The sequence below is a fragment of the Poeciliopsis prolifica genome, unplaced genomic scaffold (assembly GCF_027474105.1).
Source record: "Poeciliopsis prolifica strain line A6 unplaced genomic scaffold, Auburn_PproV2 SCAFFOLD001, whole genome shotgun sequence".
NCBI lineage: Eukaryota > Metazoa > Chordata > Actinopteri > Cyprinodontiformes > Poeciliidae > Poeciliopsis > Poeciliopsis prolifica.
This window is the reverse complement of record NW_026562376.1, coordinates 20,038,309-20,154,632: the sequence shown is the minus strand read 5'-3', so window position 1 is coordinate 20,154,632 and position 116,324 is coordinate 20,038,309. Positions and strand designations below refer to the sequence as shown.

At 40.7% G+C, this 116,324-nt stretch overlaps 13 protein-coding genes across 28 annotated transcripts; 4 read left to right on the top strand and 9 right to left on the bottom strand.

Annotated features, from left to right (window-relative positions):
• The first annotated feature begins 1,380 nt into the window (after nucleotides 1-1,380).
• dnm1l (dynamin 1-like) lies at nucleotides 1,381-13,244 on the top strand. Of its 4 annotated transcripts, XM_055029110.1 has the most exons (20): nucleotides 1,381-1,625; nucleotides 3,712-3,856; nucleotides 4,166-4,195; nucleotides 5,413-5,459; nucleotides 5,900-5,971; nucleotides 6,061-6,147; nucleotides 7,348-7,510; nucleotides 7,654-7,774; nucleotides 7,893-8,024; nucleotides 8,918-9,124; nucleotides 9,216-9,336; nucleotides 9,428-9,583; nucleotides 9,665-9,754; nucleotides 9,835-9,927; nucleotides 10,040-10,093; nucleotides 10,265-10,336; nucleotides 11,220-11,396; nucleotides 11,987-12,096; nucleotides 12,210-12,369; nucleotides 12,777-13,244. In XM_055029110.1, exons 1-20 carry the CDS (start codon nucleotides 1,524-1,526, stop codon nucleotides 12,831-12,833), a joined length of 2,196 nt encoding a protein of 731 aa, XP_054885085.1. In that variant the 5' UTR covers nucleotides 1,381-1,523; the 3' UTR covers nucleotides 12,834-13,244. The 4 variants fall into 4 exon arrangements, with proteins under 4 accessions (XP_054885085.1, XP_054885092.1, XP_054885101.1 ...); XM_055029117.1 differs by lacking the exon at nucleotides 4,166-4,195 and having other exon boundaries at nucleotides 1,382-1,625; XM_055029126.1 differs by lacking the exon at nucleotides 10,265-10,336 and having other exon boundaries at nucleotides 1,382-1,625.
• Nucleotides 13,245-13,446: 202 nt separating this feature from the next.
• On the bottom strand, nucleotides 13,447-18,055 carry tnnt2d (troponin T2d, cardiac). Its single transcript, XM_055029147.1, has 12 exons — nucleotides 17,926-18,055; nucleotides 17,262-17,316; nucleotides 17,112-17,122; nucleotides 15,511-15,532; nucleotides 15,359-15,416; nucleotides 15,146-15,262; nucleotides 14,980-15,057; nucleotides 14,769-14,879; nucleotides 14,141-14,253; nucleotides 13,950-14,040; nucleotides 13,801-13,838; nucleotides 13,447-13,642 (listed from the first exon to the last, which is right to left on the bottom strand). The coding sequence occupies exons 2-12, from the start codon at nucleotides 17,297-17,299 to the stop codon at nucleotides 13,597-13,599; spliced, it is 723 nt and encodes a 240-aa protein (XP_054885122.1). The 5' UTR covers nucleotides 17,300-17,316; nucleotides 17,926-18,055; the 3' UTR covers nucleotides 13,447-13,596.
• A 234-nt stretch (nucleotides 18,056-18,289) lies between these two features.
• Nucleotides 18,290-36,268, bottom strand: cald1b (caldesmon 1b). 6 transcript variants are annotated; one of them, XM_055030764.1, is made up of 16 exons: nucleotides 36,216-36,268; nucleotides 31,668-31,771; nucleotides 30,623-30,748; nucleotides 29,494-29,818; nucleotides 28,582-29,394; nucleotides 28,423-28,458; nucleotides 27,591-27,658; nucleotides 27,273-27,522; nucleotides 27,047-27,172; nucleotides 26,649-26,692; nucleotides 26,476-26,551; nucleotides 25,285-25,413; nucleotides 25,061-25,198; nucleotides 23,726-23,794; nucleotides 23,315-23,360; nucleotides 18,290-20,952 (listed from the first exon to the last, which is right to left on the bottom strand). In XM_055030764.1, exons 2-15 carry the CDS (start codon nucleotides 31,739-31,741, stop codon nucleotides 23,328-23,330), a joined length of 2,307 nt encoding a protein of 768 aa, XP_054886739.1. In that variant the 5' UTR covers nucleotides 31,742-31,771; nucleotides 36,216-36,268; the 3' UTR covers nucleotides 18,290-20,952; nucleotides 23,315-23,327. The 6 variants fall into 6 exon arrangements, with proteins under 6 accessions (XP_054886739.1, XP_054886730.1, XP_054886752.1 ...); XM_055030755.1 differs by lacking the exon at nucleotides 36,216-36,268 and adding an exon at nucleotides 32,022-32,142; XM_055030777.1 differs by lacking the exon at nucleotides 36,216-36,268 and adding an exon at nucleotides 32,022-32,142 and having other exon boundaries at nucleotides 27,273-27,519.
• Nucleotides 36,269-37,276: 1,008 nt separating this feature from the next.
• Nucleotides 37,277-41,548, bottom strand: bpgm (2,3-bisphosphoglycerate mutase). 2 transcript variants are annotated; one of them, XM_055030731.1, is made up of 3 exons: nucleotides 41,104-41,548; nucleotides 40,122-40,730; nucleotides 37,277-38,840 (listed from the first exon to the last, which is right to left on the bottom strand). In XM_055030731.1, exons 1-3 carry the CDS (start codon nucleotides 41,120-41,122, stop codon nucleotides 38,665-38,667), a joined length of 804 nt encoding a protein of 267 aa, XP_054886706.1. In that variant the 5' UTR covers nucleotides 41,123-41,548; the 3' UTR covers nucleotides 37,277-38,664. The 2 variants fall into 2 exon arrangements, with proteins under 2 accessions (XP_054886706.1, XP_054886717.1); XM_055030742.1 differs by having other exon boundaries at nucleotides 41,357-41,548.
• An 864-nt stretch (nucleotides 41,549-42,412) lies between these two features.
• Nucleotides 42,413-45,311, bottom strand: LOC129360440 (troponin I, slow skeletal muscle-like). Its single transcript, XM_055030673.1, has 6 exons — nucleotides 45,264-45,311; nucleotides 44,910-44,954; nucleotides 44,693-44,824; nucleotides 43,791-43,880; nucleotides 43,347-43,520; nucleotides 42,413-43,146 (listed from the first exon to the last, which is right to left on the bottom strand). Exons 1-6 carry the CDS (start codon nucleotides 45,294-45,296, stop codon nucleotides 43,060-43,062), a joined length of 561 nt encoding a protein of 186 aa, XP_054886648.1. The 5' UTR covers nucleotides 45,297-45,311; the 3' UTR covers nucleotides 42,413-43,059.
• A 1,162-nt stretch (nucleotides 45,312-46,473) lies between these two features.
• On the bottom strand, nucleotides 46,474-49,625 carry LOC129360456 (troponin I, slow skeletal muscle-like). 2 transcript variants are annotated; one of them, XM_055030706.1, is made up of 7 exons: nucleotides 49,533-49,625; nucleotides 49,351-49,438; nucleotides 48,626-48,883; nucleotides 48,161-48,292; nucleotides 47,952-48,041; nucleotides 47,143-47,316; nucleotides 46,474-47,061 (listed from the first exon to the last, which is right to left on the bottom strand). In XM_055030706.1, exons 3-7 carry the CDS (start codon nucleotides 48,680-48,682, stop codon nucleotides 46,972-46,974), a joined length of 543 nt encoding a protein of 180 aa, XP_054886681.1. In that variant the 5' UTR covers nucleotides 48,683-48,883; nucleotides 49,351-49,438; nucleotides 49,533-49,625; the 3' UTR covers nucleotides 46,474-46,971. The 2 variants fall into 2 exon arrangements, with proteins under 2 accessions (XP_054886681.1, XP_054886672.1); XM_055030697.1 differs by lacking the exon at nucleotides 49,533-49,625 and having other exon boundaries at nucleotides 49,351-49,502.
• Nucleotides 49,626-50,535: 910 nt separating this feature from the next.
• LOC129360448 (troponin I, cardiac muscle-like) lies at nucleotides 50,536-52,375 on the bottom strand. The gene is made up of 5 exons (XM_055030684.1): nucleotides 52,240-52,375; nucleotides 52,010-52,141; nucleotides 51,703-51,792; nucleotides 51,352-51,525; nucleotides 50,536-51,007 (listed from the first exon to the last, which is right to left on the bottom strand). Exons 1-5 carry the CDS (start codon nucleotides 52,306-52,308, stop codon nucleotides 50,921-50,923), a joined length of 552 nt encoding a protein of 183 aa, XP_054886659.1. The 5' UTR covers nucleotides 52,309-52,375; the 3' UTR covers nucleotides 50,536-50,920.
• A 1,346-nt stretch (nucleotides 52,376-53,721) lies between these two features.
• LOC129360467 (troponin I, slow skeletal muscle-like) lies at nucleotides 53,722-56,341 on the bottom strand. Its single transcript, XM_055030719.1, has 5 exons — nucleotides 56,261-56,341; nucleotides 54,586-54,717; nucleotides 54,417-54,506; nucleotides 54,158-54,328; nucleotides 53,722-54,067 (listed from the first exon to the last, which is right to left on the bottom strand). Exons 2-5 carry the CDS (start codon nucleotides 54,688-54,690, stop codon nucleotides 53,981-53,983), a joined length of 453 nt encoding a protein of 150 aa, XP_054886694.1. The 5' UTR covers nucleotides 54,691-54,717; nucleotides 56,261-56,341; the 3' UTR covers nucleotides 53,722-53,980.
• A 4,438-nt stretch (nucleotides 56,342-60,779) lies between these two features.
• LOC129360420 (interleukin-17 receptor A) lies at nucleotides 60,780-65,465 on the top strand. The gene is made up of 11 exons (XM_055030628.1): nucleotides 60,780-60,932; nucleotides 61,029-61,050; nucleotides 61,812-61,946; nucleotides 62,066-62,184; nucleotides 62,729-62,846; nucleotides 63,081-63,128; nucleotides 63,223-63,368; nucleotides 64,035-64,103; nucleotides 64,177-64,246; nucleotides 64,350-64,436; nucleotides 64,521-65,465. Exons 1-11 carry the CDS (start codon nucleotides 60,801-60,803, stop codon nucleotides 65,453-65,455), a joined length of 1,881 nt encoding a protein of 626 aa, XP_054886603.1. The 5' UTR covers nucleotides 60,780-60,800; the 3' UTR covers nucleotides 65,456-65,465.
• A 407-nt stretch (nucleotides 65,466-65,872) lies between these two features.
• Nucleotides 65,873-74,099, top strand: zgc:136858 (uncharacterized protein LOC678543 homolog). 4 transcript variants are annotated; one of them, XM_055030595.1, is made up of 18 exons: nucleotides 65,873-66,750; nucleotides 67,123-67,226; nucleotides 67,311-67,425; nucleotides 67,527-67,701; nucleotides 68,090-68,201; nucleotides 68,490-68,596; nucleotides 68,734-68,860; nucleotides 69,190-69,310; nucleotides 69,771-69,856; nucleotides 70,026-70,156; nucleotides 70,243-70,302; nucleotides 70,386-70,449; nucleotides 70,541-70,635; nucleotides 70,725-70,853; nucleotides 72,456-72,570; nucleotides 72,655-73,133; nucleotides 73,220-73,302; nucleotides 73,374-74,099. In XM_055030595.1, the coding sequence occupies exons 2-18, from the start codon at nucleotides 67,148-67,150 to the stop codon at nucleotides 73,591-73,593; spliced, it is 2,298 nt and encodes a 765-aa protein (XP_054886570.1). In that variant the 5' UTR covers nucleotides 65,873-66,750; nucleotides 67,123-67,147; the 3' UTR covers nucleotides 73,594-74,099. The 4 variants fall into 4 exon arrangements, with proteins under 4 accessions (XP_054886570.1, XP_054886583.1, XP_054886592.1 ...); XM_055030617.1 differs by having other exon boundaries at nucleotides 65,886-67,226; nucleotides 72,655-72,792; nucleotides 72,967-73,133; nucleotides 73,398-74,097; XM_055030603.1 differs by having other exon boundaries at nucleotides 66,057-66,080.
• A 932-nt stretch (nucleotides 74,100-75,031) lies between these two features.
• On the top strand, nucleotides 75,032-87,452 carry cnot4a (CCR4-NOT transcription complex, subunit 4a). Of its 2 annotated transcripts, none has more exons than XM_055030581.1 (13): nucleotides 75,032-75,139; nucleotides 78,361-78,586; nucleotides 78,730-78,927; nucleotides 80,219-80,305; nucleotides 80,510-80,611; nucleotides 80,982-81,107; nucleotides 81,221-81,345; nucleotides 81,441-81,647; nucleotides 81,735-81,792; nucleotides 81,883-82,138; nucleotides 83,314-83,820; nucleotides 84,005-84,238; nucleotides 85,380-87,452. In XM_055030581.1, the coding sequence occupies exons 2-13, from the start codon at nucleotides 78,413-78,415 to the stop codon at nucleotides 85,709-85,711; spliced, it is 2,406 nt and encodes an 801-aa protein (XP_054886556.1). In that variant the 5' UTR covers nucleotides 75,032-75,139; nucleotides 78,361-78,412; the 3' UTR covers nucleotides 85,712-87,452. The 2 variants fall into 2 exon arrangements, with proteins under 2 accessions (XP_054886556.1, XP_054886546.1); XM_055030571.1 differs by having other exon boundaries at nucleotides 75,032-75,249.
• An 824-nt stretch (nucleotides 87,453-88,276) lies between these two features.
• LOC129360429 (potassium voltage-gated channel subfamily A member 1-like) lies at nucleotides 88,277-108,693 on the bottom strand. Of its 2 annotated transcripts, XR_008606050.1 has the most exons (5): nucleotides 108,029-108,693; nucleotides 96,722-97,890; nucleotides 91,479-91,606; nucleotides 91,312-91,376; nucleotides 88,277-90,415 (listed from the first exon to the last, which is right to left on the bottom strand). XR_008606050.1 is itself a non-coding variant. In XM_055030640.1 (2 exons), exon 2 carries the CDS (start codon nucleotides 107,080-107,082, stop codon nucleotides 105,607-105,609), a length of 1,476 nt encoding a protein of 491 aa, XP_054886615.1. In that variant the 5' UTR covers nucleotides 107,083-107,349; nucleotides 108,029-108,693; the 3' UTR covers nucleotides 103,797-105,606. The 2 variants fall into 2 exon arrangements, 1 of the variants encoding a protein (XP_054886615.1); XM_055030640.1 differs by lacking the exons at nucleotides 88,277-90,415; nucleotides 91,312-91,376; nucleotides 91,479-91,606; nucleotides 96,722-97,890 and adding an exon at nucleotides 103,797-107,349.
• Nucleotides 108,694-110,474: 1,781 nt separating this feature from the next.
• Nucleotides 110,475-115,951, bottom strand: LOC129360436 (shaker-related potassium channel tsha2-like). The gene is made up of 2 exons (XM_055030658.1): nucleotides 113,731-115,951; nucleotides 110,475-110,961 (listed from the first exon to the last, which is right to left on the bottom strand). The coding sequence occupies exon 1, from the start codon at nucleotides 115,189-115,191 to the stop codon at nucleotides 113,752-113,754; it is 1,440 nt and encodes a 479-aa protein (XP_054886633.1). The 5' UTR covers nucleotides 115,192-115,951; the 3' UTR covers nucleotides 110,475-110,961; nucleotides 113,731-113,751.
• Between the last annotated feature and the right edge of the window lie 373 nt (nucleotides 115,952-116,324).

Genomic DNA, 116,324 nt, shown 5'->3' with positions numbered 1-116,324 from the left:
AAGTTGAGGGTCGCATGGATTCCACTCAATATCAACAGATTCTTGAGACTAATATTCAAGAATCAGTTATGAAGTTGAAGCTACGCCGGGGATGGATATTTTAGCAAGACGATGATCCAAAACACCGCTCCAAATCTACTCAGGCATTCATGCAGAGGAACAATTACAATGTTCTGGAATGGCCATCCCAATCCCCAGACCTGAATTTCATTGAACATCTGTGGGATGATTTGAAGCGGGCTGTCCATGCTCGGCGACCATCAAACTTAACTGAACTGGAATTGTTTTCCAAAGAAGAATGGTCAAAAATACCTTCATCCAGGATCCAGGATCTCATTAGAAGCTACAGGAAGCGACTAGAGGCTGTTATTTTTGCAAAAGGAGGATCTACTAAATATTATTGTTGCTTTTCTGTTGAGGTGCCCATATTTTTGCACCTGTCAGATTTTGTGTTTATGCGTACTGCACATTTTCTTTTAGTCCAATAAACATCAGTTCAATATTGAAATGTTACTGTGTCCATAAGTTATTGGTTATATCAAACTGAAATAGCTATTGCAAACATCCAAATATTTAGAGACAAAAATAATTAAGATTAATAGGGGTGCCCAAACGTTTTCATATGACTGTATATTTATGTATAAATATATAGATATATCTATAAACATACAAATATAGATATATAGGTCTATATATGTATATTTATAGATATATACAGATATATATAGATATATCTATATAAATGTACCATAAGCTGTATTGGCCCATAAGCTTCCTGTGTATGGAAGCTCATTTCCCATCCCATGTGTCATGTGACCATAATCACATGACACAGGCCCCCCTTGTCGCACTCAGACAATGGGGGCCAAACAGGTCTTTCGTGACCTGACATTTCCCTTGAGCAGAGCATAGCTTGTAAACTTAAGAAAGGATATCCGATCTTAAAGCCCATTGAGTCTCCAATGGCTTAGTGTTTGCAAGCATTTACTGCAAAGACAAGGGAATGATTTGCGACCATATGATCTCAGAGGTCCAGCATTCAAAGGCTCTGCTTCTGCTGGTCATTGACGTCAATCTGTGACGTCACATTCGGAGTTTGAATGCGACAAAAAAAAAGAAAAAAAAAACGGTCACGTGACCAATTTCCTGCTGAGACAATCAGGTGTTTGGCATTGGTCACGTGACCTTTCTGTATGTTAAATTACCATTCCGGATAGTGAAAATGTAGTTTTGTCTAGTCAAAATGCATTTTCAGATATCTGGAACGTAATTACGGATAGTCAGACGGAACCCAATTTATGTTGAAACGGCTTGCCGTATTTTTTTTCCCCTGAACGTTGAACGGTACTTCCTGAACTGCAACTCCCACAATGCAGCTCGGTCAAACTGTTTGCGCAGTTGTGGCCAAATCCAACAGTCGAAAGTAGCTGTAGCGAAGGGGGGCATTGAATGACTTTGTCCTCGTGTGGTTTCTCGTGAAGAAAAGTTCTTTGGAGGACAGTTCGGTTCCGGGATCGGCGCTAATGGAGGCCCTTATACCTGTCATTAATAAGCTGCAAGATGTATTTAACACAGTCGGTGCGGATATCATTCAGCTGCCCCAGATAGTTGTTGTTGGAACCCAGGTGAGAAACGTCTCTGTGCTTAAAGGCTAGCGAGTTTTCTAGCCTGCGTGAACTAATTGTTGTGGCTGTTTGGCGTTACATTTTCTGCTGTTTGGTTGTTTCTTTTTCCCTCTAATTTTCAGCCAAACACCGTGTCAATAAACGAACTCTCTTGACCGCACACTGTTGTTGCATGTTCTATTTGAATAAGTACCGCTAGAGCTAGGTTAGCATTAGCTACCTTTGCTTATTCTGAACTGTTATTGACAGTTGGCATGAACGGCATTAGCATTAAAACCGCTGTCCTTTTACCGTTTTTACTCCCGTACCAGTTTAGCTAGGTACAAGCTCTGTTTTCATTCACCGTTCGCATTCATGATACTTTTTGTGTCATTTGAGAGTTCAGGGTGCGTCAAACAATAACGAATGCGTTTTAGAGTACCTTGTTTATCAGCTAAGTAAGCCATTATAGTTTAAAATGTGGTAGTAGCTATCGTGTGTAAACATTAGAGTCTAATTGGTTTAAAGTGGCAGGTTTTGTCGAAGAGATTTACCTTCACTTGGTTGCTAATTGGATGTAACTGCCTCAGACAGCTTGACTTCTATTCTAGGTGAGAGTTTGTAATGTTTGCTTGGCCTAATCAAAGTTCTCTAAAGAACATTTCCTGGACGGCCACTATCTAATCTGTTCCTCTTCTACAAAGTGAGAAAGTTTCCGTAAACTCAACTTTTGTCACCGTTATAATTTCAGTTCAGGACCTGCGTTCATAATAATAATTTTAAAAAAGTAATGTAATAATTATTTGCATTTCGCTCTCGTCCTCACTCGAAGTTAAACGTAACTCAAGTTGATATTTTTCTGTCCTGATATTCGATATGTGGGTTTTTACAAGCAGATTACCTGCCTCACTTCAGCAACTTCCTCCTGTGTACATGTACACTTCATAACAGGTATTTACAAACAAGTGGCTCAATCAGAGTATAATAAAATTGTTTGAATTTAATTGCTTAAATAAGCCACTGAGCTAGTTTTAGAAGTAAAAGTATTTTTTATTATATATATATATATATATATATAATATATATATATATATAGACTTTATTTCTAAGGAATCCTGAAGATATGAGGAAAGTACATGAGTGTAGAGATGCACCAATAAGGGCTTTTCCCGGCTGATGACGTTTTCAATTTTTCAGCTGATTGAGATTTTGATTAGTTCCACAGTTTATTAGGGCTGTAATACTTAAAGGAGAACATAAGTGTCCTTTGACAGAGGTTATAGCTTTGAATCCAAGAGAAAATAAAAGTATAACTATCACTGGTTTTTTTTTTCTTCTCTACTTGAAGTGCATGCTGATGTGTTTTTATGCAAAGCTGTTAGTGTCGGTGTAAAAATGGAACGTGTGAAAAATGTCAGATGTTTTTTGTATTAGGCGTTCTGATTAGAGCCAATCAAAGAAAAACCGCCTGAGTTATTGATGCGTCCATAACAATGGACCTGTGGCTATGTCGCTGCTTGATGACTCCCGATGTCCCGGTAGAATAAGTGCAACTAGCTCATTTATTTTCCCCTCACCTCCCCCCCCAAAAAATTAATAAAATAAGCAAAATTGATGATGGTAGAAGCAATCAAATGTAAGATATATTTTGAGACATTTTATGAATAAATTTCCATGTATTTCAAACTTTTTAAGGCCTAAAATTAAGTCATCTTTGCTGGACTTTGTCATAAACCTAGTGGAACATTTTAGAGCAACTCCACCCTTACGCTCACACTTTTTGTCTGGAGTGCTTTTCTTATGTGGTTACAGCTAAATGTCTTGAATCGCTGACTAGTCCAACCCTCAAGCGATGACTCATTTAGGAATCTCTGCATGAATAATGGGTTCATTTTAGCCCCAACTCCTCTGTGCAGTAGAAGTGTCCTGAAAGATGGAATGAAATGCCACTGTAGGTGTAACCAGCAGCCACATATGTTCTCTTATTATTTGCCTGTTGGGACTGGTTTTTCCTGTCAAGAAATGATTTGTGTGTCACCTTAGTCACATCTAAATGCTGCTGTGTGTTTTCTTGCAGTGTTTATAATGTTGTTGCTGTTGTCCACAGAGCAGTGGGAAGAGCTCTGTTTTAGAGAGCCTAGTCGGCCGGGACATCCTACCTCGCGGGACCGGCATCGTGACGCGTCGGCCCCTCATCCTCCAGCTTGTACACATTGACGCAGAGGATCGCAGGAAAACCAATGAAGAGAATGGTAACATAACCATCACCTCTTCCTCTTTTTTTTTTTTTTTAAACTTGACTGATTTCAATTAGTTATGTCCTACTTATTTAAATATTTCTTGAGACCAGAATACCTGTATGGTTCTCTTTCTGTAGGTGTCTGTCTTTGTGTTTTTTGTTAACTGTCTGAAAGCTCTTTGAACAGCCACCTTTAGTCTTTAACGCTTTCTTATTCCTCTGGAATTTGCCTCAGAGTGATGCTGCATTGCTTCACTATCACTCAAACGCTACAGAAAGATGCTGCAGAAAGCCTAACCTTTCTGTCTCTCTCCAAACACAGCATCCAAGAAAAATGGCCGCCTTCACAAAGGTCTCCTTTTCTGTTTTCTAGATTTTACCCCCACCTGTGAACCCATCCCACTTGCTCAGCTGTTTGCCCCTTTTTGCTTCACCCTCCCTCCTATTTTTGTAGCTGTTTAAAGTAATACATCTATTGCAAATAATTTTACCTTTTAATTTCATTAAAATAAATCTATTCAATGGGTAAAAAAAAAATTCAATATCAAGAAATAATTGCTTTAAAAAAATATTTTGTACAGCCCTCTTTTACTTTGACTTTTATTCAAACATTTTGTGAAGTTGGAGCATACAGATGGAGAGTCTCTTTGATCATTGCTTGTAGCACTGTCCTGCTGGACCTTCCAGATCTCAGGTTCCTTCTTTAGCTCTCTTCAGCATTACACGCAGGTTTTCAATCGCGTTGTCGTCTGGGCTCTGAGAATGCTGTAGAAGAAGAAAGTTGACTTCCATCTCTGGTGAATCACGTCTGTATTAATTTGGGCTTATGCTTTGGATCATTATTCAGCAGTAATGTGACAACCACTGGTTAGTTTCGTGGCAGATTGTACCAGATTGTTAAAAATATGTTCCTGTTTTGTTCAGTAAACTCCTTTTTACTTTTTTTTTTTTTTGCCTTTACTCCTACTCAGCTATGGTGTCTAATGGTTGCTTTGGAGGTTGGTGATTCCAAGATGAGTCTAATGAGGAGTTTTATTTGTGTTCCTTGCCATTCTGCCCTCTGAGCATGATAACAAGATAAATGTGGACATTGCCGTCAAATAAAATTTGATTGATTGATTGATTGATAAGGGCGAGTAACGAAAAAGTGAGGATCATATTTATGCTCCACAATTGTATAAATTAATACATAATACATTGATCAACTTAAAAAAAGTATAAATTAGAAACTGCTTCAGTTACATTTCTAATAAAAGAATTGATAGAGGTACCAATAAATTTAAATAGCTCTATGTATTCTGCTTCTGTGTCTCGTCTACCTGCTTCATTTCTTTTTTTTCCCTCCCTTTAACAGCATTTTTTAAAAATTTTTTTGCTGTCATTGTGTAAACACGTCCAAGTTTTTTTTTGCTGTGGGCTTTGCAGCTGTCCATGTTTAGTTTTAGTTTTTCCATTCCGTCTTCGCTCTGTGAGAAAATTCCTCCCAGAGGACATTCACAAGGGGACTGTTGCCATAGCGGCAGCCATGTTTTCATGACCATGTCCGATCTTATCTTTGTGTCTCTTCAGGCATCGAGGGAGAGGAATGGGGTAAATTCTTGCACACCAAAAACAAGGTAGAATTCACCGACGTTTCTCCTTGCATGCCTTTCCTCTTCATTGACGTTTCTGTTTGTAGTCTGCTGTGTATAAATGTCTGAATATTATATTATTACATTTGAATATAGTGCCTGTCTTCTATTAATACCATACTACTTAATGAGTAGCTACATCAGGCTATTTCTACAAGTGTAGCACAAGATCTACAACCTGTAATAAGAGTCGGTGGCCTCCTCTTAACTGCTAAAAATATATTTGGCTGGACAGTAAATGTCCTTCATAGATAGATCTATAAAAGGTGGTTCTTAATGTACTTGCAGCCTAACACTAAAGAGATCAGAGGGTTTCTTTTTTAATATTTTTGCTCCTTTCCTTCATCTTTGTTGAAAAATTCTACTTGAATGGATGCCATCTGTTCCTGCCATCCTTACATCCTGTGGCTAACATTCACTTTCAGATCTATGCAGAATTTGAGGAAATCAGGAAAGAGATTGAGGCAGAAACGGAAAGAATTACGGGTAATAACAAGGTAGGCTTAGAAAGGAATTATTTAAAAAAAAAGCCATTTCACTCGAACATTTTTATTGAAAATGATTAATCGTGGCATTTTTGTTTCAGGGTATTAGTGATGAACCCATTCACCTGAAAATCTTCTCTCCACATGTTGTGAACCTCACACTAGTGGACCTTCCTGGCATCACAAAAGTAAGATAAGTTTCGGTCTCGCTTTGACAATCTCCAGCATAGATGTGTAATTTTTTTTTACGTTGTTTATGGAAATTATAAAATTCCTTTAGTTGCCTTTTTAATTGGGCAATTTAGTCTTTATTTTTCAAAAACAGGTACAGATTTGGGTGCAGAAATGATTGTAGAAAAGGTTTTATGTACGATTAATGAAATCTTGTGTGCAGGTTCCCAGAGTATCCACGATTACACATTAAAATATCAGGTTGATGGACACCATGGTCATTTACAAGCCGCTCCCCTGTTTAGTTATAGTTTAATTAGCTGTACCCACAAAATATCTGGTGAGGAGGAATGAAAAATGCATTTCCTTAAAATGTTAAACTAAAAGCATCACGGTGGATGCATCTCCAATGATGAAAAAACACACAGCAAAAGTTCTGAGGTTGGTATTGATCCCTAACGGCTGCATGGAGGACTTCTACAGCCATGTACCTCAGAAAGCTCTCAGATTTTTAAAAAGCATTTTCTCTTCTGGATGCTAAATTCTTTTTTTCTACATTATCCTCTGTCTTGTAAAATCAGACATTCCAAAGAAGTTCAGTTTATTATGCACTTTTACATGTTTAAAAGAAAATCTGCAAGTACTACAAATGGATAAATTCATAATAGAGATTTGCAACTTAAATGAAAAGACACATTTGAAAAGTGATCCCTAAGTTTAGTACATTTCTATTGCATTTTACTACGTCTTGCTTAAAACTTCCAACAATATTTAGTCTACTGCAGAAGCACAGCTTTTCATGACCTGCTGATAATTGCCTAATCAGTTTTCCAACGTGAGTTTAATTTAAGTCTTACAACTGTGCAGTTATACAAATTTGTTGCTCAATTCTGATTTTTCCTTACAAATTTTCTCTAAGAATACAGCAAACATGTAATCTTTTTTTTATTTACGTACTATTCTACTTTGCATGTATGCTTCCATTTAATGTTTTTCCACTTAAAGGCACAGACAGCAATAGTCTGCAAATCTGGGATTTATTGAACATACTAAGTCAAAATATAAGAAACTTAATAAAATTTTAAGTTTGGTCTTTAAAAAAAAAAAGATCAAATACAAATAAATAAATTATGTTCAACTGGAACATGTTAGCTTAGGTCTGACTGGGCCATTTCACTGCCTTTTGGTTTAAAACCTTTATTTATTTCTTTATATAGCTACCAGTGGGGGACCAACCTAATGACATAGAGATCCAGATCAGGGAGCTGATTTTAAAATACATCTCCAACCCTAACTCCATAATCCTGGCTGTGACTGCTGCCAACACCGACATGGCGACGTCAGAGGCTCTAAAGGTGGCCCGAGAGGTCGACCCAGATGGTAAATGCCATCTTTGTTTTGACAGTCGTCAGAACTGGACATTTGTTTTGATGTCGCATTGAGGGTTTTTTTTCCCCTCTGAGTCGTGCAGGTCTGAATTCCCTGCTGTGTTTGAACTTCATGGGTGTGCCTTTTATGTCCAGGAAGGAGGACCCTCGCTGTGGTGACCAAGCTGGATCTTATGGACGCTGGCACAGATGCCATGGATGTTCTGATGGGCAGAGTCATTCCTGTCAAACTGGGTATTATTGGAGTAGTTAACAGGTATTACCGGAACATCTTGCGCTCGTATACAACTCCAGTCCCGGCAATAATAGTAGAAAACGAAGCTTAATTTCACAGCTCAACACATTCTGATCGCCGCTTTTGTGCTTTTTCCCAGGAGTCAGTTGGACATCAATCAAAAGAAATTAGTGGCGGATTCCATTCGTGATGAATATGCCTTCCTACAAAAGAAGTACCCATCTCTCGCAAACAGAAATGGAACTAAATATCTGGCTAGAACATTAAACAGGTATTCAACTTAAAATCCAGTGATAGATTACTTATAAATGCAATGGTTAACAGTGTTCTGTTCAATTGGGTGTGTTTTAAAACATTTGAACTAATCTGGATTATTACTGACCAAAATAACCAAACTGGTGTCAAACTCATTTTTGTTTTGGGCCAGATCCAGATTATGAATGCTCTTAAAGGGCCGCTTGTGCCAGAATATATTGATAAAACATGTTCACAAATTCTTAAAATAAAATAATGTTGAACATGTTTTCAGTCCCTCCACAATTTTATGAATACTTTGTGATTTTTATTTTTTTTATTTATTTTAGTTTTACAATAAAAATTTCAATGTTTGTGGTGTTAATTTGAAAATATTTGCAATATTTGCGCTTATTCATGTTGGTAAATGCAACTTTTTATTACTGGTTGTATCGATCATAGACTATAATCTCACATTAATTAAGGTTGAGGCAGCTGTTTGGTCCAAGTAAGAATTTATGAGAAAAATCTGCAATAAACTTCCTACTATCTATTAATGGGAAAAGTGCGGGGACTTGTTGATTTTGCTCAAATTTCCACAATAATTTGCAAGAAACTGGAGGGACTGATTGATGTAATTGGGCAGTAGACAGAGAAACTACATTGATTTGGTTGGTGAAATAATATTTAAGCACACTTACTGTTTTGTCTAGAACTTTGAGGGTCACATAAAAAACTATGGCCAGCTGGATTTGGAAATATTTGCGATATTTCCTGGAGTTTGACACACATGCTTTAAGGGAATAAAATGACCAAGAAGGAGTGTTTGTAATCTTTCATCTACTTAACTTCTACGTTTTAATTATGAACAGTTTGATACCTTGTTGCAGCTTGCTATACTGGCTGAACTCGTGTGTTTTGTCATCGTAGGTTGCTGATGCATCACATCAGAGACTGCCTTCCTGAGCTGAAGACGAGGATCAACGTGCTGGCGGCGCAGTACCAGTCTCTGCTGAACAGCTACGGTGAGCCTGTCGAGGACAAGAGCGCCACCTTGCTGCAGCTCATCACCAAGTTTGCAGCAGAGTACTGCAACACCATAGAGGGCACGGCCAAGTACATCGAGACAGCCGAGCTGTGAGTTGCGTTTCTAAGTCTGGGAAATTCACTAATGGATTCTTAAATTTTGAACAAATCTTTAAAGTTTTAAAAAAATATATTTTTCCAGATGTGGCGGCGCAAGAATTTGTTATATTTTCCACGAGACATTCGGTCGCACGTTGGAGTCTGTGGATCCACTGGGCGGCCTGACCACCATCGACGTGCTGACGGCAATCAGGAATGCAACGGTGGGGGGGGTTTTGCTGCATTTTTCTGTCGTGATCTTAGTCTCAAGCCGGGGTCTTCAGGATGGGTCACTGTTTGAATCTCTCCTGACAGGGGCCGAGGCCAGCTTTGTTCGTGCCCGAAGTTTCGTTTGAGCTGCTTGTCAAGCGGCAGATCAAACGCCTGGAGGAGCCCAGTCTGCGTTGTGTCGAGCTGGTTCACGAGGAGATGCAGAGGATCATCCAGCACTGCAGCAATTACAGCACACAGGCGAGAAATACCCTCAGAAACATCCAAAGGCACGCTGGGAATGTACGAATAATTAAACATGCGTTTAATTCCTCTTTGCAGGAATTATTAAGATTTCCAAAACTCCATGATGCCATCGTGGAGGTGGTCACATCTCTCCTCAGAAGGAGACTTCCAGTCACAAATGACATGGTCAGAGTCTTATTGATCACCGGTGAGCATTCTGTTGGCATTTTAAATCTGATCAGTTTCATTTTCTGATCTCTCTTCAGGTTCATAACCTGGTAGCCATTGAGCTATCCTACATCAACACCAAACACCCCGACTTTGCAGATGCCATTGGCCTCATGAACAATAATCTAGATGTAAGAAAATTAGATTTAACATTTCTTTTGTCCGTAGGACTCTTTAATGGTGATGGCAACACTTTGTTTGTGTTTCTAGAAAAATGCTTCTGATATAATTTCACTTTTTTAGGAGCAGAGACGCAGCAGAATGAGAGACTTGCCTCCCTCTGTCCCCAGAGATAAGGTACACTCTGCCTGTGAACGTTTTCTTAAAAGCTCAATAGGATTCGTCATTCATGCAGTTTAATGTTCTTTATTTTCCTAATTTCAAATTGCTTCTAAATCTGTAGCTCCTGATCGTTGTAGCTTTAGGCTGTTTCCTATTCCCTCTGTTCTTCCTCTGGTTTGCTTTTAGTCCTTTAAAAGCCCCGTTGGGCAGTCTGTGTCCCCCTCTGAGCCTCTTGCCCTGGAAGGAGAGGCTGCTAAGGTGTGTCACTTTCTGTTGCTGCATACTTTGCATCCGTTCTCCCCTAACCTCCCCTAAAATTTCGCTTTTCTTTGCTTTCAAACACATGCAGCCATTTTTAATATTTATTAGTGATTTCACGTGTTGAGAAATGTGGCTGACATCTCCATGCCAGTAGCTCTAACTGTAGCTCTCCCTTTACATTTATAGTGACTTGTATAAACATTCACACCCCCACAACCTTTTCTATATTTGGTCATAATAAGACTTTAGTGTCTTTATTAGAACAATTTGTGATATTTCTGCTCAGAATAGGTACGTTGTTTGCAAATTAAATAGCCGAAATGTACGACATGCATTTGTTTCTTTCAGTCCCATCTACTCTGCTGAGCATTAATCAAATCCATTGAAACTAATTACAGAAGCCAATGAAATGGGAAATAAAGTTGTAAAAAGCTTTTGTGCAGCATTAGGTTTTATGAGGTTTATCTGCCAGAAAAAAAAATTCACCCTAAATACACAGCCAGAGAAACAAACTTTTTTTTTCCAATTTATTAATAGAAAAAAACGTTAATTTGTGTTGGTTTACAACGTAAAAGCCAAATACTACATTATAAAGTTCTAGCCTGCTAAGATGATAATAGGTTCATGAATACGTTACCGGGTCACTGTAAATGTTAAATTTGCTTGCAACAATCGCAGCCTTTTTTTTTTTTTTTCTGTGCTTCTTGCAAGTAGATATCTTGAACTTTTTTGTTGTCAGGAGAACTTTCGGCATGCTGAAAGTTGACATGGTTTGATTTTGATTGGGTGTGTATACCATCCCCTCCTCCGTCTTCCTCGTGCTTTTGAGCCTTTGTGAATCGTTTTTTTTTTTTTTTTCTCTTATGTCTTCTCAATGTAGGCAGCAGCCGGTGGGCTTCAGAGCGGTTCTGTTAGTGAGCAGGGAGATGGAGGCACAGGCAACTGGAGAGGCATGTTCAAGAAAGGAGAGGAGGGTCTACCAGCTGACAGGACGACACCCCAACCTCTACCCGCCGTCAGCCCGCACAGAGGCCATGCTGTCAACCTGCTGGATGTGGTATGTGCTCTGAAGTGGCTTAACTGGTCAGATTTTCAAAGTTGTTTTTTTTTCCATAGCAATGAAATATGGCTGATGTTAATATGTATTCTGAAGTAACTACAAATTGGCTAAATCTGTTGTAATAAATGTCTGGTTTTATTATAAAGAAAAAATACATGCACCTTGTACACAATTACATGTAACTTTCGGCTCTATGAGCAAATAAAATTAAGCCGTATGTATTTGTTGTTGCATGCTGTTGACACTAGAGGGCAGTCTCCTTACTTTGTGACCGTTTCATAAAGAGCAAAGAGACATGCTTCTACTTTTCTACAATTCTATTGACTTGAATTGTAAACAGAGAGATCAAACAACTGGACGGCAGACAAGTTTGTTATTCTGACAAAGATTTGTTCCGTTACCCCACATGAGCAACAAAGGTTTAATTTAAAAAAAAATATATATGTATGTTGTGATTGCTTCCCTTTTATTTCTGACACTGAAATGGGAAAAGGATAATAGTCTGTATTTTTTGTTTACTTATTGTATAAATGCTTTTGAATAAATGTCAGCAATCAAGAAGCTGATTTTCATCCTTTTGTCACCAGCCTGTACCAGTATCCAGAAAGCTGTCTGCTCGGGAGCAGAGAGACTGCGAGGTCATCGAGAGACTCATCAAGTCATACTTCCTTATTGTTCGGAAAAATATCCAAGACAGGTACACGGATGTATTTTTTATTTATTTATTTTATTTATATGGTAGTAGTAAATAAGTGGTTAAACACTGCGATTTCTACTTTCTGCCTCACCTAAATTATTGTTTGAACTCAGCGTACCAAAGGCTGTGATGCACTTCCTGGTGAACCATGTGAAGGACTGCCTGCAGAGCGAGCTGGTGGGTCAGTTATACAAGACCACCCTGCTGAATGACCTGCTGACCGAGTCTGAGGACATGGCTCAGAGACGCAACGAGGCCGCCGACATGCTAAAGGTGACACGTTCTTTACGCAGTGGCTTTAGCACTACAATGTGCTAAAACCACACTCGGGGGTCAATTAGATGAGAGGGGTGATATCAGTTTTTTTTTTAAAGGTCAGTGTAAGAAGGGTCGTTGCTTAAAGATTCAAAGGCTTCTTATCGGGTGAAAGCAAATGTTAGACCTCAAGCATTTGAGCTTGTAAGTGAACCTTCTAGTCAGTGAAGATTTTGATGTGTTGTTGCTGCACCAGGTTGGTGGTAAAAGTCAATACAGGAGCTTTAAGAAAATCTGGGAGCTTTAAGAAAATGTAACATCATTTTTTTTTTTTTTTTACAAAAGCCCTTTGTTTCATGCCCCAACGTATGTGTGGTGTTAGGGATGTCTAATGCTCCTGTGTTGTCGTGTCTCTGTGTGTCCAGGCTTTGCAGAAAGCCAGCCAGGTGATTGCAGAGATCAGAGAAACCCACATGTGGTGATCATCGCTGCTCTTCATCAAGTACCGTTCATGGCTTCAGGGACCGTCATCCTCACACACCATCCGTCTCCAGCATCCCCTCCGACCGAATCACGATGCACCTCGGAGCTATGAGACCACTTGAAACATGCACTGACGTTGAAAGTGTACCTCACCAGTATACAATTGTAATGTACAGAACAGCGAGGACTGTCTATATATAGGGCACGGTGTGTGGTAGCCCCTCTTGATCAGCATTACACGCATACTGTAGTCCCAGATTATATTTTTCTCAATGTAAGCAAAAGCAGAAACATGAGAAATTTTATGTCGCCACTGTGTGGAGTCTTGCTGGGAAACTTCTGCTCTTATTTTAGATTTAAATAAAAGCTATAAATGATTAAACCGTACTAAAAACGACTACTCTTCATTAAAAGTTACCAGAATGTATTACCTTTAAGTGATCGTTTAGAACTAATGACACTTTTGGTTTCTTGTTAATTGTTTTTAAAGCTAGATAAGACACATTTGTTGTCATTTAGATCTTTTTTATTATTATTTATTACAGTGTTATCTGATAAATAAGACAAATGCACATAGGGACAAATGGACAATTAATGGTTTGTAGAAATGAATCAGATTGGACGAAATGACCTATTTATTGTGTTGATCTCGTGATGGTTGACACGTACTTTAAGACAACAGGACGATAAACAGAATTGGGAGTATTTGAGCGGGTCAGCTACTGCTGCGAAGGTCTTCCTCGTCTCCGTCTCGCGGCAGCTTTACCTCAGACGGCCGCCCATCTTCCCCTTACCGCGACCTTTGGCACTGAAACATGGAGAGAAAAACACTCAGAACATCAGTGTGCACGGTACAACTCGTATTGTGTTACAGCATAAGGACTGATTCTAGTCATTGGTTTTTCTTTCGTGGTTTGAGAACTAAATATGGTACACTAATGCACTTCTTTTCTTTTTAAGACTTGCCTCTGGTGGTCTTGAACTCGGCAGAGAAGCTGGTTAATCTGCAAGGAAACAAACATCGAGCGTCTAGTGGCTTGCAGAAAATCACAGCATGGCATTTGACATGTAAGCAAAATACACCGATGATGCTTGTTTTGCTTTGCCAGACTTACATCATATTTCTGTCTTCTAAGTTTTTCGCTGAGATCAAACTTTTCAGACTCCAGGCCCCTCAGCGAATCCCACAGCTCCTTGGCCTTCTCCCTAAACACGTTTGTTGTAATTTCTCATTAAATTGACATCATGTGTATTAAAATGTTCTGGGACTAATTGAGCAAAAAGAACAAGCCAAGCTGAGTCGTACTTGAGTTTGTCCTCATTGAGGTGATCAACAGTGAGCGGCTTCCTGCGTTCTGCGAGGATCTTCTTCTTCTTCTCCCTCTCGGTTTGCTTCTTGCCTCCTTTCCTGGTGTCACTCTGTTTATCAGGTGGAAAGTAAACTATTAACCAGATGGACTTCCTTCTCACAATGAACCAGGAGATAGCTTTGTCTATAGCAGTGCTAGCCCCGCCCAATAACTAAAGCGGATTAAATAAATTCAAAGCACGGAACACGGTGCACTAAATAATAAAATATTATTTAACGAAACTTCGAGGCAGATAAATTATTCTCGAGGAATTTTAATAATCGATGTACTTGAGGAATCGTTTCAGCCCTATTTTCAAACATGATATTTTCACGTTTGACAATACAGTCAGCTATTGCTTCGTGGGATTGTGGGTGTTTAAATTGATAAAAATTACTTCATTAAATCAAATGAAACAAGTTATCTAAGGAACAAACTCATTTGTGTTTATGCGTCTGCTAGTTTTTAACTCGTCTCCTTACTTCAAGTGAAGATCTTGAATGCCAGATTTTTTTTAAAAATTCTAATTTCCTATTTTGATCCAAAATTGAAACGCTTTAGCAAATTAAAAACCAAATTGAAGACCTTTTGACCGGCGCCGTACTGTTGGCTCATGTTCGAGAGCGCCTTCTTCTTCTTGGCGTCCTCATCCTGCTTTTTACGCTGCTCCTCCTGCTCCTTGCGCTCCTTCTCCTCCTGCAGGAGAGGAACAAAGGAACAAAAAAAACCACCAAATCTCTCTTTGTGCTGCTCAGAGAGCAGTGAAGAAGTGAGTATTTCTGCAGACAAACCGTACAGCAAGTCTGGCTTGCCTCTCCTTCTCCCTCTCTGCCCTGATCCTCTGCTGCTCGGCTCTCTCGGCTCGACGAGTTTCCTGAAACACATTTGTACACAGAAGTTGGAGACTATTACGATAGAGTCTTGTCAGATCGACCTCTCTCCTCGGAGTCAGAAATGCTCACAATTCTGTTGACCAAGGCCACGAGCTCCTCTTCCTCCTTCTTCCTCTGGACGAAGTGGGCTTCAATCAAAGCCTGCAGCTCAGCCAGGTCTTTCTCCTGCCGCTTCCTGTAGATGTCCTGGCATCACAAGAGGAATCGAAGGGCCATCCTTTATGACAAGATGTACAAGGATCCAAGTGGATGTAGCATTATCAGAAAAGGAGGTGAACTTACATCAAAGTCCACTTTTTCCCCATCAGGCATCTTTGGGGCTGTAATATTTGTCATGAACCTGCAGAAGGTAGAGATGCGTTATTACTACGTAATATGAATCCTGATGGCGGTGGAAGGCTGACTGCTGCAAAGAAGAGAAGCTAAACACTCACTTGGGTTTGGGCTTGGACTCATCTACAGAAAGGAAAACAGTCTAGTCAGTTGAGGAAGTGCCGTGTTTATCCAGACAAATTTGAAACCATAGAGGTCAGTGTGAGCGAGTCAGTCATTGAAAACAGTTTAGCATATAACCACGACCCTTTATTTATTTATATTTTAGATTTTGTCACCTTCAAACCACAAACCAAATAGTTTCAGAAAACCGAAGGGATTCACATGTCTGGATCACTGGTTGTGATCTCCACAAGCCGTAAGCGGTGGCAGCATCATGCTGCGGGGAAGCTTTTCTTCGGAGGGGAAGATGGACAGAGGACCGGACAGTTAAAGAAGAAAGCTTGTTAAAATCTTTAAAAAAAAAAAACAAAACAGCTATAGTGCTTAACCTACAGCTAGAGCTTCTATGCAATGGCTTAGTTCAGGGCATCATGTGTTGGAACGGTCCAGTCAAAGTCCAGACTTAAATCCCATTGAGAATCTGTGGCAAGACCTAAACTAAGCTCAGATTCATGGTGACAGGAAAAAAGTTGCGCAGCAAAAATTTTTTAACCCAGGAGACCAAATTAAAATGTTTCTTTAAGACGTTATTTCCTTTTATTTCACAGCAGTGAGCTACTCAGAGTTGACCTGCCGGGGGAAAAAATCCCACAGAATACACTGATGTTTGCGGTTGTGATGGGAAAAGAAGCTTTAAAAAAAAGTTGAGTGTGAATACTTTTGAAAAGGCACAGCTAGAAGGAGAAAGCACGTGACCCGTTTATTAAACATGTTTTTTTTGTCATTACTCTTGTTCTAATGTAGTTCGGGTGTAGACTGGCGTAAGACACTCAACTTTCTTTAGAGACGACGTCCAGATGAGCCATAAAGATTTCCAGCACACTAACCTCAACGTTGTATAAATCAAAACTCAGCCTTGAAAGTTTTTACGTTTCCGTCTGACCCGTACACGACCGGTAACTTTCTCTGTCCATCTGGCTATCAGCTTTATTCATGTATTAAATAGTAATAATAATAAAACAACAACATACTAATGCGTGTGAATCAAATTCTCGCCCATTTAAGCTGTGTAAACATTCATTTGCACATTATTAAGAGATAAATCCAGAGTATAAAGCTCCGACAGGTGAGACCGATGTTTGTTTATGCCGCATTCAGAGTTTCCTGGGGGCCTGAGAATCACATCAGAATGGACCCCATAAAATGTACAGTCAGGATATTAATACCCATCCCAAAACAGGGAAGAAAAGCACCACAAATGACCCATATAAATTTATTTTCAGCTGTAGTGTGGCCCTCTTTCCAACAGCTGCGACAGCTGAGGTTATAATAAAGGTTGATCTTCAATCAGGAACATTTCAAAAATTTGACAAGGCGTTGCTAACAAAGAGGGCAATTCTTGAATGGTCTCAGTTTGAGACCAATACAAGAGTCCTGACATTAAAAAAAGAAAAAAACTGGAACTGGTCAAAAAAATGTATCCACTGCGAGACGAACACTGGCGTATAATTATTCATATGTTGGACAACATTAATACGTTGGACATTTTTGAGCTTTGTGCGACTTAAATAAAATAGGTTAGGTATGTTAGTTTTCTTACCTTCTCCCTCTCTTCAGCAAGACAGAAACACAGACAAAAAAAAAAAACAGAAAGAAAGAAGAAACACCTTAATTTAACATCACTTACATTTGCAAAACAGATATTTTATTTCGGACAGTTGTTTCACCAACAATAAAACTGATTACGTACAGAACTTCGTCGCCCGCTACTTCCTCTGTGTCTGACATTTGGTTCTGGTTGAGTTCTGCAAAATGGACCCCCGACCCCCTCCATCAGACTATATTTACACAGGCAAATATTTCTGATCATTAGACAACACAACAGACCTGGCGACGGCTCACAGAGGACTGAGTGTTATTGTTGTTATTGGACTAAACATCAGACTACTGCTGAAATAAATGGACCATAAAGCTCATGTCACCTGAAAAAGTTACAGAAATATGTCCTAAAATGATAAATGACAAAAAAAAAAGAAAAAAAAAGTGTGGGTTAAGAAAACAATGGCAATCTACAGATCAGACGTGTATTTATGCAAATGCAAAATGACTTCCTGATCAATTCTGATGCTTTTCATGCAAACTCTAAAAAACAATGACGGCCAAAACTCATATTCTATTAACTTGGATTTTATTCAGATCTTTTTTGTTTCTAAGTGAGAAAATTAGTACGAGTCTTAAGACAAATCAGCAGGCAGAGTACGAATGAGCACATTTCACTCTGAAAATCACTACTAAGGAAGACAAACTATAGCTTTAAATTCATTTTACAAGCAGTAAAAATAACTGAATTCATAAATTGGACTTTTTTTGTTTGTTCTCTTCATGTTCATATTGAACTTGCTAATCATTCTTACCTGTGACCCAGACAGAGGGAGGTCAGAGATGAGCAGCTTCAGACTTCAGCTCCTTGAGCTTCACCAGCAGCCTGAGCATCGAGGAGACATGGTCCGACCCTCCCGACTCATGTGACCGCAGCGCCCTATGGCTAACCAGTCTATTGTTAGGAAGCTGGACATCATGGCGCTGTTTCACTCACTCACACACACACACACACACACACACACACACACACACACACACACACATTCTGCAGGTATATTCCTGCTCTGGTAAAATATCATGCAGTCATTTAATCTTTCACCACCTCCTCGAGTTTCAACTCGGCCTCATAATTTAGCAAGTTGTTTGAAGGTAGAAAGTGACGCAACACAACCAGAACAAGGTCTGTGTTTTTATTTATTTATTTTTTTCTTTCAAATGTTTTTTTTTAATTTTATTGCTAACGTCAATATTGTCAAACAGATCGAATCGCGACAACATTTAGGCAAGGTGCAAAACAAAACAAAACAGATGGAAGAAGGTGGTTACAGGTGCAGATCATCAACTTGTTGATCCAACGTATCACAGACTGGACTGCAGCACAAAATAAGGTGGCAGGTGACAATGGCAGCAAAACAAATCTTGAAAAAAAATAAAACAAAAATCTCAGCAGTCCATTTGATAAAGTGAGAACAATTCGAAGCTCGATAGAAAAGCCGACCGGTTCTGCAGCAGAAACCGATGAGTTAAAGGTCAACACATTCTCTGGCGGACAAACTCAGTGATACAAACAGATTCCCTAATCCTTAGAAGCTCCACATCTCCACTCACCGATCTATAAAGCAGCACCACAGTGAAAGTTACTAACAACTTGGTAAAACACTGGCACTATATAGGGGCTTTTCTCTCAATGTCCGGATGACAGGTGCTGCCTCCGGAAACAGAGTCGTGATCAAGTCCAAACAGTCACGCCGATGTTACCTCCTGTGATGATGACAACGAGGATCGCATAAATCATAATTAGGCATGGGTCTGTTTCTGATATGAAGCTATGTCGAGCTTTTAAAAACCCATGGTTTCATCATTCATCATCCTGTTTCACGCTATTAATGTCTTTTTAATGAGGTGCCAGAGGGAGCATCGTCATTGTGCCCAGAGTTCTTTTTTATTTTTATTTCTCAGCTATGAGGCGCATGTAGTTGAAACGTGAAGCACACACGCCTCTTTCTGCACACTGCTGGAAGGAAGGAGGCAGCTACTCTTTACCTTTCGCTTCACATGAAAGATAAGTTTGAACGTGTGGAAATATTCCCATGTGCAAAGAACACAGTAATATCTATCAAGAGGCCGACCGGCAGAGCAGATAGCCTGACTAATTAACAAGGTTCTTACTCTGCAAAGGACAGAAAGGAAAATGAGGAGAACTACAACTGTATTTAGGTGCTGTTAATGCAATTAAAATACTAATAATTCAAATTCATTCAAAAATAATAAATGTTACATAGACATAACTGTAATTACCAATATGCCACATTACAGCAGTAGTAGGTATAATTTGTACATTCCTGTTTTGGATGATGTTAACATTTTTGTTTAATTTTTTTTTTTTATCATCCTACTCAAGGTCATAGCATGAGAAGCTCAAGTACATACAGTGAGAAGCTCATATAGCCCCATGTTTAATCATCAGCAATATAATCCAAAACTATTTGACATGACATACAATATATTGAAACAATCCTAGGACTTTCTAAAGTGTTATGTTAACCTTAAAGAAGAGTTTAAAAAAGTATTAAACTAATTTACTAGTAAGCCTTAGAAACATATAAGGTTCCAATTTGCATTGCTTTTAAAAATGAACTTATTTATTACCAATAAATAAGTTCATTTTCAAGAAGCTGAAAGTCCATGGATGAATAGGGCCTCTTGCTAATTTTGACTTTAAACAGCCACATCTTACCATTTCTTTACAGTATATCATCCATGTTCAAAACCATTATTGAATATTATCCATAATGGTTAATATTATGGATATTAGTCATTATATTAATGGTTAATATGCATAATATATTCTGCTATTGCATGTCTAACTGCATGTTCCTTCAGTTCATATCCATTTGCTTTTGTTCACAGTGATGTCACTCAAGTTTTAAAAAAAAATATCAGAATATCTTTGTAGTCTTTTGTTTTGTTAGAAATGTCTACTGTCTGAAAAGATGGTGGACATGATGTATTATAGGAGAACGTACCTTAACTTAGAAAAAGCAAAAACAAAGACGAAATGCTTTCCCTGACACTCACATTGATTTAAGTTGTTAGTTCTCACCTTTGCATAGAAATGAGAAGCATGAAGCAGCTGGGCTGCCTTTAAACATTTAAGTACAAAATATTTTCTTCACCGTCAGACTACACTGATGTAAATTTTGAATACAGAGGACGACAAGGTTTGTGTTACACAGTTACAACAGATATTCCCCACACAATAAAAGAAGAAACAATCTAAAATAAAAATAGAAAATTATGCGTAAACCAGACTTTGTGTGAAAGCTGCAGTGGTGTTGGGCGCCCCCTGTTGGTTTGGAGGCTCTAAGAAATTGCTTAGCACACTTGTACCTTGGGGCATGTATTGCAAAGAACAACTTCCGACATCGGTATTAAAAGGTCACTGAAATTGTAAAAGTATGATTATTTCACTATTAAATGTTTTTGTCTCATTTGCATGTCACATTACCGCTGGGTAACAGATTATGAGTCCTCACGGCAGTCGTCTAGGTAGCCGAAACTAGGCGTAATCGCATCAACTTCTCCTGGATCGGGGTTGAAAGTGATCAAATATGCAGCAGTGCAGAATTTCTCGAACCACAGAGCAGATGTTGGCTGGTGCAGATGTTGGCTGGTGCAGATGACCCGCGGCCTGGAACGTCGGCTCCCTTTCTGGTAGGAATGAGAAGTGTGGTGAAGGGCAAAGGAGCCCGAAGGAGAGCAGGAACCTCTTCAGACAGAAAACAGCTTGATCATGAAGTCATCGGTTGCTTTTGTTGAATTTTATTTCATTTTTAAGCCTGCAAAGAGTAAGACATCAGTTGTAATAGTCACTGCATATGTCAAAGTGGCTATGTATAGATTCTGATAGTTTAGTGGGTGTGAAACAGCATTAACCTCAAGGTTGTTTACCAAAGCTTTATATTCAGTTTCCTTTATGAATGTAAATGTCTAGCTCAAACTGGCATTTGTTTTCTTTCGAAACCTCAACTACAAAGTCAATACAAGCCTCTTTGTGGTTGAAACTTGGTCATTTGCCCTTCACTTCATTCCTCAGCTGTCCATTTCTCATGAAGACACTGGGAGGGAACAAACAAGGATCGCTATTTATGGCTGAAGCCGACACCTCTCCGTTTACGGCTGAGTATCCGCACCACTTAGCTTTCTCCAGATTTTTGCATGTTCAAACCTTTTTCACCAAACGGACCAGATTCAGAATGGACAAAACAGGCGTGTGTGTGTGTGTGTGTGTGTGTGTAAAGATTCACAGTCTCTGGTCAATACTTTGGTGAAACATCCCCCCAGCATGATGCAGCCATCACCGTGCTTCACAATAGAGATGTCAGTCAAAGAAATGAGCAGCGCCTGCTTTTTTTCAGATGCTACAAGTATTCCTGAGACCAAAACATTTTGTTTTGGTTTCATTAGATTACTTTCTTAAAATCCAAGTTGTGTGTTGTGGTCTGCCTGATTACTCTAACTCAGAAGCTTGACGTGGGGAGTGCCTTCGCAGTGGCTGACCTTCAGGATGGCTCTCTTTTGCCCACAAGGGAACATTGGTGCCCTTTCTAAGAGACCTTTGGGGTTTTTTGTCACCAATAAACGTGGCCTGAAAGGTGTTTTCCTCAAAAAGTATATCATAGTTGGAGGTCAAATCCAGGCCTGGATGTCTACAATCAAGTGTTTTCTGCTCTGGCGTGCGTAGGCAAATGAGGTTCATTCTGAGCGGCACAGCAAAGTGCTTGAACGCTCACAAAAATATGGTGCGTAAGTGTTTATATTTTTCAGAATTTTGCATGATTTTCTAAAGACATGTTTCCATACGGCGGGACACGCAGATTGAATAAGCCTGGCGAACAAGGCCGACTCGCAGCTCAAAGTGTCTGTAATCCTTCCCAGCACTCAGTTTTAATGTGAAAATCAAGCAGCTGCACTGCGGCATGCCTGACGGCTTACTGGCTCTCTGCGCGTCACCGGGCAATCCAGGTGGCACACCCGGTGAACAGTGTGCTTCGAAAAACACGACAGACACGTCAGGAGTCTGGAACTTTCTTTATACTGGGAAACAAGGTCATGGTGGACGTTTTTAAATATAGACCTCGGTGCCGCAGATCTGAGCCTGTGCCCAAATATCCCCTGCAGGAGATTTGATTTACAGAGAGCAACTTCTCTTCTACAAAGTGCAGTAGCTGGGTTGGGGAAGTTATGAGGGCCCTATGGGGTATGAATCAGTCAGAGCCTCCTCATCTTACCAAGGATATAAGCAAACATACCTGACTGGTAAAGGTGAACGCTGGTTTAACATAAATTGTCTTACACATTTGTAGAAAGAGCTAGAACTGATCCGGTCCTTTATTTGACTCAATTAGCCAGGTACGTTTTTTAAAAATCAACATTTATAAGTTAAAGTACACTACATCAAATTGACACAAAGTCCACCATTTTTGTTTTTGGCCTTCTGTTTCTTAAAAAGAAAAAAGTATGTGGTGCATTTTGTATTCAGCCTCCTAAATCAATACTTTGCAGAATCACCTGTCACTGCAATTTTAGCCACAACTCTTTTAAAGTTTCTAGCACCTTTATGAATACAAAGACAGAAATGTTTGCCTGCTTTTCTCTGCAAAATGGTTCAAGCTCAGGCAGATTCTTGCTAAGGAAAAGCATCCTCACAGCCCGACGCTTTTCAGGCTGCGTGTGCCTAAACGTTTAGTGACGGTCGCATGTGACCCAGTGCGCCTTCTTCCAGATGTTTGCGTCTCCAGTGGATTTCTTTTTTCCACTTTTCTTTAAAGGGCAGACTTGTGTGTCACACACTTCATATTTGATCTGTTGACAATTCCTCCCACCTGAGCTGTGGATTTCTCCAGATCCCCCAGAGTTACCATGGGTGTCTTGGATTCTCATTGATGCTTTCCCTGGGAGGCCAGCCATTTGTTGGTAGGTTTGCAGTTGCACCATTTACTCTCACCCTAAACCCTTCTTTGAGTGCAGAAGCAAACTAATTTGCTCTTTCGTAACATGACCATTTGTTCCATGTTTTGTCAGTTTTCTAAAACAGCATAGAAATGCAGATAAAATGAGAAAACTCATGCAAATAACCTACAAAGTGAACATAAATAAATCCAATGAGTAAAAGCACTAAAATATGTGTCGGTCACTCACCGTTTGGGTCTTTCTAATTGAACTTGCTTTTCCCTCCAACCGCCACCTAGAAACAAGAACGACAGCAGGAACTAATGACGTGAACGTCTCCTTCGTTTCGGACACCTCCATAAAGTAAATTGATTTCATTCAGTTTTGTATGTGGTGCCAACCCACAACATGTGTGGCTGAAAGCAAAATAAAGAGCTCTGATTCCTGTCGTTTTCCATCTATACAAACACCTATTTATAAAGAATACACATGGATATGGATATAGATTAGAGTGAAGAGAATTTGTTCATTAATGAAGCTGAACTATATGTAAATTAACAGAATTATAGACGCAGACACCTTCTGAAAGTGATGCCAAATAGTTTTTCGACTGGGGATTTTCCTTAAAGACAATAGGTGAGGTGAGTCTGCATCCCATACCTTGGCTGGTGTTGAGCCTCTCTTGGCTTCCCACATGCCGCGTTTGCCAACTTCACCTGGTTTGGCTTCCTGTCACGTTGGAGGAAAGTAAGAATGTGACACTACTCCAGGATAATATATCGACCTTGTGTTGTAGTTTCAAACGATGTTTTGCAACGGTCAATAGAATAATGTACATTCGCGAGATTCTGAAATTGGTTTGGTTACTATTGTGTCCGATAATGTCTAATGTTGCTCATTTGATTCTTTCCAACATTTTGCTGCTGCAAGTGCTTTGTCTAAATTACATTTCAATAGTATTTCTTTCAATATGTTCAGTGACACGTTCCATTTAATTTAGCATCTGCTTGATGGGAAAATGAAGACACTAAAAAACCTCAAAAACTGTTCTTGTCTATATCATATTAGTTAATAAATTCAGGAAATAACTTCAAATAACAAGGACATCATAAAGGAAAAAAATTGCCACAGCAAACAGGAAATAAACCAAAAAAGAAACAAAACAAAAGTCGGGAATAGTAAATGACACAAACAGTCCTCTAGACTGCTGTGTAGCGTTTTTCCATCAGAGGGGGGTGTTGATGCAAAAGTTGCGGCACGCTGAGCCAACAAGTCACAAGTCGCATTTGACCCCAAAGTCATTTTGCTCTTAAATTGTGCTTCAGAACAATGTGACACGTCATTCAGAAACGCTGCTGTAAGGGGAGACGGTGTGATGTCTCCAGAGAAGCTGGTGGGATTAGCAGCTTGTGTCCTACTTCTGGACAAGAACACAATGTCCAGCAAGTAGCAGTTCAGCAGAGACACAATTCATGTATGTACAGATAAAATAAACGGGCCTCTCAGTTTCTGTCTGTTGTCCTTTTTTACTTTTAAGTTTTTTTTTTTTTTTTTTGCTGCGTTAATGTAGAATGATAAATTCTCACTGCTGTCAAGCATGACAAAACAAAGATAAATATGCATTGTACTGTTTTTAATGAAATTTTAACAGTTATCCCATTTCCAGCAGTGTTCTTAATACAAGCTCCTTTCGGGCATTTAGGTAATAATACACGTTGAAGCTTTAGAAAAAGTCTGAGAAGTATAAAAGGAGCAGTGAGAAGTGAGAGCAGATGCTGTTGGCGAAACAGTCCATGTGGGGTCACCAGACTCCTGTGGGCCACGCCGTTCATTCATGGAGCTCCGACACAAAAGCTCCAGTTAACAAAAGACCGATACGTCGACGAGCAAAGGAAGAAATTAGCGTGCTCAGAATATCAAAGGATTACTGTCACAAAGCAACACGGGTGTCGTGTTATAGTGGCTACATGAAGAGAAGGATTCATCAGGTCTTACTGGTGGCTTTGCAGCTGCTGGTGGTGATGGTGCTGCTGCTGGAGCTGGAGCTGGAGCTGGGGTCTTCTCTGCTTCTGCAGGCTTCCCCTTCCAGCTGTTGCCGCGTCCTGCCACACTTCCTTTGATGCCAGCCACATCCTGGAAGAGTTGAGAAGGATTCTCACCTTTGGTGTTCCTTCTGATATCGGAAAATGCGTCTGATCCTCTCAGGCATCCTGTCTCACCTTGTTTGCTGGACTTTCGGGGGCGGTGCTGCTCACGGCGCCTTTCTCCCACATGCTCTTGATGTTGCGCGTTCCTCCCGTGGGGATGTCGGCCAAAGGAGACCTGGGGGATTTGACCTCTTTGTTTCCCTGTGGGACAAAATAGGGGAGTCCAGTTCCTTCGTGTCAACATGCAGCAACGCACTGAAGATTTTGTTTTCGAAATGTTTTCATTGTCTTTGCTTTTTTGTGTGTGTGTTTCCATGTGTTTAGTTAAAGGATTGATGTAGTGATGGGGGGAGGATTGAGTCCAACGACTCGCCAGGGGAGGCAGTCACACCACCGGCTGATTTGTTAAGGGGGTGGCTGCTTGGTTTGTACAACCACCCAGCAGGGGTTAAATCCACAACCGACACTTTAGTATTCAGAGATGTTGTTTCGAGAGAAGTTGTATGGGATGACAGTCTTCTGTCAGTGTCCTCAAGATGCTGGCATGGCGATGCTTCAGGAAGAAGACTCTCCTCGCACGACTTTGATCCAACGACAAAGGATTATTACAAACTGCAGCCCAAATCCGCACAACCGAGTCGGGAGGGAATCTTGGCCCGATCGTAGTGACATCCTCCCCCGATTGCTGGACTGCATCTGTTTTATAGGGTTCTGATCAGCACAACGTAAACATTGTCCTACAGTATTTCCCAGATATAGACATGTTTAGGTCTTGGCGACGGATCGTCTGCTGCTGCTGCTGAAGTTCATAGATTAAACTGCTTTTGAAAACTCTGTGTTTTTTTGTTTTGTTTTGTGTTTTGCCGTGACTGTTCCTCCCAAGCATCCCAAGTCCTCCTGTATGATCAGACATGCAGGAGAGCAACTGGAAGTGTGAATTTAAAAGTCTTGCCACAGATGGATTCTCTGTGGATTTTTAGGAATTAACACTCTGACATGCGCTTCGAGCTGACTGCATGTTCAGCATTGTTGTCTTGATTGTTGTCAGGAAGGAAACAAGCGATAACATGCAGGGCAGTGACACTGAGAAACATTGCTTTAGGTGGAGGACATGTTGAAGGAGATTTGCGGAGGTGCAAGTTGCAGACCTTTGTTCTATTCGCTGTCAATTTCGCGAGAATTCACACACATACATTTCTGGAAATGCTTTCTTTTCCCCTTTTTACATTTACTGAAGGTGAATTTGATCGTATTAAGTCTCACCTGCATAGCAGAGGTGAACTGTTCCAATCTGTTCCCAATCTTTGGCACGAGCGGAGTATGTGACGCCCTCGCTGGGCTGTTGAATGGATGAAAAACATTCTGCACGTTTGATATAAAGCGGGAAATGTTTGATTGTTTATATTTGCTCATGTACTAGTTGTCGTCTGACCCACCTTTTCTGAGCAGACTTGGTCAGAAACTCTGCCTTTTCCCCAATCTGCAGGATGAGACAGCGTTGCTCAGAATTAACAGTCCATGTCAACAAGAAACAAACCTGACCTGTGAAGTTAGAGTGTCAGCAATGTGGATATATGTACAATATTTCATTAAAGAAAAGGAGATTGTCTTCCAGAAATCTTTCAGTGTCGTCTTCGACTTTCCGATGGTACTCTAATAATTTTTTGAACTTCTTTTCTGTCTTTTTTTGCTCATTTTCAGTCAGCATGAGGTGATGGACACCAAGGTACTGAAAAACATTCAAGATCAGCATTTAGAACCTTTTTTTTATTAACTACATGCTGCAGGCTTTGAAATCGTGGTAAAGTTAACAACTCTACTCTCCACATCTCACCTTAGAGGAGCCTTTCGGACTGATGGTGAAGTCAGGTTTTGCTGCTTCCTCCCCCATTTGTTTCTTCTTCTCTGCAGCCTCTGCTCTCCTTCTCTCTATCTCCTCCTTCATCCTCCTTCTCTCCTCCTGTTAGAAACACAGCGGTGCAGCCAAAGAGCATGAACTGTCGAAACTCCAACTCCAACTAAAACCCCAGATACTTCCTTTACGGGAAGCACGTAATCACCTGCTCTTTGGCTTTCTTTTCCTCCTGCTCCTTCTTCCTCTGCTTCTCCTCTTCCTCCAGGATTTTCCTCCTCTCCTCCCTCTTCCTCTTGAGCTCCTCCAGCTCAGCCTCCGCATCCTGCTGCTTCTGCTTCATCTTCTCGATCTCCTCGCTCTCGGCGTCGTTCCGCCGCTGCTTCAGCTCCAGCAGCTTGCGCTCGGCCTCCCGTCGCTCGGCGTCCTCCGCCTTGCTGGGAGGAGCGCCGTCCCTGCTGGCACAGCGAACCCCTTATTAGCATTCATTTGGTTTTATGTCAAGGCGTGGTTTTTCACGTTTTACCTTGTGGTTTTCTCTGTTTTCTTCAGTTTATTCTCAAAGATGGCTCCATTCTGTTTGGCAGGTTCATTCTTGAATGGAGAGGAAGAAAAGGTTACATATATTACCTTAACTGAAAGAGAAAAAAATATATATATAAATATATATATTATACGGTACAAGTAAGAATTTTACATACACCTGAGCTTCATATATTGTTGATATATAAATATATTTATTTCTCATTTTATTTATTTTTGATTATTTCGACGCAAAGACAACTTGAGTGACTGTAATAGACAATCACTCATGAATGACTCCATGAATTTTCTCTCATTTACACTGGTGAAAAGTTACACCCACAAATGTATTAATATTTCAGTAAATGTCCGGCTGCAAGCTGAAGTCGATGCGTTTCCCGCTCAGTTCATGTTTGCGCGTGTCGAAAAGCGCCGCTCTGGAGAAAAGATTTATGACGACGTTTGGCCTGAACTGAGAAAGTACGCCTGGACGAGTGACGGTGCGTCCAGGCACGGTGGTGGCAGCGTTACGCTGTGGGATCTGTGTCGCTCCACCTAACAGCGGTAATTCCTGGAAGCGTGTGTGTTTCCTTTTGCAACTTGCTAATGGACGTTTATGCAGATGTTACTGGAGATGCGTTCACTTCACCCTGTGGGAATAATTTGGACTCTTGTGTTTACAGAAAATGCAGAGGACACTTCAACACCCATTTCTAAAATGATTGAACTTCTCTTTATAGCATATTTATTCCACGAAGAAAAAGACAAAATTTCAAAGGCGTACTGAAAAGTCAAAACTGAATACATCGGTGGAAGAAGTGCTGGTTCAGTTTTACCTTCTCCTTAAAGCCAAGTTTCTTAGGTTTCTCCTCCTTCAATCAGAAAAAGATCAGACAGAGGAAAATGACGTAAATATGATATTAATGTTATCATATTTGTACATAAATCTGACAACTTTTAGAATACAATGTCCACAGAGGGAACTACAGTCCTACCTCCTCCTCCTTCTTCTTCTTCTCTTCAGCCTCTCTCTTTTTACGTTTATCCTCCTCCTCCTTTTTCTTCTTCTCTTCCGCCTCCTTTTTCCGCTTCTTGTCCTCCTCTTTCTTTTTCTCCTCCAGCTCCCTCCTCTTCTTCTCTTCTTCCTTCTTTTTCTCCTCCGCTTCTCGTTTCCTCCTCTCCTCTTCCTTCTTCTTCTCTTCCGCCTCCTTTTTCCGCTTCTCCTCCTCTTCTTTTTTCTTCTTCTCCTCCTGCTCTATCTTCCGTTGCTTCTCGGCTTCCTCCCTCTTCTTTTTATCCTCCACTTCCCGCCTCTGATTTTCTTCTTCTTCTTCTTTCCTCGCCTTCTCCTCCATCTCTTTTCGGTGCTTTTCCTCCTCTTCCCGCTTCAGCTTTTCTTCCTCTTCCCGCTTTTGTTTCTCCTCCTCCTCTTTCTTCTGTTTCTCCTCAATCTCCCTTCTCTCGTTTTCCTCCTCTTCACTTTTCTTTTCTTCCTCCTCCTTCTTGAGCCTCTCTTCCATCTCTCTCTGTTGCTGTTCCTCCTCTTCCCTTTTCCTCTCCTCTTCCTTTAGTTTTCTTTCTTCCTCTTCCGTCCTGGCTTTTTCCTCGTGTTCCCTTTTCTGCCTCTCTTCCTCCTCCATCCTCAGCTTTTCTTCTTCTTCTTTGTGCCGTCTTTCTTCCTCTTCTCTCCTCTTCCTTCCTTCCTCCTCCTCGTGTTGGTCCGGAACAGCTTCCTCCTCGGTGTCGTTCGTCGTTGAATCGGGTTCCTCTTGCTCAACTTCGGTCGGTGCCGTTTTCTCCTCAGCCTCCTAGAAAACAAACCGTGTGTCAACATCCTGTGAAGAGACAAAGAGCTGCTTCTTCTTTGTTATTAATAAAAAGAAAGAAACAAAAGCACTTTTTTTCACCTGTTCCTCTTTCTTTTCGTCTCTCTCCTCCTTCCCCCATGAGTTTGTCTCAGTATCTGTGGCTTCCTCCTGAGCAGGCCTCTCCTCTGTTTTCTCCTCTTCCTCCTCCGTGTGTTTGCTGCCTTTGCTGACGGGGGGCAGCTCCTGCAGGCCGCCGTCCGTGCCGTTGGTGGAAATGACGGTGGGGTCGAGCTCCTTCTGCCTCTCCATCGCCTCCTTCATCCTCTTCTGCCTGCGCTCCTCCCTCTTGGCCAGGCGCTCCAGCAGAGCCTGGTCATCCTCCGCTCCTCCAGGAGCGGTCGTGGACGATTCGGTCTCCGTCGCGCTAAACAAACATAAAATCTTTTTATTTATTTATTTCACAAGACTTGGAAACTTAGGTTCACATTTGACTGCAATCAAATCTCATATGAGTGAGTGGATGCTTTGTCAGCTTTGGTCAAAAGGAGGAAGAAAATTGACATTAATGAACTAATGAACTATTATTGCCAACACAATGACAATAAAAACCCTCTTTGGAGAAAGCTTTTAAGAATATCGGTAACTTCCAATAATTGAGATGTTACTTTCACTGAAATGTGACTGAAGGTGCATATCTAATGTTCAAAATTACCAATTAAGTTACATGAAGGTTTTGAAAAATAACCTCCAACTTTCTAGAAAGCAACATATAAGCTCTGGGAGAGACTCATGAAAGTTCAGAAACAGGATTTACTTGATAAGTTCCACGTAGGGCAAAGTAAGTTCTTGGAAAATACCTCGCTGCTTCCTTTAAGTAGAAGCGCTTCAAACATCGGACAGAAGTTGCGGGAAATGAATAAGTTCCTGAAAGTACCTGCTAAGTGTCATTCGTTTTTCATAAAGTATTCCTGGTAAGTTTGGGAAAGGACCTGATGGGTTTCTGAAATGTCCCAGGAAGTAATCTGTAATTTGTGGGGAAGCAACCTGCAAGCCTGGGTTAGAAATGTTCCCTGTCACGCTCACAAACTCGACTGCCAAGCACCCTCAACAAAACTTCCTCTGCCCGTTTGTAACATGTTGACAGTGTTTTTGTCACGGCGAGCGTCAGCAGCGTTGGAAACACAAAGAATGCGAATCCCCTCGGCCGTCTCGTGTGGCCGTCCGGCACCTGTTGGTGTCGGCCGTGTCCGTCGTTCCAGACTCGTCCGAGTCTCTCGTTTTTTTCCTTTCTTCCCTGGCATGTCGCCTTCGCTCTCGGGCCTCCTTCTCCTCCTCGTCATTCATGGAAATGCCCCTGAAAAAACGCGCAGGCAGAACATGTTCACATAAAGGTCTATTGGTTTCAGAGTAGTTCATTGAAACAGTGAAAGGACATGGAACGGCAAGCAAAGATTTGTGCCTCTTTGTTGACATTCGATCTTACTTAGATCAGCGAGTCTCTGTGGAGTGAAACAAAATGTATTCTTTCCTAAAACAAACACTAGGAGCGTCTCCATCTTCTTTGACATAGAAATAAAAACCTGAACATGAAGCAAATTCACTAAATCTTTTCAATTTCTTCTCTTTTATTTTGCTAATGTTCTTCCTTTCCTCCAAAGTTTTAGTAAGATGTTAAGAAAGCATAAAAGTGAAGGCCCTTTGACACAGACGGGCTCCAGCTGTCTAGATGTACATCTAGACATTTTTTTGTTTGTTTGTTTGCTGAGAGAGAAGGAGAAAGACATGAAGAGAGCAAACGTTACTAAAACGGCTCGAGAGCATCGGAGCGGGTCATGGTGCGCTGAAATAGAAAGAGAGTCAAAGCATTCCAGAGTCTGGCACAGTTGGAGAAAAGAGAAGCCGAAGGGCTGGAGGGCGGGCTGGAGGGCGGGCCGGGTCGACCCGCCTGGCAGCAGCTGGCAGGAAGACTGTGAGAAAACAGCCGGAACAGTCTTTCTGCCAGGAGTTTGATCTGTCACCGACTCTAAAGTAGAAGTCGGTCTTGACTTTGTGGGGATGGGAATGAAAAGCCCCACAACGACTTCAACAATAATAGCGTGAGCTAGTTCCTTTTAGATATGCACCAAGGTTTTTTGTTGCCTCAATAGACAACAAAAACTTAAAAGATCCTTCTGATGTTGAGATTTTGCAAACCTCTGACAAGAACTCTCCATGTGCGACCGAGTTCATGTTCGCACTGGAAACCTGTGACTTGTGTCCAAGTCTCCGCTCACCTCTCTGCATCCTGACGCATCTGCTCTCTCCTCTGCCTCCTCAGCTCCATGCGGCGGTCAAAGTCATCGTCCATGTTGCCCCAAGGATTCTCCTCTCTCACTCACTGAAACACACAAACACCATTCTTACGTGCTGCTTGTTGAGTGTTTGCCCCAGCACCTTACTTTATTTCTTCATTTTCATTTTTGTCTTTGCAGTTCTGTGGGAATTATCATCACAATCCAAACATTTGAAAGAGAGAGCATCGAAGACGAGGAGCTTCTTATATGTGGCACGTGAGGCATGCGGACCACCGGACGGCTTAATGATGTATGCGAGAGATAAAAACTACAGTGCACCTTAGTTTACAATACCTTGGCGACCACAAAGTTCAGTCCACAAGCGGCTCTTCCCTCGTCATGAATCGGCCCTCGCAGTCTGGTTTGTATCTCAGCCGTTCAGCAGCTCGGAGGATTCCTGTTTGCTCTTTCAGTGACTTCAACTACCAGAAAAGGCAAAGCCTGCCTCCCTGCTCCCCTCGTTTTCTTTCTCATCCTCCCTTCTCCTCCTCAGCCCGACTCTTGCTTTAAATCCAAAACACTTATCCCTTTTCTGGCAGAAGGGATGAAAGGGCATCCCTTCATTTCAGCGTTTACCGCTCAAAGGTGGGGAAAGCAACAGAAGCCGAAGTGACATGATGACATGGGTCGAAGGTTTTCGACCCACGTAAAAAAATATATATGATAAGATATTAATAATAATAATAATAATAATAATAATAATAATAATAATAATAATAATAATATAATAATAATAATAATAATAAAGAAGAGTTCAAAATGTGTCCAAGGATGCAAACAAACCCAAAAACACATTGCCTTCAAGGGAACAACTTGGTACACGTTGTGAAATTAAGAGTTATAAAGACGAGTTCAGAAAAATTGATGCTACTGAAAATAATCTTGAAACATGTATGAGAGGCATATACGACTTACAATGAGAGGAATGATGACTATCAGTCAAAATGTTTGGAGGATGAATGAAAAAACAAAAACGTTTATTTTTTCCGGTTGGTTGCTATTAATTTAATTCTTCTTACTTGATGCTTTAGTGATGAAGTTAAACCTGAATGACATGAACTGATGTAATTCATGAAAAATACCCTAAATATTAACTTCAGAACTGTGCAACTTTATAAACACTCTGGAAACATGTGATATAATCTGCCTCTGACTTTATAATCTTTGTTGGAGTAAAAATGGGAGCTGTCATCACAATCATGTCGTTGCTGCCTGTGGCGCCTCATTAACAAGTTCATTTGTGGCAGTATTCCAGATTTTATGGCTTCACTCGTACTTATGACTTTTCCGCTTATTATTCACTGCCACAACCCTGAGTTTAATTCAGACTTCGACCTCCACTATGTGCCGGTAAATCTGACGCTACACTAGCTGAAGCCAAAGTTAACTGAGAGGTCGTGACGCATCAGGAAGAGTTTTGTACTTTAAACTTCAGTTTTGATGGAAGACCTCCAGGTTTCTGACTGAGGGTCTATCTTTCAAGGTAGATGGGTCAAATACTGACATGTCAGGACATTTGTTTCCAGTTAAATTGCAAAAGATGGCCTAATTCTAAACAAATAAATAAATAATCTACAACATACAAGGTTTTCTTAACCCCTCAACATTGCAGAGGAACGCCCGCTCGCCCTATTGTTTTTGTATTTTCTGGGGATAAGGCTTTTAATACTCTCCTCGTAATTAATCAGATGTGTCATAGACGTAAACGTGGAGACATTCAGCATGTGGTTAATCAGATGACCCTACTCCCCTGCTCCATACCCAGAGGAGGTTCTCAGTAATAGATGGGGAAAGCACTTTAACATGAATATAGATAAACACTTGCCAGAGAGGCGTTTGCAATCAATCAAGAAGCTGCAGCTCCTTACTCCACTTGACCAAACATGGTCACGTATGAAAAGGTCCCCGACCAGGGTAGGAATTCTTCACAGTTCACGAGCCGCAGCATGCTGGAGCAATGACCTTTTATGCGGCGTGTTTGATTGTTCGTGTGCAGGTCGTTGCCTCGTTTCGCAGCGCAGGTAAAGTTAGAAAAAGAAGGATATCTTGCCCTTCAGTGAGCATGAGAAGAAGCCTAGACTCTTCCTGTTTGCATTTTTGTCTTAATGTATTAAATCACTGGAGTGTTTCTCAACAGTTTTCTCAAAATATAATAGGAAGAAAGAACTGAAAACTGGCGACAGACAGAAATTTTAAAGTTAGCTGTGATTCATTCCACAACAGTGGTTGGAGTGGAAATAAACGGCATGCGGTGGCGTGCCTCCCCACGCTTGGCCTCCTTTTATGGAAGCACACAGGCACAGTCAGCTGTAGAGTCCCCATCTGTGTGATACACAAAGCCACAGAACGTGAGTGACGTTTACTGTAGGAAATACCTGCTGCTGTCAAAAGTGGCAACCTGAAAATAACTTTTCCCTGTTCTCACCAGGAATCGATTTTCCCCAAAACGCCGCCGTTTGGCTTCCTGTTTGTGCATAGGCGGACTACAGCGGCTGCTAAAAGCTGGTTTAATATGAATGGGGATTTAAAGCACAGCTGTAAGCACAGCTGTATTTGATTTAGCTTGAATCCACTTGTCAAGTGAGAACCACCTCCGGTGGTTTGCTAGTGTCTAAATCCACTTCCTCTCCCGTTTAGAGGGTACAGTCCAAAGAGAAACCAGCCCTTAGTGTCACCGAGTTCATTTGTGTTCATAGTAAATGTAGCATGAATGAAACCTGCCCTCAATGACTGAGAACACCTGTTGCATCAAATTAACTGCCAGAGGGGGCGCCGTAGGCACAGAGGGAGGATCCTTCACCTGCCTCTTCATGCTCTGACATGATCATGTTTCAGTGTTTGAAATGTGGAACGCACCATGTTGGGATTGGGAATGGTGTTTTCCTGGGTGAGATGCAGTTTTCTGACAAGACATTGCTTTATGTATGTGGGTCAAAAAAATGAGAGTAATAATTTTATATATATGCACACACACACACACGCACGCACACGCACACACACACACACACACACACACACACACACACACGTACACACACACACACACACACACACACACACGAGTGGCTCTCATCTTGACTATTTAATAAGCTAAAGTTGTTAACAGTTAATAACTGGTTGTTTTACAGCATCTGGTGAGACGAGAACATGTTACAAATACATGCCACACTATTCAGATGTTGCTGCTGGCGGGCAAAAACCTTAAAATCTCCATTTTTGGGGTTTTCTTTTACTAAAAATTTTTTTACTCAGCTTCTGTTTGTGATTGTATGAATGCATTCACAGTGGAAGGTGTCATAGAGCATGTAACCTTGACCTAATGCTATGAATTTACATTCAGGAGTAAGACGTGTTTCTCATTTCTTTATAAATGACATTTTCAGAGAGACAACGTTTCAGTTGGACAGCACTGATTTGTATTAGCGAAGTATTGCGACAACTACGTATCCGTTTCCATCCACTTCACTTTGTATTGATCTATTACACAGCATTCCGATGACACACGTTGACATTGTGAGAAAGTTCAAAAAGTGTACTTTTACTACTTTTGCAAGGCTCACTCAACAGCCTCTGGCTGTTATGCACACGCACAGCCGTTTACATTTTCCCACAGTCCGACCTCAGCGATCACCAGGAGCGAGAGAGCCGGCTCCAGAGGTCCAAACCCATTTTCAGTCCCAATTGAGACCATCTAAGGAATAGAAGTCAGACCAGACTTGGCATGTCCACCCCTGAGTGTCCACAGCCACATCTGCTCAGTGTATGAGAAACAGATTTTAACAACAAATGATGGTCCTGACTCCTGTTTTGGACAGAGCAGATACCCGTGCTAACAAGTCAGATCTGGAGGAGGAAGGAATGAAACGTTGACTTTTACAGCTTTTGCAAATAAAAAATTACGTCGCCACTACTTTTGGTTTTTTTCATGTTCACAGTTTCACATTTTACGTTTAATGCTGTTGAAATTATTCCTTATGAATGACATGCCACACTTTTTTTTACCCCCCCAAGTCAACTTTTCATGCTTTTGAATTCTCAAGTGAAATCAATCCAGTAACATTTTTTAACAGGTTTCTGCTGAACACGGTAAAATAATTTATGTTTCAATGCAACGCTTTTTTGACACAAACAAAATATTCCTCCCACATTCCCATAGTCCAACGTGAGAATCAGCTCTGCGTAGTTCATGTAAAAACTTTCCTTATGTGGGATATTTATGAATGGCTAAGTTGTATATTTCAAAATAAATGAGATGTACAAAGTTCCTTAAGCTCATTGGATGCAACAGGTTATCTAAATGACTGATCCTCTGTCATTCGTGACGTTTACCAGTCAGGTTCTGACCTCTGTCCTCAGAAACAGGCACAGAAGCTGAAAACCTTTTCTGACTCAAAACATTCTGTTTTTTTTAATTATAGTAAATATAATATGACATAGCATTATTCACACAGAACACATTAGTGCACCAAATGTAACAATCAAACTTACCAGGGTGCAGACGAAGCGATTGGTCCTGCTGGAAATCAGCAGATGAAGACCTGCTGGAGGGTTTATAAGCAGGACATAAGGCGCTGAGCTCCGCCTGCTGAAGCTTCAGTAGTTTATGTATGGAATATGGCAGGTGTTATCTGTACAAGCTTCAATCTGAGGTTTTGTGGATGCATTTGTCATGAATTTGTCAAACGTTAATGTCTCCTGAATGTCTTTTGTCAAGATTCAAGCAAAAACAAAACAAAACAAAAAAAACTTAATTGCATTTGTTTTAGTTGTGCAGTCAAAGTGAAAAGTATGATTTGTTTATAAATTTGTAATTTGGACATTTGGAGTGTTGCCACAAAATAGTAGCCAGTGCATTTCATTGCTTTCAGAAGTTACTTAATCATTAAGTCTGTTAACCCGGGACTCTGAGGACAGATCTGGACTTTATGGGGGAGCGGCCGTCCAGTGACACACTGGGAGCCTGTGAAGGGTGTGACCCGGATGTCGAGTGGCATCACCTCAAACATTTGCTATCAAAGCTGAGGAGAGGATAGATGTAGCTAAATAATGCATGATCCAGAAAGAAAGTTGTTTGAGGGTGAAAAGACTTGAGACAGGAGTCTCACTTTCCAGAGGCAGAGCTGCGGTGAAATGGCTTAGATCGAAGAATATTTGTGTGGTGCAAAGGTCCAGTCTGTCCAATTCATAACTATTCACTACTTTGTGTTTCTCTGTTACATAAAATTTAAATTTGTATTCAGTAATGCGACTGAATTGTCCAGATGTAAAAGGTTACTCTTCGCATAATAACTCTTGTCACGTTGGTTGTTCCAAACATCAAACTTGTTGCATCATTTGCATCCATAAAGATAAAGACATTGACATAAAGACGGAGTTTTCTGAGACACTCGCAGTTAAACTGTCCATTCACTCATTTTACTGTTGGCTGAATTTTTTATTCATTTATTTGTTTCAAGTTGACGGGCATACAAAGAACCAGGCTGCGAAGACTTCCTTTGTGGCTTGGGAAAAAAGATTTGCTTACACAGAAATGATTGCACTGGTCTGGGTTCATGTGTTGTAACCCACAGCAGTTTATTGCCTCCAGGCTTCGCTAAGCGACCGGAATCCAACGTATGAACGACCCAAACAATCAAATCGTTTTCTGATCTGTTTCCAGTATCATTTGTCTCACCATAAATTAAATACACTCCTGATGTGACAGAGCTCAGCAAAAAACATAAAAAACCCCCCACAAAGATACATTAACGAAAATTAGAATTTTTATATTACATGGCAACCTTTCATCCGGTAACATCTGTAGGATTGATGATCTGAAACGACAAACATCAGTGCTGCTGACACTCAAATATTTGCAAATTCATGACTTGTCTTTTTCCTGCTGTGACAAAGCAATTCAGGGCACAAAGTAACAGTGACGGTGAAACACAACATGAAAATACAGGTATTGCATCAATTACACCCACAAACAAGAGATAAGAGCATAAAATAAACAGAGTTCTGCTTTATGGCAATGAGTATTCACACTTTGTACCGTTACTCACATTTATAACTTGAAAACTATCAAAAAAAAATACATTAACGATGCTTACATTCCCAATTATTATATTTGCACAAAATAAGACTTACTTTTCACAATAAAGACACATTCAGCAAGGTAACTTAAATTTGAAAACCTTCTTGTTAAAAGTGCAGATCACAGCCACTTCAGGTATTAGTGAGCCGCAGGAGTGCAATCCACATTTTTGTTCCGTACCAGAGGTAAACACTGTATAAACAAACCACTGTGCAATTCAAATGTATGATTTTTCCATGCAAATGTGGGATTGCAATGGCATATTTTAACAATATATTGAGCGTTATTTAATAAATAAGTAGATTACATGAAGCTCTCTAGCAAGTCCTAATGTAACAGCAATATATACTTTAAAAGACTAATATGAGCTTTTGCAGATTTTGTTTTTGCTTCATTACTTTCTGTAGAAAAGAATAAGTAAATAAATCAAGACCCACAAACAGACAGCTAAGACAAGGAGCAGAGTTTTCCCCAAAACATTTACACACAAAACACAGAACAGCAGCTTGCTAAAACATTTAGAGTACACATTGTTTTCCTGATCTCCTACATTTCCAGTGTATCCTGTTCAAGCCAACAATCACACATTGTAGCAAGTGTAACATTGAGACGTAGGAACCTCACAACTGCAGAGAGTTGTTGTTGTTGTTCTTCTCATTATTGGCTAATACTGCTATACAGAATAATTCAAGTCTGTTTAAGACTTATTACATCCGGCTACTTGCCGGATGTAATAATCCAGGCAGCAGGCAGTAAAGGCAGTGTGTGTGTGTGTGTGTGTGTGTGTGTGTGTGTGTGTGTGTGTGTGTGTGTGTGTGTGTGTGTGTGTGTGTGTGTGTGTGTGTGTGTGCGTGCGCGTGGTCAAGTCGCTTGTTTAGCCTTGCCCTGGTCCTCCACCTTTTTAATGGCGGCCTGAATCTTGGCCTGGTCTCCCAGCAGCTGGCGAGGCTTCACTGGTTTGAGGTTCTCGTCCAGCTCCAGCTGCACCGGCACCCCGGTGGGCAAAGTCACGTTGGCGATGTCTTCGTCCGAAATACCTGTCGAAACAAGTCAGTTAATTGAAGAGATTCACACATTAAATTGTCAGTTCACAGTTAATCTATGACAACGTTTCTTCATCAACTACAGTCAAAGCTACGTTGCGCTCAAACTGACGACCGTTTTGATAAAGCTTATCCTGTAGGATTCATACAGCTTACCAACTGTGTTGGAGTCGCTTTATATTCCAGTATATAAATCAAAACTGCGTTTTGACGTTACCTTGAGATGACTTATTTGTTGAGCATCAGCATTATAAAAAACAAGCTAAATAGAGTGACATTGAACAGTTTTATGTAATATCAGTATCTTTTCGTCAAACAGCCCTCCCCCTACGCACTCAGTTCCTGACAGCACGACTGCAACTCTTACGTAGGTTGAAAAGTCCCCTGTTGCCATGGAGATGGTGGTTTAAAACAGAAAACCCTTACCAGGCAAACCAGATCAAGAGACTCATCACTTACAGTATGAACTGAAATAAATTTGGTAGCAATAACAGGCGGTGGGAGCTTCGTATTTTCATAAACCCGACCAGTGTGGGAGGTGGAGGTGTCTCCTGTGCCTGGAGAAAATAACTGCACTCCTTTTTACTTCCTCTGACATTTTGTCACATTTCGACCAGAAACCTTTTCGTGGATGTTAGGGCGCAGAACTGAACTGAACTGCAAACGATCAGATGAGCTCAAACTTGAACCTTTTCGTTTGTGCCGAGTGTAATCTGACGATGCGCATCTCCCTGAACGCCCGATCTCTAGCGTGACACATGGTAGTGGCAGTATTATACCGTGGGAATACTTCAGCCAGGGTGAAGAAGCTACCCCAGCACAATCCTGGAAGACAACCACTTAGATAGAGGCTGCGTAGAAAAACATCTCAAAAAAAAAAAAAACTGATGGTACTGAATCTTCTCATATCCACTGGCATGCGTTCAATGAATATTCTTGCTCACTAATAATGCAAAATATTTTTGGAAAGGTAAGGTAAAAATGTATGATGATTACGAATACTGAAGCTGATGAATGAGACACGGCCCCCTCAAACCCTAACGCTTACAAGTGTAGTAAAAGGTCAGCATGGATTTCATATTACACTTAAATGTAACACAAACTTGCTGATCTTTCTGCACAAGTTCAAGCTTCCCTGTTTGGACCTGAAATATTTTATGTACTTTCTTGTTCAGTGACGCTGTTGAGCAACAGTGATCTTTAAAAAAGATGATTTCACTCCATCTATAAAAAAGAAAAAGAAAGAAAAGCGCAACACCGAGGCATACTGCATACCTTCCACGTGTTTAAGGATGGCCCTGCAGCTGTTTCCGTGACCAGAAATGAGGACGGTCTTGCCTTTCAGGATCTCGGGGACCACAGTGCTGTTCCAGTACGGCAGCAGCCTGTCCAGAACCTCCTTCAGGCTCTCAGCTCGGGGGAGGTTCTCATTCGGCACGTCGCACATGGCGTACCTGCGGTCGTTGTAGATTTCCCCATAATAAGGGTGGGACTCATCAATCAGAGGCGGAGTGATGTCATAGCTCCTTCTCCACTGCTTCACCTTTTGCTCTCCGTGCTGCAGAGCCATCTCAGCCCGGTTGAGTCCGATCAGGGCCCCATAGTGGCGCTCGTTCAGCCGCCACGACTTGATGACGGGGACCCACTCCTGGCCCATGGCCTCCAACACCAGCCACGCCGTGTGGATGGAGCGGCTGAGCAGGGAGGTGAACACCAAGTCGAACTTGTATCCCTGCTCCTTGAGAAGCCTGCCGCAGTCCCGGGCTTCCTCCACCCCCTCCTTGCTCAGCTTCTGGTCGACCCAGCTGCAGAAGCGGTTCTCCTTGTTCCAGGCCCCTTCGCCATGCCTCAGCAGAACCAGTCTGTACTTAGACATCCGAAGATCTAGAAGCAGAGGAGTCATGCACATTACTTGATGGGAACAAAACAAAGCTGGGTTTTTAAAAACAGACACGGGATACCCTGTCAACAGTGCCTGTTTCCAATTTTAAGTAGCCATGTTTTTTTGAATTACTATTGTTCCAAATACTACACCGTATTTATTGATTGTTTGTATTTTATGTATTTCTAAAGTGTGTTTCTATGCATTCGCTTCTCTTCTCATCCAGGTCACCCTTGAGAAAGAGGTCTTGAGATCTCAGTGGGTTTTCATCTGGTTAAAGAAAGGTTTAATGAAACAACAGCACATCACAGGTGGGTGATCTCAATTTCAAAGTAGGGAGAACTCCTTAGAGTCGATGCCAGATGAAACAGAGACCTGCTGAAGGGGTCGACATCGCCTCATCAATTATCCCGACTGAGAAAGAGAATCAAAACAGTAGTATCGGTGTCATCCATAACAGGAGCATTGCTGATGAACGGTGCGGTCAGGAGGATGGGTGACCCGGCGTCCTGACTATCAGCGCGCCGGTTAACGCTGCACAGCCGTTCAGTAAAGCGACAAGGCCGATGTAATTTCTAATCTTCACCAGAAACGGTCGAACTGTGTTGAGTGAAATGCATCGCCTTACCCCGGTGGACTTGGAAAAAAAAAAAAAAAAGAAAAGAAAAGAAAAAAACCCGACAGAAATGCCGTCGACACTCTCGTCAATGTTGACAGGAATCGCCAGGCCACAGCAACGTCCGCTCGGTGCGTTGGTGACTAACGTGGCGGTCGTCCAATCGGAGAGCCGTATCAGCCTTTGTGGGCGTTCCCCGCCGTGTCTGTTATGCCATATTAGGAGAGGGGGGGGGGGAAACGGTTCAGGCAAAGCTCGCGGTAGGGGAAGGAGAACAGAGAGCAAGAGGAAGAGGAGGTCGCAGCTACCGCACTGTGAACATATTTCTTGTTTCCATGAGTTACATGCGTTTCTTTAAAGGTATTTTCAACATTGTCTGTAGAAGTAGAAGTACAGTGCATCCATTGCTAGAGTCCTGTCAGTACTCGTAGCGGACATGGGCAGTTCTCGCGATAATGGCGTCCTGGTCGAGACCCTCCTTAACTCACAAGGAAGAAAAAAAAAAACAATATACATGCAGACCCCGACTTCAGAAACAAAAATGAGCTGGGGGAGGAGATTTAATTTAATATAAACACATGAACAAACATTTATGCAACCTTTCCAATAAAATAGCCAGACTTATTAATACATAAAATGTTTCCAATTCCTGAATTCTTTTGTTTTAACTGTTAAATTAATCTTTCAAAATGTGCTGGAAAAATATATGATTAATTTTGTGACATGTGTGATGAACTGGCGTCCTGTCCAGGGTAAGGTACCAGGCCTCTTCCTTGATGACTGCTGGGGACAGGCACCATCTGTAGGGAGCTTGTTCTTCAGCAGGGACAAAGAGAGCTGATCAAAGTTGTAATAAAACGCCTTTGAGTAAATGTTTAATTCCAAAGCTGACATACCGTGAAAGATTTGCGTCCGCAATCACAGCAAAATGCAAAATCACTGACAGCAATGAGAAATGAGACTTTTTAAGCGTTAGAGGAGTCCAGCATGTATGTTATAGTCTCGTAATTTATAGCAGGCTTCAAGAAAACGCCTACAAATATCTGTGCAACAAAGCAGACAAACCCAGAAATGAGGATGTGATTTATTAAGGTTTTTGCAGAGAGCAAACAACTGGTTTTCCTACAACAATGTTGGACATTTTGTCATGTAACAGTTCCAAAGTGTGAATGAAGGCATTTTATGTAAGACTCCTTGAAAATACAGTGAAGACACGACAAATATTTTTGAGAATATACTGATATTTTGTCAGTGTTCTCAATAAAAACAACAGCATTCTGAATATGTTTCACATGTACTTTTAGACATAAATCATAAGACTGGTTTATCTCCAAAAACGCACAGTCATTTTCAACACTGAGGGTAAGAACCTCAGTGTTGAAACATGATTGGCTGGTCACAACCTGAACTGTTATAAAAAATATATATATATGCACTGTCCTTTCAGTCTCCCCCCCAAAATTAAAGGAGAATAAGATTTTTAGGACAATTTTAAATTTAAGACTGATTTAAATTGATAGATTTCTCTTTTTGAAGTCAGTGACGATGAAGAAGACAAAGAAGAGGTGAGGTGAAATAGTGAGGTAATATTACTTAAGTGGAGCAGAGACAAAAATGATCCCAAAGTTTTCATTGTCACTTACAAACCCAAACAGCGTCAGCATTTATACTTTTCTTAATTTACAGCAGTGATCAAAGGGACGTTGATCACAGATCTACTGGGCAGCGTCAAACAGCTTCTTCCTTCCCTCCATCCCAGACATGGCGTCCACGTTCTTACGCCAGTCAGTGACTTCTTCTTTCTGTGTCATCGGAGCAGAACATTTGAATCAGTTTACCCTGATTAAACCCTTGAGATGATTTGAAGGTCAGTGAGATGTGGATGATTGCTTGCTTAACGTTGCAGCGTTAGTATTAAGTTCTCTATGCATTCGTGTTTTTACTCTAAGCGGCTTAAACAAACATTTGACCCAGCACACAAGTCTACATCCTGCACTCTTACCTTTTCCTCCTCTTTCTTCACTGTCTTTAGGTTGGCCTTGAAGTCCACTGACTCTTTGACCTTGGCCCCCAGCAAGGCTCCCAGCATGGCCCCTGCAGACACCCTCACCTTCCTCAGGTTCGGTCTCTTCATCTTGCCCTTCAGCTCAAAGACCTTTTGAGACAAGTTCTGTATCTTTGTGGAAAACAAACCACAAACCCCTCTTTACAATTAAAACACAAGGTTTTGAATTTCCACCATGTGTAGATCGCATGTGGCAGGGTTAATTTTATTAATTAAAAACAATTATTTTCCTTTTTGTCTTTTTTACAAAACGAATAAATAACAATATGTTAGATATTTTGCTTCATCATTAGAAGACGAAAATAAGTCAAAGCATTTTGCGCGTCTTTACCAGAACGCCCAATAAATGTGGATGTTGCTGTATTTACTGGACTCACTCACCTCTTTCTCATTTATTGCGACTTTGCTAGCAATGTCATAGCGCTCTTCATCCACCTTGTCAATTTTTTGGTGAATCTCTTTGCAAAGATTCTGTGGACAGAAATATTTTGTTTAACAGACTGATTAGATGACTTTAGGCTTAGAGAATATAAGTTGACTAACAACAAAATAGATATTAAAAATGTGGAAGCTAGTTGATGTGAACAACTCTCTGGAGCAAAACCTCTTAGCAGCAGCAAAAAATGTGAATTTAATTTGAACTTGTGGCAGAGATTTACCCGACCATCAGGACAATGACAATTAGCTGACGGCTAGAGCTACAATAAAATGACTCAAATCAAAACATCTTTATTTGTTAGATTGGCCCAGTCAAAGTCCAGCTGTATGGCCAGCGGTGAATCTATGTCAGATATTTTACTTCATCATTATACACTATTTTTTTTTCCGACCTGTCGCATTGCGTACTAATGAAAAGTATAATAAAATGTAAATGTGTAAAAAGGTTAAAGAATGACAAAAACAATTTATCTTCTTAACTTCTATTGTATGATAAACTGAATCTATTTTAAGGACGTTTATGGCGTATTTAGAAAAGACGTATCAAGTAAACTTAGGTTTAACGATTTTGTAATTTTTTTTAATAGATATTTTTCTCTCCTGGCAGTTTTTAGATGAATATTTTTCAATGATTGGGAGTAGAGCACATTTTATTTGTTGAAATAAATAAAACCCATGACTAATTACATTGAGGTTTGATGACCAGGTATTAAATAAATAAGACAAGAGTTGATTTGGAGCAACTGATCTGTTCAAAAAAATGGCAAGCTGGAATGCATGGAATTTTTCTTCACATCTTCAACCTTAGAAATCATAATATACTAAATTAAAGGTGATAAGTGGACCTGTAGTTCCTGCATCGAAAGGCCTGACAGTTGGAGTGTTGGGTGTCTTTCGTCAAGGATCCTCTGTTTATCAGCTGTTCTGGCTTGCTTTTCGTTCTCCAGCATAGTCATCGCCTTCTTTAACAGTTTGGTCTGGAAATAAGCACACACCGTTTTCTAAGCTTAATGGTTGTGGACACACTTTAGCCAAGCTGGACATTATTTATATAGGGCATACCTTCAAGAACAATCTGCGGGATGCAGAGATTTTTGGCTTAGGTTTCTGTGACAGAATTAAAAAAATAAAGGATTAAGTTAGCATTTTTTGAGGTGTGCATCACTTTTTGTACAGTGACGGTAGAAGCAGTTTTAAAGCACAAAAGCTAAACATAAAATAAATTGTTTTCTTTTAGCCAAATACAGTAGATTGGTATCTATTTGTCTAAATGTACTTTCTTAATTCTCACAATGTATTTGTGGAATTAAAGGCCCAAGCTGTTAGAATACATTGTTTTGCTGACATGTCTAAAAAATAAAAAAATTAAAAAAAATAAAAAATCAACATAAACCCATAGAAACCATTTGGACTCACCGAAGGGCTGTTGATGGGAAAATTTGTGTCCATAGTGAAAAGAAGAAAAATTGATTAATTGTTGTCAATAAGTGATGAAGAATAGGACTTCTGGGGTTGAACTTACGTTCCAGACATGATAGAAGTTCCTGGTGCCTCCTTGTTTGGGTCTGTAAATGTCAGACAGATGGGGTAAAAAACATTGGCTATTTTCTTGACTATAAACACTGGAAATTAGAAATTAACCTAAACTTGAAGATCACTTAAAATTGCAACTAAAATGCAAATAATGAAAAATAAGAAAACGTGAACTTTCATCTTCAAACTTTTGCAAGGTAAAAACATTTTTAAAACATCTCTGCTTTAAAAATGTGTCTTTTGTCCGATACACCGGGTTTCTTTCTTTAATGAAAAGATTTTCTTACCTTTAACAGTGAGGTTTCAATGTTCAAGAGTTCCCTTGTGTGTGACTCAAGGGGATGAAAGAGGGCAGATATATAGATTTCAGGGCTCATGTGAGTGGCTCACTGAAATAGACTCTCCATTCTTAGACTCCATCTCTTGTACTTCACATGTATGAGGTGTGAAGTTCTTAGAAGTTCTGAGGACGGTTCACCTGTGATGCTTTCTTGGTTTGTCTCAAGAGGAGCAGGTGAAATCCGATAGTGCAGTTTACAGGCACGCAAAATAAATAAATAAATACATAAATAAATAAAAAATAAATATATATATATATATATCGAAGTACATCCTCTTTAGCTTCTTGGGGTTTCATGGCTTATCTAGGAATTAAAGTTTTCTTTTCCTTTTTTTTAAAAATTTCCCCAATGTTTCCTGTTTTGGAGTCTGTTTTCCCTATGCAGGAGACATATTTTCTAAAAGTACGTTTTTTTTTTATTTATTTTATTCAAAGCGTTTATTTTTAATTTATTGCTTTATTATGGCTTACCTTATGGGAAAGTTTAGGAAATATATAAGAGCAGAAAACTTGCAGATAAAAGGAATAATTGAAGAAGGCCACAATCATTTTTATGAACATGACATTTTATATAATTACTATTAATCTATTTAGTAGGCACGTGTCACTTTCCCCAAATAAATAATGGGATTTTTAGTTGTATTTTAATTTGTTGTTATGCATTTGTAAGATAAATTAAAGTTGTGTGATATGTACAGTTAGATTAAAATTATTTTCAAATCCTTTTTAAATTAAAAGCCCAGATGTGACAAATTGTGTAATTTATTTATTTATTTTATTATAATAGGTCAAAATAAACTTGGTCAAGTATGCTTTCAAAGAGAATTTCTAAATTTAAATAGAAAATAACACATAATCCCCTTTTTTGTGGAGGATATGAATATACAGAAACTAACAGTAATATCATTTTTTGAGTTTTAGAAGCATTTTTATTGGCTGATGTTACTTTTGTAGCGGTACCACAACAAGTCAGTTTGTCACAACTGAGAACTGTGTCTAAATAGCAAACAATATTGTTTAAAATCACCAAACGTTTCTGAACGTTCAAAGTTTCTAGAGGTGCTGAAAAATTAAAGAGCTCTGCTGCCATCTGCTGGAACAAGGAGCACAATTCTGCAGCATTGTTGATGCAGCAATCATTTCCCTAAACCTCGAGTCTCCCTTAAGTGTTTCTTTGCATTCAGCAATACAATGTGCGGATAATATTACGTTATAATAGTGCCTTTTACAGAAAAGCTAGTGTTTTTGTCTTCAGTTGCCAGAAGCGTCAAAGAGCTTCTTCCTGCCCTCCATCCCAGACATGGCCTCCACATTCTTACGCCAGTCAGTAACCTCCTCTTTCTGATAGAGAACAAAACAAATTGGACAAAAACATAAGAAAAAACAAAAAAACGTATTCAGGTGGATAAAAACCAGATTCACCTTTTCTTCTTCCTTCTTGACAGTTTTGAGGTTTGCCTTGAAGTCAATCGACTCCTTGTGTTTGGAGCCCAGCAGAACGCTCAGCATCGCTTCAGCTGAGATCTTCACTCTCCGCAGGTGAGGCTTCTTGAACTTGCTCTGAATCTCGGTAATCTTCAGTTTCATGTTTTCAATCTGCCCAACGGAGCACGTGATTATATCATTCTACCGCAACATTACTGAAGATAATATCATTTTTATCTTTCGTAGGTATATTGCTCGGTGATATTATTTAAGATTCAAGCTGTGAGATGTCATCATACCACCATGGTGCGGCTACAGGATGTTTCTAGTTGAGCTGTGCAGTTCTCATGGGATGGACTTCAGTTGTTGACTTTATTTTTTATTTCTTTGGTTCTATCATGTCATGTCTGATTTGTGAACATGCTTGTGGTTTTCAGCTGCTTCCAAAAATGTAGCATGTAGTGACATCTTGTGGTATAAATCTCAAATTGCAACCAAGTTGGCATAAATGGAGAAAAAAAAAAGCCCGGCATTTTATTTTGCCACTGTTGTGTTTGGGAATAGTTTATGACATTATTTAAAAGTATGTACAAAAATACTAGTGTATCTTTAAGGGCTCTAATGAATATGGATTTTTGCCTCAGCTTCACAAAGTTTCATTTCAAGTTTTACTTTAGTGTGCTATTGGGCCAAAAGTGATCATTTTAGTGGTATTTTGGAGACTAAAACTTAATTTAAATCTTAAAATACATGGACAAGTGAAATGACCTTCGTCTTGCATTGCTGTTCAGTCTTAATGATCTCACCTCCACATCGTTTTTGGAAACTTTCAGGCTAACATCATAGCGTTCCTCGTCCACAATATCAATCTTGCGGTGCAATTCTTTGCACAGATCCTTTAATAAAAAGACAATAACATTGTGGTACATTTAATAGTATATTAAATGTACCACAAAATAAACGTTTTTTGTGATTAAAAAGAAAGTAAACGTTTTTTGTGATTAAAAAGAAATACCTGCAGTTCCTGTAAAGACAGACCAGAAAGATTCAGCGGAGGAAGTCTCTCTGCCATCAAGGCTTCTTTCTCCTTTATCTTCTGATTTTTTTCCTCCTCCAGCATTTTAGTAGCAACTGCCAAAAGTCTGATCTAAGAGTGAAAATCCATAAACATGCAGGATTTATCCTTTTTTTCCCCATATTTTTTACTTGTAAGTATATGCATTACTTATGAAAAATGCAAAAGAGCATAGATTTCATTTTTAAAAATGTGCTTGCAATGTACACCTTTAAGAATAAGTAATCATAAACCTATTATTTCTCATACTGCAGTCTATCTGCTGCAGCAGGCAGACTGCACTGTGAAACTGAAATAATAAAACTGAAATAAGCTTAGAGGACAAAATCAATTAAATAAATAGGCAAACATTTGACGTCACACAACCAAAAAATAATAACAACACAGACGACATGAAACTCTTACTTTTAGCCCCAGCTTTCTGGAGGAGGAGATCTTACATTTTTTCTGTAATTCACACATAAATAATATTTACTTCCACCTTCTGTCTTGCACAAAACATGAGTAAAATGTATATCGCTGATACTTACATGTCTTTGGAGACATTCGTAAGAGAAATGAAACATTATCATTTTAGATCTCGTACAATGCAATAACCAGTGGAAAAACACACGAGAGATGATAGCACTTACCCGTCCGACATGGCTGACTTCAACCAGCGTACTAGAATGTGGAAAATAAATCCATTAAAATAAATCTGTTGTTAAACACACTGCTGCTTCACTGCCTTTTAGTACATTCTGCATGCTTCATATCAATTAACTTTTACAAGTTAAATCCAAGTCTAAAAACTCCTGCAAATTACAAAATTACATTTGATTGTTAAAGCAAAATTCTTTTGAATTGAGAGTCTATTAGACGTTTGGAAAGGTTTCAAGCGAATGTGCTTTGAAGAGTCAGAGCAGTGCAAGTGTTAATATATCTGATGAGAGGTTCGCCATGGGTGACAAAGCAGTTAAGTGACCAGATAATCCGCAGGCATGTGGGAAGACTCTGTTCAGCCTGCTGCTAATGTTAAACAATAACACTGCTGCCCGCTGAAATGGCCTGAGAGAACAAGATGCTACTTTGACGTAAAGAGCCGTGATAGTCGCTGCTAGACACCGTGAAATAAAGAGAAATATACTCACACTGAGTCAAACAATGAAAGTGCGGGTACCAATAGGAGCAAGCAACACACCGCCTGGCGATCCAACCTCAAGGAGCTCCTTGTACGTTCTGAAAAAACAAAACAAAATACATCTCTCAAATTTATAGTGTCTCCTCCAAAGTAGAATGGCCCACTAAAATAGAGTGGTATCTGTTTTACTACCTCTGTCCGTCCACCAACAGTGACATTTACAGGGGTTCACAACAATATTCGAGCTGCGTAGGGGGTATCATTAAGCCTGCTCCTTGGGTTCAGATATTTGGTTATGTATAAACATAATTTCTACGACATCTATTAGTGGAAATGGCAGCGTGTCCTTAGAGAGGGTCAAGGTCGGAGTCGTGACAGAGCGGGGCCAGCTGGAAAAGTTTAGATGAAGATGTCAGGGAGTCGAGCAGAAGGGAAGAAGTTAGAGTTACTTCCTTCATTTGGGCTGTGTTTTTATTTATAGGAAAACTGCATGGTTCAAGAGGTCCAGAAGTAACATAGACTACCCCAGATTATCTATTTAGTCGTCTGCTATTAATATCAACTAAATCTGGTGTTTCGTTCCCAAACATTTGAAACTGACTCAAAATGATTCATGGTTTTTCCTGAAAATGTCTCTTTCCTTTCTCTAGCCATGCAAAGTAAAACAGATATTTATTTATAGAGTGCGTGCATTTTCCATGACCAAATTTTGTCACAATTCTTGTTTATATTTGCAGCTGCATACTTTGGCAGTCGTCTCATCACACTTTGCACAGGCTGCATTGAGGAAAGACAAAAGCCAAAGGTTAACTCAGTTTTATTTTGGCCTGCAGAGGAACAAGGACAGGTGGTCTGTGGAGCTCGATGGTTTGTAAACTGAGCCAATGTGATTTCAGCCTGGCTCTGGATTCACACTGTAACCCTTTGCACACACCAAAGAATGCACACAATCATAGTTAAACTATAAAAAGGTGACTTATATAAATATGTATATACACACACACACAGATCATTACATGATCATTCTCTTCTTGCCTCTGTGGTCTTCTGCTGCAGTGATGTTGAGGATTTAGATATTAGCAGGTGAATGTTGTTTCTTCTTCTAGCCAAGAACATTAAGTTCTTGGTTTATGTGGCCGCACTGTTATTGCCAGCCTTATAAAATAAGCATAAAAAAGAGAACTGCAGCATCAGCTTTAAGTTTTCACCACAACATTTTATTAACTTTGATATTCTCAGGCATCTTAAGGTCAAGAAACATTTGTTTTAAGGTAGACATAGAAGCAGTGCAAATGTTTCACAAGTGCAAAACCCACAAAACAAAACAGTGCAATTAACCCTGATGCAAAAAACCCCCCAAAAAACAAAAACCAACAAACAAAAGGATTGATGCAATTATTTTTCTTTAATAATCTAAGTAATTTGGAATATTGCATGTATAGTCTGCAGATACAGTCATGCGTGCTGAATCCTGTCTCGTGTGTTTGCTAATTGTATGGAACAACAGTCCCTGCAAGGACTTCTATAAATTTTTAGCCCGTAAAACTGCATTTATCATCAAAATGTCCACAAAGACAAATCTACTGGTTGGCATTGAAGAGCTTCTTTCTGCCCTCCATTCCAGACATGGCTTCCACGTTCTTCCTCCAGTCTGTCACTTCCTCCTTCTGATGAGGCAAAGAACATAAAAAAAAGTCTCAGCAGGTTTGAGAAATACTACACACTATACATATATAAGTATGGACAAAATAATGGATGTAAAACATTGAAGAATGATTTTTGCAATTGAGTAAAAAGCAGCAATAAAACAGGGCACCTCCATTATTATCTCTATCCACAGTTGTGACAAATGGGGAAAATCATTTGAATTCTTGCTAAATTACTTTCTTTTCCAAAGGTTAGAAATATAATTAGAATTTGATATGTGAGTAATGAACTGATTCAGTGATGGGGTGTTGCAGTTCTGTCACATAACTGAAGATAATGTAGCTGTTAAGATACGGTCATTTACCTTTTCCTCCTCTTTCTTCACAGTCTTGAGGTTGGCTTTAAAGTCCACACTCTCTCTAACCTTTCCACCCAGCAGAGCTCCCAGCATGGCGTCAGCAGAGATCTTTACTCTCTTCAGAGCAGGTCTCTTCATCTTACCCTTCAGCTCAAAGACCTTCCGATTGAGATCCTCAATCTGTGGATCCGAATGTAAAAATTCAAGCACAAAGAACACATTTAGTTCAATCTGCGGATATTTTTACTGACTGACTGATCCTTACTGACTTTTACTAACTAAATGATGCGGAGAAAATAATATTAAACAGAATTTGTTGTCACTTAAACTAGACGAAATGAAGCAATGAATCCAGACCTCCTTGATGTTTTTGGCCACCTTCGCGTCGATGTCGTACCGTTCTTCATCTGCCACATCTATCTTGCGGTGCAGCTCTTTGCACAAAGTCTGGGAACAAATAGAAATTAGCAGCTTCTCCTCAAAGTTTCTGTGTTTATTATTTAGTATAACGCTGCAGGAAACTGGCTATCTCAAACCTTATCTTAGAAGATTTCTAATCTTATGATTACAGTTAAAGCTAGTGTCGAATATAACCTATAACCTATGCCACAGTGATTTTACTGTTTGCTAAACATCTACATGACTCTTCCTCAAAAGCGCTCACCTGAAGGTCCTGAACAGACAAACCAGACAGCTGGAGAGGAGGAACTTTCTCTGTGAGAGTCACTTCTTTCTGCTGAATCCTCTCCTGCTTGGTCTTCTCCAGCATCACAGCTGCTGTTTTCAGCAGCTTGGTCTGTCAGGCAAAAATAAAAAAAAATAGATCAACCAATTCTCCATTTGAATAAAAAACAACAACAAGAAAAACAGACACTTTATAAAAGGAGACACTACCTTCAGATGTAGCCTTCGAGATGCAGAGATCTTTGGTTTTCTCTTACAGACAGAAACAAAAAAAGTCATTTTATTCTTATTTTGGTTTAATTTGAGCTGCAACAAATATATTAATTTCTTACTTGTCTGTGGTGGACATGATTACGTGAGAAAAACAAAGGAAGAAAGGAAAAAGGTAGTGAGGACAATTTCTATAATTTTTTTGTATAATCAGTATTCTTTCACAGACATAAGAAAACGTTATCACTTACACTTCAGACATGTTTTTCGCTCCTATTGAAAAATTAGAGTTTTATTATTGTCGGCAGTTCAGGTGACTTCATTTGACTTGATGGTTATTGCAGTATAAAATCTATTTTCATGTCGATTTGATTAAATAAAACGTGTTTTGAAGTTTTTCTGTAGTTACACACTTTTTATTGACACTAGTTTCGCTGAGCCGAGTCAACCAGACCTTGGGCCTCCATCACACCAACGCTGAGCCTTTAAATTAGTAACACTTCATGCTCAAGGGCTGTGAATACTTGGAATGATTTTCCTTTTTGAATCCCATTCGGGCTCTAGCCAAGTGGAGAGCAGCTATCTCAAAATCGCATTCAGATTTAGTTTGTGTAAACTAAATTTATAGCACAAGTCAGGATTTTCTTTTTTTCTTTTTTAAATTGCAATCTCAGCTATTAATTGGATAAAAAGTCACAATACTGTCTAAAATATCTAAATTTTGGATTAAAAATATGTATATTTGCAGCACTTTAGTGTATAAACAATAAACAAAATTTTAAGCTTCCTGCTAAATATGCCAATGTAATCTAAACTCAAACTTTTAGTTGTTTTTTTTTTTAAACCATATTGCATTGGGTGAAATGTGTCTGAAAATCATTATATCTACGCCACATTATCCTCAAACAAACAAGGAGATTAACGTACCTTATATTTAATCTCTGCGGAAAACAAGTTGATATGATATGACTCTGACTTTAAATAACAAGAACTAAACTCAAGTCTCAAATTTTATAGCTCCTATTGCCTTCTGTGAGTGGCCAACTAAAATAGTGTCTTCTGTCCTGACAGCCAACTAAACTGTATATCACTGCTCTCCCATCACCCTATGCCAGGTGTGTGTCTCAATATGATATAAATACATATATACACATAACTTTTTCCCCAGAGAAAGTCATATGTGTTTGAAAATCTTCTGAATCTGGTTATGCGTCTGATTTTGAAACACATAAGTTCAATATTTTGCAACGGTAAGTTTTTTTTTTTTTTTTTTTTTTGTGCCTTGAATCAACTGCAGTTGTAAAAGTTTAGTAAAATGAAAATTGCCATCTGCACAGTCAAACTGAGTGATTGATCTTTCAAAACTATAAAAGTGGAAAAAAAAGAGAGAATTCAAACATTTGGTCATGGTGCTTTATTCAGCTGAATGTGTATTACAAATAGGGAGACAGCACCATCGTCTGTCCACTACAAATACTGCACTTCCATGGCATAAAACCTATTTTTTCTTTCTTTTTTTTCTTTTTTATTACCACAATATCAGTTTGCATTCAACTATGGCTGTCATTCGTTTAGCGGCATCATAATTTACATTTACTCACGACTAAACGTTGTTATAATCGCTTCATTTCAGCATGAAATTGAAAACTTTTCAAACGCTCACAATACGATTTCACTCGACGATTGCAAATCTGTAACGTTAGCATTTGGAAATTACTGATTGTTTAATATGGGCATTGTTTCACTGTCCTGCATTAAATAGCTTCTTCCTGCCCTCCATCCCGGAGAGGGCCTCCACATTCTTACGCCAGTCGGTCACTTCTTCCTTCTGTTTGAAGAAGAAAAGAAAACAGAAATAAATGATTGACGGCAATTTTGTAAATTTTTTTTATATTTGCTTGGATTTTTGGCGTTTTACCTTATCGTCTTCCTTTTTCACCGTCTTGAGGTTTGCCTTGAAGTCGGCCTTCCTGAGTTTGGAAGCGTCCGTGCACGCGCCCAGCATGTCGTCTGTGGTTTTCTTCACTCTCTTCAGGCTGGGCTTCTTCATCCCCTTCAACTCGATGATCTTCTGTTTCAGTGACACAATCTACCAAACAAGCGTCCCCGTTTAGGGAAGACCGTAACGTCTGCACGCATGATTACCAATCAAAACGTGACTCAAACCTTCTGTGTACCTCGTTCTCGTTTTTGTTGACTTTAATTTGCATGTCGTAGCGGGTCTCGTCTGCGACATCCAGCTTCTGGTGCAAGTCTTTGCAAAGTGCCTTTGAAAAAAGGAGAGGATGCCTTCAAAAGGACGTCAAATCGTCATGCGTTGCTCAGCAGTATTTTTCGCTAGATTACCTGGAGTTCCTGGACTGACAGTCCTGACAGCTTCAGCGGAGGAACGCTCTCATTCACAACTCTTTCTTTCTCCAGTTCTATCTCTCGACTTTCAGCAACCAGCATAGAAGCTGCCTTCTGCAGCAGCTTACCCTAAGATGCAATGCGGCCACAGTTAGCGAGCTACAGGTAAACATAACTAGGACTTTCAAAAAGCATTATATGACCGGAGTGTTTTGATTATTGTTCCTGCTGACACTAATCTGTGTCATTTAGAAATGGGCTTGAATCAAAACAATACACACTCCTGAAAACACAGGAGCTTTAAAGTATATCAAAGCCACTAAATCCATGTTCCTTGCTGCTACATTCTCCACTTTACTGATTTGATTATGGTACTTACCAATGTCAACATTGATGTGCTATTTTTCCCCGACAGTTTTCTCATAATAGCATATTTAGTACCACATTCTAAATATGCTGCTCCAACACTAACTATATTATCAAAGCTACTACAATGTTCTGATGCATACCGCTTTGTTTTTCAACAAAATATTTCACTGGACACAATTTAACTCACACAGATGCAACTCACTTTTTAACACTTGCTGAAGTGCCAGCCTAATTGTATTACATTTAATCTCTGTGTTGATGTGTTTCACTTCCCAAGAGCAGCTTCTGTGGCTGAGGATCAGATTGCCAAGGTCTCCACCCTCAGTCACCACCCGTCTAACTCTGCTCCCTACCTCACTCTGCTGTGGCCCCTCTCACAGGTGGTGAGGCCATGGGAAGGGAGACCCACGTCTCCTCTTTGGGCTGTGCCCGATTGAGCTCCATGGGTCCATGAGTGGGGCCCCAGTGGCCCGCGTATGGATGAGGGAACACTGTTTTCAGTGATTTTGTGATCATAAAGGGTCTTTGGCCCTCACTTTGTCTAGTTCCTCAGCTTTCTGCCTTGGATGACCCTACCACAGGCATGAATGCCCTGATAGCATAACTACTGGGATCACTGGGACACTCAAACCCATGCAGTGTCACAGCCCATGAGCTTTGTTGAAGTCCTGACAGAAAGAACCAGGTTATGGACACAAGCGGCCAAGATTGTTTTTTGTTCTGTACTATGTCTGGGGTCTCCCTTAGAGATAGGGTGAGAATCTCGGTCATCCAGGAGGGACTCAGTGAAGAGCCGCTGCTCCTTCACATCGAGAGGAGCCAGTCCTGGTGGCTCGGGCGTCTGGTGAGGTTTCCCAGACATGTCCACCAGGAGGAGACCAAGAGGAAGACCCAGAACACGCTGGAGGGACTATGTTTCTCGGCTGGCCTGGGAACGCCTTGGATTCCCCCGAAGGAGATGGAACAAGTGGCTGGCGAGAGGGAAGTCTGGGCCTCCCTACTTAGGCTGCTACCCCCGCGACGCGATTCCGGATAGGCGCAAAAACTAGACTTGTGTGCAGACAAAACTCTGAAATGAAGAGTTTATTTTAAAAACTTATGACTAGTCTTTCAGCTGTATCTTACCAGATATTAGGAAATGTCAGTTTGTATTTATATCTGCGAAAGATAAACATTTAGCTGCAGGTAAACAACAAAACAAACCATGTTTCACTCATCAAACAAGAGCTGCAAACCTGATATTGTGTTGGGACATCATTTATATACTTTGGAAAAATATGGCTTTCAGAGCTACAAGACTTACTTTTATTAGCAGTCGACGTGTGGCTGCAAATTTCCTTTTTGGCTTTCTCTATGATAAAAAAAGAAACATGGCAGGTTTCTGCATCATTTACTATGAATTATTTTCCATTGTAATTTATGTACGTTTCATTTCATAAAATTGTGACTCACCGGTCTTCATCATCACATAAGATCAAAAACCATCACAAAATAAAGAAAAACAATTAATACCACAGAAATAGTCATTTTAAACATGTAATAAAGCAATGACAAAAGAGAGAAGCCAGCAGACAATGATTCATTTGAGACATTCAATTAAACTAAAAATTTAATGTACTTTTGAACAAAATACAAAAAAAATATATCCAGGAACTATTTGCAATAGTCTGTACAACTTTAAACTAAGACTTTGTTAAAGGCCCTTTGTCTCATCTTAATTTAAAAATACTTGCATACATATTTCCTCCACAAAGTTCAGGAAAATTTATCCAGACGTCAGTGGCCTCATAGAGGGACATGAATCCTGTCCTGCGCTGTAGTCGAAGCGTGTGAAAAATACCGGAAATAGTTGCAAGATGCACAACAAAACCAGGCCTTATTGAAAGTTTATTCATTCTTGCCATCAATGGCCAGTTTGTCAATTTTACCTATTCATTAGTTAACGAGAAAAGCGTGTTTTTTGTGGCATCCCTGTTGTTCCATATTTATTCCAGTTTTTAGTAGCTGTTTCTGTTTGATGCTTGGGAATTTTTTTGTGCCCTTCTCCTGAGCTGTACCTTCCTTCCTTTTTAACCTGTCATCAACCTGAACCTGTCAAGTTCATCTAAAAGATGCAAATGCCAGAAAAACAATTTTAGGACATCCAAACTTTATTCTTTAGCACAATTCTTACTCCTGAGTGCTTAAGAAGATTGATTCAAAAGGTGCTTCAACAAATTTGGGGTATTCTTATGTTTTGCTTCTTTATTTTTTTACTTTAACTTTGGATTCACTTCAACTGGACGGGATACACTTTACACTATATGTAGAAAAAAGTTTGAAGTGATTTTTCATTTTTCGGCATGAAAATCTGACACTTTTTTATACCCATTCTTTTTTTTTTTGGTATTATTTGGTGTATTGTAATTAATTGTGAAGAAATTATGAGGTCATTACTCACCCCTCAGACATCACAGCAGTGTATCGTTCCTGAGAAGAAACAAGGTGTTTCACCAACCATTTTGAACTCACTACATTTATGTCTTAATGAGAACCATTTTGTGGCCCAGATGCTTTTAGTATTCCATGTGAGTTAATTCGATATGCAAGTATTTAATCTTGTTAATTTTGAAATAAGTTTCTGTTCTCTTCCAGGCACTTGTTGTTAAAAAGAGTTGAGGTGGAGCCTGCAGCCTGTTGTACAGCTATATTTGACCACATTGTCACCATTCTTTTCTGAGTGCTGTCGCTGGTTTCATGAATCCAGGCAGGATACGAATGAACTGCAGTATGTACACATAATGTATCCCTTCATATCTGCTTTTTTGTCTATTTTTATTCTAGCAGTGAAGGGCACATTTAAAAAAAAAAAGCACACTACTGAAAGGGAGTTTGCATCATAAATAGTCTGCAGCTTTGCCAAACGTTTTATAAAGGTTAATCATTATCAGCTGTCATATCAATAGCCGTAATTTTGTTAGTCTCAGATTGCGCTGGCTGACTGAGGCGATCGAGAATTCAGAAAGTAGCTGGAGGTGAAAGTCAAAACGAGGCTGCCATGTTCAAAAAGTCACACAAAGACCTTGACAAAAGTAACGACCTGGGCGTGCATCGCATACATAAATACCAGGGCAGTATAAGTTTCAGGGAATGCAGCCTTCATTATTTAAGCAAAGTTAGACTTGACACGGCCCAGGCAAATATTGTAGATAATGTTACGTAGATTCCTGGACTGCAATCACTGCCTTCTCTCTGTTGCACAATGCTAGTTGGAGATTTCTAAGCAGTGTTCACAATAGCCTGATTGACCGCCGTTTCTTACTGACTAAAGGTCATTGATTGCTGCACTTACCTTTGACAATGAGCGAAAAACAAGATGGGCCAGCAGTTTAGCTGTAGGGCATATGAAGGAAAAGCACTTTATGATAAATAGTGAAAGTTCTGCGTATTCAAAGCAATGATGCTATTGGCTCATTAAAATAGACCCCCGTCCACCTGACAGTTCCCACATCACAATCCACAATGCCTTTTTCATTTGCCCTCAACCCGTGACCCAATTATTTCATGTGATTGTCTCGCACAAGGACACACCTCACACGTCTCTGCATTGACAGCTGAGCTGCTCTCTTTCCAGGGGCCATGAACTCGGAGCATGCGTTCCTTTTAAACTGGTCGCATGGTGTTGCCAAGCAGAGGCCAGAAGATTGTTTCAAAGACTTGTTGTTCTGAGGAAGCTTTTAATGCTAATGGTACAATACAAGACTTAAAAAAAACAAGGCAAATACTGTATGAATGCTACAGTTTTCTATTATATAAACCACTGTTTTGGTTAAAAGCTCCCTTATGATCTAACTTATGATTGCCTTAATTATAACCTCTTATGAAGGGGGAGAAAGCCCATACCCTTTTTTCTGGAAGGGTTTCAAAAGGCCTTCCTATCTGTCGGTCCGGTGACATGTGATACATCTGACCACAGAGTCCAGGAGGAGACAGAATAACTCAGAGACAAGGCGATAAGAATTAACACTTTCCCACAGCCACATTGCTATCCTCTCCACGGTCCCTTGCAAAGTATTCACACCCGTTGTTTTTTGACTTGTTAACCAATGAATAAATAAAAAATAAAAATCCTGTGCTTCTTTTTAGGACTGGTGGTTACTCTCAGAAGCAGAATAATGTCCTACTCTAAAATTGAAATGACACAAGTTTTAAAAATGTTGCTGTCAGTCAGAGGTGCACCGATTTATTGGCCAGCTGATTTATTGGTGCCGATTTCTTTAATTTTGGGAAATTTTTACATATGAAGCTGATCTTATCCACTGATCTTATCTCCTCCAGTTCTGGGTTGGACATCTTGTCAATCTTGCTCTGAACCTCGCAGCTCAGGCCGTACGCTGGTTTAACAATAGTTAAACTTGCAAGTTGTGTCTGCAAGTTTAACAATAGTGACCTCACTGTTGCCAACTCAACAACTTCTTTGCTAGATTGAGCAACATTTCAGACAAAAAAAAATTGGTATTGGCAGGTTAAGCTTTTGAAATTATCTGTAATCGGTGATCGGCCGGGAAACTGCAATCGGTGCACCCTTACATTCAGTTCCTCCAATCAATCCCAAAATATATAGAGGCAGATTTACTGCAACTATAAATTTATTTATTTATGCAGAATAGTTCATGTTTAATCAGATTAGATAGAGATCTCTTGATTTGCAGTGCATCAATGTTCCAACCCTCAACTCTGGTCAGGATATATGGATCATGCTGAAAGTATAAAGTTTCCAGACTGCTGTTCCTGAAACCAGAAACCGTAGAAACCTAGAAGTTGGTAGATGGACGGATGGACGGACGGACGGACGCTGGCATGTTCTCAATTGGATTGAGGTCTGAACTTTGACTGGGCCATTCTAATATACAGCTTCTAATAGGTTTTCCTTCAATAGCTCCCTGTGTTTAGTTGCATCCATCTTCCATTAAATTCTGACCAGTTTCCTTGTTTTTGTTGAAGAAAGGCAGCCCTGCAGAGGGATGCTAACATCACCATGTTTCAGGGCTGCAAGTCTTGAACCAGATTTCAAACTGAACGTCTTATGGTTTTCTTCCACCAGCTCACTCCTATCCATTGTTCGTTAAAGATCAGATAGTGTGTGTGGTGTAGGTTTATCACGTTCCAATTTCTTGCTGATGCTATGCAATATGTGAAACTTCCTGGACTGCAGGAAGCGTGAACTAAATGCTATGCATTCAGGCTGTCTTTGACTACAACATGTTTGGTGACTCCTGCTGTTTGATGCAATATAAAGCTTCTCAATATAAAACACATTCGGTTTTGGCTGCACCATGACAATTTGTGAAATTTGTTATGGTGCAGCATCCTCAAAACTTTTGAAAGGCACTGGTAAAGAAGAATGAATAGACTTAGCTGTCATAATCTCAAAAGCTCTGAAAAATGTCTTTATTGATTTTCCTAAGTCAGTCATGCTGTTATTTTTCTGATTTTGCTCAGAGTGTGGATAAAGAAAGGTCACCTTGTTAGTATAAATATGTTAGTTACTGCCCTCTAGTGGGGCTGCCTCTTCATCTCAGAGGCAAATGTGCCCTCTGGCACTAATTTAAACAGTACACTCTGAAGTGATGAAACATGTTTTAATTTGTGCAGAAATGAGTAACAACAGTCACATAGTGCTTTCTTTTCTATGAAAGTGGAAGTCATTAACCGCAGCTGAAAACACCTCCTTCCTGTGTTATTCAGAAGCCACAAGGTGATAAAAATCAGACAAACAACAAAGGCTGACAGCAGACAACTCTGAGCTCTTGTCTTACTTGAAGCTTTACAGACTGCTTTGAAAATATAAATGCAAAGTTTTCATGAGCCACATGATCTACATAATTATGATCAGTTTGTGTTTTTTAATTTTCAGTGTGATGGCTGGACTCAAAGCATCATCGTCAGGATCACCATCATCTCTTAGGCTTTTGACAAAGGACTGCAATCAGACGGTGAGATTTAAATACTGCCTTCAAATTTACTGATGGTTCTACTAAAATAAATTGCACAAAAGCATGTATGTTTTCTGTGTTTTCTTTTATTTGCAGGGCCTTGAGAATTACAGAGTTTGTAAGTATCATTTTTGCTTTAAGTTGTTTTACCATTGACAAACTGGTCACTTAAATGTACAGTGTCTCCTAAAAGTCTGCACATCTTTGTTAATAAAAGCTCTTGAGATGTAAACGGATGAAACCGTGCTAAATTATTTTCTCTTTCCACCCATAATGTGACATTTATTCTGTACAATTCAGTTAAGAAAACAAACCCTTCAGGGAAAAATAAATATGGAATAACCTGAATAAATAAAAGTTTGCATCATGCTTGATAGAATACACACTCGATTATAGTGAACCTGGTTGATGTGAGATAAAGCTGAACTACCTTAGGGTTTTTTCTGGATGGATCTAATCGAACAAAGGTATCTGTCAGGAGAAAGGTACCAAAAAACCTCCACTGATGGAACAACAAGGACTTGATGAAACCAGGCTAGGGTTAAGGTTATTTCTTTTTCTTCCAAAGAAATAATCCAGGCTTGGGTAAAATTATGGTTTGACAAAGCGCTTACCTTTGGGACCATATTTCCAAATGTATGTTTGGCACTAAACAAATTACAATGCTGACACGTTGTAATATAAACACAGTGGGATGTGAGGGGAAAACCAGCATGAGGCTTTTCTGTTCTTCAGATGGGACTGCAGCTTTTTAAAGCAAGATATACATAAATGGACATTTTATTTTAGAAATCACAAAACAATGTGACACAATGACAGGGCTGTGTGGGATTGTTCAGAGTGGATGACTTATATTAATATCAAACTCTCCAATGTCAGCCAGTTGCTCAGCCATGGAAAAGGTTCCTCGGATGAATGCTTCCACCGGTCCAGAGTGGGATTCTGTACAAATAAAAATCAGCCAGGATGGATCAGCTGTAGTTGTGAATGTGGCTTGGAAACTACGAAGTGATGGTGAGCGAGTCTCGTTCCAGCAAAAGAGATCTGTGTTTTTGATGTTCTTTTTTTGTTGTTGTTTTTTGATTATGTACCCTGCTGGGATGATGAACTGTTGCACTGGTGTGTGTTCACAGGGTCCTTTAGGGCAATTCGTGGCTCAGAGATAAACGTCAGAGATGAAAATACAAATCAAAGTGCGTGTGAGCAGATTCATTTCTCTGTGAAGAATATGGAAAACTCAAAGGAGGAAAGGGTAAGAGCAAGCAAGTGTTTCTGTTGTCATCAAACCTACTGTTTTGTTTTGTACCATTCTTGTTTCCATGATCAGGTTTATGCTCTCCTGCGATTCTATCGGCCTCTTTGAGGAGGATTTCAAAAACACAGCTTTTATTTTAATAATCAAACCATTTGATTATTTAACGTTGTTTGCCATCTATTGACTCTCATAGAACGTCTGGCTTCCTGATGAAACATTACGTTTAAAGCTGTTCTGTTTGGTTCCTTAGCAAAACAGCATTTAAAATATGACAACAGATGTTTTAGTTTCCACGTTGTATTGACACAACAAAAATAACAAAAGAAATGAAAAACAGAAATCTTTGCGTGTAATTTGACTGTTTTCTGTCTCTGGTCTAATTGAAATATTTCTCTGTCATGAACGGGGGCTAAGAAGAAAAATATTGGCATTATTTTTTGAATACTTTGATTGTGTGTTACATATCAAATTTCACTGAAATTTTAAAGAATTCATTTTGATCGTGTCACTATTTTGTTCGTCTTTGGTTTATTGCTGCCAGTGGACTTTTTCCTTGGATGTTGTGGCAGAACCGAAGCATACGTACACCATCACAGTGTTTCACTTTCCTGAACCTGACGTTGGACATTACAGGATTGTGAACCAAACTACTGTACCAGGTGATTCGCCTTTAGATAGAGACAGTGACAGTTTCTTTGAGCTTTATTTCAACAGAAACAAATTTAGCACAGAGAAAAGTGCTTATTTTTATTAACATAAGATCCTGCAGGCCAGTGATGTTACAAAATTTTGTCTCTCACTACATATAATAATAGTTAAATAATGTCACCAATAATAGCAATAAATATAAAATGTTCTAATCAGCTGTTTGTCATATTTTCTGTCTGGGCCAGGATGTAAAGACGCCAGAATCAAAAACTCCCGTCTGTGCCAGGAGAACGGTAAATGTTTCATCTTCTCTTGAGTTCAAATGTGGTGCACTGGGAGCTCAAGGACTGAAATGCACCTGATTTTGTTTGTCTTTGGATAAATTAGGTAGTCTGTGGAACCCCAGGATAGCTGCTGCGTTCATCGAGGAGAAAGACTTGATTATTGTGGAGTTTGACTCGGCGGAGTATTCAGAGAGCTATCTGGTCTCCATGCAGAGCGGGAGTGTAAATTGTTCTAAACTGGTCAATAAGGTAGCGCCTCCACAGATGCGCTTTGATAAAATATGTCATATAAAAGTTTACGCATTCCCATTATCGAATCCAAAAATAGCAGCTTCTTAATGCTGCTCAAGTTAAGTGTGAGGAAAACATATAAAAGGCGCACAAGCGACACAGATAACTGCAGCCTAGAGAAGACTGTGAAGTAAAGTCCACTTGGGCATTTTGGTGAGAGTCAATTGTCTTAAATATTAAATAGCTGGAATTAAACTCAGTGGCCCAAAATCCTCTTTTCACATGAAATCCTCCTTTGCATTTTGATTGAAACCAACATCTTTCATTTGGGAGGGAAACTGAAAAGGCAGAAGATTCAACTTTCAATCTGATCTTGGTCTACTGACAGATTTTATTAAACTTTTAAATAGGTATTGACTATTTCAGTTGTTAATAACAACTGAGGTAAATTTAGTCCCTTTGGTCCCTTTAGAGATATTTGTTGTTGTTGCCATCCTTTTATTACTGAATGTATGAGGTTTTACTTTTTGAATTAAGTTGCTTAAATAAATTAACTTCAGCCTACTATTCTGTCTTATTTTAGATGCCCCTGTAAGAACATCGTCTATGAAAGTAAACGATTGGGGTAATAACTCTTATATTCCTTATCTGGGATTAATTATTTTCTGTTTGGTAAATCAACAGGAAAACAGGATGCGTCTGAATGTGACGCTGGAGTGTGTTTCGTCTCAGTTGGCACAATATGAAGTAACGGTGAGTCAGATTTCCAAAGCCAAATCTTAATAAGACAATACATTTTAAGAGTTTATCTCACTTTATTTTACAGATCCAACCATATTTCATTGGCTGCAAAAATAACTGTGAGAGTGCTAAGAAAAACATAAGAAGAAGCCAAAGTAGGTTTCATGTTTGTCTGTAAGTTTTCAGATGTAATATTTTGCTCATCTTTTTTCTTTTAATAATATTTTTCTTTGTTTCTTGATGTTTCTTTAATGACAGGCAGCAGATCTATAAAGATCTGTTTAGGAATGATTTTCGTCTTTCTTGGTGTTCTTGTTTACTTACTGCAGAAAGCGTCTCACAAAGGTTAGTTTCCTTTTAAATGCGCTAAAACAAAACGTACAACTGGAGGCTCTAACAGATAAATGGTGACTCCACTTTGTATCTCAGCGGCTCCTGTCACCCCGGCCTCGGCTGACAAGCAGCAACCGGACGTTTTTCACGTTCAAGAGAGAAAACGTGTCCTCGTCATTTACTCTCTCGACCATCTGTTATATAAGAACATCGTTCTGAAGTTTGCTGCCTTCTTGGCGGCAAATTGTGGCACAGACGTGGTCCTCGACCTGCTGGACTCAACCAGACTGGGAGTGCTGGGCAGCATCCAGTGGCTTGAGTGGCACAAAGAGCAAATCGAGAGGTCTTCGGATAAAATATTAATTCTTTGCTCCCGAGGAGTCCAAGCTAAATGGAGAGCCATGTGCGGAGGCAAACAAGTTTTTCTGAGAGAGGACGCTCTCTCTCCCATCGGTGACACGCTCACTCCTTCCCTCACTCTCCTGGCGCCATCTTTTGTCCGGTCTGTGTCATTTGAAAAGTATATTGTGGCGTACTTTGATGACGTTTGTTCAGAGGAAGACGTCCCCTTGCCCTTCAAGATCACAGTGCGCTACAAGCTGATGAAACAGTTTGAGGAGGTCTTCTTCAGAATCCTGGACACAGAAAAACACGAACCGGGCCTAGTGAAGCAAATCAACGGACTCTCGGAGGACAAATACCACGAGTCTCCTTCAGGGGGCGCCCTAAAAGAGGCCATAGAGGCCTTTCGCCAGTATCAGCTGGAGCATCCGTACTGGTTCCAGGAGGAGTTACTGGAGCGCTCTGAGCTGGAGCACTTGGAGGCCACAGAGGAATGCGATGAAAAGAAAATAAGAATCACAGATCACTTAGCCTGCGTGTTCAATTCGGTCCAACTCATCAGTGACACGGAGATCCAAAAAAGTGTTGTAACAATAAATGACACAAAGATTCAGCTGGCTGAAATGGATGAAATGGCCTCAACGCTGGAGTTCAACTCTCACACTGTTCAGGGGATTCAGCTGCTTTAACAAGATGACCTGGAGGTTTTCACCTCCCTGTTTATTTCAAAGGAGAGTCATATTAATCTGCTGTGTGACATTTACAGGGTAAAACGCTATTTATATCCTTGGCCGGTTTGGGAATAAAGTCCTCTTTCTGTGAAGGGAGTTAAAGATTAGGGTGATGGCCAGGAGGCCTTCCAGTCTCAAAGACTTAGAGAAAACAAGTAAGCTGCTCAGCAATTATGAAGTTTTATTTGATGTAGAAGCCAATAAAGATTTTTTTTTTCACTCATCATTGAGAAGGGCATAAATCATTTTCCACATGTGTTTTTTATTTTACATTTTATTTACTTTTGTAATAAAATGTAAATGAAAAATAGATTTTCCATTGAGAGATGCTTGTCTAATCGCCAGAAACTTGATAAAGATCATTTCATTCTCTAGATCAGGCAGCGCTGGAAATTTTTTATATGTTGGATTGTTTTTTTTTTGCATTGTTTTTTCATATCACAGTGATTGTAGTATTTTTTGGCAGGTTTCAGCGCAGACAGTAGAGATCTGTGCTTGACGATTGTGGGCTGTGTAAATAGTGTTTGGGTCAAAGTTTAGCTCCCTGGCCAAAGTTTGTTGCATTTTTGTTGGACAAGAGAAGGTAAGCTTCAAACTTTTTCTGGAGAATCTGTTTTTGATTAAGGTCTGGTTTGAGGAAATAATAATAAGCTGCGAAATGTGACCTCCTGCTCTCTATGTTCCTATTATGCTATAACTACTTTGGATTTAGGTATTTATTTGATGTAATTAGTTTTTGTTTTCCTTTAAAAAAAAATCCTTCTTGTATTAGTTATTTTTGACAGCTTGTTTTTCTATATTAAATATGTTTTTTTGTTTCCCCTTTGAAATGTATGTATTTTTTCTTCAAAACTAAAACGTGCATTCAAACCCAAAGAGCTGGTTTTGTTTTCAAGCTGGTTGTCTTCAGAGGCTTATGAGGATTTGTTTTGTGGCAATTAAACTACATCTCTGCTCCAATGTGCAGTTTTTTACGAATTTCCTTTTGTTGCTGTTGCTGTGTGCCACGGAGAAGAGGCAAAATGAAAGCGCTCCCGCTTGGGGATTTGTGTGTCTAATTGTGAGAGTGGCCCCAGAAAAGGGAAAAAGGGTGATGGGAGTTTGTGCCAGATAACTGGGACAAAAAAAATAAATAAAAAAAGCTCCCTCAATGGCTGAATAGGATCTGTACCCTGTAGTGGCAAACTTGCTTTGAAGGCTGGGAAATGACTTGCAAGAAGCAAAGGTCTACATTTACTCTTGGAGAATCTGAGGTAAAATTCTTCTTCGTTCAAATAATGGCAGATGTTTTCTAAATATCATTTCCCAGAAATCTTCAGCTTTACACTTTTGATAGCTACAGTCTTTTGAAACTTGACCTCTGATATTTTTTTTCTACATCAATTAATCTTTGAGTTGCATTGTTTGATAAACGTTAAATAAGGAGCTGGCGATCAGTTTCCTCTGTTTCTCAACAGTAACAGGAGCTAAATTTGTAACTCGTTCTTTATAGGTTACAAATTATAGGTTGGAGTGATATGCTTAATTGGTTTAAAATCTGAGTTCCAGCTGCCGAAAACCTGATTTAATAAAACTGACCATAGTAAGAGTTTAGACTGCTTTATTCAAAGTCTGCATGTTGTCAGGTTTTATCACAAAAATCTCAGCAGAATGAGGGACCTGAGGAGAGCCTTCCAGTTCATCCTCAGAAGAGAAGTGAGGCTCTATCAAAACACTGCGAGGAGCAAAGGTGAACACACTTCCTCATCAAACCCTCAGCACTGAGAAACGGTTTGCTGCAGGCTGGTGATGCCGATTATCTCTTCTCTGTCAGACTTCCACTTCAACGTTCATCCGTCTGTGTCTCAGGCTGTGGCACAAAACAAGCCGGTGGTTGCACTGGAGAGTACAATTATCACCCATGGCATGCCCTACCCACACAACCTGAGGTACCCAGTATGACACCGAGGTCAAAACACTATCAGACGTTTAAAGTTTTCAGGGTGAGTTTCACTAACAAGCGGTAAGCTCGCCTGCTGTTTCTGTTCAGCACCGCAAAGGAGGTTGAGGCCATTGTGCGAGCCGAAGGAGCCACTCCTGCCACGATCGGCGTCGTCGACGGCGAAATCTGGGTCGGATTGTCGTCAAACGAGCTCGACCGTCTCGCTCGATCCAAAAGCCCCCTGAAGGTGTCTCGACGGGATCTGCCTTACGCTGTCAGCAAAGTGAGGATGCTACTTTTGAACCCCAAGCAGAAATGTTAACTATTTAGTGTTTTCTCATTTTGTGACATTGCAAAAACAAACACTGATGTATTTTTGAAGAGATGTTTTGCAGAATGGTGAAGTGGCAGAAGAATGATAACTAAGTCTAAAGATTTCAGCACTGAGCACTTTTGAGGTTTTCATTTGCAAAACTGCACCAGTTTCCTTCCACATCACCATAAGACGCTACTTTTGATTGATGTAAAATCCCAATAAAGTTTTATAAAATACGTGAAAAAGTTTAATACATTTTAAAGGCATTGTGTGTCTGGAAACATCTTGACTTTGTAATCTATTGTAATTACTGCTATTTTTTGAAAGCGTCCAGATATTTGTCACCATTTTTCAGGGTCTCTCTGGGGGAACAACGGTCTCTGCCACAATAATTGCAGCACACAGAGCTGGGATCCCTGTTTTCGTCACGGGAGGCATCGGAGGAGTTCACAGAGATGGACAGAACAGTGAGCTGACTTACACTTTACTACAAAATAAGCTTATAGGGGTTTTATATCCTTTAACAAGGGTTTTTTTTTTTTAGGAGAAATGCTGTTTTCTGACACACCTGTAGTTTAGTTTAAATTAAAAATCTTCTCAGAAGAAGAAAACCTCGTGATAGTTTGTTAAACTGGAAGGATTAAGTTATCAAAACATCTCCAAGTCTGATTTGGTGCAGTGTTTGAGACGTCTGGCTGTGAAGTCGAATCAAACTCAAAACATTTATTCCTGCTGACTAAATGATGCTTCTTGAGGTCTGGACATCAGTGCAGATCTAACAGAGCTTGGCAGAACTCCCGTCGCCGTCGTCTCTGCTGGGGTCAAGTCTATCCTGGACATCGGCCGCACCCTGGAGTTCCTTGTGAGGAAATATGCATCTTTCTGTTATCTTCAGCAGACTTGCAGCATAAAATCAAATGTGCCTACTCTTTATACATAGCTGTGATCGTAATGTGTGGCTGAAGATTAACCTGTACATCTGTCCTTATTTGTCTACAGGAGACACAAGGTGTGTGTGTCGCAACTTATGGTGAATCTAAAGATTTCCCAGCATTCTTCACTCCAAACAGTGGATTCACCTCTGTGTGTAATGTCCGCAATCCTAGTGAGGCTGCAGAACTTATTGGTAATATATTGTAGAAATAAATCGGCTTTTCATTGAACATTGAGGGTTTAATAAAAAGCCCATCATTATGATGATGATGATAAAATATATTCATGGGTGTGTTCTCTCTTTTTACAAGTAATTAAATGAGTGTGTCCAATATTAAGTCAGCAGTGGAAAAAGAACCATTCATCATTAAAAGACCAAAATTAAAGTCACATTCATGTTGATGATGACGGGATGTAATCTTCTGACCGAAATGGATACTTAACTCGACTTGACAGCCAGTGTGCTGATATTACACAGGCACAGTAACATTGTTTATGTGTACGTCTGCTTGGTTTTTCCAGCAGGCACGTTGTCCCTGGGTCTTCAAAGTGGCCTCCTGATAGCAGTCCCCATCCCAGAGGAGCATGCAGCTGCTGGCCATCAGATACAGGAAGCCATTCAAACTGCAGTGACTGCAGTCAGGTACAGAACGTCTGTCGTATGCGGTTGCGTTCCGCTAGCACGGTAATCAGCAAACATCCCCAAAGTATTTTTGACTTGGTTAAGCCAAAGTCTTCTGCCAAAATGCTGATCGGTGTTAATTGTTGGCCCCACATACTCAGTTTAAGACCCGTAAAACTCTGTTGTTTCGGGTCGTTGCACCCAGTTTGTGGATCTCTCCCAATATTTTCACGTCATGTCAATTCGACTGATCATCATAAAGCGGCGCTAAAAATATGTTTGTGCAGAAAAGCTTTTAATTAATATGATGTGTACATTTGATGTGCTTTTCTTCTGTGTTTCGTCAAGCGCTTTTAAATTTGATTTGGGAAATGTTTGATTCAAATAAAATTTGACTTATTTACTTACGTAAAGTCTATTTTTGGTTTCCTGCACATCAACGTCTGCTCATCTCTTTGTGTTGTCTCTCTGATTTTCTCAGTTCTGAAGGTATCACAGGCAGAGATGTAACGCCGTTCATTCTTCAAAAGGTCAACGAGTTGACTCAAGGAAAGTCCCTCCAGGCCAGTATCTTTTGGAAACCTCTAAGTCTCTCAGAAGTTATTATCAGAAAAACTTTAGTGGAAAATGTAAGATGTCATAAAGAATATGGCCTTAAAAATATCAAAGATTATTAGCTTTCTAGATCAAATCGTGGGTTACTGCCACTTTCCCCTTAACCTGGTCCTGTTTAAAGACATTGCTCTCATTCACAACAATGCTAAAGTCGGCAGTCAGATAGCCTGTGCTTTGTCGAAGCAGATGGGTGAACAAAGATCAAAAAGTCAAGCTCAGCATCCTGGAAAACCCCCAAACGACTCAGAAGTTGTGAGTATAAAAAAATCTGTGTATATATTTCTTAAATTTTAATCAAGAATGAGTCAAATGAAGACTTGCATTCTTGCACTGCACAGGTTGTTATAGGAGGAATAAATGTTGATTTTATTGCCAAAGGCAAAACAAAAACACTTCAGGTAAGCGTCACGACACGCATTCATCTCAAATGTCGCCGAACAGCAGAGAAAAATAAGTTCTAAGAATCTGTTTTATCTCACAGTTTGGACAGACAAACCCAGGAAGCGTCTGTCAGTCGTTTGGGGGCGTGGGACGGAACATCGCTGGTTGGTTTTCCTTATCTGATCATGTGTGCAAACGTTTCCGTCAATACGGCTGACTGCCTCTCACATGTTATCTCCTGCGTTTTCCTCCCAGACTCTCTGAGCAGGTTAGAAAAGACGCCTCTGCTCATCTCCGCCACTGGAGCCGATGCAAACAGCGATGCAGTTTTTAACCACTGTAAACACATGGTACGGCAACATTGACAGCCAGTTAAAAGTCAGTACTGTCGGACTCTTGAATAGAAATTTAAAACACAATGTTTTTAACTTACTTTTAGAACACAAGCGGTGTGGCCAGACTGGGAAAGCAGAACACAGCAACATACTGCGCTGTTATCACTGACAATGGGGAACTGAGTCTTGGCTTGGGAGACATGGACATTCATCAGCAAATTACAGAACACTATGTGAGTTCCTGCTGGCAGATTAGGTTTTGAGTGCGACTCAGTGCCTTACTTACCGTGTAAGAAAAATAATCTAATGAAACCTGAAATCATTCCCTGAAAACTACCTCAGATTTTGATGTAGCATTAGATCGGTAAGCATCACGTTTAGGTAATGGGTCCTCTAAATATTTTGAAATGTGTTTGAACCTTTTTTTTTTTACAACTTTTTCTTAGCAACTAATCACTCAGCATGTTGAAACTCCATCTTGCCACCATGCATGGTGAGCAGAGCAGGATGGTGAACGTGATAAAGAAAAATGTTTCTTAAGCTTTCTGATATAAAACTGCAGCACAAACTGAGTTCAGCAAGTTTCCTTAGAAATCATTTCAAATGCAAAAAGAAGTCATTTGGGAGGCTCTTGTCATACTAGCGCCACAAACGAAGAGGAACCAGGAGCTTTAATCAGACAAAAGACCTGCACATATGCCATATAAACAGGGAAAGGTGGGGGTTTTTTATCTGGAGGTGTCCAGAAGAAGCACAAAGTTCTTTCTAATCGGACATTTCATACTTCACAATAAACTGGGAATCCTCTTAGAGTTGTTGCACTGCACAGGACATCAGTCTAGTAACGCCCAGTTGAAATTTCTGAAAAATGATCTTCTCAGCTATGTGTCAAGAACAAACTTCGAGAATTCCCAAACTGGATTTTTTTGTTATTCCTGAGTATGTGGTCCTTAACATTCAGCTTTTCAGCAACAGATACTCTTAACTTTGTCATGAGCTAAATATTCGTTTGTTCATTGTAAACTCGTTGAAATACCAAGAGATTTCAAATAAAAATCTGGTGAACTAAAAATGGGTTGCTATAGGATCTGTCGGCATGCTGAGGATCACATGTAGGCAAATCAACACAGAAATGGTTCAACAGACAACTAAAAAACAATCCTCTAGAAATTATGCAGAGAGGAAAAGTTAAAGATCCCTCTCTCTGAATTCTCCAACCGTGTGAATAGTTGAAGCAGACAAGAAATTATTGGGTCAAAGGAAGGTTGTGGGAAATATCAACAGTAACACTCCCTGTGCCACTAGTTGTTTAGTTAAAAAATAATAAAATTATGAGACAGGATTTTTTTTTCTTGCTTAGTAAATGAGCTTAAATTAAAGTTTTGGGCTTTCTGTATTGCATTATGCTATAATAATGCAAAATAAGTAAGGTTTTATTTTCATACTTTTTAAACGTAAGTCGGGGTCATATTATGGTGGGCATTGCAGATTGTGAAAAATTCTGTTTAAAAATCTATATTTGTTCCATATTAAATTCTCCCATATGTCTATGTTAAATCCACAGTTATGTCCCATATTAAATCCTGAATACTGAAATGGACTGTTTATTCATCCTGTATTTTTTCAATGACTTGCCTACATTTTATTTAATTAAGTGCAGGTCTTCTATCTGGGTTTTTTATTTTATTTTATTTTATTTGTCTTTTAAATTCTTTAAAATTATTATTATTATTATTATTATTATTATTATTTATTTTATTATTATTATTATTATTATTATTTTCACCTAGAAAATTTAGTTCGCACTCTTACTATCCTTAAATGTGTCTTGAAAGGTTTCACAGTTTGAAAAACAGATTTCATCCGCCACACTTGTGTGTCTTGATGGAAACATCCCCGTCTCCACCATCAACTATGTCTGTTCTCTTGCTGGGAAGCACAACTTCAACAGTAAGCATACAGAGCTGGTGGCCCAATAAATGATCGTGAAAGGACACTTTTGCCATAAAACAGTGATCTCTGTGTTTGTCGCAGTTTGGTACGAACCAACAGATGCAGAAAAGGCTTGCAAGCCTTTCCTATCAGATGCTTGGAAGTCTTTGTCCTATTCGTCTCCAAACCTGGCAGAACTGAGCACAATGAACAAAACTCTGGGTCTCACGGTTCCTGGAGGTAACCTTTTATCTTTAGCCAGCATTAAAAGTTGTAGATGTTGCCCTTCTTTACGTTTGCCTGTCTTGCGAACGACAAAACTCCCTCAGTTCCCACGCCGGTCACAGCTAAGAATTTTTGTGAAGAAGGCACATTATCTGATGGTAGGTAAGGTTGTGGTTGATTTCGTGCCAGAGCTGCCTACCTCTCTTGATGAGATCCTGAGGGTTGCTGTGGCTCTCTCACGCCCTCTTCTGGAGTATCTTCACTGTCTGGTGGTGACTCTCGGGCCTGATGGTGTGCTGCTGTGTGGCAGGCACGAAGCAGGCTCAGTCGACCTGCAGCCAAGGAAACAAAAAAATGTATGCGCCTTTTAAATGCAACTTTATAATGAAGATATTTAAAACAACAACACTGAGGATGCTATTTATTGGGTTTGGATTTGCAGAAGCGGCAGCTTTGTGCGTTACACTACCCTGCATTGACCGTGACGCCAGAGGAGACAATGAATGTGTCAGGAGCAGGAGACAGGTGCAAAACTCTACCCAACCCTACTTACTGTACTTCCAGTTCAACTTTCTTTTTATTTTATTCTCAATTAGTCATTGTTCCTGCTGTCTTGGCAGTTTTGCAGGTGCTTTAATGGCAGGGATTCTTCAGAGAAAAGACACAGACAGCTGCGTTCGGATGGGCCTCCTGGCTGCGAGGATGTCCCTGGCATCACCACATCCCGTCTCACCAGCACTCACCTTAGACTCTGTGGATCCCAGCAAAGTCCAGGCACCAAAGTGGCCCACGCCTGGCTTTTTTTGGCTCGATTGATATTTAAATTCCAGAGTTTCCGTCGTGTTTTTTCATGTCTCACAATTATTCTTCAAGGAACGGTTCTAACTTTTGACCAGAGAACCTGTCTCTCAACGCTTTTTCATCCAAATGTGTGTGTTACCTTTTTATTATGCTATAATAAAACCCTTGAAGTTCCTTTAACTGAATTTTACTTTCTTATTTTTAACTTTGTTATCTCACAATTTCAAGTTTGGTTTCTGATAATATTAACTTTTAGGGCATTTGTATACATATCATGCACTTGTTTGGAAGGCAGGCCAGAAAAAATTACTTTTTCAACCTACCAATAGGAATCACATGACTATATAACACAGTTTGTTAAACTCATTTGGGACTTTGGCAGGAAGATCTGTGCTTTGCAGAAAATATGAGGATTGATATTTTTCAGCAACAAACACTCCAGGCATTTCAGATGTTAAACAAAGGAGGAGACTGAATTTTTTTTAAATTAAGTAAGGGTTACATGAAACTTTCTGTTTCAAAACTTTTAATTTTATGTCATCATATTACAGGACATGTTAACAAAACGAATTTGGTTGTTTCTACAAATAAAAGAAATTAAAAAATGCCCATGAATATGGTGGTGTTTTTTTAGCAAGAAGATCAAAAACATAAAACCTCCTCAGAACCGAGATATAGAGTAACCAGAGACGACTCTGGACTCTGAATAAAATAACCAAGACAGATTGTGTAGAGGAATGGTCAAAGATCCCTCTCTTTACAGCCTGTTGACATGTTGGAGAACGAGACTGTTTTATTATGCCACTGATAACGTTATAAGAATGAGACAGACATGATTATGCATATTTGGATACAGAATTATAAAAACAAAGTCACATTTTGCTGCAAGGTTGAAAGCATGGTGTTCTTGTTGTGCAAACTGTAGTCATGTGCAATAAAGTATATTATTATTATTATTATTATTATTGTTATTATTATTATTATTATTATTATTATTATTATTATTATTACTTAGAGCCACATGTTTCCTGTAGAAACTCAAAGAACAGTGTGTACGCTGTTGTAACTGAATGTCTTGAATCAGTTAAATTGTTGATACATTTGATTGTAAATCAGAAATACATGAATGATTAACATTTGTATGGAGCTCAGGTTTTTACACAATAGTAATTCTAACCAGTGCTGACATTTGATGAGGAAGTAGTCCAGGTGAACAACTGTTTGGAATATTTTTTTGTATGCATTTACATTCATTTTCATGTGCGTTATGTTCAAAGAAATGTATTGTGGCACACAAAAAAAGTCCTGACATTGCATAACAATTTTATTGCTTTGAACGTAGGCGGGCGTGTGAAATATAAAAACTCGTTTTCCCATAATGCCGTCCTCTATCGGCGCAGACTCAATGGCACCGAATACTTGCCCCACTCCCTCCTCCCTACTATAATGCTAGCTAAGATGGTGGTTTGAGCGTAATTTGTCTTAACAATACCAAGAAAAGAAAGGGCAAAACATCTTTGCAGCCTCCCGATTAGAACAGAACCCCACGATTACCGCTATCGTAAGTGACCATATTTAGAAATTTTACAATTTCAGGTACATTGGCTTGCAGCCCCCGCCCAGTTTGGTGTGACTCCTTTGGAGTGGAATCCTAAGCTAAATACGGACAGGGTAAGTAACGCTAACGTTAGCCAAGTCGGGTTTCATCCCACATCCAGCGAATAAAAGACAGGTAGCTCCGTTTCAGACTTAAGAAGTGACTGGAGTTTTTTTCCAAACCCAGCGAATCGCTGTCCAGGTAATTTGTGTATCCTTAGACCAATGTCAGTTGTTTATAAGGCCAGGGGTTCAGTGTTAGCTTCTATAGGCCGCGTCGTACATTTCTGGTGATAATGTTAGCATGCAGGCTAAGCGGTTAGCATTCCCCAAGCTGTCACTTTCAGCGCTCTGTAGCGTCATGTCATGTTCTCGTTATTCGCGAACGTCTTTATTAGGTTGGAATACATTTTACTGCGAGCTGCTTTTGTGATCAGTGTTGCAGTCGAGCTGGGTAGGCGCCAACAGGCAGACCGGCTTCTCTTACCAATACGTAGCTAATGTTAGCTTAGCTCAACGTTAGTCAAATAACATCTGTCATAACGTCAGATCCAAAAGACAGAGTCAGTGTCTGACAGAGTCTGTAAAGTCGCCCACCGGGGTTTAAATCTACGTATTTTTGACTTTATAACCGAGCCAATGAGACGGTGATACGCCTGTAAATAATGTGTTTATTAGCGGACCGCTGCCAAAGCATCCGAGATGTTTGCGTTTTGTCTAAATTAACTTCCTCCGGTTTAGCCCCTGTCTGTCCGAGTTGGTCACAGAGTGTGTCTGCCGGCAGTGGTGGTGTCACGAAGACCCCAACGCCGGTGTCCGACACTCTCTCTTTTTCTGTACAAATGAACTCTCTTGCTATACGTTTCCTTTTAACGTGTATTATGACGTGTCAGGCATTGTCAACCCACGAGAGATGTTTACAACATCCGCATTAGCACCTAAATGCTTCAGTTCTGTTTTTAGCTCGTTGTTTTTTTTTTGTTTGTTTTTTTTTTACGTTTAAAGCCACTCCGCATAAATGAAGTCCCTTCAGCAAATCCTAACCCCACCAGCGTTACAATGGCTTTTGCCTGATATATGCTCATATGTATGTCACTGTGCTGTGCCTGAGTTGTCTAATAAAATCCATGTTCAGATGTATTTAATGCTCTCCTGGGGAGAGCTTCTGTTTATGTCAGCTGGGCCTACCATAATTGTTACATAACCTTGTTGTTGCATTATTTCTGCACAATGTTGGAGTATTATTCTCAGAGTATAACCTTGAGTAAAAATACCACTCCATTGTTGGTATTTACAGAAAAATAGTGATTATATTCGAAACAGCAGTTACTGGGAGTACTGTCCTGTTCTGATGCATATGATTCTGAGGGAAAAATAGTCTGGTCACTCTAGGATTTTACATCTGATTAATGTCTTTAAACTGTAGTGACCGCGTGACATGAACTTAGATCATTGTAAAGTCATAACTTTTTATAAACTGGCCCATATTAGCATTGTTCATAAGTGCCTATAAAAAAAAAACTTCTGTAAAATCACATGGGCGTATTCTCACTCTTCCTCTTCTATATGTATTTTCTCTTATGCAGCGATCATTCTGGCACCAGCTTTTAGCACTTTTAATATTCAACCTCTGCATGAGCATCTGTTGACATTAGCATCCCAGTTGAAAACCCAAACACAGTAACATCTCTGGTGATTTTTTATTTGTTTTTTTTTCTACAAAACAGAGGCTGCGAAGTCTGAAAAGACTAGACTATTTGTTTGTAGTGCAGTGAAAGTTGTATTAGAAAGGGCTAATGCTGCTCTTGTAAGTAGTTCCAGGTGAACTGTATTCTTAGTTTAATTGTCATGATTTAGCTGAAAGAGTTTTGAAATTTAGCTTTTCAGCTCTAAATTGAAGCTTAAAAATCATTCAAATCCTGGACAAGACCACTTTAAGGCTTGATTGAGCTGCCAGTAATGTAAGTTTAAAAAAAGGTAACGCTTAAGTTGTCTGTGCTGCATCCTAGTCTATGTTTTACGCTCCAAGTCGCCTTATTTTCACAGTTAAAGGATTTGTTCACTCAAGGGCAACTAACAGAAATTGATGACATTTAAATGAGAATCCATAGCGGTTGATTTTTCTCACTTTCGGGATAACATAAGTTCTCAATTTACAGATCTTTTAGCTGACCTGTAAATGTGGAGCTTTTTGTTGTATTAGCAATACCGTAATGAAGGGAGAGAAAGGCTTGTTTCGGGTCTGCTTGCGTTCAGTGACTTGCACGTATTGACACTTCCAAAGACACTCAGACCGGTGTGTTGTTTTCTGTTTCAGAATAACTCAAATGAACAGGGAAGACACTGTAAAACATGGTTCCCATGTATTAAATGTTATTGTCATTTCGGTCCCTTTTTTGATGTTGCTGGTAGATCCCTTTATACTTGTGCATCCACTTCTGCTGACGTTCTGTTTCTGAACAGTTTAATTTGTGAAGTTTGTTTCCCAGTTGATACTCCAGTTTTATCAGGACTGCTACAAGAAATATTTAGCCCTGTGTGGATTTTTTCCCACTTCAGCACTTTGCAAATTGAGTAGATCTTTGTCACTTTGACATCAACATCACCTGCTAATTTTGTTACTTAAGGTGGTCTGTTTTTATTATTATTATTAGTATTATTATTATTATTAAAAATTAAATAGTGTAAAGGTTTAAAGCTGTTTTCTTCCCCAATTGCACATGCACACATTGGTTGCTCTGTCCTATTATTTTCCTAAGAATGCTAAATCTTACTACTACGTATGTTGGAGTGACCAAAATGTGTCTTCTTCCCCTTGTAAGCATTTGTCCCTATGCTGAATGTACAAAAATCTCCTTTAATCTCATTTTTGCATGTATGTTTGATGAAAATTTGGCAAGTTTCATGCCATCTACACAGCGTCCTGTTTGAAAAGACAAAAGCTTAAATACACTATGCTGTTCTGGAGAAGACTGTAGATTAGTCAGCTTTTTTGGTTGAACACAATCCTTCAGATTCACCACAAATTTATCTCACAATAGAAACTACAGCACTGATCGCAGCACTTTTTTAACTGACCTATCCAGTAGTTAACATGTCCTTTGCAAATAAACACTGTAAGCAACATATACTTGCTGTTTTTAAGCTATGGAGTTTCTGTAAGCTTTTTTCCCTCTCTCCTCATAGCCCTGTGCTCTGTGACCAGCTCCAGTACTACTCAACGTCGCCGTGCAATAGGATGTCCCACAGCCCTGAAATGAAGGACGACCCCATGGAGTGCCCTCTGTGCATGGAGCCGCTGGAGATTGATGACGTCAATTTCTTCCCCTGCACTTGTGGCTACCAGATCTGCCGTTTCTGTTGGCACCGCATCCGCACAGACGAGAACGGCCTCTGCCCCGCCTGCAGAAAGGTGCGCAGAGAGATTTATCACAAAAGAGAATTTCATCTGCACGTCTACCATGCGCCCTTTTCTCTTTTTTCCCCCTTAAGTTCATCATGTTATACACTCTCCACTCCCCATAAATCACTATCTGATTTCTGTTTGTCGCGCAGCCGTACCCAGAGGACCCCGCCGTGTACAAGCCTCTGTCACAGGAGGAAATCCAAAGGATAAAGAATGAAAAGAAGCAGAAACAAAACGAGAAAAAGCAGAAGGTGACAGAAAATCGCAAGCATCTGGCGAGTGTCAGAGTGGTCCAGAGGAACCTGGTGTTTGTTGTGGGGCTGTCGCAGCGGCTCGCTGATCCTGAAGTGAGTACAGCAGTTTACAGCCTTAAGTGAATATGCTGTGCCTTAAAGCTGGGTTGGACATTTTATTGGGGACAGGATGTGTAATGAACCAAAGTTGCTCTTTGTCGCATTTGTCACGTACTAAAAAAAAAAAAAAAGTCACCACTAGGTGGTGTCCTACTGCATTATTAGGATCTTCCTTGCTGGTACTAATTTCTTGTCATTTCAGTTTTTTTTTTCCAAGAACCATTAAACAATCTCACATAATTTTTAATTCAACAGAAACTAAAGGGATTTCAAGATTTGACAATTCATAAATCAAAAGTACATTTCCATTACCTTTATCTAATTTTGAATAAAGTAAAATAACAAATGCATCAAATTAGGCTTGAGTTTCAAGGTGTTTTCAAGGTTTGGAAAATGTTTGATTTATGTATAAAGTCCTAGACTTTATACACATACTGCACAGTTTGACTGATATTCAAAGTGTGCAGTTTGGTAACAAAGACCAGTCTAAACCAGATATTGTCATTTGCAGACATTTTTTTTCTCACTGTTTGAAGTTAAATGAGACAAATCATCTCTTGTTTCAGGTCAGTTAGATTTAGCAAAATTACTCATTTACTAAATACCAGAAAACTTAGTGAGAACAGATTTCAGAGATTTAATTTTTATTTTTTTTTTTGCAACTTTCTTTGTATACTGTGTTTAAGCATTTAATTTGAACAAGAAGGTCATTTGCCTGAACACAATTTGTTTGGATTGTTTCAATGTGATAAATATTTATTATTCCTAATGGTTCAATGATGTGTCTGTCATTGAAATAAATTTTTTTTCATATATTTTATACATTTAATAAAATTATTGAAATTGGGGGATTTTATTTAGTTAAATTAGTGTTTAGTTCTTGGACCAGTCAGGTGTGTAGTGTGTGTGTGTGTGAGACATTTAAATTTTAATAACAGTAATAAATGATATAATGACATTGAAACTGTCTTCTTTAGTTCATTTGTGTTGCTGGAAATACGAGAAAACTTAACCTTTGAAATGCTTGAAAAGTGCTTGAATTTTACTGAGGGAAAAGTGTATAAACCTTGAAAGTAAATGCAGCTGGTTAATACATTTAGAAATCAATAATGGCAAAAAATTCTGGTTTATTTTTTGTTTTCAATTTGAAGGTTAAGAGAGAATTGTCAGATTCTGGTCTGTCCTCTCACTGAACACAATTCCTTGTGGGATTGTAAATGATTAGCATGTTTATGAAAGAACTGACAGCATGCATCACACATTTTGTGTTGATTTCTCCTCACAGGTCCTAAAACGACCAGAGTATTTTGGCCGATTTGGGAAAATCCATAAAGTGGTCATCAACAACAGCACATCGTACGCAGGTTCACAGGTGAGGAATAAATCTTGGTTGATTTAAAGCTTCAGTGTTTATGAATGCATCTGTGATCAGTCGGCAGCAAACTGCGACTTGTGTAATAAGTCGGTAACGAACAAAAGTTTCAATTGAGTCAATAGTCGTCATCACATGAACCTAAAACAGCCGTGAATGGTCTGTTTGATTAATCTGTTTGCTTTTGTTGTGTCTGCCGTTCAGGGGCCCAGTGCCAGCGCTTATGTCACTTACATCCGTTCCGAAGACGCTTTAAGAGCAATACAGTGTGTGAACAATGTGGTCGTCGACGGGAGAACACTCAAGGTAAACCTCGGGTTTTTTAAATTCTCATTTTGTGTGTTGAATGTAATCAGAAGTTGTATTATCATCAGATATGTATAAACAGCTCTGGAAAAATTTAAGAGACACTTAAAATGATCAGTTTCTCTGATTTTACTTTTTCTAGGTATATGTTTGAGTAAAATGAACATTGTTTTGTTATTCTATGAACTACTGACAATATGTCTTTGAAATTCCAAGCAAAACTTTAGTATTTATGTGCAGAAAATGAGAACTTGGTCAGTGGTTAAACAATATGCAGTGGTCTGTTTTTTTTTTTTTTTCTAAAGCTGTATATATGTTTTTTCTGTTGTGTATTAACAGTAGGATTTGATTCTCTCTCTCCCTCCTTCAGGCTTCTTTAGGCACAACAAAATACTGCAGTTACTTCCTTAAAAGTATGCAATGTCCCAAACCTGATTGTATGTATCTACATGAGTTGGGGGATGAAGCAGCTAGCTTTACTAAAGAGGAGATGCAGGTGAGATTAAGGTTTCCTTATTCAAATATGTCAAGTGTTTTAGATTTCTTGCTTAAAGTGACTCTTTTATGTGTTTGTTTTATTCATCTGTTTAATCTTGAACTTGTACAAAGGCGGGGAAACATCAAGAGTATGAGCAGAAACTCCTCCAAGACCTCTATAAAATAAATCCTGGTTTTCTACAACCTCCAGCTTGTGGAACAGAAAAGTCAAAGAGTAAACCCAACTCCACACAGAGGTTAGTCCTGTTTTCATTTTATCGTCTGTGCTGCTTTCTCCCAGCGTAGTGCTTGCTGGTTGAATTATTTTATTTTTTCCCCTGCTTTATAACAGAACAAACAGTAGCAACGGTAAAGAAGGCTGGCCGACGCTGTCGGGGCACAACAAACTGGCCAACGGACTTTCAGAAGACCGCAAGTCCCCTCCGCTGTTAGACTATCTAGACCAGGAAGCTAGTAATTCAGATGGGCTAGAATCAGAGCTGGGTCCAGGCCAGCGTCCCACCCTATCCCCCTTCTCCTCCAACTGTGACAGTAATAGGTAATGGAGACACCTCAAACCAATCTGTTCTGCTGTAAACTTTTCTCTTTTTTTCCCTGATCTGTTTTTACAATTTCTAATCTGCAGTCCCAATGACAAACCTCCAGAATCCATTGGTTTGGTCAATGGAGAAACTTTACAACAGGTGAAGGAAGCATCCTTGTTCCTTTGATCCAAAGCAAATCGCACAGAGTCGGATCTCTTACATGCGTTTCGTCTTCCTCTCGTTCTGCAGATGCCCACAAGTGACTCCCCTTCCCCTCCCCCGGGTCTAACGAAACCCATCCTGGTGGTGCCCATCAGCATGTCGGACCTCTCGGCCCGTTCACCCTTTGAGGGTGCTGCGGCAGAGTCCCAGTCACTTTTTTCAGACAACAGCAACTTCAGACATCCAAACCCTCTCCCTGCCGGCCTGCCCCCCTTCCCCAGCTCCTCCCGCGGCAGTTCCGACTGGCCCATGACACCAGAACCACAGATACTCTTCACATCAGGTATTGAGTAGTTTAAATATCTAGTTAATTCTTTCAGTAAACTTTGAGGGCATTAAAGTTGCATCCTAACCAATTACTGTTCAACTGTGCAAAACCTTTAAAAAGCAGAAGTGTCCTTAAATGTGTTAACATTTGTTATGTCGTAACCACAAACTTCAGTGTTGGGATTTTATTTTGTCCATCACAAAATAGAACAATTTGCAGAGATCCAGACCTCAGCTGGGAGTATCTAACTATTACTTGTTGATTCCAAGAATCTGGAAGGAAGGAAAGCTATAAAAAGTCCCACTCTGCAATTTGCCACAATTGGAGAAAATGACAACCGTAAGGAAGAAGTTTTGCCTGTAACAGGAGACCAGAATTGAACTCTGTGGTGAGCATACTGAATGTGTGGAGAAAAACAAAGGACGGTCAGAGTGAGCCTAGCTTCTAATCTAGGGAGAGAGAAATGGTTCATTGACTTTTATCAAACGCAAATGAGAAAACTTACCACCACCAACATCTGACACTACACCATTTGTGTTTACATTTAGTGAAGAAGGAAGTTGCTCAGTGTCTTCCTTAGAGGTTTTTGTGTCGTTTCCTTCAGTGATTCTTAGTACAGTGCCTCCACAGGCGATGGGGAGGAACAAGTTTTTCAAAGGGTTTGGTTGGTTTGACACAGTGCAGTCAGATTTCCGCCTTCCAGCAGGACACTAAACACTAGCTACAATTAAACTTGGCTCAAAGCATAGTCCAGATGTAAATTAGCTGCAGAATCCGTGACAATAACAAAGGATAGGCTTGTTAGAGCTTTTGGTGTTTTGTCGAGAATAATTGGCAGGTATTATTGTGCGAATACAAATATACGCTGCACAAAAACTTTGAAAACCATAAAATGTTCTTCTGCTACGCTAGTTAGTGTTAACCAACCAGAAAAGAAATCCCAGCACATGGCAGATACTTTAACGTTTGTAGTTATAATGTGATGAAATGTGAAAAAGGTCTTTTTACAAAACACGGTCTCGTCGTGCAAATGTTTTCTTTTGCATATCTGTCTTCCTAACACAGTGGCTGTTGGACTTTCAGATGCAGTAAATAAACAAAACTGCTCTCGTTGAAATGCAAATGTACTTTTCCTCAATAAAGTGTTGGCATCTGGTAATCAAACTAACTACCTTCTTCTCCTTTGAAAGACACAATACCAGTGTCTTCCTCAACAGACTGGCAAGCGGCCTTCGGTTTCGGCTCCTCCAGCAAACAGCAGGACGACGATCTGGGCTTCGACCCCTTCGACGTCACCCGCAAGGCTCTGGCCGACCTGATAGAGAAGGAGCTATCGGTTCAGGATCAGAGCCCCTCGTCTCCCGGGCCGCTCGCACAGGGGAGCGGTCACAGTTCGGGTCTGCCGCCGTCCAATCTCAGCACATCCCACCACTTCCCCGGGGGCCTGCCGCGCGTCCACCCACTCCACCACAGAGCCATCTACAGCTCCTTCAGTTTCCCGGGCGGCCACAACAGTCAGGCCGGTCAGCAGCAGCAGCAGCAGCCCCCCGCCACCAGACATCCCTGGATGGGCATCCCCACACGAAATAACCTTGCACACTTGAACCACTCAGCCAGTGCTGCCTCACACAGTAACATCCTGGACCTGAATCTGCCCCCTCAGCACAACACAGGGCTGGGAGGGATCCCCATCTCAGGTACCAGCCAGGCCGCTTTAATGTGCTCCACAGAGGTAGTGCGTGTTAAGACAGAATTCAGACGAGATGCATTAGAAAGACATTTAATATCGCCACACGCAAACACTTGTGCTTAACACGAAGACGGGCGTTTTTGATTAGCGAGTATTGATTGTTTTCTGTGTCCCTCTGTCCCGACTTGCAGAAAACAGCAGCTCTATAGACGGCTTAAATGTGAAAGAGTGGCAGGATGGACTGAGAGCTCTCCTGCCCAACATCAATATCAACTTTGGTGGCCTCCCCAACTCCTCCTCCTCTTCTTCTTCCTCATCCTCCAACAGTGTTAACCACATCGGCGGGCCAACGGGGCCGGCAGGCATTTCACACAGCCTCAGCTGGGACAGCACAGCCAGTTGGATGGATCCTGCTATCATCACAGGTAAAAACGTCGGCTGGACTCGACTTCCGAACAGATAACCCTATGCATTATGTATGAAGAGCAGTGCTGTGAATCTGTTAAAACATTTAATCTAATTAATCACACTCTGGTGCTGTGATTAATCGCTATGCTTGGCTTTGTCAGCTGGAGATGTAAAAACTCTCAAGACATTAAGAAACATCTCGGATTTTCAGGCTGTAATATTGATGAAGGTTAAAATACGGTTTAATATTGTTTGAAATGTAATTTTGGAAATGTAAACTATAAGCTAGTTGAGCTTTGGTGAAGGATAATTCACCATTGCATGGAGGGTCAAATGTTCATTGTTGTGGTTTTTAAAGCAAAATGATGACCGATGAGCCTTTTTTTAATTATTATTATTTTATGTGAAAACCTGGGTTCAGCTGTTTTCCAGTCGCCTCACGTTCGTGGAAAGGATGTAAAAAGTTTAGATTTGAGAACAGAAGCCATCTTCAAATTGGGCCACATAAAACATCGCATCTTACTTAGTGTAGTAAATGGACAAGCAGATGAATGCAAACTCATTTATGTGATGAACATTTCATTCTCAGGACAACAGATTTTACACTGTGATTAATGGACACATTGCCACAGATTTAATACAATTCTGCTGGTGTTTGCAACAATGCTGTTTTCTTTTTGTTTAGATTTTTTTTTTTGCCAGGAATCAAATTTTCCATTCATGATTCAAGAGAGAGCTTTGATTGGTTGTGTTTTTATAAGAATAAAGCCACAATAGGAGATGAGAACTTAACAATATTTTGAGGAAAAATCTTGTGAAATCTACAATCGGTTCATATATATTGTGGTTTTCACACTCGCCTCAGATGAAGGTGTTACAAGGTACACAACCTGCTCATCTTCTGTTTTCCTAAACAGAAGATGAGCAGGTTGTAAAGAAAAAAATCTCTGATTAAAGAAAAGTGACATCTTTTTCTGTTTTACTGGTCAATCATTTGGATGTTTATATTCATTAAGTTGCCGCCAACCCCAGACAATTCCACGGTGTAAAAACTGCGCATCCATTTTGTGTTTTTCTTCACAATGTGTGACTGAAAAGACCGGCTTTTCTGTTCCTGTCAAAAGTCTGACGCGTGGTCGTCACTTGTCTCCACCGCAGGCATCCCCGCCTCGGCCGGCAGCAGTTTAGACTGTCTCCAAGACGAGAACCCGCCACACTGGCTCAAGTCCCTGCAGGCGCTAACAGAGATGGACGGTCCTGCCAGCTCCGCGGTGCCCGCCCCCCCACAGCCCCTCCACAGCGGCCTTCTCGACGGCCACCTCCCCCTCCACCACAGAGCCCCCAGCGGCTGGGCTCCCTACCTGCCCCCTCCCACAGCCAACCCCACTGGTCAGTTCCACTCCCCTCCACCAGGCTTCCAGACCGCCTTCAGACCCCCAGGACAGCCCGCCACAGAGCTACTACAGAGTGCCGCCGTGGATCGCCACTGAATAGACTGGAGCAGACATCCCATCCCACCCCCGCTCCTTCTTCCCCACCCTCCCACCCCACTTTATACCCACTCATCCTGTCCCACTCTCCCTTCTCTCCCAATGCAATACACACCAATCTGCAGAGTATGAAAAATTAACAAAATAACAAACTTGCTTTCTTCTTTTTTCTCTTCCTCCTTCCTTTGTGTCTACTCTGAAGGCCGGTTTGTTTTCTTTTGTTTTCGTTTGTGGCGCACAGTTATCCAGTTCCCTTCGTCTGCTGCCATCACCACCCCTTTAGACCTAGTTCTGGGCGTGACACGGGATTCGTTGTGTAGCTTTACCGTCAGCAGAAAGCACAAGAATCATTAGAGCATTAAAGTGCCCAGCGGTGACATACGAGCTAACTCCACAAACTGGCAAAAGAAACAAATTAGCAGAAGTGAGGTCTTTTTAGACGTATATTTAAAAAAAATGAATAAAATAACATGATTAAGCATGATAACATTTGTGATTTTTGGAAAGTCGAAGTCATGATTAGTTTTTTTGAGGAATGAAGCTGTGAATCTCTTTTGAAGCTTTGCCCCAAAGACGGTCACTCTCCCCCCCCCTCCCCGCCCCGTCTTGAGCAGGAGACTGAAACGGTTCAACCTCACAGCCTCGTTGGGGATCGGTCGAGGTGAGAGAGAGAGAGAGATGAATTACACGAGAGTGGGTTTTATAAACTATTAAGGGCAGGGAGGGAGTGGGGGGAGGGAGAAAAAGAGAGATCGCGTTGGAGAGCGTTTTCAAATGCTGCAGGAGTTTCGGGCACAGGCTATGCATGGGCTCCCTGTTGGGTACGGACACAAATGGCCCACATCAGAGGCCGCTTGGCTCATACTCTCTTTAGTAAAGGGGCTCCCATGGGCTCCCCGCGTTCTGCTTGAGGGAGAGTTTTGCTGAACCTCTGTATCAGAGGATAGAGCAGTGCCTTACCGCAGGGAGCCAGGGGCTGTGGGAAATCATGGCACACATCCTGAGCACTAGGGTTAGACTCTTTACTCACAGTGCCACTGTGTGGTACCTACAATAGCTAGCCCTAACACGAACAGCCACCAGATAAGATGGGGTGGGCGGCCAGTGACCAGCTGGAAGAGGAAACGTCAAGAGATCCAAACGAGGGTAGTAAAGGGGTCAGCGGGTCCCATCGTTCGTTTCACGAGGGCTTTCAAACGAGGCCTTAAAAATAGAAGCAGGAGAGAGCGCGGAGCCGGAGCATTACCGACTGCCGAGAGTTACGCAACTTCTCATGCGACCCTCAGCAGCTGTATGCAAGCGCGCATCCCAAACCGAGATGCTGCGAGACCGTACCGAGTACCGTAGTAATAAATCAAGGAGCCCTCAGCCTTTAGAAATGAGATCAACCTCTCCGACCGCCGCCTTTGTTTTTTTTTCTCTTCCTTCTTTTTTGAAGTCTTAATTCTGATTCGTGTTCGCTCTGTCTTTTCTCTCTCTTGCCCCGTGGTCCCCATTCTTCCCTCTTCCCCCCGCCAAACCCCCCCACCTACCACCGTCTCTCCCTCGCTGTTCCCTATTTAACAGTATTCACAAAGATGAACAAATTCATCCAGGAGAAATCAACACAGTTGTCATTCAGTGGGTTTTTAACATGATGTTGCAAGGAAAAAAAAAAACAACTCTGAGGCGCTTAACGGAAAATGAACTGTCCTCTGCAGGTCTGGAAAAATAAACCTTAAATAAAACTGAAAACTCAAGAGCCTGTGATTCCCTGATGTTTTGTTCTAATCCTGAATATTGTCCGTTAAAGTATGCTGCACCGTCTTGGTAGAAACCATCTGAAGGTGAAGTTTATCCAGATTAACATCAATCTGGTGCTTTTCTTCTGGTTGCCACTAGGAGGCAGATTGTTTCCTTTCATAGTTTGAGCCTCTGCAGCAGTTACAAGGTGACGGCGAATGACTTTAATAGTACGATATTTCAGCTGGGACACTTCCTAGTCCTGTTTAGTTGCTCACCTAAACGTACATCAGAATTATCTTTTAATTAGACGTGACTGTTTCCCCCCTCAGGGTGGCAGCGCTGCAGTAAGTAGAGAATGTTCTGTACTTTGGTTTGCAGCTCTGCAGTCTTTCTGGTGAATGTATCTTATGAACACTGATATCATATATTTGGTGGGTGGTTCATAGCTTTTCAAAATTAGATGTAATTGCACAGTGGCATCCACGTTAAAACCTTAAAATGGATAGTCGTCAATTGCCACAAACTGTATTGTGGTGTCAAGCTGTTCAGTGATTTATTATTTTGTTTGTTTTTATAAACAGTATTTTAAAGGCTGTTCTCTGAGCTACAGGGAGCCAGTCTTTGAAACTCGTCATCTGCTCTGTTTTTCTGGTTTTAGTGAGAATATGAGCAGCAGCGTTCTGGATCCGATTGCTTTTTGGCCAGGTACCTCGTTTTCGTTCGGTTTTCTGCCAGAAAACATTTGATTTCTGTCCAAAAACACCGCTGTGTTTCAAAAAGTTCACTCTACCAGGGTCCTTATGGACTTTGGAACAAAAACTAGTCCGTAAACCATTTACACATCAATGGGAACGAGGTTTCTAACCAAAACCACTTTGTGTGTCGATGAAACGATCGGTCTTCTGTCAAGTTCCAGTTACAGTCCAGGTGCACATCAGTTCAATAGCAAGTTTTCTTGTCTTTCCCATTTTGAGCAGCACCTGAGATAGGAATAAAAGGGCCTCTCCCTCTTCATACCAAGAAGAAAGTAATGAAACACTAAAGAATTAACAAGTCAATATTACAGAAACTGAATACAATTTGTTCCTTGATGCTGTTTATTGTTACTGCAAAAATCTGACTGAAAGTTAAACTTAGTTACAACAAAAACTGAACTTGCATGTAGAGTTTACATTCATTCCTGTTAATCTTCAACATTCGCCAGAATTATTGCATCAAAACACACCAATAACCAGACAACTTGCCCTTTTTATCTGCTTTTAATCAGGTTGGATAATGTTACAGAGACGATCACATTAAAAGATACCGCCCTAAAATGTGACTGAAACTTTGTTTTAATACTTTAAGAGATTAGGCTGACCAGGAGATATGTTGTAAAATACATGACAAAGTAATGGAGAGAAGCCTCTGCTTGCAGACTGATGAGAAAAAAACACGAGTGAAACGCTTTCATTTGTAGATCAAAGTGTCTGAAATGATGTTTTCATGATCAGAGGAAACGTGCACTGGTGGTTCAATATGGGTAATATGGCTCACCGCCCAGGGTGTCATTCAATCATGGGGCAATATTGGCACTCAAAAAAAACACACATACAAAAAAAAAATAAAATAAAAAATGTCCTGTCCAGACAATAAGAAATGTACCATAAGCAATTATAACCGTTCACTCATCCTGGTGGCTCAGCGCCTCCTTCCAAAAGCTTTTCCACTGTTTCAAAGATTAAAATGTCATTTTTCTACTGGCTAAGAATCATTAAGACAAAATTTGAGATTCACTGAAACTTCATTCTGAAGGGACTGCTCAAAAGAGCGACAGCAAGGATACACAGAGAAATATGCAACTTTTTTTTTTTTTTCTTCGGTTTTCTCCAAAAACATAGGAATGGTCGATCTGCCGGGGCGCCATTCATGTCATCACTGACCTGCTGTCAGAAGATCCCAGCATTAAAAACCACCGTGTCCAGAAAATGCTCCACTAAAACACAGAGGAGGACCCGGCATGCTGTGTGGAGCGGGACTTCGCTAAAACACATTACAGAGTCAAACTCTTTATTATTTTTTCCAACCAATATGTGTTGCACTGTGTTGGTGTAAACAGTTTTCAGCCAAACAGTTACTTTACAGCAAAAAATAAATAAATAAAATAACTAACATGGCTTAAAAAAAAAAAGAGAGAGAGAGAGAGAGATACATGATGACACTTTTTACAACAATTACACCCGCTGGGCAGTCAGCTGTTTACGGCGCAACGAGACACAGATAAACGTACAGCGCAGGACGGCCGGGACAGCCCCATCTGGTCCGGGTCTGTGGTGCTGAAGAGGCAGCAGCAGCAGCAGCAGTGGCGGCAGCAGCGGAGGCAGAGATATGCAGACAGGCAGCAGATTCAGGGGCCATGACAATGAGTCAGCAGTACAGTGGAGGAAGCTTGGGGCGGGAGGGGGAGGGAGTGGAGTAGTAGAGGGTTGATTATGTGATCGGGGAGATGATGCATGCCTGACGTACACAAAAAGTGCCATCTGTTAATTTATGGAGCTGCAGGGAATAGCAGCAGAGTTCTGGTGGGATCGGACCGGCACAAGGCAGCCTTTAATAATGACTGGAGTATTGATCTTCTTCAGCGAAACTGTGTATTTTATCATTTTTATCATTGTTATTATTATTTTTACACAAGGTAGGACATAGTGTAAAAATAGATTATTAAACAAAATAAGGTGTTTTTTTTATTATCAGTCTTCAGATATATTTAAATTGCTGTCCTCTCACAGCGAGTGATTAGATCGACACTAAAGTGCAATAAATCAAGTACAAACAGCTCCATCGGGTTTTCATTGTCTTCCACTGTGATGCCCTCTGCAGGGGTTCGGCCTGCGAAACTACTGAAGCTGTGCTGCGCTCCTTGAGGACTGCAGCTACCGGATGAGGGCATGTTTGGAGGGCACAGGAACTGCAGTGGCTGGCGGAGAAGGCGAGCTGCGCCTACAGAAAGGGGAAGAAAGACGAGGCAGGTTTAAACAATACCTGGCAGCTGAACGATGAAAACACTTGACAGATCGTGATCGATGTGTGTAAAAAGCAGCTTGAAGCCAGCTTGAGAAACGAGGCCGGTGTGATTTGGGGAGTTTTTATACATAATGAAAAATTTGATCAAAAAACAATATTTACACAATTGAAACCAGGTATTTACATAGACTGCAAAAACATGAAAAGTTTCTCAATCTACAATTATGTGAAAATACTGTAAGTCTTTGTCGCTGAAGGTCGCTTAAAATGACCAAAGTTAATCCTATTTTCCTTCATGTTGTACTGAAGAGTGAGAGATTTGGTTTTTTGCTTCGTTCAAATTCAGAACCTTCACCAAAGTCAGGACGCCTTTAAACAAGTCTGGGAAGCACAGACGATGGTGGAATGGCTTTTGTATTCTTCTTAAAGAACTGCATGGCTTCAGGTTACAAAATTCAGATATTGGTCTTTGTGAAACTAATCCCGAGCTGCGTTCAGAGTCACTGCTCTCTGCACACAGGGCACAAAGCAGCTGCTGACAAAACTCAAGCACACAATCTCGTATCAGGGTTTGACTTTCGCACATCCATGACCCCGGACGTGCGAGTTTTTAACGCACTGCTTCAATGGAACAAACCTAAAGAAATCAGAACATATTCCAGAACGAGAAAACGTCTGGGCGATCACACTTTAACAAACCAAACAACTCATTCCTCTTGTGGTGGAAAAATGGGAAAGCTTGCAATTGTAATTTTCACTTTGAAGCAGAGCAATCATGTTATGGTGAGAGGAAGATACAGTAACAGCTAATAGAGATCAGAGATTATGGCTCAACGCATGAGTGACATTGTGAAAACCATGACAGCTTTTACCACGTCCATGAAGGAATCGGACTCCGCTTCTCACTTCTTTCTCGTCGGCTGACATCTCTTCAAATCTGTTGGCGTTGATGACAAAAAAAAAGGAAGGGAACAAATGTCTGTCATCTACCCCCATTGATGAGCAATTTTTTGACTCACATTGATGAGTCTGTACTTACCCAAGATGCTGAGAAGACTTCTTCCTCCCCCGCTGGCTCACACAAGCCTTTACTGTAAATTCATCCAGCGGTCCGGTTAATGTGTCCTGGTCAGGAAAACAAACCTGCGGCTCCATCACCACTCAATCCTTTAAATGTAACATGAACAGCATTAAATCCAGCGATGAGTCCTGCCTGTAAGAGACAGACGACTCATGTCGCATATTCACTTTTGAAGGATGTTGGGCAGGAAATTTAGTTACTTCTTCTTCTTCTTCTTCTTCTGTGAATAGTTTAAGAGATGATCTTACAATGTTTGAATTTGTTATCCTAAGCGTAATTGTTTTCTTTATTAAGACACTGAAATACAAACAAATCGAAAGGAGCAATAGGCTTTCAGTTTTTGTCTTAAGGTTTTCAGGAAGGCTGTGATGCCTGCAGCCTGAAGGACGTTAAACAAACGTACAAACATTTCATAGACGAAGATGCCTAAACTATTGACTTACTAATAAAATGTTCATATTAAAAGAAAACCGTTTTAAAAAAAAAACAAATTCATGGAGGTGTCCCTCTGTTTATCGCTGAGAATATATAGACGCATTCCAAGGTATGACACAGCAGTCTATAAATAAAGAGAATTGCAGTATATTTCAGCTGATTGGCTTTTTTTCCCTTATTTTTTTGCACACTTGAAAATGTAGGCACGCGCCGTAATGCACACACGTCTCGTTTCACATCATAACAGCTGACTCAGGCATCTCAGCAGAGAAAAACTCCAATCTGCTCTCATGTTTTAGATTGTTCAAAAATTGTGCTAATTCATTGTGAAGTCACAGAAGTTTTTAAGGAGTATTTTTGAGAGTGACGGTTATGTTTGTCCTTCGGACTGGAAGCGACTGGAGGCTCTGGGTGTTAGAGAGAGCAGTCAGCGTTACACAGCCCTGCAGTTGAAATGAATGGTAGACTTAATATCTGCAAACACTGTGTCTCATCCCACTGATGTAAACATTTGCACTTTGAGCTGTTTTATGGTGGTTTGGTTAAATCAGATGCTTTATATCTGAAGATTTATTTACATTTTGACAAGATAATAAATAATATCACTGAACTTCACTTTAAAATATACAAATTATTCCCTTCAACTCTGATATAATATTTCCTAATTGAGCAGGTTCTCTCAGGCCACAAAGAGAGCCTTTGCTAGCACAAGCTAACTCATGATGCATGTAGGTTTCCTTAATGTATTGAAGACTAATATATACAGCTTTCCTTCTTCTGATTTCACTTCTGCGTAAACACATCACTGGTAGATCACTTCATGAGATTCACACTTTTTTCCGGCGACGGATTCCGGGCCATGCATTTGTTCTGTCCAACACACCCGCAGCAATGAAGCCAGTGACCTTTGTCAGGGCTTCACACATCTCCAGTCAGGACGCGGAAACCGCGCTCATGTTGTCCGTGTCTCAGCAGGGGCCCTCGTGCCTCGCTGCGATATCCTTTCGTGGTTTTGTGTTTGCCAGGCTGCCTGAGCGCCGTGCGGTGATGTAACCGAAGCAGGAAGGTCACAGCGGCGGATTCGTCGATGTCAACTTTTACAGTTTCTCACCCAGACAAGATCGCTGACTCCGCACGGTGAGCGACTGAAGCACGTAAGATGAGATCCACGCCGCGCCCAAACTGCAAGGACGTCCTCAGGATGAGAACTTTGATAAAACAGCAGGATGGATAGAGAGACGATGCTGAACGTTTTAGGGACGGATTGATTTTAATTACAGCATTTTCCAAAATGGACTCACGCCTCTTGAGCTTCGCCTTTATTACGCTACGACCTTAAAGTTCAGTGTATTTAATTGGAGCTGAAGTAGGGAGCCGAAAGTAGGGCGTCATAGTGAGATAAATGGAAAAAAATACAAAATCTAACAAATGGGATTTGCAATTTCCTGCAATTAGAGGTCTTTGGAGGCATATTACATCTCGGCGTTGCAACTTTGCTCATTATTCTTTTCGAAATCAAGCTCAATCCGTTTTGATGGAGAGTATCAGCTCCTCTATCACTGTCACTGTCATCACCCTGAACATGGAGTTCAGGGTGATGGAAATGTCTTGGAACAGGGTTGGAGTTGCGCCAGAGATCGGTGGAATGTTTTTACTGGACCAATGAGGTGATCCAGTTATTCCCATTGCAACAGAATTTATTTAGGGGTATCAAAGAAAAGCAAACTGAATATTTGACACACTGAAAACCACAAATATCATTTACTCTGGCTTGGACTGACACTGGTTCCCACTAAAATCCGCTCAGGTTTCTTGTCGTGATGTAACAAAACATAACAGCGTTCAAGATGTTTGAACAGTTTTTTTTGCAAGGCCGTGTATATTTTGTCTCTGTTGGTGGTTTAAGGTGCAAATATTTTGATTTTAATATTTTGCGATAGTCTTTTTTTTTTTTTTCTGAAGACGTCCATCTAGACGTTCGTAGTTCTCATCAGCTTCGGTGATACAAAGGAAACTCTCTGTCAACCGGGTAATGCTTCACTTGCTTTCATATTCATTTGGTGATTTACGGCAGTGACGGAGGGCTGTCTTAGTTTGAAGAGGTCCAGAGTTTCACAGAGGCCATTTGTGGACTTCCACAAGGACGAGAAAATTATGGACCTGCCCTTAATTATTAAACAAGTGTGTCAGCAGCCTGGCCTGATGGAGGTAATGCAAAGAGGAAGTGGGGCAGAGAGCAGGCCTTAGGGACGCAGGGTGCTGCAAGGAGAGGGGGCTTCGGACCTCAGGGTACTGTAGCTTTAGACCCCAGAGATCCAATAGTGCTGTCAAAGCTATTTTGGGCGTTATTAACATTCAGAAGCCGCTTGTAGCTGTTGGAGATGAGGACTAATGTGCACCGGCAACTCTGCAATCTGGCTTCGCGGAGCTGTAAAGTCATGACCAGAGGACACTTGTGATTTGATATAGAATAATCATATGATACTGTGCATGCACAGCTGATTGGGTCGCAGTGAAAAAAAGCCTCCTGATGGGCATTTTGGATGACATCAACAGGAATGGCGTGGCGCTTCTGTATAAGGGATATGGGATGAGCATCTGTCTTCAGAGAAATCGATCTGGGAATATCAAGAAGCCTGACTCAGGCAAACTGACCATTCTTTGTGTGTGTGTGTGTGTGTGTGTGTGTGTGTGTGTGTGTGCGTGCGTGGGTGTCTGTACGAGTGTGTAAAGGTGAAAGCAAATGAAAATGGACAGTGAGTCAGAGACGTGATCTGCACATGCAGACAAGGAAAATTTCCGTCTTCATTCCTTAAACACACCTGTCCAAAGCTGACAGCTTTTCATTAAAAACAAAACAAAAAATAAGCAGGTTGGAGCCTTTCACACTGAAAGGTAAATGTTTTCTGAAACATTTACCAGGTTAGCTGACAGAACTGATGAGTCACAAAGATAAAAAAAAAAAAAACAAAACAAAAACAGACAAAACACAAGATTATGTTGCGAGTAACTTTTGAGAAAAAGTTAAATACCAACCATTTGTACTTTGGCCAGAATCTACATTCGCACAAGATTTCATTTATTGTGGGTTTTCTCTGATCCATTCAGGGATAAAGTTAGACGTACTGGATCTAATATGCACATTTTACAATATTTGACCAATGTTGTAGACTGAGATTAAGGTTTTGAAATGGTCCTAACTTCAGTGCTGTTAAAAACTGTCCTTAAAGTCTGCATTCATGCAGAGGAGTCAGCCAACTGAAGTGAACCATAAGCCTACTTATCGCTACGAAGACGTTTGGTTTCTCTGCAACTAGTTAAAAGGCGTCAATCTAACTCTAAACCTATGAGACCTGAATTTGCTCAACGCCGGTATGTTTGTTCTTTTCTGAATAATTCGCTCCCTGAGAGGAAAAATAAATCTCTGCCATTTCGGGGGGGAAAAAAAACCATTCTCAGAGAACAAACAAGAGCCTCGCTCAACAGCAGTTTTCAAAACAGCACAGAGGGATAAATTTGCCAGCAGTTGACAGAAAAAAAGAAGAAAAAAAAAAAACGATGACCACAAAGAACATTTTGCTATCCAGCATCGCAGGTGACTCTGACGCCAGCTGCACAAACCCTTGAGCACACAGCACCAGCCTCATCTGAATCATTGTGTCGTTTTAATTATTTCCGTTTATTGCAGTCTGCGGCCAAACGGATGAGATCTTAGTTTCCTCCTGCAGATCAGAGATCAGCCTGATCTCTGTGCTCAGTCTGACACAGAGATGTCAAAGTTTCCCTGAAGTCACGATTCAGTTTAGAGACGTGGCGGACGGCTCGCAGTGTCTTCTGGAAGCATTCGCGCCACTGGGATTTTATGTGACACAAACCAACACAAGGCAGTGAAAATGAGGGAGGCCTGATTTATATGTTTTACAACAAAAAATCTGAACACTTTATTTGTATTCACTCCTACTCTGGTGTAACTAATTGTCTCAGAAGTCACTTCATCAGTAAATTATCATCACTACCTTCCAACCCTATCTTTTCTTTTTTTGTCTGAGTGTTGCTATGTGCATACTTCCCTAATCTGTCATTTCCTCCTTTCATTTCACTTGTTAGAAACTGTGGAGTCGTCACAGGAATCAAAAGGAATCAAATCAAGCTTAGAAACTTATTATTTGCAACTATACTATACTTTTTTTAGATTATTCTAGTTTATCAGAATTTTAAAAACTGTGTAGTACTCACTATTTAGACCAATATTATACTTTTTAGATTGTTCTGCAGAGAGACTCCTATTACTGAAACCCAGAAAAGGGATTAGAATGAACCTGGAATCCAGAATTTTAAAGAAACGTTTGCCATTACCCACACAGCAAACATTTAGAAAAAGTGGATCCAATGAGACTCAAACTCAACTACTTATGCAGAACCCCGCGAGCATTGGAAAACGTACGCGAGATAACACTAAAGTAGAATATGGTGGTGGCAGCATCATGCTGCGGGGATGCTGGCTTGCAGATGAGGAAGAGGGAAGATGGAAGACAATGTGTTACTTGGGGAGATAAAGTCAAACGATTTAGAGCAAAGCATGTCACTGTGTTAGAAAGAAAACTAGGCTCCACTTTTATTGCTCCACAATTATTCGCTGCTTTGTGTTGGCAAAGCCAGGAAATACACTGAGGTGTGACAGACACGCAAAAGTTTAAGGGGCTTGAAAAGCATCTTATGTTCACAATTTAACGACAGCTTAGAGTAACAAAAAAAAAGATGCTTACTTATCCCCTCATCAGGTCTGCATGATGCTGTTATTGTGGACGTCGCTGCTCACAGAAGCTTTTCCTTGGATGTGGCATCTTCTCCTCGAGAGGTTTTCTCTGGACGCTTCAGTTTTTCCACCAGCAACCTGGGAACTCATATATCCTTTTTGTTGCAGAATGAACGTTAGTGAACATGTGTCTGTTCGTCTGGGTTGAACTGGGGGACATGTCCTGAATATGTGGCCTGCTACTGGGAGGAGCTCCAGAAGAAAATTAATGCAAAAATGTGCAATTTTTATTTTTCTTAAAGGGGCAGTATTATGTGTTTTTCAGGCAGACAGTGCCGTTTTGTAGCATAATCATATTACTATGTTTTCTTCAGTTGTTTTAAACATGTTATATATATAAAATGTAACTTAAAAGCAATTTACTTTGTAATTTAACGCCCTGAAATTCTCTTTATAAACTCCTGCTCTTTCTGAAACTCCGCCTTCAGGAAGTCATCACAACATGGCTCCTCTATTAACCCTTTAACAACCTTTTTAGTCAGCGTTGCACAGAGAAGCAGCTCCTATATTGAGCTCAGCAGAGGCGCAGTGTTTGGTTTGCTAGTTGCTTCTGGCTAGTCTCAAGGAGCTGAGTGTGGGAAGGAATAAGATTACAACATAATGTAAAGCTCATAAAAGTACATTTCACATAACGCTGCCCCTTTAATGTAGTGCCGATAGTTTTAAAACGTTCAGAAAAATAAACAGCTGCAAAAAAAAGGGACATTTCTTTTCTAACAAAGTTAATTAGCGATAGATTGAATGTCAACAAAAAGCCTCAGTATCGTTTTGAAAGACTTAAAAACAGATCAGCTCATCTCCAACAATCGACTCACAAACGCAGGAGAAAAAAATATCAGAACGCCATGTTCTTTGCTGCTGTATCATGGAAAGTCTGAATCTGGAAGATGGCAAGTAGGTGCTGAAATCACTCAATAGATGTAAAGTGAGGAAGAGAGTGAGATATAAACAGAGTTAGAGTAACAGAGAGCGCTGGTGCAAGAAGAGTGGGCCCAGCGCCAACCTACCCCACCCTTACTGCTGCTGCTGCTGCTGCCTGCAGAGAGAGGAGTGCTGCATTTCCTGAGGGCAATGCAGAGGAAGGGGGAAGAGGTTCGCTTCTGTTCAGGTCACCACACTCTATAAAACAAACAAAAGCAGCCACCTGAGAAGGACAGAGGCAAGCAACTTGTTTCCACCCCCTCATTTTGCACAAAGAAATGACATGTTTAGTGAAACCAATGCAGGATAATGAACAACAAACTGGACTCACCTGAGCTAAATGGATCCAGTGCTTAACATGAAAGGTGATTTCACTGATCTGTTTCTGGGTATTTGTCATTTAATCACCTTGGTTACATTTTTACAGGATCTTAACCAAACAAACTGAAATAGCTGCCTTTCCAGTACTACAAAGTTTTATTGTCGTTCGAAATATCATGAAGTGAAGGTGAAAAAAAAGCTAACACACAATTTAATCTCGATAAAAAGCTGATAGTGCAAGTTAAAGATGACATTTTGTACTTTAAAGAAATCAAGTGTTAACACAAAAGACCAACGTAGAGCTGTTTGTTCGTAAGTAAGAACAGAAACACTTGGTTAAGGACGTATCATGCTGTGGGACTGCTTTCGTCGTATTACGAAGGAACTTTGAGCATCAAAGGGGAACATTAAAAAAAAATACAGAGAAGTTAGAACAAACGCAATGTCACAAAACAGTCAGAGCAAAAATGTATTTCTTTCTATCCTAATATCAGGATGAAAGTCAACAACACAGAAAGAATCATTGCAATTATTGAAAATTGTTGAAGACAAGTGAGACTTAAAAATCTGTGTGTTAAGGACTGACAGATAGCAGATGTTTATATGGCAGCAAAAAACATGTTGCACTACTTTTTACATGCATTTCTTTGTGTAGGTTTTTTTGGGGGGAGTGGTTCAGGTCGACCAACCACAGTCCAACCAAACATTGAAATCTATAATGCTGGACGTCAAACAGTCTCACTGTCACTGGAGACCTTCGTTGAGCTCATGCTGTTTTCCCAGCCGAGCAATCTGGTTCTGTGCTTGAGTTGAACAAGTCAAAGTTGCCAACTGCACCAGCTGTCAATCATTTCAATCGACGTTCACAAGAACCGGAAGAAACGTTTGAATTTTAATGACATTTGACTTAAAACATTAAACATTTGTTGCTGGGCTATTTCTGGTGTTACAGGTGTTTGGAAATGAAGTCATTAAGTCCTGAGATAGACGCTACCGTCATAATTACAGCACCGTGTCCAACAAATAGCAACATAATTATTTGGTTTAAATAATTAGATGAAGGCTGTGACAAGCTGTTAGCCTGACACCAGAAAGAGAGTGAATGTAATGCAACCGAAAGAAACTACAGCTAAGTGAATACTTTGTCATTTGTATTTCCTGTTTGTTTTTTGTATAATAATAATAATAATAATAATAATAATAACAATAATAATGTAGAAATGCATTGCTATTAGGGCTGTCAGATATGAGGATAGCATTTCATTGCAATACCTTTACAGAATATTGCAATATCAGTTACAATCAACCCCAATTTTCCTTGCTACTTTCTGTGCATCTGTTGTCACAACGTTGCCACCTGAGCTAAATGATGCTATTCTTTGTTTTTGTTGTTGTTGTTTTTAATCATTTTTACTCCACCAGGCCAGAGGCAGAAGCTCTGAAGGCGTCAGAGGTGTGAGTCGACTTGCAAGAGGTGACAGAGGCAAGTGATCCCCTCCTGGGACGGGACGATTAGAGTGAAACTATTAGCTTAGTCACATCAATCATCGCTAATGGCTCCTAGGAGAGAGAACTGTAGTAGAGGGACACCGACACTTCTGCAGAACTGCAGCATGTTTCTGCTGCTATGGCTTCGCGCAGAGAGACCAGAACGTACAACGTGGCGGCGACCTGAAGTTTCCATTCACTCATCATCAGCTCCGAGGTCATATTAATGGTCATGTAATCACACAACAAGCTTTCGTCAATTAGAAACCTGCTTTACCTGTTTCAACACACTGTGATGACACCCAAATGTGTCAAAGGTCAGACCCAGACTCTTAAACTTGGATGATAGAAGTTTGTCGGGATGTTGTGGAGCTATGAGGAAGAATCAGAAAATACTGAAACACCACAACCGCTTTCCATACATCCACAGAGAGAAAGAGAAGGTGCAAACCAGGAGAGAAGCGTTTTTTTTTCTTCTTCTTCTTTTCAAATTTAACACCTGCAAGTGCAGCTGAAACTTGCAGCTGCCCACAGAAACATCAGCCTTTATCAAACAAGTTTTAAAGGAGATAGAGAGAGATCATGATTTGATCTCAGGCGTGGGTGTGAGGCTTTCAAACGTAGCAATAGTCAGACGCAGCGGTGGCAGCACCAGGCTGAGGGGTCTGCTGTGCAAAATGAAAACAAGTCAAACATCTCAAAGCTGGAAGTGAGCAACTCTAAAGGTGAGCTTTAGAGTTGCTTTTGGGGGCGAACTGACTGCTTCTTGAATTTGAAAACACTTCTCTGATTGTATCTTTTGCTTAATGAGCAAAACAAGGTTAACCTTTGATGTTTGCATGTAATTAATAAAACATAAGAACAGCACAAAACTTTGGACTTCAAGCCTTAAACTTGTTCTTTCTATTTTTTTCCCCCCCAAATGAAGGCCTTACAGAAAACCAACAACAGATTGAATGTTTGAACTTGCTCGAAACGGTTCAAAAGCGAAAGGTTAAACTTAATACGACCTGCGTGCCGATGATGAGCGTATGCAGGCTTCTGACCCCGGACTGAATCCATGAATTTGAGAGTGAATTTTTCCTCCCCTTCCCCCACCGAGCCCCAAGCAGAAATGATCGAAGCCTACACGAGCTGATCCTTAAAAATTTATTTAGGTTAATGGAAGATGTAGTCATAGGTGATATCGGAAACAGAAACAAAGGAACTTAGAAACATAAAACCCTTGCATAGATCACAGACCATGCCTTTTGTCATCACCTGACAAAACTGAACACATTCCAGCATAATCCTTGGTAAACACAACATGACAATGACAGCTGGATTGAACAACACAGTTAAGAGTTTGGTTTGCTTTGTGGATGGAAAGAGGAGCAGAACGCTTCGACAGTCCCTCGGCGCTTGCGCTCCTTGAGAGCGCGTAAATGTGCGATCGGGACAGAAAACACAGATTCGTAGCCGTCGTACTTTCTTAAAACAAACAGGAACCCCTGGAGCAAAGGTACACAACACCCCAACAAACCCATCCGGTTCAGTGTTTCTACAGCAGGCGATAGATAGACAGATAAATAAATAAATAAATAAATAAAAAGCAGTCCAGCATCAACACTTTTTAAAACCCAGAATGCCCTGAAATCTGAACAGAGGATTATTGTGTGTTTCACATGTCTTCCCCCCCCCAACACAACACACTCACAATACAGTCTGACTGAAATAACGGTGGACAATGTGTCACGTTGTAGAGCTGTAAAGAGTCTAAGAAACTAGCCCTTGTTGTCCTTGCTCGCATTCAGCACCGACCTGCACATCAATCCCACATCGGACGCCAAGCTCCGTCCATCCCGGCGCTAAGGTGCTTTTTCAGAAATCACAACAGCTTTCACGATTCAGCTTGGTTGCAGATGAAAGCAAGGGTTTCTTTTTCCAAAAAAACGATGCAACTGTGTCGTAGTTAATCCGCAGCTTGAAAGGTAAAGCTCATGCAGTCTTCCATCGCCCATGCAGTTTGTTTTTGTTTGTTTTGTTTTTTTTATGTTTTTGCATTTAGTAGGTTTTTGTAGATCTACATTACAGCAGGAGTAGAGTTTGGTCAAAAATAACATGAACAGCAGGAATTATTTCATTTATTTCCTGTTTGTTTACTTGTTTCTTCGTTTTGAAACTAGAATAACAAAAATCAGCTGTGTCTTCAGAACCGTCTGCATCATCGGATGTACAGGAAGTGATCATCGTACAGTGATTTTTATTTAACATGGCTTGCTGGAGGAAACACATTCTTTTTTTTTCTCCAATATATAAGGCTTGTTTGTCCTAAATCAGTCATGTTACAGTGCCACCACACACAAAAAACAATAAAATAAAATAAAAAAAACAGAGAGTAACGTATTTTACTTCTTTTTCCTAATATTTTCAGTACATGTTGGTTACTTTTCTCTAAACTGTTAGCATCAAAAACACTTTTTTTTCTTTCTCTTTTGTGTCTTTGTTCAATTTGGCTACATTTAGTTCTGATTACATTGGTTTACAGAAGCATAATGTCAAACACACACATGTTCAGGCACCTTCTCTCATTTTCACACCATAAACAACCTCAAGAACTTTTCTCTGAGTGCATTGTTGGCTCTTCCTCGCAGGTTTGACTGGATTGAGCCATTTAGCAGCTTTTAGTTATTTCTCTTTTTGCCTTTCACTTTTTTTTTTCAGTGAAGCCCTGTTTGCGTTTCTCTAAATAAAATAATAGTCACTACGTCTGAGGACAAACGTCCCGGTCGGTACCAAGTTGTGGTAACAGACTGGTACAGTCTTTAACGTGAACAGGTTATGCGTTGTCCTATTGCTCGTCAGGTTGCACTTCTTATTGGGTAACTGAATGCATAGCACCATCTGTATGTGTCCTCTCTGCTAGGAAGATCATCAGTATTTTCTTTTTTTTTTTTTCCTCGTGAAAAATGTGATGACAGCAAACAGTTTCTTTGCAGCTGCATTTGAGGCTGATATAATTTCCTTGTATATTCTATATTATTCGGTACATACGTCATCCTAATCTACAAAGAAAAGACAAATTGAGTCACATCCTCTGTTTGTTTTTTTTTTTCCTGCTTTGAGCTTGTAATAAGTAGGACTTTTCACTCTGCCTGAGGAGGATGCTCTTCGAAAGTACAGTACAAAGATCTGTTTCAAACAAAACGACAGTTTCTTACATAGAGCAACCTTCCTGCTTCCAAAAAGAAAAAAAAAAGAGGCATTTAAAGCGTAATTTGTCGCGTTTCTGCTTCAGTTTGTGTTGTGGGAACAACGCAACAGTGGTAGTCTTGTACTAGCACCACAAAGGATGGCCACTGCACCAGCAGAAACAGCTAAGACATTCGAGTAGCACTGCAGTGCAGCTTTTTTTTTTTTTTTTTCCAAAGATCTTTGTAGGGAGAGTGTTAAATAAGAAGAAGGAGCGTTACAGTACAGTACAGTACGGAGTCTTACTACTACATGGATGAACTCCTCCCAGTACAGAGAGCAGACTGGTTGTACAGTGGCTGGAGACTTTCAAGCACATTTTGTACCAAATCTGCTTGCCGTTCTCCTGTGAGCTAGCACTGTGACAGAACAAATCAAAACCAGCATTTTTATTTCATTTTATTATTTTTTTTTCTTTTTCAGCAATGGAAGGAAGCGTTTGTGCAAAAGAGATGGATCGCCTTTTTTTTTTTTTTTTTTTTTTTTTTGCTGTGCATTACAATGCCCCACGACTGACTGCTGCTGCAATATGACAGCTCTCAGCTTTTCTTTTACACAAAACACACTCAGCTGTTTCCCCATGTGACGACACTTCACTTGACATGGCACTGTTTCAAAAATAACTTACACTCACAACAGTCGGTGGAGAGAGAGAGAGAGAGAGAGAGAGAGAGAGAGAGAGAGAAAGAGAGAGAGAGAGAGTCACGCCGTCTCTGCGTACAAACAAACGGGCTGATTGTGCGCAGCTTTATGTGGAAAAAAAAATGAAGCAGGATTGCAACACCCTACTCTTTCCCCATACATGTAAGTGCTTGTGTAAAGGCTTTGCTTTGGGACTCTCACATTCAATATTGCATGACTGCAGTTTACACTTAAGGTTCTATTTTTTGTTATCTAACTATATATATATATATATATATATATATATATATATATATATATATATATGTATATATATATATATATATATATATATATATATATATATATATATATATATATATATATATATGTAAGTGTATGTATGTGTATAGGTATAGTATAGTATCTATATATTATGTAGGTATAGGTATCGGAAGCCCTGCATTGAAGCCTTCAGCTCCGCAAGTTTGCAATGACCTCGCTGAGGTAGAAACCCTGAAAGGATGCACGGTGCACAGAGAAGTAAAACAGGAGTGGATGAAGACTCTTTCTTTTTCTTTTTTTTTCTTTTTTTCTTGAATGAATATGGTAAACATGCAGAGAACAATCCATTGCAGCTTAATGGCATCATTAAACGCATGCCAGCACGAACATTTGGTTGTGCACGTACCACAGTCACCTGCTGTGTGAACCTCACTTCAGCTAGCATTGGCTAACATCACACCCTGCAATGTTTGACACTGATATACACCGGATCTGCCCAAACACCGTTTGCACACTGAGGCACTTTCACTGATCCTGTTGGTGGAAGGGATAAAAGGCACTGGAAACTAATCTCAGAATACGTCTATGAAACATGATTCTTTTCTGTGGACTCGTTTTTTTGGGGGGGGTTTTCCTACTAAACTTTGTGGTTGAAGAAAAGAAAACTAAAAACAAGAAATGACTGAAAATATATATCAACTGTTTTTGTTCTCAAAGAAGGTCCATGCACTCCTCTATTGACTAATACTGTAACTGGTGCTTATAATGATTATATGCATTTTCCAATATTACTTAGTAACTTTCTTTGTCTACTCTTAAGTGAGAAACTCCGCAGCCTAAAAGTTGGATTGCTGTAAATCTGATCACAATTCAGAAAGACCCAGATTTTTCGATTCCCTCAGTTTCCCCGACGACGGGGAAACCGCGAAACGCATGAACCGCGACAAACCGTATACATCATGCTGTATACGTCGTACATTAAATATACCAGGATACAGAAGTACCTTAGTGGTTAGGCCATAATGCAAGTTACTTTTTTTTTTCATGCTATGATCTCATTTATGTACTGTTCCCTTAAGAGTTAACATTCAGTTTCTATACTTCTAAATGATTAGCAGTTCAAAAGAAAAAGAACTCATCCAGTGCACTTTGTATGGCAACATAGGGAGAAGTGGGAAATGGAGGCAGACATCCAAAAGAACATCCTTTCCCCTACTTTGTGACATATGCCTCATGCATGCCGGTATCAAATGGAAAGTCTCTAAAATCATGCTCGCATGAAGCTCACTTTTACAAGTTGTGCTGTGATGCATCTAAAGGGCATGGCATCGGATCACTTGGTGATAACACAATTACGGCAGCTGCTGCGTGAACGGCAGCATTGCAGATGTCCGTGAAGCAAGCAGTTCACCATCTGTTTACATCCAAAAACAAGAGAGAAGAGCAGTCTTCCTACTATAAGGTGCTTTGCTGAGTAGCAGATCCTTTGCAGGGGGAGAGGGAAAGGGGTTGAGGGAGCGGGGAGGCGAAGGGTTTGGGGTGGAGGGTGGGGGGGTCATCTACCTTCTTGGCGGAAACCACCTGGCTTAGAGGCTTGAATGTCTGCAGTCATTTCTGGTGCATTGTGCAGCTTGCTGATCAGTTATCTGTAGTGCATGCATAAGATTTTTAGTTATCACACCATCATCTGACAAGACAAGGTGTGCTCTGTGTCCTCTAAGGAGCTGTGTATATGTGTAGTAATCAATGTTTTCTTAACATTATAGTTATTGGATCAGTAAAATTAATTATTCTATCTACATTGGTATATACTGTAACAACTGTGTATTTTTTCTCTTCTTTTTTTTTCCGGCTGAGGATAGTTGTAGGCCTAATGCCAGTAGAGCGCTCTGGGAGCTAAATGAAGCATTCCTATCAGATGGTCTACTCCCCGTGTGACACGAACGACCAAGAGTTCCTAGCCGATGCCTAAACATCTGTGAGCAGCTTGCTTTTGTTCACACAGTTCTGAGTGGCGATAGTGCAATTTCCAGTTCTAAGGTTCGCCTCCCTAAAGTTGTCGATGCTATTGTTGATGTCTCCGTCAATCTCCATGTACTCTGACTTGCTGACGGTGGAGGAGCTACGGCGGCTGGAGTTGGTTTCGGACGGGATGTTGGGGTTGCTGACATTGAGAAGCTGGGCCTGCTCCTCTCCCTCCGTCTCTCTGTGGTAGAAGTAGTTGAAGTTGGATACAATGACAGGCACTGGGAGGGCAATTGTTAAGACTCCAGCGATCGCGCACAGAGATCCGACAATCTTGCCCCCGATAGTGACTGGGACCATGTCCCCGTAACCCACAGTTGTCATGGACACGACGGCCCACCAGAAGGCGTCCGGGATGCTGCCGAAGTGAGAATCTGGCTCCTCGGCTTCGGCGAAGTAGACGGCGCTGGAGAATAGGATGACTCCAATGAACAGGAAGAAGATCAGCAATCCCAGCTCTCGCATGCTGGCCTTAAGGGTCTGCCCCAGGATCTGAAGTCCCTTGGAGTGTCTCGATAGCTTGAAGATCCGAAACACCCTGACCAGACGGATCACCCTGAGAATGGCCAGAGAAGTCGCTTGCTCCCCCACCCCTTCGTTTTCTGGGTCTTCTGCCAACTCGGTGCCGAGTGTAATGAAATATGGGATAATGGCCACAATGTCAATCGTGTTCATCATGTTCTTGAAGAAGGCCGGTTTGCTGGGGCATGCCATGAAGCGTACTATCAACTCAAACGAAAACCAAATTATACAGAGAGTCTCAATGACAAAGAAGGGGTCAGTAAGAATATTTGGTTTGATGCGTATTGTAATGTTCCCGTATGTCTCGATTCGACCCATCGGGTCTTCTTTCAGCTGTGGTAGAGTCTCCAAACAAAATATGACAATGGAAATGAGGATCACCATCACAGACACAATGGCGATCCCTCTTGCGGTGCCTGAGCTTTCTGGATGCTCGAAAAGAAGCCAGATCTGACGTTGGAACTCCTTCTCAGGCAGCGGACGCTCTTCCTCTCGGATGAAACCCTCATCCTCACGAAACCTCTCCATCGCGTCCACTCCCAGCTCATAAAATTTGATTTCTTCTGAGAACATATCCAATGGCACGTTTACCGGCCTTCTTAGCCGGCCCCCTGACTGGTAGTAGTACAAGATTGCATCGAAGCTGGGCCGGTTCCGGTCAAAGAAGTATTCATTTCTCAGGGGATCAAAGTACCGCATCCGCTTTTTGGGGTTACCGAGCAAAGTCTCTGGAAACTGTGACAGAGTTTTCAACTGCGTCTCGAACCGGAGGCCAGCTATGTTGATGACCACTCTCTCGCAACACTCGTGGTCATTGTGATCCGGGGGGTAGGTGTCCTGAGGGTGTCCCGGGACGGCTGAGGTCTCGTCCATGTTGTCCCCCGCCACAACGGTCATTTTCGGGGGGAAAGAGGACGCAGCGGAGCAAGAGACAGAGCAGGAATCGCGGAGGGGTGTCGGTTAGTCTGACTGGCCAGGCATTCACGGTTGGGAGAAATTTTTCCACTCCTCAGCTTCCCACACCCCACAGATCGTTGGAGGCGTCCCCAGTTGCGAGTGGGGGGGGCGGTTGGCTGCTTTGCCTCAGTGCGGCTCCACTGCGGCTCTCGCTGACTTGACCATTGCAGCTCCCCAGTGCATGTGAAGCAGTCGCTGCTGCTGCTTCTGTCAACCAAAGAGAGAAGGAGGGAGGGACGGAGGAGATAATGGAATCAAACAGCCGAGATATTTTGCTGGCTCAGCACTTTCTGCAGTTTAGTTATTTATTTATTTAGTCATCTTCTTCCCTGGGGGCTGCAATTAAAGCAGTTAGTAATGATGGCAAAACACATCTCATTCAACAAGAATTTCTCAATCCTGTTTCAAAGAGGGGAAAACATTTTTAGCTCTATGTGCAACTTCAGAGTCTGTCCTTCGATTCTCTAAGGCTTTCAAGCCAAAAAATAAAAAAAAAGAAAGAAAGAAAGAAAGAAAAACTCTGTTGTTTTGGTTGGAGAGGTAGCATGATGTCCTCATGTCACATCATGTCTCTGCAGGAATGTTTGTTTTAGCTTGTCTTAAGGCAGCGATTTATGCTCCGCCACACTCACCAGTCTGAGTTGGACTGTGACGCATAGCCATTGTATTTATATATATATATATTTTTTTTTTCCTCTTTCTCGTACAGTTTCTGCATGCCTTTAGCCCTATGAAGCTAGTGGCAATTTGCAAATGGATAAAGCAAGGGGCACAGCACTGCAGCAGTGTGTTAGTCTTGCAAGGTGGTGGGTCAGGGGGGGTTGGGGAACGAAACAGCTCTAAAGCTCTATACATAAACTTTTGTATTCAGTTTTAAGAGGCTTACCGTGGTTTGATCTTGAGAAGTCCTGAACAGCTTTGAGCAGAATCATCCAACACCAGAGCAGCAGCAGCAGCACCACCAGCAGCAGCAGCAGCAGCAGCAGCAGCAGCAGAGGCTTTTAAGGTGTGAAACTTTTAAGTTGCACCAGCCTGGCACCCGGAGGAGCGAGTCATCTAAGCTGCAATCTTAAAATACGACGAGTCGGAGAGGAGAGCTGCGTAATTCAAAGACGAGAGGTGGTGGGGGAAGAAAAACCAACAAAAATTGTAAATAAATAAACAAAAGAGCGAAAAGAGGGGAACTGCTGTGCTGCAAAGCCCCAAGGTTGCTTTGGCAGCGGCACGGCGGTGAGCAGAGCGAACGGCATATGAGCAAACCGCAGGAGGAGATGTGGCGCTGCAGCTCGGAGAGAGATGCATTAAGGGGCAATAACCGAGCCCTTGGCATTCCCAGACATCCCTGCATCAGCAGAAATCTGCCACAAGACGAGATGACGGGCAGGATGTGCTCCGGCGCAGGACGGTGAACGCGATTTTTTTTTTTTTTTTTTCATATAAGAAATAAAAAATACAACACACAATTAAAAAATCAGAGCTGAGAAACGAGACGAGTGCTGCGGCATCGACGCCCGCACGGTTTCCCAGCAATGTCAAGCATGTTTGGCTTGATAATTTAACATGCAAGTATGAGAGGAAGCAGGGGGGAGGGAGGGGGCGTGGGGAGGGGGCGCTGCGTGGGGCGGGGGGGGGGGGGGGGAGGTGAGGGTGAGGAGGGAGGAGGAGGAAGAGGTGGAGGAGGGGAGGAGTTGGAGGGTTTCGACGCAATGCAGACCGGCTCCGCTAAAGGACGCCGCCAGAAGTTCTCCACACAGCACAAAAAACAGGAGCGCCTGTGTGCCAGCACTGCAGACTGCGAGCACAAACAGATCAACCCCACAGCGTCGGATTGGATCTGTGCTCGGAGGAAGCATGGAATAAAACATCCCGATCGGCTGTGCGGGATGTTGCAGCCGACCTGTATACACAGTTGTTGTTGTTGTTGTTTTGTCGATGCTGACTGGAGCACGTCAGTATTTGTTTGGTTGTTTGCTTGTTTTGTTGTTGTTTTTTTGTGTGTGTGTGTCTTTTTTTTTTTTTTCTTAATTGAAAGAATATCGTTGCATTTCTCGCGAAGATGAGGGGAAACGCTCTGCAGAGGACGCAAAAGACTTTCAGGACCACGGAGAGCGAAAATCATGGCTCCTGCCCTGAAAACCAGAAAATGTTCCCCAGATCAATCTGACTCAAAACTTTCTGAACGAAGCTTCAAAACTAAAATCAAAAATTGAAATAAAAAAAATTCCAGAATCAAACTTTGAATCATTTTTTTTTTTTTTGCTAAAATATGTCGACCTGACACTATGACGTCACTGTGAGGTTGTTTTTTTCTATCGTTTGACACCAAAGCTGTTACAAACATTGACTTTATACAGATGCATCTCAGTCAGTTTGAGCTTCATCGAAAAGTTCATTTATTTCGGTAATTAAGTCCAAAAATAATTTTCATCTATTAAATCGATTTAGGCAACTTGACATTTTCTATTCACTTATTTAATTTCACAGAGGCTTGTGACTCATTGACACCACAGGATATTGGCTACAACTGTGCCATTCCTTGCTCTTGAGTGTATTTTGCATTTATTTTGGAAATCAAGGTACTACGCTGCAGGTGAAAAATGGAGAGGAACAAAATTCTAATTGGTTGAGGTCCAGTGGGGGGTTTCTGCTGGTTTGTTTCCACAGGCCCAGAGTCAGCTCTCAGTCATCAGGCAGGAAATTAATGACATGTCCTCATTATGATTTGTGGAGATACAAGTTTCTTGTTTTTTTTTTGTTGTTGTTGTTTTTTCGGCAGGACTTGAACCGAACCAGGCTGCAGGAAGTACCAACATCTGCTTTAGGCTTCACTGGTCACCCAAAAACTGACCAGAGAAGATGAGAGACACCAGAGCCAACAACAAAGACAAACTGAAGTTCACAATTAAAGCAAGCTGGGCTTCCTGAACATATCAGCAGAGCCACAGACTGACCCCCTCCACGCTGTAATGCATCAAGATAGGTGGTCATGCATATCCGAAAGCTGATATTTCTGTATTAGAAGTAGTTTTATTTTTGTTATGTCATGCTGAGAAAGCCACTTTGGGAGATTTTGAAAAAGTGTAAGTCATAATTATCAAAATGAAGAGAAATGCATAATTCTTGTAATTAATCTAAGTGAGTTTCACTTTCTATATTGAATTACTGAAGTACATGAACATTTCATAATGCATTCAAATGGATCTGTATGTCAAGTTCTTGTTCAGACTCTGATGCACCAGCAGAAATAATAAAACTAGAGGCATGATGATATTTTACTCACAGTAATTCCTTTCAAAAAAAAAAAAAAAAAAAGCACCTGAGATACATTTGGATCTGTGTTTAAATTAGAAAAATATATGTATTTTATTACATTTAAAAAGTTACAGTGAATGCATGCCATGCATGTTGGCACAGTACGGCTCCAGGAGATTTTTTGTTTAAAGCTGGTTGCAAAACAACAACAAAATCCTACAAAAAATAGAAATAAAGAAAAAAGAAAAATCAAGGTACACATTGAATTGCAAGCATAACAAAATGACATTTGAAAATTACAAAATTAGAATGTATATACATTAGAATTTTCATATAAATTAATTTACAATGCCAAAACGAAATAGCGTTACTTTACACAAATAATGCACCTGATGTTTATGACAACTGACAGGAGCTTCTTTTTTTTTTCCATGATCGTCCACTTTAAAGTCTCTGCAGTGCACAAACGTTTAAATTAAAAAATAAAATCCATGAGATTTCGAAGAGAATGCCATATGTAAATCTTGTGACTGGAGGGAGAAAAAGCTTCATGCAGTCTTCCGCCTCCTGCAAATAAGCAAAAGTTCATTAAATTGACTTTGCATGGATGACAGATCATTTCTAGATCGACGCGGATCGTCTCAGTCAGTCAACGCTTCAACAGTGCAAAGATGTTCCAAGAGTTTGTTCTGCTATTTGCAGATGCGTCAATCGGCCACACGGTGGCGGTGAAGCACCACTTATCTGATCAGCACTGGTCGGGATCTCTTTTGCAATATCCATCAAATATTGGGAAATATCAGTGCAACTCATCGCTGATTATACATACAGGAAAAAAAAAGTCAACCGTTTTCCTGAAATCGCAGCATTTGAAGACAAGTTATTTAAAGTTAATTTGATTAATGATAATCTGCATTCTTTTGTTTTATTTGATTATGAATGTTGGTGTAACACAAGTCAGTGACAGGTCAGGATTGCAAGCATTAATGGTTCTGGCTTGATGCTTCAATCGATAAACTAATCTATGGTTTACTTTTGGGTAAGTCGCAGAGGGGTTGCAAAGGCATTTATGTTGTCACCCAGATGCATTAAAAGTTTGGAGAACACATTAAACAAAAGAAATAAATTAAGTAAATACATTTTCTTGGGTTGGGTGAATTAGATGTGATGGTCGCGCTTCACAACACGTCGTCAGAAACATGTTCGCGCTTTCACGCCGTCCTAAAGTCAGAAGCCTTTGACGCTGCACCGGCCAACGGCGCCGCCCTTGGGGGAGTGATGACGCTGGAAGACGCGCAGGGGGAAACGACATGCTGTAAACCTGCAAGGGAGCTGCAGCCCCATGCGGGCCGCAAAGCCGTGAACTCCACAATTCCAGCGCTATAACACTGGCATTGGAGTGTGTGTGTGTGTGTGTGTGTGTGTGCGTGCGTGTGTGTGTGTGTATTCGCGCGCGCGCGCGTGCTTGTGGGCTTGTGTTTCCCCGTCTGTCGTTCCCTGTTTGTGAGTAATGCGCGGCTGAATTTAACAAAGAGAGCTTTTGCCTAACTTTCAGCAACAGATAATAAGTATTAACGCAGTTTTAGGCAGCAATAATCCATCTTTTATTCGTTTGTTTTCTGCTTTTCCTTTCTCCTAACTTGTCTGGGTCTCATAATTTGGTTTCGTCAACATTCTTTTCCTTTTTTCTCGTCATGTTAATATTTGACGCTGCAGCCTCGAGGAAGGACGCCCACCCTAAAGCCTCGCCCCACCCCGAAACCTTTCTGAACGTCATTCTAACGCCTTAAAATGGCCCGCCTGACACTTAACACCGTAAAATGACACCAGAAAAGCTTAAAGGCACAGACATGACACGCGCTGTGTGCCAAAAATGGCGCGCTTATTTATATGCGCTGTCATGATGTCATGTAGTTTTTCCAACAATAACCCCACTGTGTGGGAAAAGGGGGAGAAGTGACACGAGCCAGAACGAGCGTGTTTTCACAAAACACAATCATTTTAAATGCAGAATGTGAGCTTGAAGAATTGCCACATTTAAAGGAAGTTGGTCTCTTCTGGTCAGACAACCTGTTAGACATAAGAGAGCAAAAGTCAACTTTCTGAGTCACAATATTTACTTTTGTATTTATTTATCAATTTATCTATACCAGTACTCTCCTTTTGTTTTTTTAAAGTACTTCTTTCTAAATCTATTTAACTCATTCATGGCCCCGCCCTTATATCACAAACATTTAGGCCAAAAATTGCAATTACAGCAGCAGATTTATTGTTACTTTTTTTTTTTTTTTTCAAAATTATGGAGAATCACCAGTTGAAGATGGTGGTTTCACACTTGCAATATGCTTCAAAACTAGGAATTTTTTGTGATATATTTATAATTGACAACATGCACCATTAGGCTGTGTAAAAAAAAAAAAAAAAAAAAAAATATGGAGGATGTCAGAAGGTAAAATAATCTGGACGACCAACGTGCACAGATTACGTCCTCTGAACCTGGAAGCAGATGTGCTTACAGTGTTCACACATGTGAACACTGTAATCAAGGCAACAGTTTCCACATGCTGAGGACAATGGGAAAACAACAGATTGGAGAAACATTGCCTGGTCCGGTTTCAGCTGCAACAATCAAGGCGATTGGGTCAGAATTTGGCATTAACAGCACAAAAGTAGCTCTCCACACTGCCTTGTGGCAGCGGTCCTGGCTGCTGCGATATTTTCAGAAAACACGCTATTAGGACAAACTGAGAATAATTTAAAGGCCACGGCGTCGCTCAGTATTATTACGGAGTCCACTGCGTATCCACTGGCCTCCAGATACACATCTGAGATGTCCAGCCGCAAAATCTGCAGCAATAAGGACCAAAACCTCTGAGGGATGTTTTCAACATCTTGTTGAATCTCTGCCATATAAAAATGAAAAAAAAAAAAAAAGAAAGAAAGCAGTGCTTCTGGCAAAACTGGCCCAATCGGTGCAACTAACAAAGAGACTGAGTTGAGCTGACTTTCTAAGACATCTTGAATTATTTGTTTTTATTTTTAAAGATGCACAAGTGGCTTCATGGTGCATTCTGATTTGCAAAATAAAATACATAATTTATTCTCTTTTTCTCCTTCTTTTCTAGTAGCTGTAATCTCTTGTAATTTCATAAAGTTGATCTTTAGACTCTCGACTCTGTTGTTGATATTTGATTAAGAAAGAAAACGGATCTGGCAAAGTCTGTGTGTTTTGGAGTAATGGACCCCACACATGAAACTCTCCCTCGGGCCTCATAAAACCTTAGACCGGCCGTGTGTTCTAAAAAAACCCCCAAAAAACCCTCAACTAAAACTCACCAGAAACAAAACTTGTCTTGTTTACACATCCGTCAGCTTTCCCGTGTAAGCCTCCGGCTGAGTCGCGTTTGGATGAGTCAGGACCTCCAGGTCGTCGCTGCCCTGATAGGACTCGGTTTTGGAGAGGGACTGGTTGCTTTTTGTGGAATCCGTCTCCCCGAAGGAGCCCCGCTGCTCCGGCTGCCCGCAGGTCACGTGGATGTACTGCACGTTTTCCTCCTCTTCGTTCTCTCTGTGGTAGAAATAATTGAAATTCGACACGATGACGGGAACAGGTAGAGCTATGGTCAGCACCCCGGCGATCGCGCACAGGGAGCCGACGAACTTCCCCCCGATGGTGGAGGGATACATGTCCCCGTAGCCCACCGTGGTCATCGTCACCACGGCCCACCAGAACGCGTCGGGTATGCTCGAAAAGGTCGACTCGGGATCCTCCACTTCGGCGAAATACACCGAGCTGGAGAACAAGATGATTCCGATGAGCAGGAAGAATATGAGCAGCCCCAGCTCCCGCAGACTGGCGTGGAGAGTCTGGCCCAGGATCTGCAGGCCTTTGGAGTGTCTGGAGAGCTTGAAGATCCGGAAGACGCGCACCAGCCGGATGACCCTCAGGATGGCCAGGGAGGCCGCCTGCTGACTGCTGCCCTCGTGCTCCGCCAGGTCCAGGCCCAGGGTGATGAAGTAGGGCGCGATGGCCACCACGTCTATCAGGTTCATGATGTTCTTGAAGAAGGCCGCTTTGCTGGGACAGGACAGGAACCTCATGGTGAACTCGAAGGAGAACCACACGATGCAAAGCGTCTCCACCATGAAGAAGGGGTCCGTGAAGGGGCTGGGCGCGTCGCTGTCCGCGCTCCCGTTGGCGTGCTGCTCTGGCTCTGGGGGCACCTCTCGAAACTCCGGCAAAGTCTCCAAGCAGAATATGATGATGGATATCAAGATGACCATAACGGACACGATGGCGATGGAGCGCGCGGGTCCCGAGCTCTCCGGGTACTCGAACAGGAGCCAGAGCTGCCGCTGGAACTCGTTGGTCGGCAGCGGCCGCTCCTCCTCTCTCGGCAAGCCCTCGTCGTCTTTGTACAGCTCTATGGCTTCCTCCCCGAGTTCATAAAACTTCAACTCCTCCAGGAAGATGTCCACAGGGACACCCACGGGCCTCCTGAGCCGCCCTCCCGACTGGTAATAGTAGAGGATGGCGTCAAAGCTCGGTCTGTTCCTGTCGAAGAAGTACTCGTTCCTCAGCGGGTCGAAGAAGCGCGTCCTTTTCCGCGGATCCCCCAGGAGCGTCCCCGGAAAGCGCGACAGGGTCTTCAGCTGCGTCTCGAAGCGCAGGCCCGACACGTTGATGACCAGCCTCTCGCTGCACTCCTGCTCCGCCGGCTCCAAGTCAGCAGCATCTTGCAACAAAGCGGTGACCGTCACAGCCTCGTCTTTATTGTCCTGGGACGCCACAGTCATGTTTTGGTTTTTGTTGTTGTCTGTCTTTTACCCCCTCTGAGGGTAAATCCGCCGCTCACCTCCCCTGGTGCCTGTTTTTTTTTTTTTTTTTTTTTTTTTTTCTGTCCTCCAAAACCTTATCTTTCATGCGGGGCCTCCACTCCGAAATGAAATCAAACTCTCATTTTTCTCTGTTTTTTTTTTTTTTTTTTTTTTTTAACTTTCCTCTCCAATCGACTTATCTGAATATGTCCAAACTGTCGCTGTCTGTTTGTTTACACCGACCTCTCGACAGATTAGTGCCTCCGAACTGACAACTTTGAGTCGTGCTCGGAGATCTCCACTTGCATAAGCAGGACCGGAGGCTCCAGATGGGCTATCATATTCACACCGTTTTAAACTGCAGAGCCCTCCCCATGCTGGAGGACCGGGTGACACTTGGTGCTGCTGCTGTCCCTCTCCCTACTGTCTCATGTCAGTGAATGCACCGGGATGCTTTTGTTTTGTTTTGTTTTTCTTTCACTGATTACAATTTGACAAATTATTTTGCGGTTTCTTCACAGCGTCTTGCTTCAAAGTCCTTCTGGTTCACAGTGCCTTGCAAAAGTACTTATATCCCCATATTGCTATGTGACAAACACAAGCTGAAAATAAAACCACGAAAAAGAAATAAAATCCCGCTTGGCTCTTTAAAACGTTGTTTACTTATTTATTTTTATTTGAAATTTGCGGAACAGATCAAGCTCAGTCGAAAGTTAGATGGAGAGCATCTGTCAACATTAATGTTGAAATTTATAGATTCTTGTCAGCCCTGAACTTTGACTAGGCCGTTCTAACGTGACTTAAATCATTCCTCTGTACCTATGGCTGCGTGTTTGGGGTTGTTATTCTGCTGAAAGTTTTTTTCTGTTTGTTTGTTTGGGGTCTTTTTTTTCGCAAGTTTTCTCCTGAAAATGCTCTGCTTTTAGCTTCATCTTGTCTTCGCATCTACGCCTTGGCTTCGCCACCACGCAGTGTTTTGCATGTACGCTAAAAAGTTGAGGCTTGGACTAGACCAGAGCACCTTCTTCCACATGCTTTTGCTTGGCCTTCGTGGTTCTGCGCAGAAGGGGGTAGAGAGCCCAAAATGTCTACGAAAGTAAGAGTAGCACTAC

Bases quoted from the DNA above. Each gene is read 5' to 3' on its own strand.
- LOC129360436 (XM_055030658.1), bottom strand. From the start codon at position 115,191: ATGACTGTGGCGTCCCAGGACAATAAAGACGAGGCTGTGACGGTCACC.
- LOC129360440 (XM_055030673.1), bottom strand. From the start codon at position 45,296: ATGGACACAAATTTTCCCATCAACAGCCCTTCG. The intron at 43,881-44,692 runs GTCCACTTATCA...TTCTGTCCACAG, and splicing joins TTTCGATGCAGGAACTACAG to AATCTTTGCAAAGAGATTCA. The intron at 43,521-43,790 runs GTGAGTGAGTCC...TTTTCCACAAAG, and splicing joins TCGCAATAAATGAGAAAGAG to ATACAGAACTTGTCTCAAAA.
- tnnt2d (XM_055029147.1), bottom strand. From the start codon at position 17,299: ATGTCAGACACAGAGGAAGTAGCGGGCGACGAAGTTCT. The intron at 14,254-14,768 runs GTCTTCAATTTG...CCTGATAAACAG, and splicing joins AGTACGGCGCCGGTCAAAAG to AGTGACACCAGGAAAGGAGG. The intron at 14,041-14,140 runs GTACGACTCAGC...AAACGTGTTTAG, and splicing joins CTCAATGAGGACAAACTCAA to GGAGAAGGCCAAGGAGCTGT.
- LOC129360467 (XM_055030719.1), bottom strand. From the start codon at position 54,690: ATGCTGGTTGCTGAAAGTCGAGAGATAGAACTGGAGAAAGAAAGAGTT. The intron at 54,507-54,585 runs GTAATCTAGCGA...CTTTTTTCAAAG, and splicing joins TGTCAGTCCAGGAACTCCAG to GCACTTTGCAAAGACTTGCA. The intron at 54,329-54,416 runs GTACACAGAAGG...CTTGTTTGGTAG, and splicing joins TCAACAAAAACGAGAACGAG to ATTGTGTCACTGAAACAGAA.
- LOC129360429 (XM_055030640.1), bottom strand. From the start codon at position 107,082: ATGACCGTTGTGGCGGGGGACAACATGGACGAGACCTCAGCCGTCCCG.
- cnot4a (XM_055030581.1), top strand. From the start codon at position 78,413: ATGTCCCACAGCCCTGAAATGAAGGACGACCCCATGGAGTGCCCTCTG. The intron at 81,346-81,440 runs GTTAGTCCTGTT...GCTTTATAACAG, and splicing joins AAACCCAACTCCACACAGAG to AACAAACAGTAGCAACGGTA. The intron at 81,793-81,882 runs GTGAAGGAAGCA...CTCGTTCTGCAG, and splicing joins ATGGAGAAACTTTACAACAG to ATGCCCACAAGTGACTCCCC.
- zgc:136858 (XM_055030595.1), top strand. From the start codon at position 67,148: ATGAGGGACCTGAGGAGAGCCTTCCAGTTCATCCTCAGAAGAGAAGTG. The intron at 70,157-70,242 runs GTGAGTATAAAA...TGCACTGCACAG, and splicing joins CCCCAAACGACTCAGAAGTT to GTTGTTATAGGAGGAATAAA. The intron at 70,450-70,540 runs GTTGGTTTTCCT...TTTTCCTCCCAG, and splicing joins CGTGGGACGGAACATCGCTG to ACTCTCTGAGCAGGTTAGAA.
- LOC129360420 (XM_055030628.1), top strand. From the start codon at position 60,801: ATGAGCCACATGATCTACATAATTATGATCAGTTTGTGTTTTTTAATT. The intron at 61,051-61,811 runs GTAAGTATCATT...CTCCAATGTCAG, and splicing joins CCTTGAGAATTACAGAGTTT to CCAGTTGCTCAGCCATGGAA. The intron at 62,847-63,080 runs GTGATTCGCCTT...TGTCTGGGCCAG, and splicing joins GAACCAAACTACTGTACCAG to GATGTAAAGACGCCAGAATC.
- LOC129360448 (XM_055030684.1), bottom strand. From the start codon at position 52,308: ATGACTTTTTTTGTTTCTGTCTGTAAGAGAAAACCAAAGATCTCTGCA. The intron at 51,793-52,009 runs GTGAGCGCTTTT...ATTTGTTCCCAG, and splicing joins TGTCTGTTCAGGACCTTCAG to ACTTTGTGCAAAGAGCTGCA. The intron at 51,008-51,351 runs GTAAATGACCGT...TTGCCTCATCAG, and splicing joins TGAAGAAAGAGGAGGAAAAG to AAGGAGGAAGTGACAGACTG.
- LOC129360456 (XM_055030706.1), bottom strand. From the start codon at position 48,682: ATGTGTGAATTACAGAAAAAATGTAAGATCTCCTCCTCCAGAAAGCTG. The intron at 48,293-48,625 runs GTAAGAGTTTCA...TTTCACTCTTAG, and splicing joins CCAGAAAGCTGGGGCTAAAA to ATCAGACTTTTGGCAGTTGC. The intron at 47,317-47,951 runs GTGAGATCATTA...TCCGTTGGGCAG, and splicing joins TTTCCAAAAACGATGTGGAG to ATTGAAAACATGAAACTGAA.
- cald1b (XM_055030764.1), bottom strand. From the start codon at position 31,741: ATGGACGATGACTTTGACCGCCGCATGGAGCTGAGGAGGCAGAGGAGA. The intron at 27,523-27,590 runs GTAAAACGTGAA...TCGCTGTGCCAG, and splicing joins AAAACAGAGAAAACCACAAG to CAGGGACGGCGCTCCTCCCA. The intron at 27,173-27,272 runs GTGATTACGTGC...TGTTTCTAACAG, and splicing joins AAAAGAAAGCCAAAGAGCAG to GAGGAGAGAAGGAGGATGAA.
- bpgm (XM_055030731.1), bottom strand. The intron at 38,841-40,121 runs GTATGCAGTATG...TTGTTTCGACAG, and splicing joins CATCCTTAAACACGTGGAAG to GTATTTCGGACGAAGACATC.
- dnm1l (XM_055029110.1), top strand. From the start codon at position 1,524: ATGGAGGCCCTTATACCTGTCATTAATAAGCTGCAAGATGTATTTAAC. The intron at 6,148-7,347 runs GTAAGATAAGTT...TTCTTTATATAG, and splicing joins ACCTTCCTGGCATCACAAAA to CTACCAGTGGGGGACCAACC. The intron at 9,337-9,427 runs GTGGGGGGGGTT...CTCTCCTGACAG, and splicing joins CGGCAATCAGGAATGCAACG to GGGCCGAGGCCAGCTTTGTT.